Here is a 134124-nt window from a genome sequence, read left to right on the forward strand (position 1 = left end):
TCCCCCCCCCCCCGCCCCTCCCTCTCACTCCCTCTAGTCCCCTCTCTGTGCCCAGCATGAAGACTCACCCCTGCGCCTCAGGTGCCCCATGGAGCCTTGGCAGGAGACTGTGCCTCATTTCCGGGGGTCCCACCCTGCCTGGAGGTCCTGGGCAGAGCCCCCTGTCCTGGCCGTCCCTCCAGCCCCTTTACTTGAGGCTCCCCAGCAGTGGGCGTCAGCATGCCCACCTCGGGACTGAGCAGGACCTCCAAACGGAGCTGCACAGGTCCAGAGGGGGGCATGGGCTGGCTGTGCGGGCAGCTTCCTCCCACCTGCAAAGTCTCAGAGGACTGGAATGGGGGGGGTCGCAATGGGGGGGGTCGCCTTGTCCTCATCCCAAGCGGGCCAACGTCCAGCTTTATCAACCACCTCTATTCTGAGGGTATGATGGGGGGGGGGGCAGGGGGCACTTAGGGCACCCTAAGATCATCACCTGAGCTGAAATGAAGAATCCTTTGCTGGACTGAGCCAGCCAGGTGCCCCTTGTTCTTTTTCAGTGCAGTTGAGACGGTACCCCACAAGCCGTTCCCTACTTTGCTCTTCCCGCCTGATAAGACGCGCTGAGCCTCTGCTCCGGGAGCACCTGCCCCGCGCGCGCGCTCTTTCCCTTCTGCGCCTGCGCGGCAGGCTCGGGTCTGGAGGGTCTGGAGGGTCGCGGCGCCGCAGGTCTGGGACAACTCGCTGGACATCCTGGGAGGGGGACCCAAAAACAAAAGCAAAACATGATCCGTTAGCTTTCCCCGGCACCAGGTACGTTCCAGGAATCTGGAGATGGAAATGTGAAGATGAAGCCGAAATGAATTTTTTTCAACTCGAAGTCAACTTGCATTGTTTCTTTTAAGCCTGATTGCAGGAGGATGTAGCAATAGTGTATCCGTTTATTTAATATGGTTGATTTGATACATGATAACTTATTTAATATACTTAATTGTAAACAATTTAACAAACATAAAAAAACACTAGAAAGTGAAAATCTCCCTCAGTCCCACCACACAGAGTAGACGTCGACGTTTTGGTGTCTGTCCTTCCGAACACTCCGGAACCAGGTGCGCGGCGTTCGGAGCCTTGACGGCCGCGGGGACGTGCACTGCGCCCGAGGGCCGGCAGGGGGCGCGGGGGAGCCGGCGGCGCGCGGGGCCGCGGGGGCTTGGAGGGGCGGGCACGGGGCGGGGCCGGGGTGCCGCTTCCTCCCGCGCCTCGGCTCGGATCCCGCTTCTCTGCTCCGCGCCCGTCCCTGAGCACGCGCTCGGAGTTGCACCCATCTGCTGTTTTACCCTTTTTCCGGATGAAACAGTTTCCGCTCGTTGCGGGAGAAGCCGGTGGCTCCTCCGCCAAGCATCTGACTCTTGGTTTCAGCGCAGGGTCCTGGGACGGAGCCCGCACGGGGTCCCCGCTCAGTGCGGAGTGGGCGTGAGACTCCCTCTCCCTCTGCCCCTCCAGCTCCTGCTCTCTCTCTCTCAAATAAATAAGTAGATCTTAAATTTTTTTGAAACTCAGGGGAAAGGTACAAAGAGGAGGAAACGCGTACCTGTAATCCCTTCACCCGGGAATCACCGCACGTAACAGGTTAGAGTTCTTCCCGCATAGTGTGCCTACGCGCTTTTTAAAGATATAACTCACATATCATAACATTCACCCTTTTAAAGTATAATCCAGTCATTTTTAGGATATTCATGAATTTAACCCCCACCACGGTCTAATTCCAGAACTCATCAATCCAAAAAGAAGCCCCGCACCCAGATCAGTCACTCCCCACCGCCCCTCCCAAACTGCCCTGTGCCTGTGGATTGCCTATCCCGGCATGCATGTGACCTTGGTCTCTGGTTTCTTAAACGTGACACGTTTCCAAGTTTTCTCACGTTGTAGTGTGCTCCAGGGCTCCACTCCTTTTGAGGGGCAAGTAACATTCCATTATGTGCGTCTGCTGTGTTTCCTTTATCTATCCCAGTTGATAGACATACGGGTTGCTTCCACTTTCTGAGTGTTTTAAATAACGCTTCTGTTAACATTGATGTACAAGTTTGTACAGGCATGTGTTTTCAGTTCTCTTTGGGTGCACACCCAGGAGCGGGACCATGCGTCCTACGGTAATTTTGTTTAACTTTCTCAGAAACTCTCAACCCCTTTTCCAGGACAGCTGCTCCATGTCACAGTCCCACCAGCAAGACATGATTTTTCCACATTTTTCCCACCTCTTCTCCAACCTGTGTCATTACCCTTTAAAAACTTACACTTATCCTAGTAGGTGTGAAATGCGAGCCCACTGTGGTTTTCATTTGCATTTCCCTGGTGACTAATAAGGTTGGGCATCTTTTCATGAGCTAATTTGCCATTTGTAGATCTTCTCTGGAGAAACGTGTTTTCAAATCCCCTGTCCATTTTTAAATTGTTCTGTCTTTTTATTGTTGAGTTTTAAGAGCTCTTTATATATTCTGGATATTAGAACCTTATCAGACATAGGATTTGCAAATACCTTCTCCCATTCTGTTAATGTCTTTTAATTTCCTATTTTTTAAAAAAAAATTTTGACAGAGAGAGAGACATCGAGAAAGGGAACACAAGCAGGGGCAGTGGGAGAGGGAGAGGCAGACTCCCCGCTGAGCAGAGAGCACGATGCGATGCGGGCTGGATCTCAGGACCCAGGGATCATGACCTGAGCAGAAGGCAGACGCTTAACCAACGGAGCCACGCAAGCGTCCCTGTCTTTGAATTTCCTGATAGTGTCCTTTGCATTCTTGTTCCAAGCTAATTGCCCCTAAGTGTATGGGTCGCTGTCTGGACTCTGAATTCTATTTCATCGGTCTGTACACCTTTCCTATGCCGGAACCACACTCTTGAACTGTGGCTATGTAGTAAATGTTGAATTAGTGAAGCATTAGTCCTTTGATTTTGTTTGCTTGAGAATGTTTTGGCAATTCTGGGCCCCTTGAATTTCCCTGTGAATTTTAAGATCGGCTTGTCAATTTATGCAAATAAAGCTAGCTGGGATTCTGATGGAGATTGTATGGAATCTGGAGACCAATTTGGAGAGTATTGTGACCTAAAACATTAGTAAGTCTTCCCATCCGTGAACACAGGCGGTTTTCCATTCACTTAGATTTTCTTCATTTCTTTCAGGGACATTTGTAGTTTTCGTGTGCAGGTCTTCACTTGTTATATTTTATTAAATTCTTGAGTGTTTTATTCCTTCCAACGCTATTATGTATGGACTTTTTCTTAATTTTTTTTTAAGATTTTATTTATTTATTTGATAGACGGAGACCACAAGTAGGCAGAGAGGCAGGCAGAGAGAGAGAAGAGGAAGCAGGCTCCCCGCAGAGCAGAGAGTCCAATGTGGGGCTCGATCCCAGGACCCTGGGATCATGACCTGAGCCGAAGGCAGAGGCTTTAACCCACTGCGCCACCCAGGTACCCCAATGTATGGATTTTTTAAAAAAGATTTTATTTATTTATTTGACAGAGATCACAGGTAGGCGGAGAGGCAGGAAGGGAAGCAGGCTCTCCGCTGAGCAGAGAGCCCGATGTGGGGCTCAATCCCAGGACCCTGGGACCATGACCTGAGCCGAAGGCAGAAGCTTTAACCCACTGAGCCACCCAGGCGCTCCTATGTATGGATTTTTAACAGGGATGAGCCCTCACCATACCGGTACCATTGTGTATCTGTTTTTTTCCCTTTATTTATATCACAGATATTTCCCCCGAGTTATCAAAAGTCCTTCTTCGACATCCTTTTTTAATGGCTAAATATGAGTCCACTGTATGGTTACACTGATTTATTTAGCCATTCTTCTCTTGTGGGATACTTAGGTTCTTAACAATTTTTCCATTTTTAAAAGAGTAGCTGCAGTAAGTATTTCTAGCATCGTGTTATCTGCATATCAGACCACGTACATAGTCGCGACAGTCGTGTGTTATCTGCATATCAGACCACGTACATAGTCGCGACAGTCGTGTGCCTTTTCTGGCCTTTATTCCCACCTGTGAGGAGGCGTGAGACCATGCAACTTGCGACTCCTTGTGGCCTATTTCTCTTGCAATCCCAGGGCCGGGCCTGCACCCTCAAGGGAGGCTCCTTCAGAAAGCTCCTCCCCGGGGCCCTGCACTGAGGCCCCAGGACTGTGTCCCTACCTGGCCAGAGCTCTAAGTGACATAAAGTCTTGGTAACTTGCTATATTGTGGGAAGCCACACAGAAGCTTGAGATATGAGCCAAACCAGGCCCTGACTTGTGCCTCCCTGACATTAAGGGGTTAAGCAACCTCAGCAATGGAAAGGTTGAGTAGCGCTGAGTAGGTCTGTGCTAGGAGTCTCATGATCGCCTAGGTGACTACCCATTGGGGTTTATCAGGAACGGGACAATGCAGGCCTAAGTCCTAGACCCACGCCTGGAGCTTGCTGTTCTTGCATGGGCCGTAAAATGCACCTGGCGCCCTTCTTCAGTCCCTTCATCAAGGGAAGCTTGGGAAATAGGGAACTTATCTGTAAGTAAGCAACACGCTGGCGGCAGGATGTCTGCGTGTTTAACCGAAGGGAACTGGTAAACAGGAGCCTGGAGAAACTCCTTTTGGTATGTGGCGGGCGGTTAGTCTCCCCTAAGTGTTTCTGCTTTCTATATAATCGTGCACACTTCGTAATAAAGTTGGCACTGCTTGGACATCATCCACTGTGTCCCTCCTGTCCCCATCTCCTTACGCCTCGTCTTCGTGTCACCGTCCTCTTACCCTCTCGACCCTGGTCGTGGTGTCGCGCCGACCGCGACACTATATCCCGGCAAGGCAGTGAGGCCCAGCAGGACAAGGGCTGGACACCCTTATTCGACCAGCCCTCGGTCTACAGAAGATGCTTAATAATTCTGGAACGAGTGAGTCAGGCAGAACGAGTTGCTCACCTCCCCAGGCCAGACTAGGAACCCTGAGTCAGACAACCGCGGCCACGAGGTTTGGGGCGGGCCTGCAAAGGGGGCCACACACAAACTGTGAGCCTTGAGATTGCCTCATTCCGGCACTTTCAAACCTCTGCCATGACCACAGTAGGATACAGGACATTGGCTGGGTGGAGGGGACAGAGAGATGGAGGCAGACGTGGTGGGAACTGAAGCCGGGTTGTGGAGCTCCCTCAGCAGCCCCCAATACCACAGGCCGAGTTTGTAAAAATGACTGAACTAGGCGGGTCTTCTAATTTTACAGACCAGGGAAAGGAGGCTTTTAGTGACTTGTTCAAGGCCTCACACCAGTGGTGGAAAGAGGAAAGGACTCAGACGCGCCTCCCTTCACAGGACCTTCCCCGACTCCAGCCGCCTCTCAGTCCCTTCCAAGCGTCCCGCATCCCTGATGCCGTGGAATTAGGAATTTCACTAGGCAAGACCCACCACGGTTTAACGTCCCTGTGTCCCCAGGGAGCATTCTTACACCAAGCAGGGCTGGGCGCCCGGCGGCTCAGTTGGTTAAGCCTCAGACTCTCCATCTGGGCTCAGGCCACGATCTCAGGGCCCTGAGAGGGAGCCGCAGGCTGCAGGTGCTGGGCGTGGAGCCTGCTTGGGGTTCTCTCTCCCTCTGCCCCTCCCCCCCAATAAATCAACTAATAAAAGTAAAGTTGTTTACGGGGAAAATTTGATGAACTGCGATAAACGGAGCCACGTGACAAAGCTCTGCCGGGAGATGCTGGTTTTCTCCGCGGTTCCTGGCGGAGGAGGGCGCCTGTCACCGTGAACACCGCGACCCGGAGCGGGGGTCAGCGGCGGGCGGCTGCGGAGCCCCGGCAGTTCGTGCGGACGGCGCCCGTGCAGCTGCTCCGGCCGAGCTCTCCGCCCCGGCGACGGCTGCTCCGAGGGGCCGCCAGCCCCGCGCGCGATCGGGTCCGCCTCTAGCTCCGCGCCCCCCGCCCCGCTCCGGGCCCGCGTCTCTCCCGCAGCTTCGCATCAACGGTTCCGACCCGGCAGGTGCCCGCAAGGGCCTGGTGAGCCTACGGACACCCCGGACGACTGCCCCGGAGGCTGAGCACTCGCCCCCGCAAGCCGCCCCCGAGGGGCGCCCCGCTCAGGCCGCCCGTGCGCGCCCCGCGCTTCCTTCCCCGTCTCTGGGCGCGGGACTGGCGCGGCGTCGCTGCCAAAGCTGTTGTCGCGTCCCGCGGGCGGATCAGGACGAGCCCCTCGGCCGCCCCCGGGCTGCAGGTTGGCCGGAAGCAGAACACGCCGAACCCCGGAGAGGACGCGCGCGGGCCCGTTCCCGCGGCAACCGGGCAGGCAAGAGAAACGCCCCGCAGCCGGCCTCGCGGGCGGCGGCGCCTCTATGGTGCGGGCGGGCGCCTCTATGGTGCGGGCGGGCGCCTCTATGGTGCGGGCGGGCGCCTCTATGGTGCGGGCGGGCGTCTCTATGGTACGGGCGGCCTAGAGAGGCCGGCCTGCAGCTTCCGGGAAGATGGCGGCGCGCAGGCCGGAGGACGCACGTGTTCGCGCGGAGGGCCCCGGCGCTGACGGTAAGCGGCGACCGCCTCCGGACGGTGGCGGTCGGAGGCCGGGCTCGGGAGTGAAGGCGGAGTCAGGACAGTAGCCGCACCGGGTGGAGCTGCAGCAGGAGAGACGAGAGACCGGGGAGGGGGGCCTGTGGAACCGCGGTCTGAAGAGTGACCCCGGCCGCTTTAACGTGAGAAAACTCGGGTTGACCCGAGAGCAGGTGGTTCCCGACGCGCGCTCGCAGCCTTCGCGACCCTGCGGCCTGGGGCCTCGTAGCTTCCGTCCGCAGTGTCCGCGGCCGGTCGGGCACGCCCCCGGGTCGCACCGGCTGAGGCGTTCACGCCGGCCTTGAGCGCGCGGGGTCAGAGAACGACGGCCGGCGCCGATTCAGGGCGTGCGGATTCCGGTGACCGGGCGGTCGGCCGTAGGCCAGGGAGCGCGCGCGGCTCCGCGAGGCCGAGGGGTCATTCACACCAGTTCTGGGATCCTGGATCCTCTACTGTCGGCTGTTGGGTTTGGGCAAGGAGTAAACGTCCCTGCGATTCGTGTGTTTGCGAATGTGGGTGATAACCCGTCCTGGCAGGTCGGCGCGAGGGTGAAGAAGATGGTCCGTGTAAAGCGGTCCGCAGGCTGGCGTCGAGGAAAGGACAGTGTCCGATGTTACTGTTGTTTCTACCAAATTCCGGGGGCTGATGGATCCGGGATGCCTTCCGGGAGGCCGGGTTTGGAGGCCGGCTGAAAGGCCCCAGTGTTCGAATTTTACTTTCCTTATAAACTCAAGAGCCATTTCTTCGCCCCCCGCTTTTCTGTCGGCCTCTCAAGGAATCGGGTTTTTGGGTCATCGCCCCTCACCGTAGAACCGTGAACAGAAATGGAAGTCATCCTGAAATTGCCGCTCTTCAGTCCCGGAGCCGGCATCCTGACCTGCGCCGAGGGCAGACGCTTAACGGACTGAGCCAGGAAGGCGCCTTATCATAAATTATCTTTATACAAGTTAACTTTCAGTGAGTCAGCAGTGGTGGACCCAAGTTTTGTGTGTCTTGTGTGATAAGCCAGCCTGACCACTTCAGAGGCAGATTTAGTGTCTAAGCCCGATAATGCCATTATCTGGTTCCAAACGGAGGAGCACCTGTGCGACGATAAAGAAATGCTGCTGGTAACTGTGGCGTGGTAGGAAGAGGCCACGTTGGAGGCGGGTAGGCAGCCTGGGCTTGTTTTCCAGCTCCCCTCTCTTCCCTAGCTCTGTGACCCGGGCTTTGTTTTCTTTGTAAATTAAAGATGTTAGCCACCCACAGGACGATCAGCATTAAATAAGACACAACAACAATACATGGAATCAACCTGTTATGTGTGAAATGCTCAGTAAGGGCACCCTTCGTCTTTTTTTTTTTTTAGATTTTATTTATTTATTTGACAGACCACAAGTAGGCAGAGAGGCAGGCAGAGAGAGAGGAGGAAGCAGGCTCCCTGCTGAGCAGAGAGCCCGATGCAGGGCTGGATCCCAGGACCCTGAGATCATGACCCGAGCCGAAGGCAGAAGCTTAACCCACTGAGCCACCCAGGGGCCTCAAGGGTACCCTTCCTAAGCTAGACAGTTTCAAAAAGGGTGTTGCAGCAAGATTGAAGACGGGCAGCGAGGAAGAGTCGCGGAGCCCCCACACTTGAGAGTATCGTGAGTGCTGGAGCGTGGTTGTGAGATACGGCTCCCTTCAGTATTCTCACGACTCAGGCTAAAGATCCCTTATTGCTTTGGTTTTGTGTGGCAGTGAGTTGCAGGGGCTGTCACCACGTGGCGGGAAAGAGCGGGACTCCAAGGGCGGGCCGTCTGGCTGAGTTGCTACACATCCTAGCTGTGTGACCCAGAGCAAGTCACACTTTCTCTTTGTAAAGGAGGAATGCTATTTTCCCGGATGGAACGTTCCAGAACGCCTCCTGAGCTGGGAGAATTAAATGAAGTAATCACGTGATAAGCAGTCTGTAAACTTAGGTGTTACTAGTTACACCAATCCTGCTTGACTTGTGGACATGCTGATGGTCTCTCTAGGGTCAGACAGGAGCCCCTCCCCCCCAGCAAAGACCAGGCCTTCTTCCTCTGTCTCTGCCCCAAGTTCAGAAAAGAATTTTTAGGAGAGCAGTCAGGCTGGAGCTGATGGATGATTTGGGCGCTTTCTTCTTTTCTCTTGAAGGGGTGATGACGGCGTCTTCTCCTGTGAGGGACTGAGAATCGGGACTCTTGTCTCACCATGAGCATCACCCCAGAGGTCAAGAGTCATGGGATGAAGTTTGCTGAGAAACAGCTGCTGAAGCATGGATGGACGCAAGGTCAGCCCTGGGGGGCCCCTCCACGTCCCTCCTGCTCCCTGCTCGAGCCCAGGGGAGCAGCTTCCTCCTGGGCCATCCATAAGTAGTCCGTTCAGCTGGAGGGGGAAAGCCAGTTTAAAGGGAAATTGCAGAAGAAAATTTCTGACTTTTCCAGAAAAGGGGTGAGTGGAAGAAATGTGACCGCGGGTCGTGAGAAAGAAGTGTTTGGGAGGACTGGGGGGGAATAAGGGTCGCGGCCTCTGTCCTGAAACAATCACGAGGGAGAGACGGCTCGGGCGCAGACAAAGGCAGGGACACTGCATGGAGAGGCGCCGGCAGGAGGGGGACTGGAGGGTGTCCCCAGTGCTCCGTGTGCGTTGTGACAAGGAGTGGCATGTGTTCGTGCTGTGAGGGCTTGGGGCAGGCGGCACAATAAACCGGGTCACTCACTGTCCCGCAGGCAAAGGCCTGGGCCGGAAGGAGAATGGCATCACCCAGGCCCTCAAGGTGACACTGAAGCAGGACACTCATGGGGTAAGACTGGGCAGGCTGAGGGAGGTCTGTGTGGCTGGAGAAGGGGACCCCAGGGACAGAGCAGGGACCGGTCCTCGGAGTTCATACTTCTCCCTCTGGCAGGTGGGACATGACCCTGCCAAGGAGTTCACAGACCACTGGTGGAATGAGCTGTTCAACAGGACTGCAGCCGGCCTGGTTGTGGAAACCGGGCAGGTACGGGGAGCTGATCGATGGGCAAGTGGACGTGGAGGTCTGGGACGTGTGGGGTGAGGGGCACACCACGTCCCCCACTCACTGGTACCTCCCCACAGGATGGAGTACGGCTAAGGCATCTCTCTAAGGAGACCACCCGTTGTAGTCGTCCCAAGCCCAACATGCTGTATCAGAAGTTTGTGAAGGTGCGAGGGGCTCGGGTCCATCCTTTTTCCTTCCCTGGTCCCCTCGGCCTGAACCGTTGCTTCACATGCCTCCTTCGCTCTTCTGGAACTATCCTAACATTGTCAGACGTCACTTGCTTAGATAGCAGACCCGCGACCAGAATTAGACTTTCAGGTCCCATGGGCCTGGGGATGGGGCCTGGGTGGTGGGGCACGGGCAGCCGCCAGAGCAGGGTAGGAGGGGAGGTCCAGTGCAGAGGACTTAGAAGCCAGAGGAGACCCGACCAGTTATCTGACCCCATCCCACTCCCACTCCCGGTCCACAGCCACCTGGTGCATGCTAGGGCTCTCCGTGTTCTGCAGCAAGCCTTCCCGTTTCTCCCAGTCCCCGAGACCTTCCTCTCCTGCCGATTGCCGGCACAGCCTCCTACCCAGACCCCACCCGGTCTCACTGCCCAGCCCAGTCAGTTCACTGCCACAGCGGCCAGAGCGCTCTCGTAACGCCTTGCACTGGGGCTCTGGCTCGTCCCTGACCGAGGATGACCGTCCCGATGTTGTCTGGCTCCCCGGGGCCCTGTGGTCTTGTCCTGCTCTCACCGTTCTCGGGCCTCTGCCCTTGGGACAGGATCGGATTCTTTTGAAGGTGCCGCCTTCCACCTGCAGGTTTCTGCATGTGCTGGTCCCACTCGCGGCCGTTAGCGCGCCCTGCTGCCTTTCCCCCTTCACCTGCCCACTTGCGGTGGTCGTCGAGAGCGCACGGAGTTCCCGAAATGTCCCCAAACCCTGAAGTCGGAGCAGTATCCCTCCTCCAGCACAGGCAGCACTTGTGTTCTGTCCTCCACCCCCCGCATCGGCTCTTCTGGGCCAACTGGTCTCGTGCCTGTTCAGCTCCTGTCCCAGCCCATTGGCCCAGAGTAGGTTCTCAGTCTTAGTTACAAGCACTGCAGGCAGGCGTGGGGGAGGGTGGTGAGCAGCACCATGGGATGACATCAGGGGACACCAGGACCCAGTGTCCACCCGTGAGTAGGTGCCCAGAGCCCACCAGTGGGCTCCACCGCCACCACCCCTGCCCTGGCAGCCCACCTCCTGCTAGGGTGGAGGTACGCTGTGCCCCCCACCCCCACCCCGTGGGTCTCCAGGGAGCTATGTTGGGGCCTGGCAGATCGGCACCTGTGGCTGCCTGTTCTGGGTGGGGGGGCTTCCGGGAGGGAAGAGGGGTTGGCAGTGGTGTTGAGGGGGCTTTGTCCACCCCCATGATCGCTCCTTCTAGACGGCCACACTGACGTCAAGTGGGGAGAAGCCAGACAAGGACTTGGAGAGTCACAGTGATGATGACAACCAGGGACCCAAGCCTCCGAAGATGTGAGACCTCATTTTAGTGCTGGGGGCGTGTGGGAGGACAGAAAGGGCCAAGTCTCAGGCCTGACTGGGCTTCTTCGGGTGGAACTATGTCACACTAATCTTTGCTTCCCCTGCACCTAGAAAGTGCCAGGTCCTGAACAGGGACTCCGTGTTGAAGGGAGGTTTCGGAGGGCAGGAGAGGTCAGGCCTTTGCACGAGCTGTTTGTGATTCCTCATCTCCCCCCAACAGTCTGACCGATGAGATGCTGCTGCAGGCCTGCGAAGGGCGCACGGCACACAAGTAAGTGGCGGTCAGCTCCTTGGGGTCCCTTCTTTCCTCCCCATCGCAAGCCCTGGGGGGTGGCCTCTTCTGTACGCTTCTCACCCCAGGGAGGGGTCCCCTGCCTCCCTCCACCAGTGCTGCCTGCACCCGCAAGGACCAGGCCTGTTCACCCCGTACCTCACTTTGAGCCGGGCCCTGTCTGTTTCAGGGCCGCTCGTCTCGGGATCACCATGAAGGCTAAGCTTGCCCGGTTGGAGGCCCAGGAGCAGGCGTTCCTGGCTCGTCTCAAAGGCCAGGACCCTGGGACGCCTCACCTACAGTCTGAGAGCAAGCCCCCCAAAAAAAAGAAGAAGAAAAAGAAGCAGAAAGAGAGAGATGCCATAGCAACAGCCAGGAGAGCAGAAGAAGAGTATGGGGGAGACGCAAGCCAGGCTGACGGGAGAAGCAGGAAGAAGACCAGACAGAAGCCAGAAGCAGTGGTGGCAGAGGAGCAGGAGGGAGCGGCGGTGGGGGATGCGGACAGGGGGGCCGCACGGGCGAGTGGACCCGGAGAGCAGGAGAGCAGGGAACGAGCTGATGAGCGCCACAGGAAGAGAAAGAGGAGGCAGCACCGCGCAGAGGAGCCGGGGGTCCCAGATGGAGGGGCCGGAAGTCAGGAGGCTGAAGCCAGCGCTGGGACAGAGCAGGCAGAGAGCGGCACATGTGCCAAGGTGCGGCGCAGACACAAGAGACGGCGGCGGCCGGAGGAGGGGGACGTGCACGCAGAGGACGCGGTGCAGGGGGCTGCTGTGGACGGTGGGGCCCGGGAAGCAGCAAGCAGAGCGCACAGGGAGGGGAAGAGCAGGAAAAGCAAGAAGAGAAGACCACGGCCCCAGGAGGAGGGGGAGGATGTAAGGGATGAAGGGGATGAGGAGGGCGGCGGGGCTCGGGAGGCCGGGAGCGGGGCTTGCACCGGCCCAGGCAGCCGCGGCGAGCGGAGGCCGCGGGGACGAGCTGCTGCAGTCGGCGATGACGGAGAGTGAGACAGAAGCAGAACAGACTGTGAAAGGCAGGCCCGTGTGGGGCTCCACGAACCCCCTTCTGAGGAGCTGCGGACTCGGACCGGAGTTGACCGGGTCTCCTGTGCCCTCCGGAGGAGGAGGCGGACCAGTGAACTCCAGCTGCTCAGAGCCGGGTGTGGGCAGCATCCCCTGAAGCTTCTAACCCAGAGAGGGAGAGCTCGGGCTGCGGGCAGACAGGGCCGCTGCAGACGCAGGCCGTAGGCCGCCGGCCCCCCAGACTAGAGTAAACCACTCCGTGCCAGCCTGTGTGAGCTTCCTGCTTCTCCACTCCCAGCTGGGGAACCTCTGAATACAGCTCAGGGGTTCCTTGGACGCCTCCAAAGAAATTCCTTGTGTTCACCTCCCATAGTCTCGCCACCCTGCTGAGTGGGAGGGAAAGCTCAGAGAACCTCCCTTGGGAGCTTGCTCAGCCTCTGGAAGTCCCGGTTTGTTGCACCCAAACGCCCCAGCTGCCTCCCTGGCTGGTTCTGACCCCAAGGAGAGGTGGCCCCGTGTCTGCCAGGTCGCACTCTCGCTCCCGCCGCCCGTCACCCATTACTGCCAGGAAGGCTCCCCAGATTCCGCGGGTCGGGAGGGGGCCACAAAGTCTTTATTGGGAGGAACGGCCGCCCGGCCCCCCTCACTGCAGACGGTAGACACACTCGGTGTCGGGGTAGGGCGGCAGATTCAGCTGGTACTTCTTTTCCAGAGCAGGTGGCACAAAGCGACCCCCCAGGTAGTGGTAGCGCCCAGTGAACTGGGTGGCCGACTTTTTGGGTGCTGTCAGGGAGATGAGCAAGTCTGGCTGGATCCCTCCGGAGTTCCCCTTCTCCACGTCCCATCCTGAGGAGAGGACGGTATTCAGGGGAAGGGGACGAGATCTGTCCCTCTTCGTGCCCTGCTCTACCCCCGGCCTGGAGTGGGAGGCCCGTGTCCCTGCTTGAGGAACCTGCGTTACGTCCTTGAAGCTCCATGGCCTCCTGGGCTTTGGTCGCTTGGATCCAACACATACGGGCAGTAGTCCTCAGCTCTGCTCCCTGGCCCTTTTGTGGGCCCACAAAGCTGTGTTCTGCCCCTTCAGACCAGCTTTAAGCTTGGTCTGAGCCTTGGGTCCAGAAGGAGGATGCCGAGGTGCCTGTCTCCGGGCACGGCCCCGCCCCAGTCCCCGCCCCCGCCCCCCAGCCTCCTTGGACCCAGCACCTGAGGGGATGTCGATGCTCGCGATGGGCACCGTGAGCCCATTCAGGACACTCAGGATGCTGCGGAACGGCTCCCGGACATCGCCTTTGAAGCTGAAGCCAAAGATGGCGTCCACGACCAGCTCGTACAGTTCGTCGATCAGCATGGGCTGTGGGGGGCAGGAAGGGGAGCACGTCACAGCCCGCAGCCACAGGGGGCCCTTGGTGGGAGACGGCTGTGCCTTGCATGCACCACTCACAGAGGCACAACTAATGTCACTGATTTAGGAGGCATCTCGGGCCTAGACTTTAGTGCAAGCTGGTCACTGATTAGGTCAAGCTGAGCTTGCCCAGACAGGTCAGTTCTGAGGGCCTGCCGGACCCTGGGGAGGTACAGGGGGGACGGCCTGAGGCCAGGAGTCAGGACAAGCCTTTTTTTTTTTTAAGATTTTATTTATTTATCAGAGAGAGTGAGCGAGCACAGGCAGACAGAATGGCAGGCAGAGGCAGAGGGAGAAGCAGGCTCCCCACCGAGCAAGGAGCCCGATGCGGGACTCGATCCCAGGACTCTGGGATCATGACCTGAGCCTGAGGCAGCTGCTTAACCAACTGAACCACCCAGGCGTCCCAGGACAAGCCTTCTCTGCCCCATCCCAGTCTCTTCCGCTGTTATGTTAAAAGCAAAGTTCTCACTTCCCACCCCTAGTCTGTAGACTAAGGAGGGGGTTTAGGATGAGGCAGTTTACTGCTTACAGGTCCTGAGTTCAGCGGGAGAGCACTGACCGGGGAAGTGAAGGGAGAGGGGCTTCGGGGAAGGGCACTGATGGAGCATGTCCACTGGCAGGGGCTCCCCCTACTCAAACAGCCCAGATCGGCACCCCCGCCCCCGCCTGCACGGAGTCCACCCTCCAGAGAGATCAGCGAGCGAGCTCGGCCCGGGAACAGGAGGAGCAGGAACCGGCGGTGTCTGGGGAAGGGGAGGACCCCACTGGAGCCACCTACCTCCGAGGGCATTTCACCAAGGAAAGGGATTTCCATTTTCTGACACTGGGTCACCAGCGCTGTGAAGAGCGGCTTGTTCGGCCTTTTGGGGTAGTAAACGGTTGGCTGGTAGCCCTGGAGGAAAGGACAAGCATCGTCCGAGCCCGGGTCCCGGAAGCCCCGCCGCCCGGGTCCTCGCCCACACACTCACGAAGAGCTTGAGGTGCCGCGCGCAGACCAGACCGTCTCCTCCGTTATTCCCGGGCCCGGAGATGACCAGGACGGCGGGGGGGCTCCGGGACATGGACTTGGGGGGATAGGCCTGGAGGCGGGGTCAGAGGGCAGTCAGGGGCGCTGGGCGGCCTCGCGCCAGCCCGGCCCGCTGTCCCCCGCCACTCGGCGGTGCCCAGGCCGCTGACCTTGGCGATGGCCGTGGCGCAGCTCAGCCCGGCCAGCTCCATTAGTTGGTCCACGCTGAACTGGTACTCGTTGAACAGCTCCTCGTCCACCGCCTGGGCCTCCTCCTGGCTGCGGACACCCCCAGCCTCAGTCCCGGCGCCCCGCGCGCGGCCCGTCCCCGCTCCCGCCCCCCGCGAGCCCGCCCCGGCCTCGCCTACCTCAGGTACTTCACCGCCGGGCTCGCCATGCCCGCCGACTCCCCGGGGCCGCCCGAGCGCGGCCGCCGCGTCCCCCACCACGCGGGCCCCGCACGGCAGGCGCCGGCCTGGCCCGGGACGCGCCGCAGATGGGAGCCGGCGGCCAGCAGCCCGAGCCCCAGCAGCGCCCGCAGCGCGGACATGGAGCTCGCCCGGCGCATGTGCGGCGCCGGCTCCGCCCCCCCCGGAGGCGGGGCCGCGGGGATCGCCCCGCCCCCCATGCCCGCGGACGCGGTGCCGCGCAGGCCGGGGGGCGGGTCCGCGCTGCGCGCAAAGTGTGTAGTGTTGGGTCGTCGGTGGCGGGGCGGGCAGCCCGGGGTCCTGCCCTAGCACTGCCCGGCTGAGTGGACGGGGCCCGCCGGTGTCCGCATCCCGTGAGCTCCCACTGCGACGGTGCGGGCACTCGCTAGGCCGGCCCGGAGCTCGGCTCCTCGCCGGCGCGGCCGGCGGTTCCCCGCTCCGCTGGCCGCGCGCGCTGCACGGTCCCTGCTAGAGGCACAGGCGCGGGTGGGAAGGGAGCCGGGCTTCGTTCAGGAAGCGGCGACCTGGGAGCAGGGAGGACCGGTACCCCAGGGCCAGCCTTCAGTCCGAGCGAGCCTGGAGCGTCTGAAGGGGGGCGCGCCAGAAGTGGGGGCTCGGTGCGGGAGAAGCCGGTGCCCGGGCGGTGAACCGCTCGTAAACACAAACCCCCCCAGGCCTAGTGTTTCCCGGAGTCCCTTCGCGCCCTTTCGGAAAGGGGGTGTCCTGCTGCAGACCAAGGGACTTAGGTCGGCAAGCAAGGAGCACAGAGGCTTGAAAGTTAACCCCAAGGCCGTGTGGACTGCTGTTGGCGGTGAGGTTTGGGACCCCTGACCCAACCACATTAGCTGCCCCTGCCCACCTCTGCTTGCCAGCACAGCGCGGCCCGCTTCCCTGATACTCAGCGTTTACCCGCTTTATCAAGGTAGATAATACCTATGGTGGGGCACCTGGCCGGCTCCGTGGGAGGAACGTGCAGCCGGTGATCTCCAGGTCATGAGGGTGTAAAGATCACTTTTATTTATTTATTTGTTTGTTTGTTTATTTATTATTTGACAGAAAGAGATCACAAGTAGGCAGAGAGGGAGGAGGAAGCAGGCTTCCTGCTGAGCAGAGAGCCCAATGCTGGGCTCAATTCCAGGACCCCGGGATCATGACCTGAGCAGAAGGCAGAGGCTTATCCCACGGAGCCACCCAGGCGCCCCTTTATTTATTTTTGTTAAAGATTTTACTTTTAAGTAAACTCTACACCCAACATGGGGCTTGAACTCATGACCCTGAGATCAAGAGTCATAGGGTCTTCTGACTGAGCCATCCAGGGGCCTCCTCAAGATTCTTCTCTAACACAGTGCGAGGCGTGTTTTTTGAGCATGTGCCCCGCGCTAACACGAATCAGCTCATTTTATCCTTGTGGCACCTCTGTCACTAGCCCCATGTTCCAGACTGAGAAAACTAAGCTCCAAGGTGTTGACTGACACGCCCAGCGACACTGTGACAACGGTCCACGCAGCTAGGGTCCAAGCAGCTTGAGCTGGTCTGTACTCTGAAGTATTATCCTGTAGGGTGCGGCCTTCCACCCGCGGGGAAGTAGGTAGAGCGCTGTCGCGGCTGACTTCATTCCGTCGCGATGTAGGAATAAAACAGGGACACGCACATACCCCACCACATGCCCAGAATTTATAAGACAGCCACTGGGGGGTGTCCCGAGGAAGGAGGAGCAGAAGACCGACTTCATCTTACCGCTGCCTTTCCGACTTCCAGTTTGCTTTGGGAAATGCCTTTAAAACCAGTTTAGGAAGGACACAGTGATCGCAGCCCTGCTGAGTTCCAGGTGCTTACCTATTTCACCCTGTCAGTCCTATGACCTGGCTTTATCCTCACATTATAGCACAGAGAAGTCAAGTAATTTTCCAAAGACCACACAGCTGGGGCGCCTGGGTGGCTCAGAGGGTTAAGGCCTCTGCCTTCAGCTCAGGTCATGATCTCAGGGTCCTGAGATCGAGCCCCGCATCGGGCTCTCTGCTCAGCAGGGAGCCTGCTTCCCTTCCTCTCTCTCTGCCTGCCTCTCTGCCTACTTGTGATCTCTGTCTGTCAAATAAATAAATAAAATCTTTAAAAAAAAAAAAAAAAAAAAAAGACCACACAGCTACGGGTTTCTGGGTGCCTCAGTTGTTGGGCGTCTGCCTTCTGCTCAGGTCATGGTCTCAGGGTCCTGGGATCGAGCCCCGCATCGGGCTCCGGCTGGAAGCCTGCTTCTTCCTCTCCCTCTTCCCCTGCTTGTGTTACCTCTTTCGCTGTCCCTCTCTCTTTCTGTCAAATAAATAAATAAAATCTTTAAAAAAAAAAAAAAAAAAGAACATACAGCTATTAAATGGTAGAGCTAATGACGGTTGATACAGCACTGGCCTGACTCAGTGTCAATATTCCCGTGTGGCAGGTGCTGCTGCTACCTGTCCCCCAAAATCCATTCTCTTCTCTTCCTTTGGCAGCAGAACCCCTGAGTTGCATCTGGCCGCAGGGCTGCCCAGCTGAACACTACATTTCCCACTGTCCCTTGCAGCCGTGAGGCATGTACATGTGACTACATGCTGACCAATGAGGTCTGAGCAGAGGGGACGCGTGTTGGCCAGGTCCTCCCTTGGGGGGGGGGGCTTATTTTCCCCGCACTTCCTCTTTCCCTCCTGCCGGCTGGGAAGAAGGGCTCTGCTGCCGCCGAGCAGCCATTTTAGACCAGGGCAGGGGAAACCTGTGTGGGGGCTATGGGGCGTCCTGTGGACTCCCCGAGCTCCGCGAACCGGGGCTGCTTTCAAGGGAGAGGATCAAATTTGTCTCTGTCCCTGTTTAAAGGCAGGGTATGTCGGGCTTTGTTAACAGGAGGTGGACCTGCGTCCCACACAAGACATCGTGAATGCCTGACGAGGTGCCAAGGAAGGTGAGCCGCCGTGTCCCCAGCCGCCTGTTCCATGTGCGGCACAGGCTAGGTCCCCGGCAGGCATTTTAACGGCTCCTCAAACTCTCAGGGTGAAATACTTCACAGTGTATAGAAGCCCTCTTCCCTGACACGAGCGAGAATGGGTTATTTCATTTCCATTTAAAAATGCATCCGTTTGCCATCTGTCAGAGTGCGGCCGGCGTCTTCTGGAGCCCAGGACCGGAGCTCTGTGACCCGAACCTCATTACGGGTCACCTGCACTTTCCAGGCTGCTTCCTGGAGGTGGAACAGTTAATGGCGTGTTTGAAGCAATCTGAGTGCAAAATTTATCTAGTTTTTTACTATTTTGCCCCAAAATGTGATCATCGTCTTGCTCACATCTCATTCACAGTAGTTTTTGAATTGACTCACCTTAATCAAGACTTCCAAAGATTCAGCTTCGTTTTCATACAAACAGGGCTTGTTTTCACACTTTGTTCATCAGTTTGTGTAATATTTAATTGAATCATGAGTTCCAAGAACACAGGCAGTCGGTGTGAGCACATTGGGTACCAAAAAACGGGGTGGCAAGCCGCACGGCACTCGCCGAGGTGCTCCCCGGCCGGGTTTGAATCCTGGCTTCCCCGCTTCTCAGTTGTGTGGCCGGGAGGACACGCATGTTCTCCTCGTCTGTGAAAGGGGGTCGTCTGCCGTGAGAACTGCAGGAAAAAACCCTTGGGAAACGCTCAGAGCCGGGTGTGGTGGGCGCTGACTGAACCACACACTTTCCAAAATGTGGTGGCCGCTGGCGGCAGCGTCCGGCACGCCTGAGGGGCTGTGTCCCCAGCCCGTGACTCTCGTGGGGGCGGTGCAGTCCATCTGTGGGCTGAGAAGTGTCCCTGTAGCATTTCAGCCCCATTTCCACTTCGAGAAGGTGGAGGTCTGGAGCGAGTCCATGACTGCAAAGCCTGCTGACCAAGATGTCACAGCTTTTAGAGCAGCGAGGCCTCGGCAGTCATGAGGTCTGGATCCAGAAGGAAAAAGGGGAAATTCACGGACCATTTTCCCTCCTTCTTTTGCCCGTTGAGTCCCAAACTCTCAACAAAGAACAAACGGAACACCTCAGTGCCCAGACTGCAAAGGCCCTGTTCAGCCGACAGAGTTGCCCTCTTTTTTTTTTTTTTTTTTTAAAGATTTACAGACAGAGATCACAAGCAGGCAGAGAGAGAGAGAGAGGAGGAAGCAGGCTCCCCGCCGAGCAGAGAGCCCAATGCAGGGCTCGATCCCAGGACCCCGGGATCATGACCTGAGCTGAAGGCAGAGGCTTTAACCCACTGAGCCACCCAGGTGCCCCCAGAGGTGCCCTCTTGCCAGTGGTGTTCCCTTGTGCGTCCATAGGGCACCGGACACCGGGGAAGAGCCTTGGTCCCAGAGACCACAGAGGCCACACTCAGGGCCGGCAGAGTGGGGTCACATGATCACACAGAAGCCAGACTCCGTGGGTCTCCTCTGACGGCTTCTTCTGGGGGCTTCCCTGGGCCAGCCCGACCACCTGCGGGAGGCAGGGCAGGGCTTGCTGGTGGGGTGCTGGAAAGAGGGCACAGGGCCGCCCGCCCTGGTGGCAGCTCCTGGCCCTCGCCTCCCTCCGCTGCTAGGCTCCGGGGCAGGAGGGGTAGGTTTGAGCGCACGCCCCCACCCCTGACTCTGTTTAGCTCAGCAGGATTGTCCCTTTCTGGGGGGGCTCCAGTCCGGCTGTGCAGGAGACAGGTTACACCCCAGGCTCTAGAGCTGGGTGACTGTTGTTCCCACGGTTCAAGGCCAAAGACAAAGAGGCTTCCCCAATCACTGGACCACATCTTCCCCCAGTTTAACCAGCGATCATGTTCTGTTAAAACCATCCAAAGTCACATCCGTTCCTACTCCTTTTATCCAATCTTCAGGCCTCCTTCCCTCCCCCACAGGGACCTACCTATTGGCTTGGGGGCCACTGGGTACCAGAATGCCAGGGTGCTCCTTTTGGAGGGGGCCTTGGCCTCCAAGTAGGAGTTGGGCCCCGGTTCTTGGACCTGGATGGAGAGGGACAGCCACATTCATCTGTTGCCTCTCTGGACCAAGAATCACATGGTGGGAAGAGAAAGCTTTGGGAGAAGAGCAGGGTGGGGGGGCGGGATGCGCGCCCTGGTCACTGACAAGGAGGGTGCAGCAGAGCCTGCGCTCTGTACAGGACAGGTGTCCGGCGACAACTCGCCGCCTTCTGGAGGACACGCTACAAACAAAACAGGGCATTCCACTCGGAATAGCGTGTAGCCAGGGACGCTGCCCGCAGAGGTCGGAGCCTCTTTTACCAGCAGAAGCAAACAGGGAGCTAGGACAAGATCAGCACCTGGTACCTGGCACGTCGCAGGCCTTCAGTAAAACCAGGTGCTCTAAGGTCCACAGTTCTAGAGGCTAGGAAAGCCGCGGAGGCCAGGGGGAGAGATGACTGCGGAAGGGGAAGCTGGACAGGGTCCTGAGACATGAACGGGACAGGAGCGGGACGGAGAGGGCAGACCAGGGCCAGGGCCCCTCGGGGAGCCAGAGGGGTTGGGACAGCGCTCCCATTTCCGGGGAGGAGGCACACAGCCAGGCGGGCCTGCTCCCACTCACATTCCAGTCTCTGCGCCCGAGACACCACAGGGACATCATCGGGAAGCGGCTGGTCCTCTGTCTCCTCCTGGCTCTCCATGCACTCTTCTTCTTCCCACCATCTCGAAGACCTGGAGGGGTGGGGAGCAGCGGGGAGAGAGGCACCAGGCCAGCCCCTCCTCCCTGGGGTGCCTGCAGACCCCAACCCCCCAGCCAGCGGCCGCCTGCCTCCAGCGCACCACCCCTCTCCCCCACCAACCCTGGAGCTCCAGCCTTGCCCCACTCACCTGTGTGGCACTTCTGCCCCACCCCTTCCCGCCCCGGCTGGGGGCCCTGCTGCCACCCCTGGAGCCTGGGTCCTCCCTGGCGCCGAAGTCTGGGAATGGTGGGAGCAAAGGGAACTGGCTAGGGGTGTATCTGCGAGTGTGTGTTCTCTGCACACGCCATGGCCCCCCAGACACACAGACGCGCTACAGACAGCCTGGGTCGTGCCACCCATGGGAGAGTGGAAATCCGTGGTGGGGTCTCGGCTAGTGACTCTCAAGGTAGAATCAGGCTCCCCATTATCAGGCCTGGCCAGAGCCTGGCCTCCACCTCCACCCTGCCTGGAGCCTGCGGGGGGGGGGGGGGGTGCAAAGTCCCAGAAGGCTGGTGGCCGCCAGTCCTCTACCCCGACCAGACTAATTTCATTTTGCTCGAAAATTATAAATACAGTGTCCTGGTCTTTAAGAGAAGACATAAAACTCCATTAAATACATAGAATAAATACCGAAGTACAATTTTAATTCCTGGAGGGGAGTTGGTTGCCTGAGAGCATCTCAGCAGAGACAGGGTTGGGGGGAGCCGGAGCGGGAGGGGGCGGTGAGACCTGCGCGGACGCGCGCGCAGCTCCGCCTCCGGGGACAGGCCCCCACCCGGAGCACTGCCCCACCCTGTGGCCTCGTGGAGAACTGCAGCCAGGGCCTTGCTTTCCACCCCCTCGGGGTCGGGCCTGGCATCCTTGATGGCACCTGACGCTCAGCTGCTGGGTCAGTTAACACTCAGCCAGACACCTGGCACAGCCCAGCGCTGGGAGATATGCCAGAATCCTCCGCCCACCTCCCCACCCTGGGTGTCCACGGAAAAGTGACCCGTGTCCCCTCGCCAGGCTCCCCTCTCCTACCCCGGGGCGGATGAACCCCCAGGGCCCAGGCAGCATCCCTGACGGGATCAGCTCTGCCTGGCACCCCCTCCTTCTCAGGGTGGCCTCTCCCCACCCCCAGGACCCTGTCCAGGGTCACCTCACCAGCGTGGACGTTGGGACAAGCCCAGCCTGCGCCAGGTGCGTCCTCATGACATCGGCCAGCTTGGCCACCAGCCGGTCCCGCACAGAGTCTGGCTCCTTCTGGAGAGAGGGTGGATAATGGGGGAATGGGGAGCGTCTGGGCTATGCGGTCGTCTGCAGACTGGGGAGGCAGGAAATCGGACAGGGTGGAGGGAGGGGGGCTCTGTCTTCCTTTCTCTTCTACCCCATCCCCACGCCCTCGCCCGGATCTTGCTACCACCCGCCTGGAACTGTGAAGGGACAGGTTCTTCCTCACAGCAGAGTCCCGGGACCTAGCACACCGCGTGCCCGATGTGCGTTTGGTGAGTGGATGGAGTTGGCAAGGAGAGGACCAAATGTGGGACGGTCCGCAGACGAGGCTTGCGGGAGGCCTAGAGGGAGAGCCGGGTTCTGGGAGGGGTGGTCTCACCTGACTCCGGGCCAGCGCTTCCTTATAGTAGCGCAAGGCCTGGTCGTGCTGCCCCAGTCTGGCTGCCGCGGCCCCCAGCCCCTCGCAGGCCTGCCACTGCCCCTTCGTGTCCCCTGGGGAAGACAACCCGGAGGTCCTCTCTTGGGTCCCCGCAGCACCGACCCTCCCTTCCAGAAGCCACCAGCCCCCGGGACCCCTGGCCTGGCCCCCTTGGCAAGCCACCCGCTAAGCCCTCACCGGTGTCCCGGGCGGCCTGGAGGGCATGCAGGTAGCTGTCTCGGGCGGATCCGTGGTCCCCCAGCTGGCTCAGGGCGAACGCCAGGCCGCCGAAGCTTCGTCCCTGCTCCCACCGTTGCCCCACCGAGCCTGATGACAGAGCCAGTCCCATCCCAAGAGGGGACCTTGACTGCTGAGACGTCGGCCAGCAGCCCCGGCAGGCACCCAGGAGTCGAGGCGCTCAGCCCCAGCACCCCTCCCCAAGGCACCACAGGGATGGCAGCTCCCCACAGCCAGCCTCTCCTCAGGCCTGAGTTTTGGCCAGAAGGCATCTCCACCTGCCCGCTGCCCCGGGAGACCTCCTCTCCCAGCCGGGGCTATGCCCTCTGCCCACTGCTGCCTTCCCAACCCCAGGCCTCGGCCTCGGAGCCCTCATCCCCCATCCTGTCCGCCTGCCCCATCTCCTGCACCACCAGCCCTCCCCTGGTTCTGGACATTCCGGCCCCATACCCCGCCCTAAAGGTCTGTCCACCTTGAGCCCCAGCTGGAGCCCCGCTGAGTCCCCATCCCCTTCCCCAGGCCTGGGTACCCACCATGCAGGTCAGCGGCCTTCTGGTGAAAGTCCCGAGCTTCCTGATGGTTGCCGAGGGCACTTTGGGCCGCCCCGAGGTTTCGCAGCACTGTGGCCTCCTCTCCTGGCCCCTGACACAGGGGCAGGGCCCGCAGGAAGGCCTCTGCTGCTAGCGGGAACAGTTGGAGCTGGGAGTAGCTCAGGCCGAGGTCAACGTAGAGCGGCCCTGGAGGGCGTGGCCAGGGTCACGGGTAGCGGGGCCAGTTGCTGCTGATGCTGCCTCGGTACGGCCCCTGTGCCCCTCTCCCGGGGTCCTTCGCCCTTTCCCCAGCCCACAGAGAAGCCTCTGCCAGCACCCCACCTCTCAGAGCATCACTCGGTCTGAATGTCCCCAGACCCACACCTCCTCTGCCCGAAGGCCTCACCCAGCAGGCTGCTCTCAGGGCTCCTCTCTGCAAACCTCCGGCTCTCCTCCAGCACCTGCACCACTTCGGCCACCCCGTGCTGGCCGCTCTCCAGCATACACGCCGCCGCGGCCCCCGCGGCCAGGGCTGCAGCCTGGGGCTGCCCAGCTTGGGCATAGGCCTGGCTCGCCTCCTGCAGACACTGGGCCGCGAGCTCAGGCTGTCCCAGGGCCCGGTAGCAGGCTCCCATTTTTGCCTGGGCTTGTCCCTGGTCGCCGAGTGGCCGGTAGTGGCCCAGGGCCCTGCGGTACCAGGCCAAAGCTTGAGGCAGCTTGCCCAGGGCCTCGTAGGCCAAAGCCACGTTGAAACACTGGTCTCCATGACCTCTGCCCTGTGCCTTCTCTGCAGGCTGGGCTCTCAGCAGCAGCTCCAGGCCTCTAGCTGGGTCCCCAGTCTCCACATAGGCGGCCCCCAGGTTGAAGGCACAGGCCCGGAAAACAGGGGTGTCCCGAGTTTGTGGGGGCTCAGAGGCCAGGACGAAGGCCCTCTGGAAGCAGGTCAAGGCTTCATGGTTCCGGCCAGCCTGTAGGGCTCCATGGCCAGCCCTGGTGAGGGCTTGGATGTTGGCCTCCTGCTGGGGCCGCTTTCTCTTCTTCTTCTTCTTGGAGCTCGAGAGTTCAAGCTCAGGCCCTCGGGGCGCAGCATCAGGGTTGGAGAAAGACATGGTACTGACAATGGGGAACAGAAGGGTCAGTATGTTACCCTTGCCTTCCTCCAAAGCAGGATCCCTCCAGGGTGATTCGGCCCTACTCCTGCCCTACTATCACCTCGGGGTGTCAAGGCCTTCTCTCTGTCATCGTACTTTGCCTCAGCGACCGTCCTGGGGCCCCATCAAGCCTTCCTCTAATGTCCCAACTAATTCTTAGTTCTTCGGAACTAAGTAACAGTGCCCTCCAGAAAGCCTCCCCCCTCGACCATCTGGGTCCTTCTGGACTCCCAGAGCACCTAGGCCTGTGTCCTTCACGGCGTCCATCACGCCAGGTTAAAGTTGCTGACTTTCGGGCGCCTGGGTGGCTCAGTGGGCTAAGCCGCTGCCTTCGGCTCAGGTCATGATCTCAGGGTCCTGGGATCGAGTCCCGCATCGGGCTCTCTGCTCAGCGGGGAGCCTGCTTCCTCCTCTCTCTCTCTGCCTGCCTCTCTGCCTGCTTGTAATCTCTGTGTGTCAAATAAATAAATAAATCTTTAAAAAATAAATAAATAAAGTTGCTGACTTTCTTGTCTGTCTCTCCTGCTAGATCAGGGGAGATCTGAAGGGGCCGGCACAGACCACGTTCTCCATAAATGTTCACGGACCGAGATGGACACAACGATGCGAGCGCACCTTACACCTCTGAGCTGTGCGCTGGGAACCGGCTTAACGAGGGGAAAGCCATGTAACATACGTGTTGCCTACATGTTCCCACGCCCACACGATCCTCACTGAGGGAGCGAAGGAGCAGACCGAAGAACATGCGGGGCCTCTGCCCGTCGCCGCCTCCATGCTGTTCCTCCCCGGACACCCAGCCACTCACAAGGACAGGTGCTCCTGCTGCCTGATCCCAAGGTGTAGATCAAGCCAGCCGTCGGGGAGCGCCTGCTGCATACTCGGGGAGCGCCTGCGGCATACAAGCAGCCGCCGGGCACCAGGGGCACGGAGCTGAACGGGCTAGTGAGTTGGCAAGGAGGCAGCTTGGTGGGCAGAACGCTGTCTCTCCCTTCACTGCCCACACCCTCTCAGGGGACCTCTTTCCCCATGGCCGGCTAGTCCTGGTCCCCCAGCACCCTGCGGTGGCGTCAAATATGCTTTTCCCCACCAGGATCTCACCTCTCCCCTGGAAAGGCGAAGGAAGCCTTTTCCTGAGCTCTCCTCCCAGGGGCCGGAGAAAGGCGTGGCAGAGGCTCGGCCTGGGCTCTCAGCCCCTCTCCTCTCCTTTGTCGCTCCCCCTCTTTTCTGAGAGAGGCAGGCAGAGGTGATCCTCCTTTTAAGGAAATTCCCCGTGACCAAGAACACCTGGGAATCTTGCCTTCAAGGGCCTCATCCGTGGGGCGTGCCTAGCTACCCCCCACCAGGCCTTGGGGCCCCAGCCTTACCTCCCTTCTGGAATGGTCCCTCTGGCTTGGGTTACCTGGCCAAGCTCTGAGCTCAGAGCCCTGGGGTTACCAGACAACCAGGTACCGCCCTCCACTCCTAGGAATGTTTTGATGGACAGCTCAGGCGCCCTATCTTAGTGCTGCGCCACTGACAGCAGTCAGGGTGGGCTCGGTTACCGGCATTCCATTGCCCCTCCTGTCCCCCTCACCCCTGCACACACCCCTCACGCCCCTCCCTGCAAGCAAGGACTCAAAGCGTGCTGGCTTGTTACCAGTTATGACCTCAGGGATGCTCTGTCCCGTACTGTCACTCTCTGGAGGAGGGGACCAGGCTCAGGAAGCAGGTGGGACCACCCCGAGGTCACAGAGCAGTGGTGGAGCTGGGATCAGAACCCGGAGTCTCTGATTCTGGGCTAATCAGCCTCGGATTCTTTCCAGTGCACTGTGACTGCACGCTTTAATGAGGCCTGGACTGCTCTAGAAGTGAACCCTTCCACAAGCACACAGACACGCGCACTGGTACATTTCACATTTGGGAGTGGGGTTAAAGTTGATGATCAGGAAGGGCCTGGAGATCAGAAGAGTCTCTTTGCATTCCCAGTCCTTTGCCCCGCTCCGCTGATCTGCAACCTCCATGTTCTGCTTAATGAGAGGACAGCAGGCCCCAGGACGACAGGTGCCTGCGGGGCTACCCCAAGCAGGGTGGCCTGCAGCAGAAAGAAAACACCCTCATTTCCTGGCGGAGAGGTCTCTTTTAAGTAAAGAGGCCTTTGCCAGAAACAAAATTACCAGGAAGCCACTGCCCCCCCGCCCCCCGCACTGGGCAGCCTTTGCTGAGGGCCTGCGTGGTGCTGGGTGCCACATATGGGGCCCACGGCCAAAGCAGGCTTTCTCGGCCGCCACCGCTCCTGCCTACAGGTTGGCCTCCAGGATGCCACCAGAGCCTGCCCAGGGCCAAACAGGCAGCTCAGGCCGTGGCCACTCAGCAGGCTTCCTTTAAGAGAAAAGCTTGGGGAGGAGGCAGGGACTGAAACTATGCTTGCCAAGTTCCGCTGACCTCTCCATGTCCTAGGGACCCTTTCTGAATCACCTGCTTGTTTGATTTCCACTTTAGGTGACGTATCCTTGCCACTGTCTCCTCACTTGGCCTCCAGGCTCCACTGTGTCCTGGATCCTTCTCTTCCCTGCTCTCCTTTGCTGCCTGTCCACCCTTGAATGCAAACAGACCCCACCCGTCTGCCCTTTGTGTAGACACTTCCATGAACGCTCCAATTAGTCCTCTGACTTTCCTACTAATGATAAGCCTGTCATTTCTAAAATTAGATTCTAGACTCGGCTCGTCCATGTGAAATTTCTGTATCCCCCCATCCACCCATCCCCCGTTCCTGGCGTCAGCTGGAACCATGGGAGGCATCCTTGACCCTGTACTTGGTCCTATTGGTTCGACCTCTGAGCCCTCTCCCCATACTATTAACACTCAGTGCGTGTCATTGCCGCGTGTGGTCCCTAACGCCGCTCTGCAAGAAATACTCTCCTGCGGCCCTGATTCCGGCGCCTGTTGCACTGGGATGGTGGAGACAACGTGAGTCAGCTGGGTTGGCCCCTCCTTTCTGCCACGGCGGAGGCCAAGTTGGAGGGAGTATGAGATGTTAAGACTTGAGAGGGAAGGCCCGTTGGGTCCTTAGCCGTCTCCTTACTATCGTCTTGGGCCCCGAGCCCAAGTGGAAGAGGGGGTAACTCATCCGGGCACCTCCTTTCTGGCTGGGTTGGGGGTTTCTGTATATAAGGGCCTCATTACAGCTCTGTTCCCTGTGAGGGTCCGGCTGCCCGGGTCCTTCCCGGAAAGCAGGGAGTGGGACCTCTATCAGCAGGCGTCTAGGTTCTCACCACTTCCCAGCGTGGAGGGTTTGCAAAGGAGCACGGTTCTCACCTCAGGGAGCACCCGCGCTCCCCACGTCTCCCACCATTTTGTCTCGACTCTGAGTCGCTTCTGCTCTTCTGAAGGTTTGGAGATTTTCTGTTGTCTGCCCCTTCAAGTCTCTCGCCTGGGGCTAGGAGCCTAGGCTGCCTTGCCGCCTGACTGGGCATTGGTGGGTGGGGGGCGGGCAGGGCAAAATGGAAGCTGCCAGAGGGGGACGCTGACTCCACGATATGGCAGAAAGCTGTCATGATGGTGTCTACTAGTTCAGACCTCACTATCTCTCGCCCGCACTGCCGCCGCCCGCTCTCAGGTGCCCTCTGCCCCAGCTTAACCCTGCTCAGAGCTCCTCTGCAGAAAGAATCTTTATAACATGCAAACAGTGTACAGTGTTCTTTGGCTCCTGGCTCTTCCCTGGCTCTTCCCCGGTGCCATCCCGAGGCCTCCAGCTGCGCCACTGCAGCCCGGCCGGCCGGGGCCCCTCCAGGCTCTCTTCGTCCCTCTCCCTCTGTACAACCACACTCGCTTGTCATTTCCCGAACTCCCTCCGCACTCCTGCAGGTGCTGTTTCACTGACTGAAATGCCTCTCTCCTGTGGCCTGATGAATTCTTGCTCCCTTTCCAACCCAGATCAGCTGCCGCCTCCACTAGGAAGTCTTCCTGTCCTTCACTGCCCTTAACCTCATTACCGCAGTGACCTCATCCCTCGGAATATCCCCGATCTCTGATGTGGTTGACTCTATGACCGTCACTCAGTCCAGAACAGCAGCTTTAGGGCATGAATTATACTGACTTTTTAAAGGATTGTATTGTTGTTGTTTTTTAAAGATTTTATTCATTTATTTGACAGAGATCACAAGTAGGCAAAGAGGCGGGGGTGTTGGGGTGGTGGTGGTGAAGCAGGCTCCCCGCTGAAACTATGACCCGAGCAGAAGGCAGAGGCTTAGCCCACGGAGCCACCCAGGCGCCCCTAAAAATCGTGTTGTTTTTTTAAAGCACCCTGTGCACCCGCCGAGGGGCTCGAACCTACGACCCCCCAGGTCAGGAGCGGCGCGCGCTACCGACTGACCCAGACACGTGCCCCCAGTTCGGCTGCTTTCCCTCCGCATCCACGCTTTCCAGTTCCCTGCAAGGTGGCCTGCACGTTAACAGGAGCCAAGAAGGCTAGGGGAGGCGCAGCGGGGTTCAGGGGAGCATGAGGGGGAAACGAGGGAGGCCAGGGCAGCCGAGGAGCCCTACAGGAACCGCAGCAGCCCCCCGCGCGGCAGAGCCCAGCGCGGACCCCGTGGCCCCCGCAGCCACCACCTCCGCACCCGGCGGCGCGGCTGCGCCTGCGCCGCCCGGAACTACAAATCCCAGCGGCCCCCGCGACTCGGGCCGGAAGTGCTGTCCAGCTGCGGCGACGGGGAGGGCGGCGGCCCGGCGGCGGGAGATTCAAACCTGGAAGGAGGAGGAACATGGAGCGGCGGAGAGCGGGCGCGGGCCCCGCGCTGTGTGAGTGCAGAGCCGGCCGAGGAGGGCGGCGGGCCTGCGCCAGTCGGGTCTCGGGCGGGCTCGGGTGGAGGCGGGAGCGGCGAGACGCCCGACGCCGCCGCGCTTCACGGCGTCCAGGGTTTGCTCCGGCGCCCGCGAGTCCGGGGTCCGGGCGGCGGGGGGGGCCCGGGCGGCCCCACCAGAAGGCAGCAGTGCCGGGCGGCAGGCGTGCTGGCCGAGCGCCGCCGCCGACGGGACGCCCGGAGCGCTCGGCTTCGCGGGTGCCGAGACGGTGCGGAGACCGCGGGGCGGGCCGGGGAGCCCTTCGGGGCTCGCTCCTCGGCCGTGTCCCGCGGCTTCAGCTCCGGGGGTCGGGCCGGGGCCCCTGACCCGCGTTTGCAACAGCACCGCTTCTCCGCTGCCCCGGGGGATCAGGCGGTGGCCTAAGGGCCGCATTTGCAGAAGCGCCGCTGTCGAGAGAGGCTGGGGCCGGGTCGGCGGCCGGGAGGCTGCTGCCTGACCTCCGCGCCGAAGGCCACATCTCTCCGCTCTCCGGCCAGCGGGGTCCGGAAACTAAGGCCGCGTTCAGGATCTGTTGAAGCAGAGCTAGTTCTGGACCCCAGAAGCCGGAGGACTGATGGTTTTCACGTCTGTGTGTGTGTGTGTGTGTGTGTGTGTGTGTGCCCGTGTGTTGACGTGCTTAACTGCCGGGTCCAGTAAGCCCTGCCCCTCGTCCAGGTCACGTTGCTGGATATGCAGTGTAAGGTGAAGAGCCGGACTGACTTCGAGTGTTGGGTCCAAGACAGAGTTGTCTCTCCTCAAGTCCTCTGTGTTTGTTTCGTGTGTGTGTACAAAGTTCTCTCACCCTGCTTGATTTTTTTTTTTTTTAAAGATTTTATTTATTTATTTGACCGTCAGAGATCACAAGCAGGCAGAGAGGCAGGCAGAGAGAGGAGGAAGCAGGCTCCCTGCAGAGCAGAGAGCCCGATGCGGGGCTCGATCCCAGGACCCTGAGATCCTGACCTGAGCTGAAGGCAGAGGCTTAACCCACTGAGCCACCCAGGCGCCCCACCCTGCCTGATTTAAAAAAAAAAAAAAGATTTTATTTATTTATTAGAGAGCACGGGGCAGAGGCAGAGGGAGAAGCAGGCTCCCCCCTGAGCAGGGAGCCCAATTCGGGGCTGGATCCCAGGTCCCAGGGATCATGACCTGAGAGAAAGCCGATGCTTAAGGACTGAGCCATTCAGGCGCCCCACATTTTTATCTAATGCTAATCTGTGTTTCCTGAGAATAAAGATCCACCAGTCCAGGGCCTGACCAGGGCCTGACCGAGAGAAGGTAGCATAGGAATGACTGGTTGTTGAGGGATGAGTCCCAGATGGTCCTCCTAACGCAGCCTCTGGGAGGGGCCTGAGAAGGATGACGCAGGTCCAGGTCTTGGAGAACTCAGAGGCTGTTAGGGATGAAATAAGTGGCTGCGTTCCCAGCCATGGAGGAGTCTGGACATCCGCGCGGGAGCCCTGAGGGAAGGGCTTGGAGTCATCCAGATGGAGGAGTCAGGAGATGGCTGGAGGGAAGGAGCATGGAGCACCTCTGTCACGGGGGTGCTGACCAGGGCAGCTTTATGGGACGGGGGCCGAGGACCAGAGCCAGGGGTGTCAGGAAGAGGGGGGCGCATGTGGGTGCTTTGGGTCTCGGGGCAGAGTTGCCCAAGAAAGTCTGTTGAGAAGCAGCTTCAGTGCCCTGGCCCTTTGTCCAACACTCCTCTCCTCCACCAACCTTGTCCCGCTTCCCTCCTCAGACGAACGCCTCACGGCCGAGGAGATGGATGAGCAGAGGCGACAGAATGTTGCCTATCAGTACCTGTGCCGGCTGGAGGAAGCCAAGCGGTGAGCCAGGGGCCTGCCCCCGTCTGCTCCCCCGTTTCCCACCCTGCCCACTCCAGGGGCCTACCCTCTAGCAGATGTAAAAGGCCTGGGGTCCTTCTCTTTTAAGAGTTTATTTTGTTAGCGTGGTTTTGGGTTCAAGATTAAGAGGAAGGTCGAGATTCCCCAGGTACCCCCGGCCCTCACACGTGTCCCCGGCCCTCACACGTGCCCCCGGCCCCCACACGTGCCCCCGGCCCCCACACGTGCCCCCGGCCCCCACACGTGCCCCTGGTCCTCACACGTGCCCCCGGCCTTCACACGTGTCCCCGGCCCCCACACATGCCCCCGGCCCCCACACGTGCCCCCGGCCCCCACACGTGCCCCCGGCCCCCACACGTGCCCAGCCTCCCTGTCAACATCTGCAGGCGGGGCGTGCTCGTTACTACCGATGAGCTCACCTGGACACGTAGCCTCCCAAAGTCCGTGGCTGACCTTGGGGATCACTCTGCCTTCAAAATCCTCCGTGCTCTGCCTCTTTTTGTCCCCCATCCCGCCCCCTGGCAAGCACTCCTCTCTTCTCTCGTCTCCTTGGCTTCTCCGTGGTTGGAATCACACAGTACGAGCCTTTTCAGACTGACTTCTTTCACTTAGTCGTACGCATTCAAGGTTCTTCCGTGTCTCTCGGGGCTTGACAGCTCGTTCTGTTTTAGCGCTGACCGGCCTTCCGTTGTCTGGATGGACCTCGGTTTTCTAGTCCGTCACCTACGGAAGGACGTCTTGGTTGCTTTCGAGTTGGGCGCTTGTGAACGAAGCCTCCATACACGGCGGCGTGCAGGTGTTCGTGGGCCGCGTGTTGTAAGTCCTGTGGGTGAATACCAAGGAGCACCACTGCTGGATCACGGGGCGGGAGTGTGTCTCGTTTTGTAAGAAATCACGAAATTTCTAGAGTGGCTGCAGCATCTCAGCGGTCCCAGCAGCCGGGACCGGGACCGGGAGCTCCTGGTCCCGCTCGTCCTCGTCAGCATCCCGTGTGGTCAGGGCCCCAGATTGCGGCCAATCTGATAGGTGCGTGGTGGAGTCTCACTGCTTTCGTTTCCATTTCCCCCGCGGCACGTTCTCCCCCACCTGATTGTGGGGGATCTTTCCAGACGCTCGGTTCCCATCCCTGCATCTTCCTCGGGGCCGTGTCTGTCAGTCGGCATCTGTGGCCCGTATTCTGATCAGTTGTTTGTTCTTGTTGTGTGAGTGTGTGTTTCAGTGAGCTCTGAGCCTGACGTGGGACCCGAACTCATGACCCCAAGATCAAGAGTCACGTGCTTCACCCACTGAATCAGCCAGGCACCCTGTTCTCTGTGTATTTATTTATTTATTTATTTTAAGACTTTAGTTATTTATTTGACAGACAGAGATCACAAGTAGGCAGAGAGGCAGGCAGAGAGAGAGGAGGAAGCAGGCTCTTCGCCAAGCAGAGAGCCTGATGCGGGGCTCGATCCCAGGATCCCGAGATCATGACCTGAGATGAAGGCAGAGGCTTAACCCACTAAGCCGCCCAGGCGCTCCTCTTTGTATATTTCAGATACTAGTGTTTTTAATTTTTTTTTTTTTAAGATTTCATGTATTTATTTGACAGAGAGAGAGACAGCGGGAGAGGGAACACAAGCAGGGGGAGTGGGAGAGGGAGAAGCCTGCTTCCCGCTGAGCAGGGAGCCCGATTCGGGACTCGATCCCAGGACCCTGGGATCACTACCTGATCCGACGGCAGACGCTTAACGACTGAGCCACCCAGGCGCCCAGATACTGGTCTTTTATTAGATATGTATTTTGCAAATATTTTCTTCCCATGTCTTCCCATTTTCTTTTCTGAGCAGAAGTTTTTCATTTCATTTCATCTATTTATTTATTTTTAAGATTTTATTTACTTGAGAGAGAGCAAGAGAGCACACGAGCAGGTAGGGGAGGGGCAGAGGGAGAAGCAGCCTCCCGCTGAGCAGAGAGCCCAAGGATGTGGGGCTCGATCCCAGGACCGCAAGATCATGACCTGAGCTGAAGGCAGACATGTAACTGACTGAGCTATTCGGGTGCCCCAGTTTCTCATTTTAATTAAGTCCAGCTTATCAATTATTTCTTTCAAAGATTGTGTCTTTGACGTTGTGTCTAAAAAGTCATTGCCTGGGGTGGGGGTGGGCGGGGAGTCATTGCCGGGGCGCCCGGCCAGCTCAGTCTGTAGAGCATGCTACTCTTGATCTTAGGGTCACGAGTTCAAGCCCCATCTTGGGGATAGACATTACTAAAATAAAAATTTTTTAAAAAGTCGGCCACACCGAAGGTCACCTGGTTTTGCCTTGTGTTCTCTTCTAGGAGTTTTACAGTTCGGTATTTAACATTTAAGCTGATAATCTATCTTGAGTTGATTTTGGTGATGGGTGTAAAGTCTCCGTCTCGATTTCTTTCTTTTGCGTGTGGACGTCGGGTTGCCCCAGCGCTGTTTGTTGGAGAGACGCTCCCTGCTCCTCGGTCAGCGGTCAGCTGGCTGTTGTGCGGGTCTGTTTTTCTCCCTTCTGTCCCACGGGTCTGCCCGTCTTTCCCTGAGACCACTCTGATGGTCTGTGGTCAGACGATCACAGATGACTGTGGCTCAGACGGGCGGCGTCATCCTCCACCTTTGTTCTCGGCCTGCGATCTGGCGTGGGCTCTTCTGGATCTTGGGCTCTACTATAGAGGTGTTATGTCGATATCCACAAAATAAGTTGCCAGGAGCCCGCGTGGGAGGGCGCTGAACCCGCAGAGCAGCCGGGACGAGCTAACGCCTGGGCGGGTGTGGACTCTTCCTGCCCACGAGTGTGGGCTACCTTTCCCCTGAGTTTGTTTGTCCTTTGAGCTTACTCATCAGGGTTTCATAGTTTTCCTCCGAGATCTTGTATATATTTTGCTGGGTTTATACCTAAGTATTTCATTTTTGGGTGCTAATGGACACCGTATTGTGCTCGTAGTGTCAAGTTCCGCTGGCTTGCTGCAGGACCTGGGGCAGCGACCGACCCGTGTGTGTTAGCCTTGTGTCCCACAGCCTTGCGCGAGGTTTTGTGTCGCCTTCTTTCACATTTTCCCCCCGGTCACGCCATCGTGAGCAAAGACACCACCTCCTCCTTCCTCCGTGCGCTCTTCCGGGCCTGTCTCTAACGTAGGGCCATCTGCTCGCATAGTCCCCGCAGCACCGCTCTGACACCCACAGACGTTACCCATTAGTCCTTGGGAGATCAACACGCAGCCATTTTCAAATTTTCCTGATTGTCTGGAAAAGTAATCTATTTTTTGATTGCCTTCATCAAAGAAGGTTCCCACAAAGCTCATAGGTTACATCTGGTTGTTACGTCTCTTGAATCTTCTTTAATCCAGAACAGCTCACCTTCCCTCGCACTTCTTCACGTCACCGACTTGGAGAAGGCGCCGGCCTGCCGGTCGTGTACACGCACCACATTCTGGGTTTGTCTGTTTACCTCCTTGTGTCCAGCGGCTTGCTCCTCTGTACCCCGTGTTTCCTGCACGTGGACGCTGCCTCCACGGCTCTTTCTAATCCGCAGAGGATTTCTAGCATTCTCCAGGAGAGCAGGTGGCGTGGGTAGGCTGGAAGTCAGGTGGCTGTGGCTGGGAAGGCACAGAGCGAGGCGTGACTGGCTCTCTCTGAGGATAGAGGCTTCCCTGGAGGCGTCCGTGCGCGGACGTTGGGAGGTCCCATGCCCCCTCCCCCCGTGCCACCATCGGTGACAATCTGCTTCCCGAGTCTTCTCCCCGCGCGCTCATACCCGTTAGCTCGTGTCACACGGTGTGGCTCTGAGATGTGTGTGTGCGCGCAGGGGGTGCTGTACAGAGCAGGTCTTCCGATTCCAAGGGCTCTGGCCTTTCTGTCCTTTTGTGCGGCTCCCATCACCTTGGGGGTTTCCCCACAAACCCCATTGTCATCAAAGTTGGGTTCTAAGCTGTGTAGACATAACCCTTCAGGCCTGGGTTCTCAGAAAACTCGCAGAGAGAGAAGCGAGCAGACGTGGTTCGGTGGGACAGGCGTGCGAACCAGACCGAGAGACAGGGTCTCGCGTGCAGCCGCTAAGGGCCTCCCTGCAGACACACAGGTTCAGGATCCATCAGGGGAGATTCCTGGGGGTGAGCAGGGGCCCAGGACTGGCCATTCTGGCGCCTGTGGCAGCTTGGGATCCAGTGGCAGCAGCTAGAGCAGGGCAGAGGGAGGAGCTGGGAATAGGACAGGACCCAAGAGTCCGGGACCCTGTGTGCTGGGGGATGGGGTGGCGACGGGCCCTGCTCTGTCCCGCACTTTCAGCTGGATGGAGGCCTGCCTGAAGGAGGAGCTCCCTTCGCCGGTGGAGCTGGAGGAGAGCCTCCGGAACGGAGTGCTGCTGGCCAAGCTGGGCCACTGTTTTGCGCCCGCCGTGGTCCCCTTGAAGAAGATCTATGATGCGGAGCAGCTGCGCTACCAGGTGAGGAAGGGAGGCCTCTACCTTCCAGCTGCTTCCTCTCAAGCTTCCCCTTCTCAAGGCTGTGACAGTAGGGCGACCGTATAATTTATTGTCCACACCCGGACATGGTTGCAGATGAAAGGGACTGCTCTCAGTCACTGCACGGGGCCACCAGGAGTGGCTCGGGTCCCCTGGCTGGACACTGTGTGCAGGCTTTAACAGCAGAGGACTCTTGCTAGCTGAGGTTGAGATGCCCCTGGTGGGACGCTTCTAAGCCAGTCGACACTCAGAGGCTTATGGGCTTTGCCGCCGTGACGATATTCCTGGGCCGCTGCCTCTTCTGTGTGCCCTGGCCAGCCCAGCCCTGTCTCCTCACCTCACCTCTGGACTCCCCTTTGCTGGGAAGCCTTCGTGGGTAGTTAATCCCACATCTGCGCCTTCCTTCCCAAATGTCCTGCCGGCTCAACCTTTCCTGGTGGTTTCCGTCTGTCTGTGTCTCTCTGTCCTGGGGCTTGGGGGATGGAATATGGGAAACCCATAGGTCAGGGTCCTCTGGCTCCTCCTGCCCTTCAGGCTTCCGAGCTGTGGTCTGGGCTCTGGCCACGGGGAACCCTGGACATAGATTCTCGTCTCTTCCCTTCGCTTTCAGGCCACCGGCTTGCACTTCCGGCACACGGACAACATCAACTTCTGGCTGTCTGCAGTAGCCCATATCGGCCTGCCTTCGGTAATGCTGGGCCTCGAGATTGGGGTTCATCTTGTCCCCCACTGACCCCCACCCCCTGTGTGCACGCTTTGTCCCCCGGGACCCTTCAGCCCCCACCTCCTTCCTCTCCTGGGTGAACTTGATCGGAGGATTTTGATGGCGGCTGCCTGTCTCTCAACCATGCCACCTGGCGCTGCCTCTCCTTCCCGCGGGTGAGGCAAGTGGAGGGAGATGGAGGCTCCCTTACCCCAGCTGCAGGGTCCCCACTAGTGAGCGAGGCCGCCGTGTGCTGCTGGAGATGGGCTCACGGGAGCCAGCCTTCTTCCCAGGTTTACAAGCGAGGCCACGCCACAGGCCACATCCCTTGGGGGTGGACTTGGAAGCCTAGCCCCTGGACCCGCGCTGGACACGTGCTATGTGTCCCTCGGGCTCTTCAGACCGTACATGTTTCTTGACTGTAAAGGGGTGTGGTGACCCCCCTGGATCCACCCTGGGCAGTTGTCAGGAGGACTGGGTGGTCTGCGCGGTTCCCTCAGCGAACGGTAGAGAACTGGGCGCATTAGGGCACCGCGGGACTCCACCGTGTATGTCTTCCTCCGGGGAACTGGGAGACAAGGCGGCCGCAAAGAGAGGCTCGGTGGGAGGCAGGGGCAACTGAGACGTCTGTCCTCAGTGAGGCGGGAACTCAGTGAGGTCCCCAGGAATCTCAAATGGCTGAGAGGCTTTGGGGTTAGACCTCAGCAGTCCCCAGGGGGCACGGGTCGCCATGCTCCAAGGACTCGGTTCCTCGAGGGGCCCCCACTGCTCAGAGGCCTCTGGCTGAGCGACAGGGGTGAGTTCCCTGCCCCATCCATGATGGCGCGGGCCTCCATGGGCCTCTGCGGGAGCATGGCCGCTTGTCTGGGAGAGTCCAAGGCCAGGAGCTCAGTCTCGCTGTGTCTCTAGGACGCACAGGGGGCCTCATTCTCCTGGAGGATATGGCCCACGTCCTACAACCTTGAGAGACCTACCTGTGTCTAGTGAGCCCAGGGCTGTGTCTGTGGCTAGGCCTTGGTTCAGTATGTGGCCCCAGGGCCTTTCTCTAACACTGAGTGTGTAGGTACAGTGCTGGCTGTAAATGGCCGGGGAGACGGGCCTAGCAGTCACAGGCCACAGAGAGCACACAGCCGGGGGAGAGGACACCGTTCCTCGTCCCTCTCTCTGTGGCTCATGTAGTGGTGTTTCTGATGGCTGTAACCAGCTGGCTTCTCCCCCAGACTTTCCTCCCGGAGACCACAGACATTTATGACAAGAAGAACATGCCCCGGGCAATCTACTGCATCCACGCGCTCAGGTGAGGGACCTGCGCTCTCATCCTCGGTTTCCTGTGGGTCAGTGCAGCCGACAGTGGGCAGCAGGCGTGGGAGCAGGAAGGAGGGCGGGTCGGCCACAGGAGCGCTTCTCAGGAGAGGGAGACTGTAGAGGCTTGCGGCTGGGTCTAGGTTTATGAGCGTGTGTTTTTACTGCAGAGAGAGAGAGCATGCGCACAAATGGTGGGGGGCATAGGGGGAGACGTGGACTCCCCGGGGAGCATGGAACCTGACGTGGGACTCGATCCCAGGACCCTGAGATCATGACCTGAGCCGAGGGCGCTTCACCCACCGAGCCACCCAGATGCTGCTCGTGTGCATCCAGCAAGCGTGGACACGTTTGTGTGTGGCTCATAGGGTGAAGGAGAAGGGCGATAGGGAAGGGTCTTCCGCTGGTGACTGGGGCCCAGAGGGATCCAGACAGGCCCCATCAAGAGCGTCGCAGGTGAGGCACTTAGCGTGAGTGGTGACCGCTGTCTGGCTGTACCCACGGCCGGCCATGAGCAACCAGTGGCTAAATCCTAGATCCTAAAGTGACCGACCCATCCCCGGGTCTGCCTTGTTGCCTCCTCCTGACTTCATTTCCCACGTCCACGTGCCGGGCCTGCGGGTCTCAGCTTACGATGTCCCATCTCCAGACACTGCTCCAGCCGCACCCCCTTCTCTGGGAAGTCCTGATCCCCCCGACCTCTCCACCATCCTGTTCCTCTTCTGCAGCACTTGTCTCGGGCTTGCTTCCAGTAACCTCACTCCCCGTGGACCAGGGGGCCTTGGTCCCCACGTCAGGGTCCCTGTGGTATCTCACACGGACCCACACGTCCAGCACACCAACATAAATAGGCCCCAACGCCTTTCCTTCTTTTCCAGTCTCTTCCTCTTCCGGCTGGGACTGGCCCCGCAGATCCACGATCTGTATGGGAAAGTGAAGTTCTCAGGTGAGCCCAGATCCTTCCCCAGCCGCCTGCGTGGGAGGGTCTCGGGGGGAGGCTCTGGCCCTGAGGAAAGGCGTCTGTGGTGTCTTTGCAGCCGAGGAGCTCAGCAACATGGCCGCCGAGCTGGCCAAGTACGGCCTCCAGCTGCCTGCCTTCAGCAAGATCGGGGGCATCCTGGCCAGTGAACTGTCGGTGGACCAGGCTGCGGGTAGGGCCCGGGCTCTGGCCTGCGAGGGGCGGGCTTCATGGGAACGGGGAGCCTCTGGGCCTCAGATAGATTCTGGGTGCCACTCATCGGTAGGGAGGCTGCCAGGCCTGCTGGGTGGGGAAGGGGATGATATTAGAGCGGCGGTGGCTGGCCTCCTGACCCTGGTCCCTCACCCTTCCCAGTCCACGCCGCCGTGCTCGCCATCAACGAGGCAGTGGAGCGGGGGGTGGTCGAGGACACCCTGGCGGCCTTGCAGAATCCCAACGCGCTGCTGGGGAATCTCCGAGAGCCTCTGGCGGCCATCTACCAGGAGCTGCTGGCCCAGGCCAAGGCGGAGAAGGCCGCCAGTGCCCAGACCCGCGTAAGGAGCCGCCTCGGGTGCCGAAAGCCGGGCGGCCCAGGAGCCCCGCAGTGGACAGGACTCCTGGGGGTCCTGTTCCACGCCCCAGAAAAGCTGTGGGAAAGTGTTGCTTGTGGGTTATTGTCGCAAAGCAGGAGAGGCACCGGGGAGAATGTTGAGGACTGAGAGGAGGCAGGAGGGGTTCTGGGTTTGGGGCGGGCTGAGACGGGGACATGGAACTGCATGAGACCGACAGGAGGTGCCAAAGGTGGGCCTGGAGCCCTGGGTTCCGCAGACTTCTGACCAGACTGCCCTTTGGGAAGGCCCCTGTGGGAGGAAAGAGGTACAGACGGGGGAGGAGGAGGAGGAGACGAGGCCGGCGTCCCAGGCCTCACTCTCGGCGCAGGGGGGCGGAGAGAGCTGGGACGTGTATGACCGCTTCCTGACTCAGGCTGAGATCCAAGGCAACATCAACCACGTCAATGGTGAGAGAAGAGGCCTTGGGATGCTCTCGGGCTGAGCCCTTGTATTGGGCGGTTTGGGGGTGGCTTTTGCTTGGGCCAGCGGCCCTCACGTCTCAGGGAAAGAGAGAAAGATCCATGTCAAGAAGCAGCATGTGTCCTGTTCTGAGGCCTCCGTGCCCAGAGACGCGCCCCATCGGGGGTGCTTGTGTTTGGATGGAGATCCATGGGTAGGGCGGAGGCGAGGGCAGGCCTTCCGGCTCTGGGTCAGGCTCCCTCCCGAGAAGGAGGTGTGAGGAATGGATTGGGGGGGGCAGGAGGGGCTACTGGAAGCCTGGGGACAGAGGGGGCCTCCGCCTGTTTGGGGCAGGGTGTCCTCAGTGTCTGGGGCGGTGCGGGACGAAGGCTGCGAAGATCCCGCTGAGGGTTTGGGGCAGGGGCGGGGGCTCTGGGGCGGTGGGAAGAATAGGGCTGGGCTTTCACATGTTGTCTGCTGTGTCGTCTTGGTCTTTTGCAGTCCATGGGGCTCTAGAAGCTGTTGATGATGCCCTAGAGAGACAGAGCCCCGAGGCCTTGCTGGAGGCCCTTCTGGACCCAGCGCTGGCCCTGCAAGGGCTCAGGAGAAACTTTGCTGGCTGGTACTTGGAACAGCTGAGCTCAGACAGAGAACAGAAAGCACAGGTCAGGCCCACAGCCTGCTCCCCGCTGTTGGCTGCGGGGTATGGGGGCAGGTCTCTTCCTTAAGCCCTGCCTCTGTCACCTGCTGGTGTTCAGGCAGGGCCAACTATGTGTGCAAAGGATTACATCACCCCAAAGCCTAAGGGCCTAAACTGACTGGGAGGACCCAGACGCAGCATGGGCAGTGATAGGCTCCCCTGTTGCCGAGGGGGACCTCAGCTTGGCGATGTCGTCTCCACGGCTGCTGGCGCTCTCCCCAGCGTCTGGGCGGGTCTGTCAGTGCCTGGTGGGTACGGGGAGGCAGAGGCTCGAGGCAGGGTAGTCGGGCGCTGCTGGGAGCCGGGGCTGGCAGCATCTGCAGGTGTGCACGGCCCTGGGTTCCCCTCTGCTTTACCCCTTCCCTCCCCAGGAGCTGGGCCTACTGGAGCTTTTGGAAAAGGAGGAGGTCCAGGCTGGTGTGGCTGCAGCCAACATGAAGGGTGATCAGGAACAAGCCAGTAAGTTGCCTCCGGCCAGGGCCTTCCTGGCTTCTGTGTAGGGTCACGCAGACTGGTACTGGTGGGGCCTCTCCCCCTCCCCACCCGTCAGGGCTGCCTGGAAGCATACGACAGCTAGGCTCCTGAAGGCCTTGGGGTCCTGATGGCCATGCTGTGGGGCTGGGGCTGGGCCGGGCAGCCCTCTGCAGGGCACGTCCCTTGCGTGGGGCCACTTTCAACCTGCTTGAGGCCTTTGGCTTCTGTGCAGTGATTTCCCAGGTTAGAGAGAAACTCATGATCACACTCAGTTCCCTTTGAAAACCCTGCGTACAAATATAATTCTTTATTAGAGGAGTGTGTTGGTGACCATATCTCTCCCGGGGGTCAGCCCGCCCACCGAAGGAGCGAGAGGAGGCAGGGCACGGGCCTGAGCTGCAACCCGAGGCCACCAGTCCTGTCACAGCTGCGGGCACCACCTGCTGGCCTGGCCGCTCACAGTCGCTCGCTCGTCCGCTGCTGATGCACGGGCCGGCTGCTCGTGTCTCTGCTGGACGCCGCAGGCCTTCCTGGGCTCCGCCGCATGCACGTAGCCCTCAGTCCCACGCGCTCGGTCCCACATGCTCGGCCAGGGCCTGAGACCTGCGTTTCTCCCTCCCTTCTCATCCGCCCAGTCCAGCCACCCAGATGGGCTGCTCTTCCCGGGCAGTCCAGCCTGCCCCACCGCCGGGCCTCTGGTTGTCCGGGTTTCGTTTCTGCACACTCACCCACGGAGGGCGGGCGGCAGCGTCCAGCGCGGCCTCCGCTGCTTCGTGCTCCCTGGCGGCCGGGGCCCTGGGGGTCGTAAGGCGGTGCTGACACGGGGCGGCCGGTCTTCGTATCCTCATTTCTCCCCACAGACCCGCCTCCTTGATGCCAGGGCTAGATCTGCCTGGCATTTTCCAAAGCCTGCTGTTCGAGACCCCACTGATGCCCCCCGACCCCTTCGAGCTTACTGCTGCCCTTTGCGGCCCAAACGGGTCCACGTTGGGGCTGGTTGCCTGTCCTTCTGTGCTGTCGGCTTGATTTGGCCCCCAGAGCCCCTTGTCTGGCCTCCTCTTACTCCGCTCCACGGTCTCCCGCCAGTCCTGTCCCCGCCGCCCCCGCCACCCTCACGGAGGCGGCCCCTCCCTACCTGCCACCGTGCTCATCTCTGGGCCGGACAAGTGGCTTCCTCTGACTCCTCGCACTTCTTCCTCCAAAACGCTTAGATGCTTATTTTGAACAGAGCAGAGGGCAGAACAATTGTGCTTTTTTTTTTTTAAAGGTTTGTTTGTTTTGAGAGAGCGTGTGTGGGCCTTTGTGCGTGGTGGGGGAGGGGCAGTGGGAGAGAATCCCAAGCAGCCGCCCCACTGAGCGCCGACCCGGGGCTCCATCTCAGGACCCTGAGATTGTGACCTGAGCCAAACCCCAGAGTCAGATGCTCCGGTGGCCGCAGCATCCAGGCACCCTGAGGCAGAACTCTAAAGAGTAGTTGCCAAGCCGTTCTGCCTCTGAGACCCCAACAGGAGCCAGTTAGATGGGAGAGGGGGCCGGGCCCTGGGTGCCCAGACTGTGCAGCCCTCCCCCTCCTCCCCTGCAGTGCTCCAGGCCGTGTGCAGGATCAACAGAGCCATCCAGCGGGGAGTGGCAGCTGCCACCTTGGAGGAGCTGATGTGCCCAGAAGCCCAGCTGCCTCCCGTGTACCCCAGCGCCCCAGCCGTGTACCAGCAGGAGCTAAGGGCGCTCCAGCAGCAGCGGGGCGGGGTGAGCCCCAGACCACACCCCCAGCGGAGCACCCTCAGTGGGCTCGGGGAGGGAGGTGGGCCGCTGTCCCTGCGTGTTGAGCTGATCCTAGGCGCTAGGACCCCTGAGCAGACCCTGCTCTACACACACATAATACGAGAACCCCACAAGGTAAGGTTTCCATTTTAGAGACGAGGACAGTAAGACGCAGAGGCCGACACGGCTCCCACCACAGCTGCAGCCGGCCGTGCAGCACTGAGTGCAAATGCGTGCAAGTCCCCATGGCTCACCCCTCTGTCTGGCAGCCCCCGCCCCTGCGCAGACAGCTTCTCCCACAGCAGGGTGGTCTCCTGCAGGGAATCCCCAGTCCCAGGGGGAGCTGGAATGCACCCGAGGTCCAGACAGTCCCAGGCAGAGAGAAGGGGATGATGTCGGGGTGGAGGACTTCAGACTAGGAGACCGAGGGAGCCGCGCTGGGAGTGAGTCTGGGAAGGCTTCCTGGAAGAGAAGAGCCCAGTGCAGTCAGACCTGCGACACGAAATTCAGAGCATGACCCTGGTCGTGGCCACTCTGGCGGCTGCGTAGGAGGTGTGCGGGAGGTAAAGAAAGCACTGGGCCCCGGGTCATGGCCACCAGCGTGGTAGGTACCTTCCAACTCTGCCTCCGTGCCGTGGGCCCTCGGGCAAGTGAGCTCCTTGTCTACTCCTGAGTTCATATAAGGACGCGGAAGCAGTGGTGTGTGTGTGCGTGGGATTGTCATGAGGCACACGTCAGCCGTGAGCCTGGCCCCTGACCTCTGTGGCCGGGATTTTCCTTGGCGGGAGTCTGCCCTGCGGGGGCGCACATGGTGCCCCAGACACGGGGATCAGCACACACCGGGGTTTGGAAAGGAGGAGAAGCCGGGGCCACTGAGTGGGGCTGGGGCCTCTTTGTCCCCCTCTGTCCCCTGGAGCCTTGCAAGCTTCCTGGTGTGTGCTGGGAACCACCCGGAAGCCCGTGGGCTCATGGGTGAGCGTGGGCCCTGGAACCCGGGGGCTGGGTTTAACTTCCGTGACTATGGGCTCTTCTGCGAAAGGGGGATGTTAAGGGCACCTCCCTCCCCGGCCTTACCGGGGCGCTTACCCACTGAGCCTGCAGAGAGCACGCTCTGCCATCACGTTCAGTTAGTCGGCGAATGAAAGAGGCCGCTGGGGCTTGGTCAGAGACTGGGGTGCGGGGATACCTCGAGGGCGGGCTGGCCGTGGCCCCAAGCCTTCACCAGCCCCAAGGGACCCGGCGCTCCCGTTACAGGAGCTCGGCCACGAGGAGCTCTTCGTGGCGGTGGAGATGCTGTCAGCTGTGGTCCTGATCAACCAGGCCCTGGAGGCCGGGGACGTCGGTGGCTTCTGGAGCAGTCTTGTGAACCCCGCCAGCGGCCTGGCCGAGGTGGAAAGAGAGAATGCTCAGCGGTGAGGGAGGTTGAACCCTGTGGCCAGGGGCAGGGGTGGAGATCTGCCTTGGGCGCTGCCCTGCTCCCGCCCCCCACCCCGGGTCTGTACGGGCTCCTCAGCCCCTGCTGTCCTGGGAATGGGGCTCAGGCCTCCCGCTTCCAGCATGTTCTGTGCTTCCAAGCCGAGGTGCTAGAAGAGCAAAGAACAGAACCAAATTCCTTCTCTCGTCCCCCCAACATGGCGGGACGAAAGGGAGGAGGAGCCGTGGCCAGACCCAGACTGGCCGAGGGGGTGACTGGTGGGGACGTGTGGGGGTTACGGGAGGCCCTGTTGGCAAGGGGACGTTGGGAGAGCTCTCAGGGCCTCTGTGTTTGTCATTGCACAGACCCAGGGCTGGTCGTGTGCTTGGCGCGGCAGGGTAGCGCGGGGACAGCGGCAGCCGGGGCTGGATGTCGAGGCCGCACTGTGGCCTTGACTTTCCCTCTCAGCGAGAAGGAAGCCATGGCGGGGGCTGGGGGTGGCCTGGAGGGGGTGGTCTGAGCTACGTTTGCCAGGCTCGCTGTGGCCGCTGGGCTGAGGACGGGCTCCCGGGTTGGACGCGACAAGCGGACAGCCTCCAGCGTGGGTGTGGGGACACCTGTTGGAGGGCGGTGGCCGTGGAGGTGGCGAGGGGAGACTGGTTGGGAATCTGTTCCTGAAGGGGATGTGACGGGGTCGGGTCGTGTGTGCATGTGGGCTGTGAGACAGAGTGTGGTCGCATGTGACGCACGATCTCTGTCCTCAGAGGCTGGAGCGCATGTCGGCCGAAGTGGGCAGGACTGCGCTGCACAGGCTGAACGGACTCGGGCTGGGTTTCGGGAGCTCCCCAGGAGTTCCCGGGCTGCAGGTGGACTCCGGGGAGTCACTTAGGCTCTGGCGTCTCCTCAGGATAGGGGTGTGGAGCCCCAGCAGTGGGAGGCTCAGGCGTGTGGGCGTCCGGGAGGAGGCAGCACAGGGGCTTTCAAAGCACGACCTCCAAGGTGGAAAGAGAGGCCGGAGCCTGTGAGGGAGGCCGAGCGGTGTCCGGAAGTGCCCTCACCCCTGGCTGACACCGCCCCTGCGGCTCTCCTCTCCCGCCCCTGCTGCCAGTTACTTTGATGGTCTGGCGGAGCTGCGCCGGGCGCTGGCCGGGGCCATCCTGAGCTGGAACGACCTGCAGGCCACTGTGCACCGGGTCAACGCCCAGGTCCAGGAAGAGACTGACCGTGAGTGGAATCCCGGGCCGGTGGAAGCAGCTCGGCGCGGGCAGCTTACCATCCCTTCCTGTGAGCCTGGTCTCGGCCCACCCAGATCTCTCCTTCCTAGAGGTCCTTGCCGTCAGCCTCATCAACGAGGCTCTGGACCAGGGCAGCCCCGAGAAGACCCTGTCTGCCCTCCTGCTTCCCTCGGCTGGCCTGGAGGACATCAGCCTTCCTGTCGCCCCTCGGTACCATCTCCTTCTCGTGGCAGCCAAGAGGCAGAAGGCCCAGGTGAGGTCTGAGTGGGCTGAGTCCGTCCCCAGAGCAGGAAGGGCCTCCCCTGTGGGTAGAGCTGTGCCTGGGCTGCGCCTTGGGAGAGCCCCGTGTGATGAGACAGTCCCTTCTGAGGGGGAGGCCACCAGGAGGGACCCTGCGGGAAGGTGCCCGTCGGGCTGGGCCCTGGCCCGAGCGCCAGCTGGCAGTGCGCAGAGAGTGGAGGGGCTTTCTGAGTGGCAAGGGCACAGGCCTGGGGGCCGGACAGCCAGGCTGCACTCACTGCCCTAAGCTCTGCTCGTTGGTCCGTAAAATACCACGTGCCCTGGTGCTCTGTCTGTACCTTCTGAAATGGGGGAAGCACTCGGTAGGAGAGTGGGGCAGGGTTTGAGCGCGTGGCAACCTTAGCCACAGCCATCCGGAGCCGTTGAGGGCTGGGCCTGCCCGCTGGACCGCCTGGGTCTGCTTCCAGGCGGTTGGCCCTGTGTGTCCCTCTCACACCACTCAGGGCCCTGTGAGCGTTTGGTGATAAGAAGCTTCTGGCCGGGTTAGGGCTTTCGGTGAGCAGCATGATGGGTGCTGGCGAACGCCGACGCTGGCTAAGGACGGGTCGGGGTCTTCTCTGCTGAGCGTTGTTTGTGCCTGACAAATACAGGTTCCGAAAAAAGTCCTTTACTTTTTTTTTTTTCATGATTTTATTTATTTATTTGAGAGAGAGAGAGAGTGAGCACATGAGCAGGGCAGGGGGAAGCGGGCTCCCCGCTGAGCAAGGAGTCTGACCTGTGGCTCGATCCCAGGACCTCAGGATCATGACTTGAGCCAAAGGCAGATGCTTAGCTGACTGAGCCCCCCAGGCGCCCCAAGAAAGTGGTTTAGAATGCTGCCTGGAACAGAGTGCTCGAGCACATGTCTGTTTAGAAAGTTCTCTCTGCTAATTGGGAGGGAGCAGAGTCTGGGATTGGGATTGGGTGAGGCACGGGGGTTGGGGGGGTTCCAGCCTGACCACGTGGCTGAGTGAGCCTGTGGTCACATGAACCCGGCCACTGCCTGGTGCAGTGGCCGGGTTCAGAGCCGGAATGGACAGGATGGGCTGGTGGTCAGGGTCAGGGTTGGCCTGAGAAGGTACACATGGGGCATAGGTGAATGGGGAGCTGGGACCGGAAGGGGGCGCCTCCGGTGTGGGCTTTCCTTGGCCGCGCTGGGCACCAGGGCGGGTAAGTGTGCTGCTCAGAGGCGGAGGACATTGAGGGCTTCCAAGGGTTCTGGGAGTGCTGCGGCCTGGCTGAAGCTTGGCCAGCCTGAACGCAGGCTGGGAAAGAGCCTTCTGAGCCTCGCAGCTGCCCCAGGAAGCACCAGGGGTGCACCGGCTCGGAGTGGGTGGAAGAGGTGGGCACCGCTGTTCCTGGGGCTCCTGCCGCCTTGCCTGGATTTTGGTCCTCATGCAGCTAAGCCTGGGCCCTGGGGTGGCTGGCCCGGGCTCTCATCTTCCCCATGTCAACTTCCTAGGCGACTGGGGACCCTGGAGCACTGCTGTGGCTAGAAGAGATCCGCCAGGAGGTGGTGAGAGCCAACCAGGACACAGACGCCGCACAAAGAAGTATGTGGGCCGCGCGCCCTGCAAGAGCCCAGGGGAGGGCTGGGGGTGGGATGTGGGCTCCCCACTCACCCCCTCTTGCTTTCAACCTCTTGGGGATGCGGCCAGAACTAGAGCAGGGCCTCGGCGCTTGGCCTGGATGATCGGTCTCCTACCCGCAGCTGGGCAGGAAATTCTTGGGGGCTGAGAGCCCTCAGTCCGCACGTGCCTCCGTCGACGCCTTCCAGGGGTCCTCGCCCCCGAAGCGTGAGCACGGGAAGTCGGGTGGTGGCCAGAGGTCCATCCTGTCCTGTGCTGGTAACTGGAGTTTGGGGTCTCACCGTCGGCTCTGGTTGTGGGGGGAAGGAAGAACTGGCTTCGAGAATAAGTAGGCAGGATCGGGAAGACACTGGCATTCTGCTGTAGGAGCTGGTAGTATCTGGTGTCCCTCTGTCCATCTGTCTGTCTGAATGACACAAAGGCAGGTATTGCACTTCTCGGATTTTGTTCTCTTCTGAAGAAACTATCTTGAGGTTCTCTGCCTGTATTCTGCCTTTGAGCTTCTGTACGAGGGACTTGGAGCTATCCTTTCGCCCAGCCGGCCCCGTGCCGCCTCCTCCAGGAAGCTTTCCTTGATTGCTCCCTTTTCCTTCAGGACAGCTGCGTGCTGCTGGGGTCATCTGTGTCTGCCCCCGTGCTTGGGTGTTCCCTGTTCCTTTCATCACATGGGGCTTGTGTCCCCCGTTTCTGAATGGACAGGACAAGGGCCCCATGGGAGGGACTTGGGGAAGAGGTAAGGACGAACCGCTCACTCCCGATATCCCTGTCAGTGGCTCTTGGTGTGGCCGCCATCAATCAGGCCATCAGGGAAGGCAAAGCAGGCCAGACGGAGCGGGTGTTAAGGAACCCTGCCGTGGCCCTCCGAGGGGTGGTTCCCAACTGTGCTGACAGCTACCAGCGGGTCTTGGAAGCCGCCATGGCAAAGAAGAGGCACCCAGGTAACGGCCGCAGCCTCAGCCTCCATGTCTCCGCCTGCCCCACCGCCCCTCCGAGCCCCCTCTCCTTCCTCACTTGGCTTCCGCTCAGGAGCCCCGGCACTCTGGGTCCGACACGGCATGAAGGACGGCTCCGCCTACTACTTCCACCTGCAGACCTTGCAGGGGACCTGGGAGCCGCCCTCCGGCTGCTGCCTGAACACGTCCCACCTGACTCGGGAGGAGATCCAGGTTGGCAGAGGCCCTGTGGGGGAGGGGGTCGGGGAGGGGGCTACCCCCCGCCTGGTGCCACAGGCTCTCTCTCCCGCCTGCAGTCGGCCGTCACCAAGGTCACCACGGCGCATGACCACCAGCAGCTCTGGAAGGCCAACATCGGCTTCGTCATCCGGCTCCAGGCCCGCCTGCGGGGCTTCCTGGTCCGACAGGAGTTTGCAGAGCGCGCCCACTTTCTGAGGACCTGGCTGCCGGCCGTCGTCAAGATCCAGGTGGCCGGCTATGGCTTCGGACATTGTCGGGGGTGGTGGGCTTCTCTGAGCCACAGGGGTTTCCTCCTGCTTGCTTTCTGCTGAGCAGAGGGGGATGATCTTCTGGCCTTGGAGCAGGAAGGGCTACGAGCTGCCGCCAGGAGCCTGGACCGCCTGGGTTTGAATCCCAGCCCCACCAGGGGTGGCCGGGTGACCTGCACATGCGCCCGCTGTCGCCCAGTTTTCCCAGCTGCAGAATGGGCACGTGGTCGCTGGAGCGCCTCCTTGTAGGGTTGTCGCGAAGCATCCGAGAGGCGCCTGGCTGGCAGACGCTTACTGTTGTCACGTCGCTGTCCCCAGGGCAAGAGCGGCTCTGTCGCCTCTGTGTGGGGTGGTGGGAGTGAGATTTAGCAAGCTGTCGAGGTCCAAGACACAAGGGCTCCCCGAGGAGGGTAAGCAGGACCGGGTAGGCCATCCCCGAGGGGAAGAGCCATGTCTTTTCTCTCCAGCTAGCCCTGTGGCTGGTCCAGTGCGGCCGCGGGGCAGGACCTACACGTAATGGGAAAGTTGGGCCTCAGGCCCACCCACTTGACAAGCCAGGAAAGATGGAGCCGAGCAGAGACCCCAGGTAGATGGGACCCGCAGGTCGCGTGAAGGTGTGCACAGTGCGAAGGTCCTTTATTGACAATGTCTGCACGTCCGGTCTGCAAGGATGCCCCCTGCGCCAGGCCAGGCAGGAGACGGATGGGACAGATGAGTGACCACAGCTCCTCTGGCAGGACCTGGAGCACAGCTGACATTAGGTGCCTTGACGGCAGGGACACGAGGGCAGCCCTGAGAGCCTGGGGGTGGGGGGCCCTCGAAGGCAAACCAGCACGTGTGGGTTAGCAATTGGGGGCTCAGGCTTTAGAGTCAGAGGCTGGACTTGGCCTCCTGGTCCTCCTGCTTGTGGGTCATACGACCTTGGGCACCTCTCTTAAGGCCACTCTCACACCATTCCTTATTCACAGCGAGGGCCCCACCTCGTATGTCGATTATGCGGGCTCAGCGGGAAAGTACCCGGGGCACTGAGCTCAGGGAGCGCTCGTGGGCAGCAGCCATCGGAAGGTGTTGAATTGCAGGGCACCGGTCCCAGGACTCCCTACAGAACCTTAGTAATTAGCATCTAGCGGTCTGATCGCAGAGATTCCTCCCTCCTGAGCCTGGACTGGAATTTCACACGCATACTACAGAGCCAAAAAGCCACAGTGACAGCGGAAGAGGGGATGGGGTCAGAGGGCATGTGTGCCACCAGCATTGGGGCTGTGTGGTCTCTGGCCTGGGTCCTGGGAGACGGGGAAAGGGAGCGGTGGCCCAGAGCCTCAGGCCACCTGTGCTCCAGCCGTAGGGGAGGAAGAGGCAGAAGTGGGGCTCCGGAAGCTCCGAGCCTGACCGAGCCCACAGGTCAGGTCCTGACTTCTGACCAGTCCAGACTGGGAGGCCTCTTGTCTATGGGGGAAGAGCCGAGAGGGGTCCCCTTAGAGGGCAGCTGGACCTGGAGAGGGAGAAGAACCGGTGCTGAGCAAAGGCTCGGGCAGGGGTGGGGGGAGCTTCCTGGCCTCCAAGCTCCAGGCCAGACAGCCGCCCTCCTGGGCCGCACTGGCCCTTTTACATCCTGTCCCAGCAGAGCGACGGGGTCAGCCATGGGGGTGGACCGCGGCCAGCCGAGCTGTGTGTAGGAAGGGAGCGGAGGACAGCTGGACGGAAGGGGCCACTCAAACAACCAGCCCACGGCCGTGCCTGTGCGGGAGGATGGTCTGGGTTCTGAGCGCCCTGGAGAAGTTTTCCCGTGGGACAGACAGGAAGGATGTCAGGACGCAGGAGTGCCTCCTGCACGTCCAGAAGAAAGTGTGATGTTTGAAGTGGCTGGAGTCACTGAGGAAGGACCGGGCCAAGAGTCATGTGGGTCTGGTGGTCAAGGCCTTCAGGAGGCTCAGGCAGGCCTCACGCAAGCTGCGGGGAAAGGGGAGCAGCCCCGAAACGGGAAGGGAGCCGCCAGTTTGTGCTTTAGGGACCGGAGAGCGTGTGGTTCCCAGAGGAGCTGGTCATCCCAGCCCCTCCCAGCAGACCCGCAGGGCCGGGGCGCCGCGGGACAGGGAGTCACCGGGCGCCGTGGCAGGCAGGCTGGCGGAGGCGGAGTGGGGTGCTGGCACGGTGCACGGAGTGAACAAGGGTCGCGTGCGGTCCACATGGCATCGGCAGGAGTGGGGTGCCTCACTCCGCACCTGCGCACGTCTCTGTCCCTGCTCCGTGGGTCACCCCAGACTGCGCGTGAGTGCCTCTGGGGGACACAGTGCGTGCTCTGGTGAAGGTGTCAGACTGTTCACCTCTTGTGACTTCCAGTTGGGTTTCCGTGACGCTGCGTGGGGTCGCTCGTGTGTGCCTGTGTGTGTGTGTGCACGTGTGTGTGTGTGTGTTTGCACGTGTACACGTGTGTGCAGGGACGGGGGTGGCAGAGCCTGAGCTGGGCTGGCGCAGATGTCTGGTCATCCCGTGAGGGTAGCCGTTCACAGAACAGGGCTGGTTTCCCCTCCGCCTCCCCCAGCCCCCAATCCCTGGGACGGCCTGTCGCGCCGCAGGGACCAGCGGGGGCACCCTCTCTCCTGCCCTGACACAGGCTCACTGGCGGGGGTATAGGCAGCGGAAGGCGTACCTGGAGCGGCTGCAGTATTTCAGAGCCCACTCGGATGCTGTCATCAAGGTAGCTGCTGCGGGGCTAGGCAGGGGGTTCCCACGTCCCGAAGGGCCCTCTGAGATGATGGGCGGTCGCCTCGTGGCCTCTGAGATGGTGGGGGCCTGCCCGGGTCCTGGTCTGGGTCCGAGGGCCAGCCCTGAGCCTGCAGCTCTGAGGTGGCATGTGTCCTCAGATCCAGGCCTGGGCCCGGGCATGGGCAGCTCGGAGGCGATACCGGAGGCGTCTGGGATTCTTCCAGAAGAACGTGAGTGTTCCCTGCTGCCCCGTCCCCATGCCCAACCTTCTGCCAGGGGACCTGGGCGAGGGCAGCCGGCAAGCCTTTCTCTACCTGCGCTCACGGTAGGTTGAGTCCATCGTGAAGATCCAGGCATTTTTCCGCGCGCGGAAGGCCCGCGATGACTACAGGACGTTAGGTACGTGACCTGGTCCCCTCTGATCGCTGATCTGCCCATGCTCCCTCTGTCTGCGAGCGCCTGGCTTCCGGTAGTCAGCAGGGCAGAGGTCACGCCTCCCCACGGCTTACACGCTGGGCTTTGGAGAAGTCTGTCCTTCCTCAGCCCCCTCCTCGCCAACCGCTGATGCCCCAACCTTGAGCATTTCTCCGGATCCAGGGTGCGTGGGGAGTGAGGATGTGTGCTCTGCCTTTGGGGATCCCCCAGTTTAGAGGGAGAGACAGGAATTCCCCCAGAGCCAGGCAGGTCTAGATATCCCTCCCGGGGTCACATAGCAGGGAAAGAGAAGTTACGAGATGTCTGTGCAGGAATATCCTCGAACAGGGCCTGTCGCCGAAGCCCCCGCCTGCCCCCGAGATGGCCCGGTCATGGGGAGGTCTCCCCTTGGCAGGTGCTTGCTGTCCCGGGCTTCAGATGTCCTGTGGCCGCCACCAAAGCAAACAAGGGACAGCTCTCCTGCAGGACTTCCCGCCTCCGTGCACTTTGCCTTCTTGTGTGGCCCGGAGATCCCCCAGCCCTGGCCCTCTGTGACCCTGCATGCACGCAGCCTTGTGCCATGCTGGGACTTTGTCCTGTCCCCTTGGTCCCCTGAGAAGGGTGCACATCTAAACCCTCTCGCAGATGATTCTGGGCCGCTCTTGGCTCCTATTCTTAAAGCACAGAAGCCCAGCCATGGAGGTCCTCTGTGAGGTGATCCCAGGGTCCACTTCTAACTCAGCCTCTGGCCCTTGGGTTCTGGGAGGTGTGGGCCCTTTCCCTTCTGGGCCTGAGGCGACACTTCTGGCCTTCAGGTAGAACACAAGACGCTGGCCACATGTCCTGTGCTGCCCGAGCCTGTCGTGCCCGCGGGGTGCCGCCGGCCCTTCCCTGGCTGTGGATGCTTGGCCAATCTGAGGAGCAAATGGGACTAGGGGCTCATCTGAGGGCGCTAGGCCTCCGACCTGGGGGCAGGCAGTCCTTGGCGTCGGCCCTGGACTCCTGTTCTATCGTACCTGGCTATCACCCAGGGAGCTTGGGGACAGGACTGGTTTGAGGCAGCCCGCTGCCCCCGGCCACAAGCAGAACCAGTTAGAAAAGGACTGGGCGTTGGGGGCCTGTTGGCCTCAAGCAGGATGGGGACCAAGGGCTGGTAATAGGCAGGGGGCTGGCGAGGACATCTTTGGGAGGGCGCGGCTGGTCCTGATGCCTCTTCCCTTCCTGCCAGTGCACGCAGCCCATCCGCCTCTCCGCGTGGTGTGCAAATTTGCCCACCTCCTGAATCAAAGCCAGGAGGACTTCCTGGCGGAGGCCGAGCTGCTGAAGCTCCAGGAGGAAGTGGTTCGGAAGATCCGGTCCAATCAGCAGCTCCAGCAGGACCTCAACCTCATGGACATCAAGATCGGCCTGCTGGTCAAGAACCGGGTCACCCTGCAGGTGAGGAGCCAGCCCACTGTCGCCGGCATGTCCTGCGTCCCCTGCCTGTCTGGGGAGGGTAAGAGCAGGAGACCAGGCAGACACATCCCTGGTATGAATGGAGAGCGCTTTCTGCTCTTCCTGCTGCTTCCTCGTGATGGGTGCGGGCTGCCTGCATCTTCTCCAAGTCTGCCTCCTCCTTGGGGAGCTGGGGGGAGTCTGTGCACTTTGCCCGGGCAGCGCGGAGCAGCACGTGAGCCTGCAGACATGTGGCGACGTGGAGGAGCATGTGCTCCAGCTCAGACGGCAGAGCAGCAAAAACCCACAGACGTGATGTCGGGGCCTGGCAGCCCCGATCTCTGCAGGGACTCCCCCTGTGACGCCAGAGGAACCAGCTGAGGTGTCGGGGTGGCCGAGGCCGGGTCCCTCTGCCCCCCAGCACCATTTCTGTCTCGCTCCTGCCATGAATGGCTCAAGTGGCTCTTCGAGGGGCCGCTGCTGACCGTTGCTCTGCCCTGTGTGGGCCCGCCCCGTGCCTGCAGGAGCTGGTCTCCCACTGCAAGAAGCTGACCAAGAAGAACAAGGAGCAGCTGGCAGGCCTGATGGTCCTGGACAGGCAGAGGGGGCTGAAGTCACTGAGCAAAGAGAAGAGGCAGAAGCTGGAAGCGTACCAGCACCTCCTGTACCTGCTCCAGGTGCGCAGCAGCCCCGAGGGCCTGGGGCCTCGAGACCTTCCTGTGCGCGCGGTCCTCTTCCCGGCCCTAGTGCCGTGGCCCCAGAGACGGGGACCGCCGCCTCCCGTTCGTCCTCCGAGGGAGCTCCTGGCAGGAGATCCTTGCCTGATTTGCTCGCTAGTCCTCTGGGGGCCTCGTCAGCCACCCGCCGCCCTCTCGCTTGCAGACTCAGCCCATCTACCTGGCCAGGCTCATCTTCCACATGCCACAGAGCAAAACCACCAAGTTCATGGAGTCCGTGGTCTTCAGCCTCTACAACTACGCCTCCAGCCGCCGTGAGGCCTACCTGCTACTGCAGCTGTTCAAGACGGCGCTGCAGGAGGAGATCAGGTAGGGTCCCGCGTGCAGAGGACGACAAGGGGGAGGGCTGAGACCCCGCCCGGGACTGCGGCCCTCCGCCCCGTGAGGACCCGCAGAGGCTGGGGGGCAGGAACGGAATCGGGAGACCTCTGTTCTCAGCCTCCTAGGAGCGCCCGGAGGCCGTCTCCCAGGACGGTGTGGAGGAGGGAGCGCAGGCAGAGGGTCAGCCTGCGGGCTGAGCCCCCGCTGCAGGGACCTGCCTTCAGGGCACACGCCCCGCAGTAGGCTTCCTAGAGAGGAAACGCAGCTGTTCGTCCTACGCGGAGGCAGGGGTCCAGCTTCTGTGACCTCTCGGACCTCAGGTCAAAGGTGGAGCGGCCCCAGGACATGGTGACTGGCGACCCCACGGTGGTGAGGCTGGTGGTGAGGTTCTACCGGAACGGGCGCGGCCAGAGTGCCCTGCGGGAGATCCTGGGCCGGGTCATCCAGGACGTGCTGGGGGACAAGACGCTGAGTGTCCACACAGACCCCGTTCACCTCTACAAGAGCTGGGTCAACCAGAGCGAGGCCCAGACCGGACAGTGCAGGTGAGCCACAGCCGAGGGGGAGCCCTCTGGGCCCGCGGCCCCGTCGGGTGAGATAAGCAGCCCCCCACCCCTGGGAATTAACATGGGCGGACCTGGCGCGCGGGACGCAGGATGAACACAGAGTAGTGTGCGAGTGTGCCACTGCCATGTCCTGCTCACAAATGATGCGTCCGACGGGCCAGGAGTCGGGTCTGGACTCCTTATTGATGGGGGATGGCTGCATAGTCACGTTCCCGCTGAATAGACCCGTAAGGCCGCGAGAGCTGGGTTGGCCCTGGACACAAGGCCGGTGCTCAGGTGCCCGGTCCCCAGAAAGTGGGGCCGCCCAGGAGCAGCCCATGCTGGTGGCTTCTCCAGTGGTGCGTGGGCTCATGGGTCATCTTCCCGATCGTCCCAGCCACGGAAGACAAGATGCAGGCCTGCCATGGCCTCCACCTCCCCCGAGGGGGCCTCCACACCCCATGGCGTGTCCATCTGTCCTGCGCTCGCCCACCCCCCACCAGCCTCTCTTCCTTCTTTCCCTTCCCTCCAGGTTGCTCCGTTCCCTCCAAGACCTTTCTCTTGTTCTGGCCTGGGCTGCCCGTGTGTGTGTGTGTGTGTGTGTGTGTACGCACGCGTGCGCATGTTCCTGCGTGTGTACATCTGCACATGTGTGTGTGTGCGCGCGCACATTTCTGCGTATCTGCATGTGTGCATGTGGGGGTGAAGAGCTGGAGGGCGCGGGCTTCGGGAGGAGGAGTGGGCGGGGCTCTGGCTGACACCTTGGCTCTCTGCCCACAGCCACCTCCCTTACGATGTCACCCCAGAGCAGGCCTTGAGCCACCCCGAGGTCCAGCGGCGGCTGGACATCTCCCTCCGCAGCCTCCTCGCCCTGACCGACAGGTTCCTGGCAGCCATCATGTCCTCTGTGGAGCACATTCCGTACGTGCCTCAGCCCCGCCAGGCCCCCGGGAGCCCCACGCCTGTGTCCTGAGCCCTGGGAGAAGCAAGGGGATTGCGTCTGTAGGTGGCCCATCCGTGACAGGAATCGTGACAACCAAGTCTAGCACGTCTGGGTGTTGCCGTCCCATCACACGCTCCTTCCACACACGTCATTGCACTGGAGTCTCTCAACACCCCTGAGCTACAGAGAGGGCAGGGATGCTCGCGTCCGTTTTCCAGAGCGGGGGGCGGGGGGGGCGGGGAGGGCGCAGAGCCGCAGGGAAGGGAGCTGTACGAGCTGCTGGTTCCCGGCGGAGGCAGACGGAGCCCCTCCTCTGGTCCCTGCTTCCCCTCAGGTCCTGCTTCCAGGCCCCGCTCTGCCCCTCCCAGGGGCTCTGCCTCCTCCAAGCCTCCCAGGCTGTCCTGGGACAGGGTGCCCAGGGGACATGCTGAAGGGGCCTCTGTGGGGGATGGCAGGCCAAATTCCGGGCTCTGTGGTGTTTCCAGGGGACACTGGAGAGAGGCACAGCCAGGGCCCTCGGGCCGGCCCAAAGCCTGCACACCAGCTTAGTGGGTGCTGGGTACTGAGCTGAAGGGTGACGGAGCTGGCCGTGGAGAGCAGGGGCCGGTGCACCACGCCTGGGCAAGTGAGGAGGCAGCAGTCTTGTGCGTTGGGCTCTGGCAGGGATGGTGGGACCACAGCGCATGCCCACTTTGTCCCCAGGTATGGGATGCGCTATATGGCCAAGGTCCTGAAGACCACCCTGGCAGAGAGGTTTCCTGCCGCCTCGGAGGACGAGGTCTACAAGGCAAGCACCATCTGCCCCCCAGGCTCCAGCGCTCTCCTTTGTCCTCCTGGGGCCTGTGAGCCCCAAGACAGAGATGAAAGAATAGAAAACTCTGGGCTCTGAACGTGCCAGCGGGACGACCTCCTGCCCGCCGGCCCCCGCAGGCCTTCTGCTGGCTGGTGTGCGGGCAGCCTCGTCGTGAGCGAGCAGGGCGGGCTGGAGGGCTGGTTCCGGTCAGGCTCCTGCTCATGTTTCCACCTCGAATGGGTGTTTTGTGCAACATGATGGGGTTGGCCCGGGAGGTCCCCCCAGCCACAGGAGCTGGGTAATAGGACTGGGGCGCCAAGGCAGACCCTGGGGCATCCCTGGGATGGTTTCCTCTGCCCTCAGGTGGTCGGGAACCTCCTATACTACCGTTTCCTGAACCCAGCTGTCGTGGCCCCTGACGCCTTCGACATCGTGGCTGTGGCAGCTGGCGGCGCCCTGGCCCCCTCCCAGCGCCACACGCTCGGGGCCGTGGCTCAGGTCCTACAGCACGCAGCTGCGGGCAAGGCCTTCTCCGGGCCGAGCCGCCATCTGCGGGCCTTGAACGACTACCTAGAGGACACCCACATCAAGTTCAGGTCTGGGTCCTGACAGCCCGTCCCTCCTGTCCCCTTGTCCTCTTGCCTTCTGTCATGCCCCACCTCCCCCTCTGGAGGCCTTGGGGAGTGCTGTGTGGAGGGGTGGCGTGCAGTTAGCAAGCCGGAGCGGGGATTGTTGGGGGGTCTGCCCCGGGGGGCTGGAGGGACAGGGTAGAGGGACTGTCAGGCACTGCAGGGGGAATGGACAGAGCACCAGGCGGTGCTGCCCGCCCACCCCACCCCTCCCACACCCTTCTTCTGGAGACAGGAGGTTCATGTGCCGAGCCTGCCGGGTCCCAGAGCCGGAGGAGCGCTTTGCGATGGACGAGTACTCAGACATGGTGGCCGTGGCCAAGCCCGTGGTGTACATCACCGTTGGGGAGCTGCTCAACACGCACAGGGTGAGGGCCGCGGCCAGGGGTCGCTGGGAGGATGGGCTGGCCCTTGGAGGAAGGCCCGGCTCAGCCCCCATCTTCGGCGTGCCCTGACCTGCAGCTGCTGCTAGAGCACCAGGACTGGGTCGCCCCCGAGCACTGCGACCCCTTGCATGAGCTCCTGGAGGACCTCGGGGAGCTGCCCACCGTCTCCGACCTCATCGGTGCGTGCCGTGCTGGGCCAGGGAGCGGGGTGCCGGCTGGGGGCCTGCAGAGAGGACGCAGGCCAGTGAGCAGCCTTCTGGAGTTCTGGTTCCGTTGGGGCCGTGTGCTGGGAAGCCAGTCTGTACACGCCCCTCCCCCTCTGCCCCCCTCCTTTCTTTAGATGGACATGGGGACACCGGATAATAGGAAGAAAGGGGACAGACGGTGGGGGACCCAGTGCCATCGTGTAAATGGCTTATTAAATTGCGTGAGACAGATGGGGATGGCTGTGGGTGTGTTTGGAGTCTCTAAGGGTTTCTCCTACAGGAGATATGCAACAAGAGTGAAGTTCCAGGTCAGGGCTGGGGTGGTGACAGATTGAGAGTGGGGAGCTCAAGGCCCCAGGCTCAGGTGATGGTCAGAGGCTGAGCTCTGGGTGGCAGCCCTCTCATGGGTGCTGCTACGGGCAGCGTGGACACGACTCTCCTGGTGCAGAGGTGCCTGGGGAAGGCGGCAGGCCTGGCCGTGGGTCTCATCCCTGCCCCCACCACAGGGGAGGGCGTGGCCGCCGCTGGGAACGAGGACCCAGCCAAGCTGGAGGTGTCCCTGACCCTTACCAACAAGTTTGAAGGGGTGGAGACGGACGCCGGCGACACTGGTGCCCAGAGCCTGCTTCTGAGGTAAGTGCGTGCCGGCTGCTGGCGCGGGCCCTCCGCGGTCTTCCTGGGCTCTTGTCCGGGGGCGGCTCTCACTGAGGCTGCCTGACACTGCCCTCCCCAGGTCTCCGTGTCACCCTTGGCCTTGGCTCTGGGCTTTGGCTGGAGGCCGGAGGACACGTGGGGTGTGGGTAGCACGTGACACTGGCGTGTTGTCACTCCTCACATGTGAGCTTCTGATCTGAGGGCAACCGTGAGGTTGGGGATGGTTTCCCATCTTTACACGCAGGACGGGTGGCCTGCCGGAAGTGAGGGTCAGGAGAGGGGCTTGGAGCTTCCTATCCCCGGTTCTGTGAGTGGGGCGGGGGGTCCCGGTAGGGCTAGCTGGCCGGCTGGGCAGAAGAGGAGCTGAGGTGCCAGCTGCGTCCTGTGCCAGGCGGGCGGCCCTTCCCCTCACCGGACTGCCCAGTAAACCAGTGAGGTGGGCCGTGGGCGAAGGCCTAGCAGGGTGGGGCCACTCGAGAGCAGGGCCAGAGCCGCCAGGAGGGAGGCGGCCGTCAGCAGGAGGGACATCGCAGCTGGGGAGGGGCTCCCAGAGGACAAAGCATGGCCTTCAGCCTGGAGACTCAGGAAGACCGTCTGTGGGTGGGTGGGGGCCCATCCGGCGGGCGCAGGGGTGAGGCAGCTCCGTGTGTGCTCAGACATCTCCTTCCTCCCTCGCCCTCTGGACCTCTCAAGTGTCCCTGGCAGCCACAGCACAGGGCAGGGTCCCCTACCTCTCAGCTCCCCGCCAGCCCCACGTCAGGGCCTGACCCTGTCCCTCCGCTCTTCCCCCTCCCCTCCTGCAGCACCAAGCAGATGCTGGCGGACATCATGCAGTTCCAGCCTGGGGACTCTCTCCAGGAGATACTGTCCCTCCCTGTGACCGCAGAGCAGGTGCGTGGCCTTGCTGCTCACGTGATGGGTGTTGCCCGGCCTCCAGCCCCGCCCATTCCTCCCCAGGACCCGTCCCCAGCCGGCCCCAAGCAGACACCAGGGACGGCCTGGAGGGGGTTCCTGAGCATGTGGAGGTCGGGTTGGTCCAGCAGCAGGAAGGACTAAGCCAGGGCTTCCCAGGGAAAAGGTGAGGCTTGCCGGCAGGTAGACGCTTGTCCCAAAACACGGGACAGAGGACAGGAACACGGGCGAACACCGGGGAGCCGGCGCAGTATTGGGAGGTGGCCGCCAGCGTGCATCCACGCTTCCTGCTGTGGCGTCCATGCGGGTCCCCGCAATGACCACAGGCCCGTTTGTGTCTGTGACGCCGCCGTGGCTGTTCAGTCCCCAGGCACCCGCTCCGCCTACCCCCACTCCCCGAAGCTGGGCGGGGGGCCAGAATGGCGGAACCTCCTAGGCCCCTCCAGCTCCTCTGTCTTCCCAGGAAGCGGCCCACAAGCAGCTGATGGCCGAGCGGCAGGCGCGCGAGAGCCAGACCCCGGAGCCCCTGCGCCGGCACCGCTCGCTGAGCGCGCACGCCCTCCTGCCCCTGGCCGACAAGCGGCGGCGCGTCCTGCGGAACCTGCGCCGGCTGGAGAGCCTGGGGCTGGTCAGTGCCCGCGACGGCTACCAGGGTCTGGTGGACGGACTGGCCAAGGTAGCGGCCCGGGACTGTGGTCCGGCTGGGGTGGGTGGGTGCAGGGGCAGGAGAGCTGGGGGCGCTGGGCAGGGCATGGAGTGGGCAGGGCCGGTGGGGGCGCAGGTGCCCAGAAGGCCGGCCTCTCCCTGGCAAGCGCCGCCCAGACTGTCACCAGCCAGGGGAGGCCGACGCACCCCGCAGGGTCCTTTCTGACGGGAAGGTCTCAGGGAGGGGACCATTCCTGCAGCTCTGTTTTGAGCCTTGAACAGTTACTCCTCCGCGCGCGTCCCTTGAGGGTTTGGGCTGGAGTCCTTGAGCCGGCCTTCCTCCTGGGAGAAGCAGCTGTAAAATCGGCCTCTCCCTGCTTCTCCTGAAGACGCTCCCCGGGAGTGCCCTGGGCTCCCTCAGGGCCTGAGCTCTCCTGTCCCCCAACCCCAGGACATCCGCAACCAGCGCCGGCACCGGCAGCGGCGGAAGGCAGAGCTGGGGAAGCTGCAGGCCACGCTCCAGGGCCTGGACGCCAAGACCGCCTTCTACGAGGAGCAAGGCGACTACTACAGCCAGTACATCCGGGCCTGCCTGGACCAGCTGGCCCCCCGCTGCACGTAGGCACCACCCGGGCCGAGGCTGCCTGTGACCTCTCACCCTCATGTGACCTTTGCCCCATTCCACCAGCTCTGAGTCTTTTTTTCTTTAAGATTTTTTAAATTACTTATTTATCTGAGAGAGAACGAGCATTAGCGGGAGGGAGAGGGAGCCCAGTGTGGGACTCGATCCCAGGACCCTGGGATTGTGACTTGAGCCGAAGGCAGACTCGTCACCGACTGAGCCCCCAGGTGCCCCTTCCACCAGCCTTGAAAGAACCACCATCCCAGGACAGCAGGGTCCCTGTCTCGTGTGGGCTCGGGCTTAAGTGCAGGCCCTTGTCCTCCACCAGGGAGGGTCCTTGGGCTCTGCTGTCCTTCCCGCAGACCCAGAGGACGAGTGTCTCGGGTGCGTAGATGAATTCTCTGTGGCCTTTTCGAATCAGGAGTTCTGGGAAAGGGAAGAAGCGGCCGGCCCTCCGTTACACCGCTGCCCAGCTGCTGGAGAAGGGTGTCCTGGTGGAAATCGAGGATCTTCCCGCCTCTCAGTATGTGTCAGACCCCAGCAGTGCTCCAGCACGGGGCGGGAGGAGGGGCTCTGGGGGCAGTGGGGTGACCCGCACAGTCGGAGACAGCCCACGGCCCGGGATGCTGGGGGCGCTTCCCGGAGGAGCAGGCATCTGATCGGGCCAGGCCGATGGCAGGTCGGTGGCGTGGTGAGCAGGGAAGACAGAGCGGGAGCACCGCCAGGAGGTCTGGGCTCAGGGACACACAGCGCTGTCTGGCCGCGCCTCAGTGGGAGGAAGAACAGGGCTGGGGTCCTGGAAAGAGGCACCGAGTCCCCATGTCGAATCCTGTCCCTGACAGCTTCCGAAACGTGATCTTTGACATCACCCCTGGAGACGAGGCAGGCAAGTTCGAAGTGAACACCAAGTTCCTGGGCGTGGACATGGAGCGGTTTCAGCTTCACTACCAGGTGAGGGCCGCCTGCTGGGCTTGGGGGTTGGCCCACAGCCCTTCCCTAGGCCTCAGAGGACACCAGCTCCACTCCGCAGCCAGTCGGTACCCTCTGTTCCTGAGCAGAAGGCTGAGGGGCTCGAAGCCCAAGCCCCTCTGCCCCCAGGCTCTGACGCAGAGCCCCTGCCAAGCAGCAGACCGACCGCAGGCTGGTGAGGTCAGAGCCAGACGGGTACCCAAAGCCCCAGCCCGTGCCCCTGCCCCCTGCACCCTGTGCCCGGCCCCAGAGCCTTATCCCAATTCTATAGACTTAGAGGCTGATGTGGAAGAAGCTGTCACAGGCCAGCACTCAGGGAAGCAGTGTTTTTTTTTTTAAGATTTTATTTATTTGAGACAGAGAGAGAGAGAGCACAAGCAGGGGGAGCAGCAGGCCGAGGGAGAAGCAGACTCCCTGCCGAGCAAGGAGCCCGATGTGGGGCTCAATCCTAGGACCCTGGGATCATGACCTGAGCTAAAGGCAGATGCTTAAGGACTGAACCACCCAGGTGCCCCACTCTTTGGCCTTTTAAACAAGAAAATTGATTTCAAGCCTTTGTGCTTGAGTTCACATTTGATTAAGTCACTGTCCTCTCTTGCCCTTGGTGTCCTGCTCTGTGAAGTGGGGTCTCGGTGGTCAGGGCCGCTGCGTGGACGCGGGAGGCTCCAGGCTGAGAGCTTTCCAGAGACTGGGCCCCCGCCAGGAGCCCTCACCCCTGCCCCCCAATGCCCTCTCCCCAGGACCTCCTGCAGCTCCAGTATGAAGGTGTAGCTGTTATGAAACTCTTCAACAAGGCCAAGGTCAATGTCAACCTCCTCATCTTCCTTCTCAACAAGAAACTCCTGCGGCAGTGACCAAGGCCTCTTCCCCTGCTCGGTGCTTGTCTTGACACTCAACTCGCTGCACACTTCCCTACAGATGCCAGGGCTCAGGATGGACCCCCAGGGCTCAGGATGGGCTGAGCTCCAGGGTCCCACCCCGCCCCCCACTGGGAGGAGCTTGCCTACCTGGCCACAGCTAGGGTCTCCTGCTAACAGCTAACTGGAGCCTCGCCCCAGAGTCTGGCTGTGTGGCTGTTAAGTCCCAGACCCCTGCTCTCCCCGCAGGAGGGCATGAAGTTGGGACTAGCCCTTTGCTCGGGCTGGCCTCTGGTCCCTCGTCTGCTGCCGCCTCACCGTGGTCACCCCAGTATGACACTGCTGTGGGCCCCGTTCCCTCCTCCCTTCTCCCTGCGCAGCCCCGCCAGGCACCTGCTCCCTCCTGCCCCTGTCCCTCGCTCCCAGGACACCGTGGATGCCTGATGGCCCCGGGCAACCTCCGCTCCCATTCCTCTGTGGATGGTCTGTTCTCTGTGCGCCCCTCGAGTATTTCATGCAGCTTTAATCATAGTTTCAATTCTGGCACTTTTCTGAGCTCAGAGTTGTTCCCCATATCTGCACCAACAGTGCCACCAGCACCTCGTGCCGTGTCGGTTGGGGCACCTTGGGTCAGAGGCAGGAAGGGCCCCCGGTACGTTGAAGACTCTGTCCATCCACTTCCGACGGTACAAGGGGCGTCTCTCCCCCTCGGGGCTCCGGCCCCTGAGAGCTGACTCTTCTGGGCAGTTTCAGTCCACCTGCATTCTTGCCCGCCCCCCCCAGCCGACTTCCTGTCCCTCTGCTCCCGACGTCACTTGAATAAAAGCAGCCATCATCCCAACGCTGCTGTTAGCGCTTGGCTTCATCTCATGGGGAGCAGGCCCCCGAGCCCTGGGACACCTCTCCCCTGAGCACGTGGGGTCCCTCCTGCGTGGGCCTGCTCCGCCAGCCTGTGCTCCCAAAAGCTTCCCGAGCTGTGGCCTTTCTGCCTCCCGCCGCTCCCCCGGGGGACAGAGAGGAGTAAGGAAGGAAGGCTCAGGTTCCGGAGGGCGACTAAAGCCGAGAGGAGGAGAAGCGGGTCCCAGTTCCACCCCGCCCGCTCTGCACACACGTCCCCCAGGTTCTTGTCCCAGTCTCGCTGCAGCAACTTAGTGTCTGGCTTCTGCACTCTGATCAAATCCCCTCTGCGTGACCAAAGCCCCGGCCCTGCCTCCCGGCTCTCAGGAGACAGGCAGAGTCTGGGGAGGAGGGGAAGGTACAGAGACACCTGCCCCAGCCTCTGAACCCCTGAGAAGCCCCTAGCGGACACCCCCAAGTTTGCCTGTCACTCAGATCTGTCTTGCCGTCATGTCCTCTCCTTCCGAGACATGTCGCGGCAGAGACTTCAAGTACTGCCTTGCTCTGGGCGACAGGGACACACCATGGTTCCAGATTCCACACATGAGCAGTCGTCACTGAAAATCTCACCCTCCACCAACGGCTCCAGCACCGTCCCTCTGAGACACCCCCCAGTGATCACCTGGCCTCCGCCACCCACACCGGGAACTGGACTGTCACAGCAGCTTCTGTCCTTGAGGGCCTGTCGTGCCCTGGGTGTTCATACGCGCTCACTCTTCACAGCAACCCCAAGAAGGCAAGCTGCGGCTCCCCTTGGAACTGAGACCCTGAGGTCTGGGTGACCCACCAGCTCCGCAACAGGCAGTAAAGGGCAGAGCAGGCCTTTAACCTCGGGCCTGCTCCGTCTGCACTGACACTCCTCCGGAAACTTTCTCTTTTCCGAGAGAAACATCTCCACTTCCTTCAGCCCACTGCTCAACCTGATGAGCGTCAGGGCCTTCCTAGCTGTGGATGGCCAGTCCAAGACATGGGCGCTCAGCTTCCCTGGCGGAAGTCCAAGCTCTCGGGAGGACGGTCTGACACCAGGGACGTACGTGCAGTCTGCCAAGAACGAGTGGTCTCTCTACCGAATGTGAGTTGGGACAGCTGAATATCCACAGAGAGAAGCCGGACCCCTACCTCACACCGTATACAGACAATGAAACAAGTCATAGACCAAAATGTAAGAGTCAAATTCTTATAAAACTCCTAGAAGAAAACCTAAATGTTCATGACTTCAATCAGGCAATGATTTCTGAGGACACCAGAGGCACAAGCGGTAAAAACTAGGTAAAGCGGGCTCCAGCAAAGTTAACAACTTCAAAGGACACCTTCGAGAAAATGAAAAAAAAAACAAAAACCCACAGAAAGAGAAAAGATAGTTCCAGATCATGCGTCTTATAAGGGTCTTGCTTCTAGAATGTCTAAAGGGCTCTTATAACTCGAAAAGACAGCCCAATTAAATGGGCAAAGAATTTTAATGGCCATTTCTCAAAAAAAGACACACAAATAGCTAATAAGCACATGAAAAGACCCTCAACATCATTAGTTATTAGCAAAATGCAAATTAGGTTTTAATGAGTTAATCGCTGGACGCCCCTGGGGATGACCGAGCTATTGACAAGGGTCCCGTGAGGAGGGGGACGGGTTCTAGCTCCTGTCTGCTACGGTGCTTGGAAGAGGGTGGGGCCGCTTTGGAAAACAACCTGGGATCTCTGCAAAATGTCAGACCTGTGAGCCAGCCCTTCCCCCTCCCATGTATGACCCAAGAAAATGGGAAGCCCCGTCCACATGCAAGTCTGTACACAGATGTCCGTCAGCCTTTGGATGGGCCGACAGACGGCGGACAGACGGCGGCAGCGCCTCACCGACGGAGCCCCGCCCAGCCACAGGAAGGGACGGCCCCACGTGAGCCACAAGGCAGAGGAAACTCGAAAACACGCAAGGCACAGGTCAGACACGGCAGCACGTGGGTGTGATTCCATCAGACGGACGTCCAGGCTGGGCAAATCCACAGGAACAGAAAGCAGAGCAGGGGTCTCCAGGGTCTGGGGAAGGGGGAGCATCGGGTGACAGCACGGGGGTGTGGCTTTCAGCTGGGGCCGTGGCTATGTTCTGTAGTGGAGGGGGGGCTGCACGACAGCAGAGTAAACCCACCCCATTGTATACCTTGAAAGGGTGAGTTTTATGCATGTGAGTTGTGTTTCAAGAAAGCTGTCACTTTGGGGCGCCTTGGGGGGCACAGTCGGGTAAGCGGCTGCCTTCGACTCGGGTCATAATCTCTGGGTCCCGGGATCGAGCCCCACGAGGAGTCTGCTTCTCCCTTTACCTCTGCCCCTCCCCCTGCTCACTTGCTCTCTCTCATTCTCTCTAAAATAAGTCAATAAATAAAACCTTTTTTAAAAAGAAGAAAGCAAGCTGTTATGTTTTCAAACCACAGGAGCACACACCAGCGAGGACGGCTTCCCAGCAGCACGTGTGGCTGAGGGCAGGGAGCCGGGTGTCCATCGCGGGACCGTGTGTGTGGTCACAGTGATCTCAGTAGAGCGACCCCACGACGGCCCCTCACACAGCCGCAGGAATGAGAGCCAGGTGTGAGGTGCTGGCGTGAAAAGCTGTCCATGGCGTATGTTTGGAAGGACATGTGAGAACCGAGGCAGGGGTCCCCTTTGGGGAGCAGGGATGAGGGGGCAGCTGTTTCCACGCTGTGATTCCCGTAGGCTTCTGTCGCTCTCGGGGGAGGGGAAGCACACTCACGTGGCCTCCAGATCTGTGGTGTGAACACCCAGAGGAATGACCTGTCCCTTGTCCCAGAGCTGTGGCCCCGTGGCCACCCACAGACGTGCACAGAAATGGGGGCAAGTGTGCTGGTGATTCAACCCCAAAGCTAAAAACTGAAGATCGAGTTTGTATGTTATGGGTCTTTTTTATGTCATTTTTCCAGTAACTCATTTTTGTGGCATTTCACAAAAAATACCAGCCCAGGAGCACCTGGCTGGCTCAGTGTGGGGAGCAGGCAACTCTTGATGCTGGGGTCGTGAGTTTGAGCCCCGCGCTGGGCCTGGAGCCTACTCAGAAATGTATACCTACCTACAGATCAGTCCATCACAGGGTGGAAGTTTCTGGAAGGTGTCTTTCACCACAGTGGGTCTGAGGCTGCTCCCGGGGGCGCTACAGAGGAAGGAGGGCTGTTGGATCGCAGGGGGCACTGAGTGGCTGTGCAGATCACCTGTCCGGGTGGTCTTAGTTTCTGCTGCATTCCTTCAGCCATGAGAAACATTTTTCCATGTCTTTAAAATTTCTCCAAAAACATTCACGTCTCTAATGGAGCCCATATATTTAATGCAGTTAACATCCATGCAACGGTAAGTGGCTGCTTCCCAGTTTCACTATTAAAGCCTGGAACGGCCATCTGTGTCCGAGAGCTTTCTATTTCTAACTTATTGCCTTAGAATAGAAATAACGAGATCAGCGAGCAGGAGCTTTTCTTTAAAGACGGTTCGCTTATTTAAGTCATCTCTGCATCCAGTGTGGGGCTCGAACTCACAACCCTGAGATCAAGAGTCCCATGATCTCCCGATGGAGCCAGCCAGGTGCCCCAAAGAGCATGAACCTTTTTTTTTTTTTTTTTTTTTTTTTTGACAGACAGAGATCACAAGCAGGCAGAGAGGAGGAAGCAGGCTCCCTGCTGAGCAGAGAGCCCGATGCAGGACTCGATCCCAGGACCCTGGGACCATGACCTGAGCTGAAGGCAGAGGCTTAACCCACTGAGCCACCCAGGCGCCCCGAGCATGAACTTTTAGAAAATTACTGTTTTTTTTTTCCCCAACTATATATTCATTGTAGAAAGTTTGGGGGAGTAAGTATTTCATGATACCATTACAAAATGATGACCACTTATAATATTTTGATGTCTTTTCTTCCAACCATATTTGTAACTAAAATCATGCAAAGCACATTATTTCATACCTGTTTATTTCCATCTACATTGAAAACACTTTGCCATCTTAAATGGGCCATTCCAGGGGCACCTGGCCCTCTCAATTGGTAGAATAGGTGAGGTGACTCTCGATTTCAGGGTCATGAGTTCGAGCCCCAAGTTGGGCATAGAGCTTACTTAAAACAACAGCACCAACTGGGGTGCATGGGTGGCTCCGGGGGTTAAGCCTTTGCCTTTGGCTCAGGTCATGGTCTCAGGGTCCTGGGATCGAGCCCCGCGTCGGGCTCTCTGCTCAGCAGGGAGACTGCTTCCCCTCTGTCTCTGCCTGCCTTTCTGCCTGTTTGTGATCTCTGTTTGTGTCAAATAAGTAAATAAAATCTTTTAAATAAGTACATAAAATAGCACCACCAACAACATCCCAACCACCTAGATAGATGGTTTGTGTTTTGAGGGAAGAATGCTGTGCGACAAACCCTTTGTAGAGGTCCCTTCCTTTGGGGAACTGATGCCCCTCCCTCCACACAACTGTGCAGCTGACAGCAGATCTGCCTCCCACCGCCCAGGACCGTGGGCAAAGGACTTCTTTCCCCTGGGCCGTGGGAACTTGAATTCGGAGGGCGGCACCCAGGAAGGAAAGCCCGTTAAGGCTGAGTCACCCGCTCGCAGCACCCTGTGGAGAAGGCCACCAGCTTCTGGCACTAGGATGCCCAGAGGGGTCAGACTGTCATCTCCCCCAGGTCAGGTCACCCCACCCCACCCCAGCCACACGCAGCACCTCCCAGCAGCCCCCCATTGGCTGATGTCCTGGGCCCAACGCTTCCCCGCGGACAGATCACTTCCTGGTCCGTCCTTTTTCCCGAGCCTGTGTCCAGGTGTATTTCCTCGGACTCTCCTTCCAGAAGGGAAGTTGCTTCGTCAAAGGGTGTGCGTTTATAAAGGGTCTTCTCACATGTGGCCTAGCGTCCAGAAAATCTGCTCCGCTGAACACAAAGAGGGCACCGGAGGGGAGAGAAGGAGGTGCACGCCCTGGGGCCGGACGCCCCGGGTTCTCCGGTCCGGAAAGAAGCCCAGCCTGACCGGCTGATCGCGGAAACCTGCCCAGGCTGGGCCTGAGAACCTCCGCCGCGGCCTTTGTGCTCTGTCTCGGTGTCTGTCTCTGAAATAAATAAATAAAATCTGTAAAAGTAAATAAATAGAAATAAAATAAAAAGTACGGCTTGCCGATTGTGGTAGCGTGACCGGGACACTGGGGGCTCGGAATCCAGGTGGGGCTTCAGTGAAGACGAAGATGTTGATACCGGTTTCTTAGAGGGGCGCCTGGCTCGGTTGGCTGGGTGACTGCGGGGCTCGATCCCAGGACCCTGAGACCACGACCTGAGCCGAAGGCAGAGGCTTTAACCCACTGAGCCACCCAGGCGCCCCTGGTTTCTTAGTTTTGACAAAAATACCACAGAAACTCCAGGGTTAACCTGAGGGAAGCTGGGTAGGGGACCACGGGAACTCCCTGCACTGTGCTGCGACTTTTCCGTAAATGTAAAACTATTTCAAAATTAAATGTTTATTTAAAACTGTATTGCACCAATTCATAGTCCCGCTGGAAGGACACAGTAGTCTTACCACAACCTTGCCAGCAGCAAGTATTTTTAAAAATTCAGTCCTTCAGCAAATATTTCTTTTTCTTTTTTTTTTTTTTTAAGTTTTATTTATTTCAGAGAGAGCTTGAGCAGGGGGAGCAGGAGAGGCAGAGGAGGAAGCAGACTCCCCGCTGGGAAGGGAGCCCGACAAGAGCCTCGATCCCAGGACCCCGGGATCACGACCTGAGCCGAAGGCAGACGCTGAACCAACCAGGCGCCCCTGACAAATATTTCCCAAGTGCCCTCTAGTGCCAGTCCCTACCTCAGGTGCTGGGATCCTTAGGTGCTGGGGTCCGGGAGCAAAGCAGACGTGGCCCAGTGTCCCCCCCGGCGCCGACAGCTGGCTGGTGAAGACGGATACTCCACTGTCAGAAGCGATAAGCGTGGGGCGCTTGGGGGGCTCAGCGGGTTAAGCCTCTGCCTTCAGCTCAGGTCATGATTCTGGGGTCCTGGGATTGAGCTCCAAACCGGGCTCTCTGCTCAGCGGGAAGCTTGCTTCCCCGTCTCCCACTCCTCCTGCTTGTGTTCCCTCTCTCGCTATGTCTCTGTCAAATAAATAAATAGAATCTTATTAAAAAAAAAAAAAGAGGGGGGGGAGCAATAAGCGCTTTGGGGGAAGGAGCAGGGGACCAGGGATAGCGCGAGTGGCAGAGACAAACGGACGGGCTGCACTTCCCACCCGTGCAACTAGGAAAGCCTTCCCTGAGGAGACATCCCAGCCCTGCCTCAGGAGGAGGAGTGGGAAGCCGTGTGCTATCTGGAGAAAGGTGACAGTCAAGACCGAGGGCCACCCTGGCACCTGCTGGTGACAGCCTGCACAGACGGCCCCGGGCCACACAGACACTCTTGCTCTGAGGTTCGGGGGAGCCCGGCCCTGCTGCTCAGCTCCCGGCGGGACACAGAAGGACACAGCTTCCCCCGTGTGAAATGAGCCGATTGGGAAAAAACGAGGGTCTCTGTTGGTTTTAACCTTTTTGATGATGAATGAAAGTAGCAGATGGTATTCTCGAACAGCGACGTCACACAGTCCCCGCTTCCCCGTGCTCTTATCGCGACATCAGCGCTCCCGCCACTGACCGGTAATGTCGGTGCCCCTCCCCTCGAATCCGCCAGTTGGTCATTAGTGACAGCGAGGTCACTGTGACTTCTACAGCAATGACACCACAAACGGAGGCTGCGACTTCCACAGGTCCTGGGACGGCTGCTTTCGGGAGCCTGCTGCCACGCCATGAGGACGCCGGGGTCCCGCAGAGAAGTCAGGTGTCGGTGTCCTCCTGCCCTTTCCTGCTGACGCCCCTGCGGACACCTGGCCAGGTGAGGACGGCTCTGCGGGGTCTCCGCCCACACGAGGGGCCCAGAGTCCGAGCCGCCCCCCTGCTGAGCTCAGCCAGGCCCAGATCCACAACCAGAATCATCCCCTTGTTATTGCTGTTTTGAGCCACAGGTGGGTTTTCTTAGATTTATTTATTTTTATTGGGGGGAGGGGCAGAGGGAGAGAGAACCTTAAGCCGACTCCCCGTTGAATGCAGAGCTCTACACGGGGCTTGATCTCATGACCCTGAGATCACAACCGGAGCTGAAATCACAAATGAGGCTTGGCCAACTGAGCCACCCGGGTGGCCCTTGAGCCACTAAGTTTTTTGCTTTTTGTTTTGCTTTTTTATTTTTTTAAAGATGTATTTATTTATTTATTTGACAGAGAGAGAGATCACAAGTAGGCAGAGAGGCAGGTGGGGTGGGGGACGCATGCTCCCCACCAAGCAGAGAGTCCGATGCAGGGCTCAATCCCAGGACCCTGAGACCACGAACCGAGCCGAAAGTGGAGGCCCAACCCACCGAGCCACCCAGGCACCCGAGCCCATAACTGTAAGAGCGAAGCTGGACATCTTCACTATTTTTATGTAATATATATATTTTTAAAGATCTTATTTTTAAGTAACCTCTACACCCAATATGGGGCTCGAACCCAAAACCCTGAGATCAAGAGTCACCCGCTCCAGCGACTGAGCAGCCCGGGCGCCCCCATTTTTATCCACTACATTGAAGTCTTTTCACACCGCGATGCCACATCCTTGACAGGGCCGCTTTTTCTCTTTCCACATAAAAGTGTGAAAACAGGACGAGGCCATGGATGGAGCTACCAGAGATCCCTCAAAGCCGGCTCAGATCTACGAACAACGCGTTCCAGCTAGAGCTGTTCAACTAACGTGAAGCAGGTGTTCAAGGAACATCTGTTAAATGAATGAATAAGGCTGTCCTTGGGGGGCGGGGGGTGGAAATGGGGGGACGTTGGTCAAAGGTCACAAACTTCCAGTTGTAGGAGGAGTAAGTTCTGGAGACAGAAGGCACGGAGCGGTGATTGCAGTTAGCATCACTGTATCATACACTGGGAAGATGCTGAGGGCAGGTCCTAAATGTTCTCACGACGGGCGAACATGGTAACCATCGCACCAAGAGAGGCATTACTTAAGCCTACTGCAGTGCTCATTTCTCTTACTTTCCCTGTATCTATGTATCTATCTTTTGTTACACTATGTAACATGTTACACTCTGTAACCATTACATAGTATATCACATTATATTATATATTAACTGTTACACTATGTAACAAAAAATATAGAGAGAGAGATCGTTACATTGTATACCTTAAATTTATATAATGTTATGTCAGTTATAGCTCAATAAAGTTGGGAAAAGAATCATAATTCTGTCCTCATTTCTGCGCCTTATTTATTTTAAAAGATTTATTATTTATTTATTTGAGAGAGAGCACGTATGAGAAGGGAGAGGGTCAGAGGGAGAAGCAAACACCCTGCTGAGCAGGGAGCCCGATGTGGGACTCGATCCAGGGACTCCAGGATCATGAGCTGAGCCGAAGGCAGTCGCTCAACCAACTAAGCCACCCAGGTGCCCTCTGCACCTTATTTAAACTAGAACCAGCGTGGGGTGCCTCGCTGACTCCGTTGGCAGAGCCTGTGCCTCGACTCTTGATCTTGGGGTTGTGAGTTTGAGCCCCACGTGGGGTATAGAGCTTACTAAAAAAAAAACTTAAATAATAAATAAAATAAAATATCACCAACCTGGGGCGCCAGGGTGGCTCAGTGGGTTAAGCCGCTGCCTTCGGCTCAGGTCATGATCTCAGGGTCCTGGGATCGAGTCCCACATCGGGCTCTCTGCTCAGCGGGGAGCCTGCTTCCTCCTCTCTCTCTCTCTGCCTGCCTCTCTGCCTACTTGTGATCTCTCTCTGTCAAATAAATAAATAAAATCTTTAAAAAAAAAATATCACCAACCTAATGTAATATGTTCATAAAATTCAGATGCATTTCAATATTTTCCCAAAATCCCGATCTATCAAACCTTTCATTATGAGGGGCTTACAGCAAAGCTTTACTTGGCTTCTCTTCCTTTTTTCTTCTCTTCTGTTTCCTATTCATCAAACCAAAGAATGTATCTGTCATCTCCAAGGACTCAAGGCATACGTAGGAAGGCAGGTGAAACTTCGCAGCGCCCCATCTTCTCTAAGGGGAAGCCCTGTTATGTTTTGGTGAAGATCCTTCGGGGCCTTTTCTCCTCATGTTCATGGTCATGTTCTCAACATGTTCACCAACTCACTGTGGCAGAATCTGCTCTCTTCCGCAGGTGGGCGGGACATGTCCTATCACACCTGCTCCCCCACCAGGTGGGGGCTCTGTGGGACCCCTGGGCGGGCCCCGCGACTGTCTCACGAGTGTGGCACAGAAATGATGTGGGGTCGTTCCCAAGGCTAGGTCCTAGGAAGAAACATTGATCCCCCTTGGTGCTCTATGTAGGACACATAACTTCTGAGTCCTACACCACTCCTAAGAATACTGGCTACCGGGGCGCCTGGATGACTCTGTTGTTAAGCGTCTGCCTTTGGCTCAGGTCACGATCCCAAGGTCCAGGGATTGAGCCCAGCACCGGGCTCCCTGCTTGGCAGGAAGCCTGCTTTTCCTCTCCCACTGCCCCTGCTTCTGTTCCCTCTCTCACTGTCTCTCTTTCTGTGTCAAATAAATAAATAAAACCTTTAAAAAAAAAAAAAAAAAAGGGATTCTGGCTACCTGGAAACCCCTGGGCCGGGAAGAACACAAAGACGGGACTAGGAGAGACAGGATCATAGCTTTGTCTGGACCCCACCTGTCTGAGTGTTCCCAGCCCGAGCGCCAGACACATGAGGAGGCCTTCACCCTGGCCCCGTCAGGACGCAGCCAGCCAGCGGGAAAAGCACCCGGCCACCCCGTCACTCCCCGACCCTGCAAGTTAACACGACACGCCTGCTGTTCTGAGCCGCTAAGTTTGCTGAGATGATGGTTTCCCTACTCATACGTGCCTGATTTGTGCAAGTGGCCTAGTCTGGCGTACACTGCTCTGAGACGGGCTTTGTTCCCTGGAAGTCAGCTCCACGTCCAGTGTGGGACTCAAACTCATAACCCCAAGATCAAAAGCTGCATGCTCTCCCGACCGAGCCGGCCAGGTGGCCCTGAGACTTGCTTCTTCCGTCGGATAATGTGTGTCCAGAGGCTGTGTGTCCCCGCGTCGGCCCCATGGCTTGCTCTGCAAGGCTGTCTGACGTTCCATAGCAGAGATGTTCCATCACAAAGCACGAGGTCTCTTCTGTCTGGGGCTGGGTCCTCAAAGGGAGGCTTTCTTGGGAGCCCACCACAGTGTGTGAAGCGAGTGGAAGAAACTGCGGGGCTCCCCACACCCCGCCCGCACTAACCTCCGTGGCGGGAGGGCCTTGAGGAGCTCCTGGCTATCGAGGACATCTGTGCAGGTCTCACCTGGGCAAAGAGACTGTGCACAGAGCACCGCAGCGACGCGGCCCGTCCTCCTCTCCCCTCCGTTTGACATGTAATTGACAGGTAACTGTAGGGAGGCTGCAGACGTGTGACAGACGGACTCGGTCTCTGTGCCAGTCGTGAAGTGGTTGCCGCAATCAGTCCAGCAAACCCCCATAAGCACACAGGCTCAAATGCACATTCAAATCACCTGTGCCTTTGGGGAAACGAGAGTTGTGCTTGACAGGTCAGCAGCACAGTTCTGGGCAGTTCTGACCACCTGCCGGCCGGGTCCGCACGTGCCCGAGGGGTCCAGAGTGGCCCACCCCAGCCCGCTCCCGCCTTCTTCTCTGACCTTCCAAGACGCTGATGCGGGTCAGCCTGGAGCGGTGAGGATCGAGCCTCCCGATGCCCAGGGAACCTCCTGTTCTCTGCAGTCTTGGGACTGCTCTCTCCAAGATGCCTCCCAGTCCAGGCAAGGCCACCGCAGTGGGCCGCGAGCGGGGGTCCACGGCTGAGCTCCGCAAGGCGCACACAGGAAGTCATGGATGAGCAGGTGGTGAGTCTATTCTCACCGTTCTCGAACTCCCATTCTCTGGTCTCCATGCTTAATCCCTGTGTTACCAGAGGAACGGGAAGAAAACAGGCGCTGGCAACTGTGCCCCTCTGTCACCTGTTGTAATCACTCACCTCTCCACCAGAGGACGCTCTTTTGGCCCTTTCTGGACAACTCTGGCTCCTCATGTGATTTCCCCACTGCCAGGCCAGAGAGAAGGACACACCTCAGACATTCCACGAACCGCCGTGAAGCTTGGGGCTCCCCCAGAGCACAGCTGGGGCCCCACCAACAAGTCTGCATGGGCCCTTCAACTTGCCCTTGGCCACAGGGGATCTTCACCTTCTGGGTGGATGGGAGAAGGGGTTGGTTGCAAGGCACCAGGCACATATTGTTCGGCTTTTCTTTTCTTTTTTTCTTTTTATTTAATTTTTAATTTTTAATTTTTTTTTTAAAGATTTTATTTATTTGACAGAGGTCACAAGTAGGCAGAGAGTCAGGAAGAAAGAGGAGGAAGCAGGCTCCCCACTGAGCAGGGAGCCTGATGTGGGGCTCAATCCCAGGACCCTGGGATCATGACCTGAGCTGAAGGCAGAGGCTTCAACCCACTGAGCCACCCAGGTGCCCCTCTTTTCTTTTTTAAAAAAAGATTTTATTTATTTATTGGACACAGCAAGAGAGGGAACACAAGCAAGAGGAGTGGGGGAGAAAGAAACAGATTTCCCGCGGTGGGGCTGGATCCCAGGACCCTGGGATCATGACCTAAGCCGAAGGTAGACCCTTAATGACTGAGGCCCCCAGGTGCCTCATCGTGTGCCTTTTCTGTCGTAAACTCTAGGAGTATCCGCTTTCCACTATCACTGCAGAAAGCCAGGATCAGAGAGGGCCAGTGACTTGCTAAAGGTCTCACAGCAAGAAGTGGCTGAGCTGGGGTGGGACCTTAGGTCCACCCGGTCCAGCCTTCTCTGCTGGCTCTCGCTCAGCCTGAGCCGCTCTGAGGCCACTGTGTGAGCTTGGGGCTCTGAGGGCTCTCTTTTCTTCATTAGCACTTGAAACACCGAGTCAGTGAGGATACCTCCCCTCCATGTGCACTCCTGGGCCCAGCGAGTGTCCCTGTGACCCTTGACGGGGCAACAGACAGGCCTGGCTTCGAACCCAGAGCCCCTTCTTGCTGTGTGCCTATGAACATGCTCCTTAACCTCTCTGAGTTTCTGCTCCATCATCTGTATGAGGAGGACAAGAATTCTGTGACAGACGGGCTGTTCATTGTACGATGATGAGAAAAGCATGTCTTGGGCCTTGCAGAGGGCCTGGCATGACACAGAGATGAAAACGAGCCAGGCTTGTGCCCTTTATCTTCCGTTTTCTCTCTTTCTCCCTGGATCAGCTATCAGGAGGCCCCTAGGTCCTCCCAGCAACACAGCCGTTAGGGGCAAGTCTGGGGTGTGGGGAACGGGCAGCTGGCGACTTCCCAGCCCTCCTGGAGGGGGTCCCTGCAGAAGTCGAGGCCCACGCCAGCACCGACGGCAACAGCTCCCAAACGGGTCAGCATGCGTGCTGCCTGCCCCTGGCCACTTCCCCAGGGCCCCAACATAGGGCCACAAATGCTCACCCCACGTGGGCGCTCTCTCTGGTTGGGAGCTAAGCCCATGCTGGGCCATGGGTCAAGAGTGGTGACAGCCTGTGTCCGCACTGCGGACTGCCCGAGCGTCTTCCTCAGCCTGGCAGAGATGCAGCTGGGTGGGGAACACGACCTCTGTTAGACTCCGGGCCACCTAAAATACACGGAAAATAACATTATAGAAATACGTCAGCCTTGAGAACACTCGGACCACTTACGGGCGGCTTCTCCTCCGGGGCTCCTCTCTCGCACCAGGCCCCCCACCCACCCAGCTACCACCTGCAGTCCCTGCATCTCCACAGGGGCCCCTACCCTGTCTCGGGCAGGGCAAGCCCTCCCCTCCCATGACCAGGGAAAGATGCTTAAGCATCTTTCCTTCTTCCCCCTCCCCGGCCCCGCCTGTCCTCAGAGACAGTCCCACGGGAGCTACGTGGGCTCAGCATCCTGGAGAAGGACAGCACGTGTACACTCCCAAAGACAACACACTTACTGGGCGACAAGTACATCCCTCCTGTGCCACTGGCGTGAGGACGGTGGGAGAGGGAGGCTTGAGCTCTGTCCACTCAGCTCCTTCACCTGCTCCCTGCCTCCCCGGCCCCTCCCATGCCCTCCAGGTATACAACCTCTGGTTGCTTAGCAACAGCCAGCTTCTTCCCCCTAACCTCAGCATCGCCCCTGTAGCTCTAGTGGGGGTGGGGGGTAACCTGGACTTTAGAGGAGCTCCTGCCAAGGAACATGTGGGAACAAGCCCCCAGATAGCCGAGTGAAACCCAGGGTGCTCTATGAGCACTGTGGTCCCCACACTGACTCTCGGAAAGTCCTGTCCCAGCGTCTGCCAGCCTGCTGCTTTCCCCTCCCACACTGGATGTCCCCTTTGCCATTCTGCCCTGGGTTTCTGGGTCTGCCCAAGTGATCGCTTCCTCTCTTGGGGCTCAAAGCTCTTGTCCTCCTGTGACCCCACCTCCTCTGGCCTCTGTCTCCCGGGCTGTCCCAGACTCTCCGAGGGCCCCTCAGCCTCTCTGCAGGCCCCTCAGCCTCTCCGAGGGCCCCTCAGCCTCTCCCAGGGCCCCTCCTGCTCAGAGGCCCATCACCTGCACCAATCCCCTCACTCCCTGAGTTGTCATAGCAACTGTGCCCCCACCCCCCAGTTATTACCTTTCTAGGAAAGGCCTGTGCAGGGGAGGGGGGTCACAGAACAGCTCCCCACCCCCACCCCAGGGTACCCAGCTTCCCCATTTGCCTGCCCTGGACTTGTTTCCTTTTTTTTTTTAAAGATTTTACCCATTCACTCGACAGAGATCACAAGCAGAGAGGCAGGCAGAGTAAGAGGGGGAAGCAGGCTCACGGCTGAGTAGAGAGCCCGATGTGGGGCTCGATCCCAGGACCCTGAGATCATGACCTGAGTTGAAGGCAGAGGCTTTAATACACTGAGCCAGGCGCCCCATGGACTTCGGTTTCAGTGGAAACTGACCCTGAACTTGCGGCCAACCAGAAAAGCATTAGGCCCAGAAAAATAGTCCTTCCTACTGTCTTCCCTCTGTCCCCTCAGCTGCAGTATCAGAGTCCCCAAAAGAAGCCCCTGCAGAGGCTCAGGGGACAGTCAGGAACCCGCCTCACCCGGAAAAGCCCCCCCAGCCTCGGCAGACAGGGTACCCTCGGAGGGCACAGCGTCTTCCTGTCTGCGTCCACCTGGCTTGACCTCTTTACCTGCACTTCCTGCCCCCCACGAAGTCCTGGAAGCTGGGGTCTGATAAGAGGATCTATGGGCTAAGAACCAGGACTAGGAAGCAGTCATCAAAGGGTCCACTGAGGGCAAACACATCCAGAGTCAAGGGAGGTGGGTGGGGCCCAGCTCCCGGGCAGGGCAGGCTGGGAGGGGTGCAGGGGGGAGGGCCTGAGGGAGGCCCAGGGAGGGAGGCCCCGGTCCTCCTTCTAGCAGAGGAAGCAAGCGAACAGCAGATGGAACTTTCAGGCAGAAGGCCTCACTGAGTGACCTCACTTAACCATGTGCTCTGCTCCGATGGCAACCTGGCGAGCCTCCCTGCTCTCCTGGGTCCCCGAGCCGGAGAGCTTTTTATAGTTCACTCCCCAACTTGGGTTTGAATAATTAAACAAGATGGACAGAAATAGCAGCTGGACAGCAAAGTTGGGTTATTTTGGGGTTTTCTGGAACACAGAGTGCTCCTGGGCAGCGCCCTACCCCTGCAGGGGGCGGAGTCAGCACTAAGGCTGCCCGGAGATTCGCGGGGACCCACCCTTGTCCCTCAGGGTTCCTGAGTTGGTCTCCCCCACTTCTTCCCTGGTCTTCAAGGAAGGAGAGGGCTCCCAGGGCCCCCAGCTCACAGCTCCTCCCCGGGGAGGAAGTTCCTTCTGTTGCCTGTGGGCCCTTCTACTTCAGAGATGGTGATAGATACTGAAAATCAGATCGATAAGCCACTTCGAGACAGGCTGAACCCGGATGAGGCGGCCACTGCCCCTCTGGCCAGCGAGCTGGAACCAGGTGGTAGGAGGTCTCGTGCCCTTGCCCCTCCCCAACTAGAACTCTGGGGGAACTGAAGTCTGGGGTGGGGGATGGGAGTTCAGAGCAGGACAGGGGGACTGGGGCCGGATGAGCTTGGGCTCCAGAGAGGAAAAGGCCAAAGACAGCCTCGTGTCTGGGCTAAGGAGTCCTGAAGGGGCAGGAAGCTCTCCTCCTCCAGCTCCCTTTTAAGGGGCCTCTGGCCCTGGCAGAAGCCCAGCCCGGGTTTCCTGGGTCAGGGTCCTAGCACCTGGGCTGGGGATGGGGAGAGGTGGGGAGGCCCCCTCAGATCTCCCCTGCAGACCAGTCATTTGCGGCTGGCTTGCATAATACTTTTGGTTCAACCACAGTGACTAGGGCCTCGTCCCAACTCCACCTTGAGGCTCTGCCACGGAGGTAAAAAGACCCGGGGCACAGAGGGGGCATTTGTAACGTTTTTCTCCTTGGGGCAAGCACTTCGAGGCTGGGTTTGGAGGTCGGATTTCAGGAAATACTGAAATCATTCATTCATTCGTATTTACTCATTCAACAAGCATTTTAAAGCCACCAACTATGAGCCTCACCCTGTGTTGGTTCTGGGACTAAATGAGTATGGCAGGGGCCTTGCTCTCCAGATGCAGGCAGTTTAGTGGGGAGATGGGCGTCCTAAAAGCTGCTCCCTCCCACTGCGGAGTGCTGGAGTGCTTACATGAGACAGGTCCTATAGGAGGGCTCTGGGGGCTCTCCATCATCAGCGTAGTGTACGGTCCAGCAGCATTAACCCCATGTGACACCAAGCAGAGCTAAGATGAAGAGACTTGTCCCAAATCCTTCAGTGAGAAAACAGTATAGAGGGAATTGGAACCCATGTCTCTGTGATTCTGAGGTCCGTGTGCCCTGTGGTCTCTAACTCATGGAAGGAAGACGCAGGGTCGTTAAACGCCACCAGTGTTCATGAGAGTGAGGCCATCTTTCTGCCAGTACATGCTAACCTGCCACGTGGGGCAGTCAGGGAAAGCTTCCTGAAGGAGGCGGCTTTGCACTGGATCCTGCGGCTTCTACAATTACCAGACACCTGTCCACTTGGTGCCGGAGATACCAAGTGGACGGGTATCTGTGTCCAAGAACGAAGTCCTTGCACTGTGGGCCAGCAGGGCAGAGAGGAAGGGAGGGCTCACGTTCTAACTGGGCAAGTCTTAAATGTCAGTCCTTTACCCTCAGAGCTGTTCTGCGCTCCCAGGCGCAAACCCCGCACTCCTGGGGAACCTGGAGGAAACGCCCGGCTCTCCTGCTCTGCGAAGCAGCCGAGCTCCTACCTGTCCTGCCTGCATCCCTTCCTGTGGCAGCAGATTTCCCCACCTCTCATCTCACTCCTTTCTCAAGGCCAAACTCGGAACAGCACCCGGCAGGCCGAAGGCGGCTGGCCCTTTAAGGCCACCTTCTTCCCCCCACGTGCCGTCTGGTTGGGCTGGCGACGCTGACGCACGCATGACGTCAATGGCAGCTGGCGGAGTCTGGGCACGAGGAGCGTAGTTGGGATGGGGGTGGGGGGGGCGAGAGCGAGAAGGCGGTTCATTTGCATTTAAAGGGGCCACTCCCGAATCAGTGGTCAGGGCGCTAAAGAAATGTGTATCTGGCAAACTTTCTGTCCTGGGCTACGGGGCAAGAAAAAGGCGTGGTACAGCTGAAGTCGAAGGTGACTTGAGCTTACGATGTCAAGTTTGTCCTTCCGCGGAAAGGGAGAAATAGTCCGTTGGTGCCCGGGCTGGAAGCACGTGACCTGGAGGGGGCGGATGGGGGGGGGGAGAGGGAAGGAGGGAGGAGCTGGGGAGCCGAATGTCAGGCTTCGTTTCAGCTGCCCCCACCCCCACATCCTGCCCACCCTCTCGCAGCTGCCACCACATCCTGCCCAGCCTGGGGCAGCGAACTCTTGAGGGGGGGCACGGACTGAGGACCCGGCTTTGGCACCCCTTTCCTCCCACCTTCAAATCCAGGGTAGAGCCTCTGCCCTTTGCCCCAGGCCTGGCCCCAGGCACCCTGGCACGGAGCTTGGAGCCTGCCTCTGCCAGCACAGCCCTGACAACTCTGTGCTTAACTCCGCCCCCCCCCCCCCCATTCCTGGCCCAGAGAGGGACTTGTCTGGGCCAGAGCCCCCCATCCCTGGCTAGCACAGAGTTATCGGTGGACTAATAGAGGAGGTTGTCAAGACAGTTTTTATAATAGTCCCCAAAATACACAGACATGCACGGATTCCTGTAACAGACATTGCTGAGTGCCTTTAAGGACAGACCCAGCAAGGCCCTGAAGTCCCAAAGCTGGTTGAACTGCTGCCCTCCAGGATCTGGTGCCCTCCAGGAGCTCAGGATCTGGTGAAGAAGAATAAACTGGAAACCAAAAATGTCAGTCCTGTTTGGTGTGTACTGATGAGGCAGCCACATAGAGTGGAGGGGACTGGACTCAAAGAGGGGTGCGGGGTGATGCATGAGCCCACCCAGAGACAGTGGGGTCTGACAGCCCCTGCCCTCCCCGGCACACAAGATGGAAGGCATGGGGAGAGACTGAAAAACTGGGAGGAAGAGTACTCAGCCCAGTAGAAGGGATGGGATGGGTGGAGTGGGGGTGGGGGCGGGGTGGGGATGGTCCTGGGAGACCCATGGAGCAGCCAGGCAGAGGCGGGAATTGCAGGCAGGAAGCGAAGAAGCACTTGGGGATGAGGAAGACCTTTCCAAGTAAAGATGGATTAGGGTGCTTGGGGAGGTGTGACTATAGGGGAGCTGTTGGTCCCCCTTTGCTGTCGAAACTATGAAAATGATACTGTACAGAGGAGTTACCCACCTCTTAGGACTTTGGTGGGTACCTGTCTGACTTCTAGGGGATTTCATAGCAACTTTGGTCTGTAAGATGACGTTTCTTGACAGAAGATGGGGTGAGAATCAGAGGGGCAGAAGGAAAAACTGAAATCCAGGCACCTGAGCTGCGAGGGTGTTTTTCCCCTAGAGGATTCTGGCATGGGTAGTGCAGGGGCTAGAAGAAGAAGATGGTATGAGTCAGTTTCAGGAAGTCTTTACTATAACCTAACTTCCAGCGACGTTACCCCCTAGATCCTTTCTCAGCCCTTCACGGAAATCAAGACCTCATATTTGCTATTTTTCCTTTCCGTGAAGTTCTCCCTACAAATATAAATACGTGTAAATTCTATCTTGCTTGTAATGTCAGCCTCTGCGACTCTCTCCTCCTCTGTTCAGCATCTCAAGGTCCACGATACCCCATCTCCCTCACTCGACTCTTCCTCGCCTCCTTTCTCTCTTCTTCTTCTGGCCCTTTAACACCCTCCCAGGTGACTCACCTTCCTTCCTCATTCCTTTGTTAAGGACCCAACATTCCAAGGCAGGGAGGACTAGCCAGCCAATCACAGCCCCGGCAAGCGTGCCTCTGGCTTGAGATTGGCTGGAGCTGTGGTTGGCGGGAGGCTCACCGCTCAGATGTATCAGAGGTTGGGGAGGAGAGGTCTCTGGAAATCAGACATAGGGAACGATTTGTTCTGGAGCTACTTATGTTCTTGGAGAGAATCCTTCAAAGGGAGCTAGGGTCCTAGGGGTCTCTGGCTTGGAGAGCCTCAAAACTGCAGGCAGGCTGAGAACCCGTCTTTCTTGGTCCCCTGGGGGCTTAGCTTCCCCGTGCCCACTTCGGTTTTTCCCTCCGAGATCTTGGGACCCATTGGTCTGAAGGCTGTGTTCCCAGGCCTGTTCCTAAGAAGTCTTTTCCAGCAGCCCTGTCTCTCCAGTCTCAACATTCTGCTTTCCCGACGTCGGAAACAGCCGGAAAATAAACACCCTGATGACTAAACGGTTTCTCCAGCTAGAGCCTGGGGAAGCACTAAAAATAGAGGCCACAAGTGAGGGGAGGTTCCCCACTTGAGGGGGGGCACTTTCCCATCTTGCTACTGCCCCAGCCCCAGCCCCAGCCATGGCACAAGCCTCTGTTCTTCTCACAGTCCTAGGGGACAGGGCAGATGGGCTCCCCTTGCTTGTCCTGGGGAGTTGGGGGCAAGCTAGCCCTGCCTGGCAGGGGGACAGATTTTCTGGTGCTGGGGCCTCATCTCCTAGGTCTGATGGGGAACTGAGAAGCTACATTTGGGGACAAAGCGGGACACTGTTTAAATCAGGTTTCCTGAAGGAGCGGCCAGGTGGAAGGGTTGGGAACTGAGGCCAAGGGAATTGGAGCCTGCTGGCTTCCCATTTTAAGATATACAAGATAAGCCTCCAAACTAGTGGCAAAGCGGTTCCACTGATCTTGCCTGCTTTGAGGCTTGTATGGGATAATGGGCCTAAAGGGGTTGTGACAGTCCAGCCCTTAAGTTATTATAACGTAGCATGAGACACTGGTTTAAGCAATCTACCTGCATAAACGAATTATTTTCACACCTCACCTATGAGCTAGGTACTATTATCACCATCTTCATTTCGCCCATGAGGATCATGAGGTACAGGGAAGTTAAATAAGGTCCGTGTGTTCACAGGTAATATTTGGTGGAATGGGGACTTGAACCAAGAAGGCTTGGCTACTCCGATGTTGATGCTTTTAATCACCATGACTTGCTGCTTGCCTGTGCTTATTAGTGTCTTCACGCAGAACTTAACCCAGCACTTAACCTAGAATCTAGTCTTTGTTCAGTAAATCAGACCCAGCCAGATAGCAATCAGGGTGTGTGGAGAACTGAGTACCCTTCTGTTCTGCAAGGTTCTTAGAGATCGAAGCCGTATTCCATCATTTCCTCAAGCACCAGGTCGACAGCAGCAGGATTTGGAGGTAACAGGGATGCTGGAGAAGGAGTCCGAGGGGCCGGTGGGTAGGCATGGCCCGGCACGCCAGTGGTAGGGTACGTCAAGATTTACCACGCCCCAGGGCAACTAGGCATTTTTAATTTAAAAAAAAAAAAATTTTTTTTTTAAGAGCTACTACGGCTTCTTTAATAAGATGCTGTTGGGCGTTTCCTGTGCTGGGGGAAATTAAGGTCCCGCCCCTTTAAATTGCCCCCCTCGGCTGTAAGTGCTTTGGGGCCGCAGGCACTGGGGATTAGGTCACCCCAGAACTATGAGCTGTCGCTTTAAATTGCTGGGCGTCTGCCGAGCCGACCCGGGAGGGGAGGGCCGGCACAGGTAGAGGAGCGAGCGAGCTCCCCAGGTAACCCGCGGCCGGGGACGCGCTGCTCTCCAGCGGGCTTCGGCGCGCCCTAAGATGGGGAGACGGCGCCTGGTCGCCATGTAGCGTCTGCCCTGAATCTGCCTACTTAGACTGCCACCGCCAACTCTCCCGGGGCTCGGGGGTCGAGGGGGCGCGCTCGCGTGCGCCAGTGCGCGGCGGCCGCCCAGCCCCCGGGGAGGACCGCGGCGAGCGCACGGGGGCAGCAGCGGCGAGGGGCACCTCGCGCGGGCCGTCCCTCCGCCGGCCGCTGGCCTCGCCTCCCCGCGCCGCCGGCCCGGCCCCCCTCCCTTCCCCTCCCCTCCCCTCCCCTCCCGGCCCGCGGAGGGATCCGCCGCTCCCGGCGCCGCAGCCTAGCCTGGAGGGCGGTGGGTGGGGCGCCCGGCCCGCCCGGCCGGCCGCGGGAGGCGCGAGGCGGGGCCGCGGCCAGGCCCGCCCCCTCAGGCCCCGCCCCGCCGGCGCGGGCTTTTCCCATTGGCCTCCCTGCCTGTCCATCAGACCCCCGGGCCCCACCCCTCAAGCTAGGCTGAGCTGTGCCTACGTCGGCCTCGACTCCCGGGGGCTGGAGGAGTTACCTTTGGAGCCCGAAAGGAGGAAGGAAGCAAAATATCAACAACGCCGAGGCGGCTCGGGCGCTCGGCCCCGGTCCCCCCTTCCCGCCGCGCGCCTGCCCGCCCCCGCGCCCACGGCGGGGGCCCAGGCCCCCCGGCGCCGCCCAGGGCCCGCGCGGACGCCGGCCTCATTTGTTATTCCCCCCCGCCCGGAGCTGCGGCTGCCCGGCGTTGAAGATCCCCCGGACCGGGGGCGAGGGCCACCCCTCCCAGCCGTGACACCCCTTTCCCCCAGCGGGGCCGGTGAGTAGGGAAAAATAGTGCGCCTGCCGCTTTAAGAGCCCCCCTCCCCCACCCCGTCCCGGGGTTGGGGTGGAGGGTGGTCTGGACCGTCCCCCTGAGGGGTGGGCTGGGGTGGCCCCCGGGTGGTAGGAACTCGCGGAGCGGGCTGTTTCCGTGCGGCGGCGGTGGGAGGCTACGTGGGGGGCTGCTTGTTTGTGTAGGGACTCGGCCGGGGGACAAGTGCAGGGGGCTCTGACTCCCCTGCGTGCCGGGGTCGGGGTGGGGACCTGCGCTTGGGGGCGCGCCCGTCTGTGGGTGTCGGGGGTTACGACGGCCAGCGAGTGGTCTGGGCCGGGGCGCCATCCTCAGAGGGGGTCTCCGGTGACAGCCGGGAGCGACTGACATTTTAACAGCCGGCCCTCCCTCCCTCTCCCTGCTCGCGCCGCCTGTTCACTCCTCCTTGGCCCGAAATGGTGCAGAAGGGGGCCTGGGAGGGCGGCGGGAGGGTGGGGGCGGGGGGAGCCGCAGCTGTTTGGGAAGCGGGGGAGGGAGGGGGGACGTTGTTCAGATGACACCGGGGTGGTGGGTCGGGGTGTGTGAGTGTGTGTGTTTGTCCCGGCCCGGGGTTGCCGGGTGCCTGTGGACTTGGGACGCCGGGTCACCACGGAGGTGGGCGCGCTCGACCCTTTCTTGGGACCTCCCACCCCCACTCCGAGACCCCCCGATCTGGTTTGTCAGCAGCCCCAGTTGGAGAAACCCTGGCCAGAAGTTTGCAGCTGCTCAACATCTGGGCAAGAGTTCTCCAATCTGTCTTTCCACCAATGGCAGGCTGAACTGGTCTGGGAGTGGGGGTCGAGGGAGTGTTGGGGGGTTTTCAAGGAGACCAGGATGAGTCTTGTGTCTTGCCCTGTGGCAGGCCCCTGCCGTCAGATTGGGGTCTCAGGGGGATGGGAGAAAGGGTCCCTTCTCCTTAGTGGTTCAAGCCGACCTCTGGATAGCCTCTGTAGGTCTGTCCTGGCCTCGGGAGGGCTCCAGGGTGTGGGCACCCTCGGAACCACTGACTAGGTTATCCCAGGTTTGTCCTTCTAAGTGGGAGGCTCTCTCTACCTCCTCCTCTTAAACAGGGCATTGTTGGTGGTTTGGGGGAGGCTACAGTGGGTGGATCCTCTGCCCCCCTTCCCTGTGCTGAGTCCCCTTTTTGAGGTCTCCTTATTGGCCTGTTTTCTTTGGTTTGGGGGTGGTCCTCACCCACCCCTCCCCCAGCCCCTCCGCGGGTCTCCCAGGCAGTTCAGGTGCCGGCCTGGACTATGGGAAGTTTGCCGTCTGGGCCGGTGACCTTGGGCTGCTCTGGCCTCGAGATAGGAGGGGAGCCCAGGCCAGCCCTAGATTGGGTGTTTTGAAGTTAGGGAGCTGTCCGCCTCCCACTCGTCTTCACACCCCCAACAGGGAAGTCTTGGGAGCCAAGGAGAGCATTGAAAAGGCACATGTCAGTGTTCACAGATGTCCAGCCCGCCTGTGGCCGCTGGGTCACACCCGCCCCAGGACTTAGCCTGGCTGTCCCAGCTCCCACGGCCTGCCTGGGAATGAATTTCCTTCCTGTGGTTTCCCAGTGTGTTGGGCAGGAGGTGGGGGTGGGGTGGGATCCCAGCGAGGGAGGCTGAAGACCCGCTTATGTCTTATGTTGTGTTATGTCTTATGTCTTATGTCTTTATGTCTTACGTTGGGTGATTGGGGAACACTAGGGCCTACGTACGGCTCTTTCCTAGTTTGCCCTAGGATGGGCATTTGGACTGTTGGGTCTCAGTGGTCCTATTCTCTTTGTGGTATCTCCCTGCCCCCCAGCATACCTGTATGTGCTTGTGTACCTGGGTGTGTGTGTAGGTGTGTGCGTGGACATGTGTAAGTGAGGGGTCTCTGGTTTCTCTGGGAAAAGGAAGGGTTTTCACTCGTGTTCCTCTAGGGACCAGAGATGTTGAGCCATGTACCTGAAATCACACAGCAGGTCTGTGTCAGGGCTTTAGTCTAAGCGCCAGTCTTCCAGGCGTGGCTCTACAGTAGGGAGTGACAATGAGAGGGAAGGCCTGGTCCTTGCTCTTGGAGCCTCAGATCCAAGGGGAGCAGCAGGACCCAGGCAGAGAGAGCATCCTGACCCGTGTGCTGGGGGATGGGCGTGAGGGGCTGAGCTGAGGCTTCTGTCTCCTGTGCCCAGTGCCTGGAACCGAGTGGTGGAGGACTGGGAATGGTGGCTCTGACGTCCTGCCCATTGTCCCCCCTGCTCTGGGCCTGCGGCTCCTGGGCTGGAGGGCCCTGGGCTTCCCAGCTCTGCCCCGCTTGGCTCTAGGCTCTTCTCACAGACCCGGAGATAGGATAGTCTTTCTGGCTGCTGTTATATAATCTTTCTCCAGCAGGGTGGCTTTTTTTTTTTTTTTTTTCTTTCTTTCTTTCTTTCTTTTTTTTTTTAATCTTCCTTGGTCTTTCCTGGAGGTGCAGTGAGGAAAGAAGGTGGAGGGTAAAGTCCCTGGCGGGGGTGGGGGGGCCGTCTGGAGTACCAGTAGCAGGGAGGCTGGGGGAGGCCCCCAGCTCCACTGGGGCCCAGGGAGGAGGAGGCCTTAGGTTAGACCCTCACAGATCGCCACCTAGCCTCCCCCAGCCTCCTCCTCCTCAGTCTCTGCCGCGGGCGTCCCTCGCCCCTGGGCCCCCAGAGGGGCCTGGCCTTCTGCTCATCTTGCTAACCTTCTCCCCCGGCCACCTGGGCCGCTGCCCCCTGGCTGGCACCGGGTCCAAGATCGCGGTGCTTGCCCTGGCCCTGTGGGGGGGGCCCTGAGCCGGACGCTCTGCCCCCTTTGCCACCTACTTTTCTGCCTGTGTGGGAGCAAGAGGAGTTGGGGATGGACGGAGGCCTCCAGCAGGGCCCTGGTTGTACTATTCAGAGCCTGCTTCTCTGCCCTTGTCACCCAGAAGGTGGTGGCCTTTCTGGAGAAGAGGGCTGGGTGGGGGGCAGGTGAGAGAGGCTGGCCTGGGTTTGTTTGGTGTCCGCAGTGGGTATGGGAGTCGGACACGGGTCTCGGGTCTGTCGTCAGGGGTCAGGTTCTGGGTCATGGTGCTCTGCGGTGGGGGGCTCTGCCCACCCCATGGGTCCAGGCTGGGACTCTCTGGGCTCCCTGAGGCCCCCCAGTTTGAGGCAATTATCCTGCTTGTTACAGGGCAGAAGGGGGTGGCGGGGGGAGCACGCATCGCCTCGGCATCACTGTCATTGCTGGTGGCTTTTATGAGCCAGTCATGGGGCCGGAGTCCGGCCAACCGTCTGTCCTTCTGTCCCAGTTTGGTGACTTACTCATGGTGGGAGGGGGAGGTGCGAGGTGCTCCTAGCTCTGTGTGGGAAGCTGGACACCATGCCGGCTTCTGGTTGGTGCCGGGCTGCCCGCCCACCACTGCAGCAAGCGGCCTGGCGCTCAACTTCGGAAGAACTTAGCAGGGTGCTTGCTGAGGGGACAGCGGTGGCTCTCCCTTGGTCTGGGAAAGAGGGAGCTCTAAAGGTGCTTTCTTCCCCAGCCACTCTTGGGGGCTCTGCTATCTGAAAGGCTCAGACAGTGGCATGGGGCTGGGTATTTGTTTTCTCTCCTGCCCCCTTGCCGGGAGCCTGCCAGGGGGTGCTGGGGGGGGGGGGGGGTCCTGGTGCAGGCCGCCGAGCCCAGATGCACCTAGCAGGTTCCCAGCATTTAGGGGCACATGGAGTGAAGGTGTGCGAGCTCATACACATGGGTGTGCGTGAAGGTGTGCAAGCTCATATACACAGGCATGTGTGAAGGTGTGCGAGCTCATACACACGGGCATAAGTGAAGGTGCGGGAACTCATACAGATGTGCATGAAGGTGTGTGAGCTCATACATGGGTGTGTGTGAAGGTGCGGGAGCTCATACACACGGGCGTGCGTGAAGCTGTGCGAGCTCATACCCAGGGGTGTGTAGACGCCCACTGAGCAGCTGCCACCCCGCGGGGGTGAGGGCCAGTGAATGGGAAGATGATTAAGGGATTGGAGGCCGCCGATGGGTGGGGGACCAGGGGGAGGAGGCCGAGGCCTGCAAGGACTTGGCAGAGGGAGGGCTCACTAGAGCAGGAGGGACTGAGGTTAGACCGCAGATGGGTAGCCCTGGGGCCTGGCTTGCCAGTTGAGGAGCCCTAGCTGACTCCCATCACTGCCCCTGCAGTGCCCCCCGGGGGCTCCTCCCCTCGGCCCTGGCTCACACTGCCTCTGCCCCCCCCCCCCGCCCCCGTACCTCCACGTGGGCCACATGCCCTGGGCTAAGGCAGCTTTCCAGGTGGACATGAGGCCATCGGAGCACCCGGGAGACCCTGTGGTTTGCCCCAGTCTCGGTCTCCCGCCCCACTCACTGATGAGCAAGGCCACCCCCATGTGTCAAGGTTGCATCTGAGCCCTCGGGCACTGCGGGATAGATCCCTGGCCTGGGGGGTCCCCAAGGCAGCTGATTTTTCCTTTTCCTGAGCCTGTGTCCCCACCTCGCCTTTCGGGGAGCCTTGCCATGGTTTTGGCTGGTCCTGGCCGCCGTGCATACCTGGCAGACGAGCTCCCTGACTCTGCATGGACCCCGAGAGTCTGCAGGGGTGGGGAGGCGCGTGTGCCTACCCTGGGAGCTCTCTCCCTCTGCGGAAGGCTTCGAGGGGAGGGGCTTGTCCGGAGCTCAGCTTGCTGCTGGCCACACCCAGGCGGGACCATATTTACTCATTTAAACTCACCCTCCCAGGAGGCTCTGGGCTCTAGGCCTGGTCACTGACCTTGGCTTGGTGCCTCTGGCTGGGTGCTCTGGCCACTCCCCAGGGAGCTGGGCAGACCAGGGAAGCATATAGAAAAGGAGATGTTTTTGTCCTCTGATCAAGGGACCTTCCCCGCCAGCCGTATCCCATTCGCTCTTCCTTTGGAGACCTAACACGGAAACTCCTGAGATCCCTGGGGACCGGAGGAAGGGAGCGCTGGTCATGCTGTCCCTGTGTGCCACACTCTGTGCCGGGCATGCAGACACCCGGAGGCTCCTCGGTTTCCTGGCATAATTGTTCTTTATAACTGGGTAAGGGAGGCAGAGATGGAAGTGGTTCGCTGAGGGCTGCGTCTGCTCCATCCCCTTGCCCCCATGTCACACAGGCCAGCTGCAGTGGGAAGGTCCCTCTTCCCCAGTGAGGAGTTAGGGGCTTTGTCTGAGGTTAAGGGAAGGGTCCTGGCGAGCGGGAGGCCTGGGGAAACCTGGGAGGAGCACAGGACGGCACATAAGGGAAGGATGAGCCCCTGGACGCTCCTGGGAGCCCCCAGCCCCAGGGTGGAGGGTGAGGTTCGGTGGGAAGCTGAGGGAGATGTCGCTGTGATTCCCCGGGAAGGTATCTTTTTTTTTTTTTAATATTTATTTATTTATTTGATAGAGATCACAAGTAGGCAGAGAGGCAGGCAGAGAGAGGAGGGGAACAGGCTTCCTGCTGAGCAGAGAGCCCGTTGTGGGACTCAATCCCAGGACCCCGGGACCATGACCTGAGCCGAAGGCAGAGGCCTTAACCCACTGAGCCACCCCGGCGCCCCTGGAGAAGGTATCTTTGCCTGACGGCACACCATGGCAGGAGGCCCCCAGAAAAGGGACTGAAGGACACCTACCAGTACCCCCTCGAGCAAGGTTTCATGAGGGGCCGGCGTGGGAAGATGGGCCGGCAGGAATCAGGCTGGAACTCAGGCCTGGCTGACAGGAGCCCGCCCAGGCCCAGAGGTTTGGGACTCTGTCCCGGAAGGAATCGCTTGGACTCCCGGGGGAAGGAAGCCCTGGTCATGCAGGGAACCCACCTCTGCCCCTCATCCCTGGTGACAGAAAGAGCTGCTTCCCCTGGGAAAGTAGGGAGGGTCCGTGGGGGACATGTGGGGCCCTCAAGAGCCAGTGCTTGGAAAGTGGGTGCCTCCTTTCTTCTAGACCCCGACGCCAGCCCGACCCAGGACTTGCTGGCTTGGGCAGCGCCCCAGAAGGGGGGGTGTCCTGGCAGGGACCGGGGGTGTGGGAGCGGAGGGGGCCCTGTGGGGGCCTCCAGGCCTGGGGCTCCGTCTCACGTGGGGTTGGGTTGGGGACGTCAGGCCCACCCCTGCCTCCCCAGCCAGCTGTCTCCCTGCCTCGGAGCCTGCCCTCCTCCTCCACCTCCCCGGGAGGGAGTCTTCTCTCCGAGGATCCCTGGCGGCGGATCCCTGGTGGATCCCTGGCGGCCGCTTCCTTACTCCCCCCGACTTCCCGCCCTGCCCCCGCCAGCAGCCGCTTGGTGGGGCTGAGGGTTGGGAGAAAAGGAAGGCTCATCCCCAACCCTGCGGAGGAGACAGTGGGTGGGGCTGGGGGCGGAGGGGAGGGGTCTGTCTCCGTTCTGGAGTCTTCCTGCTCCAGGCTCCGGTTGGATCAAGCAGCATGGAGGCAGGGGGATGGCGCGGCTGACCTCAGATTTTGAGGGTCTCTCCTTAAAGTGTGCGTGTGTTCTGTGTCCTGCGAGGGGCAGTGGCTGGGGGTGGCCCTGGAGGAAGGGCCAAGCCTGAAACGGGGGCTTGACCTTTGAGCCCCTTTCCTCCAGCCCCTACAGCTGCTGGCTTCTTTGGTGACTCCCCTGTGCACCCCCCAGGGCAGGCCTGTGGGGCCCAGACTGACCGGGTAGGGACAGGTGTCCTGGCCCAGCTGCTCCCTCTTGTTTCTCCCACCTGTCAGCCAGGGGGTGGGGGGTGAGGCGATGGCCCCGCAGGGGAGAGTAGGAACCCCTTGGCCCCTCACCTGCTCCCTGGGGCGCGGCAGGGGATAAAGTGTGGCAGAAGGATGGGGAGGAGAGAGGGGGCGGGACCCCCCTCTGGGATTGGGGTGGGGGTGTGGGGTCACAGGCAGGGGTCGCCCAGGGTTCCGCATGCGGTCCCTTCTCCGAAGGGGGCTGTGAGTGGCATCAGGCACAAGTGTTTGTGTCCCTGTGAGGCGGTACCCCCCACCCGCCTGGGCCCCCTCCCTCCAGCTGGGCGTCTTAGCCTCACCTGGCTCCTTTCCTGCGAGCAGGGAACTAATCCCGTAAGAGCTGCCTGGCTGGCCGCCCCGGCCAGCCCAGCCCCCGCAGTCGCAGTCGTCCTCCTGCCCGCCCCCGCCAGGGCTTAGAGGACTGTCCTTCCGCAGGAGGAGACCCAGCCACCGCCCTGAGCGGCCCCTTTAAGTCCTCCGTGGCTCCCTGAGGTCGTGCTGTCTCTAGGAGGATTTGCTTTCTCTGATTGGATTGGCCTCTTTTGGGCCCATCTGTGACCGTAGGGGGACACTCTCTCGCAGCCTGACCCTCCAGCTTCCCTTTTGTCAGGCCAGGTGCTGCCCCCTGTGAGGGCCTGGGCCTGGGGCCTTGAGTCCTGTCTGCTCCGCCTGCTGGTCCCGCAGTCAGGGCCCGGAGCCCGCCACCTGCCTTGGCCAGAGCGGCCCTGCCCAGCCCTGTGCCCGGGAAGGGAGGGTCCCGGCACCGCCCCCCGCAAAGAGCGTCCTTCTGAGACTGCCCACTGTCCTGCCCTCCACTGTCTCCCATTCCCTCGGGACCCTGCATTCCACAGTCCCCCTGTGCCCTCGTCCCCGCGGGAAGTCCCTCCCCCGCTCTAACCATCAGTCCACCCCTGGCCGCGGCAGCCGGGCCGGGGCCCTGGCAGCATTGCTCACCCAACGGCTCTCTGGCCGACCCGCCCCACAAGGCCCCAGCTGCCACTTTCACTTCTGTCTCCCGAGACCCCAGAGGGAAGTTGGGTGGGGAGGTGGAAGGTGTCACACTAACCGTCCCAACCGCTTCAGATGGCCGGGGCCCCGGCCACCCCTCTCATCTCTGTGACCTGCGTGGAAGGGCCGGCCACGGTAGGAGGGATGGAGGCCTTCTGGGGAGAGCGGACCGCCGGGCAAGGGCAGGGCCACGAGGGTCGGGGCTCTAACTGGACAGGCGCATGAGCCCTTCCGACGGGTTGCCCGCCGTTCCCCGTTGGCTGGAGGGTCGTGCTGGTGCCTCCGCGCTCCCCGAGACATTTCCAGCTGCCCCTGCTTGGTTGGGTGACTTCTAACAAAGCGAATTGGAGTCGCAGAGACGACTCTGAGGCCAAAGCGGCCGCCCTCTGAAGCCCTCCCTGAGCCTAGGATCTGTCTGGCCTGCATGAGGCCGTCCACTCTCCTTTGGAGGCTTGGAAGCGGATTTTAGAAATGAAGCTGGAGGCGAGAGTAAAGGATTGACAGCCCGTCCTCCTCTTGCCTCAGCCCGCGCACTATGGGGTGGGGGGGGGTTCTGTCCTAGGAACCCCCCCCCCCCCCCGGGGCAGCTGTGGAGCCCCCTTGAAGCTCAGGGATTCTCTGCTGTGGTCCCTCTGTCTCAGGGTCACACCCCCGCCCGTGCAGGGGAGGGACAAGAGCCCAGGGCCTGTGGGACAGAGAGCTCCGTACCACAGCTACTCTTTTGGGTTCGGGGATGCCTTCTGGCCACGGTGCCCAGCTCCATCTCGGGGGCCCAGGTGTCCTGGGTGGGGGCGGCCCAGTTCCTGGAATGGGAAGTTGAGCCCTGTTGGAATAAGGTCAGAGACACTATGCAAATCCCCATGCAAATGAGCGGTAGTGAGTCAGTGCTCTCTGGCTGCTGGGTAGAGCGTGAAGCAAGGCTCAGGCTTGGGTTCCAGAACCAGCCCCACTAATGACCATGACCGTGACCTCGGGGGGACAGTGACTACCCAAGCCCTGGGTCTGATAGGCTTTCCAGGTGTGGTTGGAGTTGGGGAGGCTGCGTCTCTGCGGCCAGGGCCGGGGTATGCCCCCTCTCCCCTGGTACCGCCCTTGCTGACCATGAGAGCCTCTGTCAACCCTTTGCTTCGTGTTACGAGGGTTCAGAAAGCCCCTTGTGCCTTTATCAGCCCCGTCCCTCCTGTCTTGTGGCCCCCACGCTGTCCCGCCCCCTGGGCTGGAGGATAGTGGGCCAGCCAGGCCATGTCTTCTGTTACCTCCCCGTGGAGGATCCCACCCCTGACCTCCCTTCCTTTGGGGCCTTTCTAAGGAGCACAGTAGCCAAATGGCTTGGCTGGAAGGGCACTCGGATACCGTCTCCCCTACACCCACCCGTTGTACTGACCAGTGGGAAAGAACATGGCGGGGGGCGGGCAGTGACTTACTCAAGGCCACACAGTCATGTAGGGCCAGAGCAAGGGCTAGAATCCAGGCCCCCGGTGCCCCTGCCAAGAGACCCCGTGCTGCTCTGGGCTGCCTGTTGCCCAGCCACAGCCACCCCTTTGCTGCTAGGATTCTACCTCCTCCCACCCCCAGAGTCTTGCAGAGATCAGGCCCGGTGGCTCCAGAAAGTTGGGAGGGTTTAGGGTGAAGGGTGGTTCCCAGCAGCCAGCCCCGAGGCCCCCGGGGACAGCCAGAGCTGCGGTGGGCGGTGCTGGAGCCTGGGTGGGGGACTGGCCGCTGCCACTGTAGGGCACTGGACACTCTCCGGCCGCTGCAGGCAGGATGGCAGCTAGGCTGGGGCGGGGAAGGGGGGAGGCTTGGAAGTCAGACCCTCCCTGGAGAGGCATCTCCTGGGCAGAGAACAGGATGACCCCATCCCAGGGATTTGCCTCGAGGGAAGCCTGGGGTGGGGCTCGGGAGAGGTGTCCAGCGGAAGCCGCGGGGCCCGTGTGCCCGGTGCGCTGGCCACGCCGGCTGCTCATTCTGGCATGGCCGCTCCTGTCCCTTCGGCCAAGGCTGCAGTGTTTGCCGCCACTTGCCTTCCTAGGGCACCTGGGACCTGAGACCACCCTGTTCTGGGTCCAGCTAAGCCTGGACTGGTCCTCCCCCTCCCCCCAGCCCGCCAGCCCGCCCCCAGGTCCCTGTCGGTGAGTTAAAATTAGCTCAGTGCCCAGGCTAAAAATAGCCCCTGCCCAACCCTGAGGCTGCTGGGCTGGGGGAGGGGAGTTCCCGAGGGAGGGGAAGATGGTGGGAACCGGGGGTTTGGGAAGGGAGCCTGCCAGCCGGCACTTGGAGGGGAGGGGGATGGGGCTGGGGATCGCCTGTGCCTTTGAAAGCAGACACTGGAACTGTGGGGTGAATGAAGCAGGACCCTGGGCTGGGGGGGGCACGGTGGAATGGAACAGAGGGGAGGGGGGAGCAGGGTGGGGGCGTGAGAACTGGGCCAGCCGGGTGCGGGCGAGGGGCGCTGCCCTCACTTCGGAGGACCTCAGAGATGGCGAAGGAAGGCGCCCCCCGTGTGTAACCCAGACCTGGGAACCCCAGCACCCTCTTCCTGGGCCCTGTGTGTTAGTGTCGGGGTTCACCTGCCTACCCCGCTCTTGCGGAGTGCACCTCCCTGTGTCTCTGCTTGGAGGGGAGAGGCCTGGAGGGTTGGGAGCCCTGGGATGGCTCAGGACTGATGGGCTCCTGGGCTGCCCTCTGCCCACCATGGGGGGCTGCCCTCTGCCCACCGTGGGGGGCTGCCCTCTGCCCACCGTGGGGGGCTGCCCTCTGCCCACCGTGGGGGCCTGCCTGCCCTCAGGAGCCCGGATGCCCTCGCCCTCCGTGGGACCTGCCCTCCCTGCTTCGTCTGTCGGCCGGACTGCAGGGATGCAGAGGGCAGGCCTGGCATCCTGTCCGGCCGTGCCCCCGTGCCCAGCCCAGCTTTTGGGCGCAGCTGAGCTGCCTCTGAGTCTTGCCACCCCCCCAGCCTCTCCTTATCTGTCTCTGCCTCACCCCACCCTCGGCCCCCCTCTTGGCCTCTCGGCCTCTCTTTCTCTTGCCCATCTGGGTGTCTGTCCCCTCTACCACCCTCCTCCGTGTCTGCCTCACCACGCCTCCTCCCTCGTTAGTGAGCGGGCTGCTGGAGGCCGCCTGACTGTGGGGGTGACAGGTGGATTGGATTGTCACCCCCTCCCCCAGCGCCTGCTGCTTATTTCATGCCCTGCAGCCCAGCCACGGGGGAAGGGGCGGGAGGAGGGATGACAGCTGTCTCCAGCGCCGCCTGCCTTCCCTCCAGTGCCGCCTGCAGCCGGGATCAGCCGGAGAGGAAGGGACGGAGGGCCTGCCTGATGAGCGGAGAGGGGCGCAAGCCCAGTGCTCTGTGACGGGGGCTGCCCGCTCAGCCTCTCTGGGCCCCTGCTGCGTCTGACCTGCCCTGGTGGTGCCACTCTGGAATCAGATGCCCTCAGGTTCCTGGGGGCCACTGGGCCCTGGGGCAGCAGGCCTGGGGGGGGTGGGGGCCATGGGGAGGGAGGAGAGAGGAGCTGGAAGCCGTGTCAGGGCACCCCCAGGAAGGGCATCTGGGCCACAGCTGCTGCAGGTCCAGGAGGCTGCCCCGGCAGCCCCCCTGCACTCTCCCCACTGGCCCCAGGCCACCCTCACACAGGAACTGAGATAGCATCATTCTGAAACCTGAGAATGGTTTGAATATTGCTCAGGTACCAAGAGGTGTTAAACTGGGGGAGGGCCGGCCTGTTTTTTCTCCTGTGGCCCCTCCAGCCCGAGACCCCCTTTAGGGTACACTTTGCATATTGTTTGCACCTCATTTGCATGTAAATGGAACCCACTCCGTATTGGGCCTGGATCCCAGCTTGGACAGGTGGCCCTCGGGGTCCCTGTCAGGTGGTGTCAGCCCCGCAGCCCCTTCCCGTTTGCCGGGGCTGCTCTGCTGCTGCCTTCCCTAAAGAAGGTGGGTCTGTGCCTGCCTCCTGGGCTTGGCCCAGCTGCCGTCCCCTTCCCCTGTGCTCTCCCTGTCCCCACTCCCTGCCCCCAGGAGGCCAGCCTGCCCAGCTCTGTCCTACCGGCACTGCCTTGAGTGGGAGAAGCAGAAACTGCCAGAGCCTTCCAGGGGCTGCTTTCGGTGACACAGATGCTGCCAGCCTGAGGACCCGTAGCTGGGTCCTGAGGTCAGGCGGGCCCTGGGGCCAGCAGAGCCAGACAGCCAACCCAGCCAACCCTGCTGTGTCCACAGCAGCTTGCTAAGCGCCCTCCAGCCCTGGGCTCCAGGAGAGACAGCCAAAGTCAGGGCTGGGAGGGCTTCCTAGAGGACGGGAGAGGGCCGGGAAGAAGAGGCCGCATGGGGGCAGGCCGGGCCAGGGGGCAGAGGTGCCCCCAGAAGAACAGCTGTTCGGGCCTCTGGCTCCTGGCTGGGTTAGGTCACCGGGCAGGGGCTAATCAGGGAGGCCCAGGTGTTCATCAGGATCTTCCTAATTGAGTGGGTGGGAAGCGGGACAAGTCGGGCCTCCTTCACCCTGATGGGGTCCGTGTAGGGTCCTCGGTGCCCATCCAGGCCCCAGCCACCCTCCTTCCAAAGTCACGGGTGAATTCGTGTTCTGGCCCCAGGGCGCTCAGACTCTGGGCCAGGTGGAGCAGGCAGCCCGGGTGGAAGGGGGGGAGGTTATCACAGACCCAGCCTGCTCCGTGGGGGGCTCTTGGTCAGATAGAAGGAAGGACTGCCCAGGGCAGGGGCACCTCGTCCTCTAGCGTTGCAGGCACAGGGACAGGAGCAGCGCGGGGTGGGGGCAGGAAGCGTGGAGTCCGGGGCTCCCCTGGCAGAGGGGACAGACTGGGCCTGGTCTTTTTGTCCCTGACTCCACTCTGGTCAGAGGATGCTTGGGGCGGGGGTCCTCTGTGGCTTCCCTGTCTCTTCAGCCCTGATCCCTCTTGCATCCCAGCTCCCCCAGCATGAAGCGGGGGTGGGGGGGTGGTGTAGGAGATCAGCCAGGGAGCTGGTTGCCAGGCGACAGTTGCCTAAGCAACCCCATCCTCTCCATCTCCATGTGCTCGGGGCCGCTCCGCAGACTTCAGAGTCTCACCTTCTGCACCAGGCAGCCCAAGGATGGGGAGGGCTGAGGCCCGGCCCGGAGAGGCGGGCTCGCTCAGAGGGCTGGTGCTGTCCAAACATACAAGTTCAGGGGCACAGTGAGAGTCTGCAGGTCCCGCAGCGGGACTGACCGGAGTGAGACCACAAGAAGGCCTTCTCACAGGGTCGCGAGGGAGACGGTCCTCGTCTGAGCAGAGCCTTCCTGAGCTCCTCCTCGTGGGGGGGTAGAGTGCGAGAAGGCCGGACGTGGCCGGACGTGGCTCCGGCTGGAGCTCGAGCTCCCGGGGAACCGGGCATGGAACGGAAGCGCGGGGATGTAGCCAGTGTGCGGTGGTGGTAAGTGCTAGAAGGGCAGGGACCCTGAGAACCGAGGGAACGAGGTCAGACCGCAGGAAGGACTTTGCGGGGCTCCCAGGAGCACAGAGAGGCTCTCTCCCCACTTGGAGGAAGAGAGAGAACTGGCCCGAAGCTGATAAGAGGCCACATCCTAGCAAGAATTTGCTTTTACACAAAAGGCGGCGAGAGGGAGCTGGGGGCCTGGGTAGCGGAGGGAAGGTAGCCGCTCTGAGCTTGGGAGGGCGGCCGTGAAACCCGCTCTGAGCTTGGGAGGGCGGCCGTGAAACCCGCTCTGAGCTTGGGAGGGCAGCCGTGAAACCCGTTACACGAGGCCGGGCCAGGCTTTCCAAGAAAAAGCAGTCGTGGTGGCTCCCTTGTTCTCCGCGCCCCTCTCCGCCCTCCCCGTGAGCCCAGAGTCCCGCAGCTCTGAGGAACACAGCTTTGGGGTTGCACTGGGAAATGGATTGATGGGGGCTGAAATCCTTGGGCTGGGGCCTTCCACGTGGTCTTTGGCAGAGATGGAGCTATAGGCAAGGAGTGGGGCGGCTGCTGGGCCACTCAGGGCTGTGGGGGCTGGGTGGCTGTTGTCCCGTGGGGACAGTAGGGGACCCAGAAGCCAAGGAGTACCCGGAGAACAAGGAAGAGAGGAAGAGGTTTGGGACCCCTGTCCGGGAGAGGGGGATGGAGGATCCCTCTGGCTGTGCGGGAGCGCCATGGGGTTGTTACCTGCCCTCTCGGGACAGAGCAGAAAGAAGCTCTCTTTCCAGCTGGGCTAGGGAGAGCCTGAGGGCCAGTCCTAGGGGCAGGAACTGATGGGAAGGGGTGTTCCCGACTCCCCCCAAGTCCAGATGCCCTGCCTCCCCCCCTCTCCCCTGCCCTCCTTGACTGAGCTGCCAAGGCTGAGCTCTGCCGTCTACCGTGGGACCTCAGGGGCCGTGGTTGAGGGGGGCTGGAAAGGCTCAGGGAAGACTCAGCAGCCCCTGAAAGATTGCCTGTCCTCTCTGCTCAGGTTGGGGGCACTGAGAGCCCACCTGCTGGACTGTGCTGTAGGGTCTCTGCCTGGAGCTCTGTGGTCGGGGGTCAGGCTGGACCTCCACGGCCAATGGTCTTCCTCAGACCCAGAGTGGCTTTGGAAAGCGTGGACCTCCTGCTCACTACCACCCCACCCCCAGCCCTTCTCCCAGAAGGCTCCACCTCTGATTCTCCCCATTCACAGAGCCCAAGGGGCCATGGGCTCATCGGGTGCCTCCATCCCACCCCAGGTCCATCCAGTCCCTGAGGGCTCACCCAGCCTGTCTGGGCACCGCCCACACCTGAGCGCGGGCACTTCCTGGGTCAGCCTGGGCTTCCCTCCGCACACACTGGTCCGCCCTGGAGCCGCCCAGCTGGCTGCTGAACCTGCGGAAGGGGGGGGCGTCTGCATGCTCCTGGAGGCCAGCAGCCTCGGCGCATGCCAGTGGCTCCGTCCTTGATCTGTGCTTCCGGGATGGGGGGGGCAAGGCTGGGAAGGGCTGGAGCCCAGACTGGACTCGGGTCCTAGACGTGGTGTGGTCCCCCAGAGCGGCATCTGCAGGCTGTGCCCTCGGGGCCGCAGCTGCCCCTGTGCCTGTTGTTGTCCCTGAGCCCTGTGGCCCGTCTGTGTTTACGTGTTTTGTGCAGACCCGAATGGCCTACGGGGCCCAAAATAGTTGTGGATCGCCGTGGACCCCCGTGCGAAGAAAGCTTGCAGACTCTGCTGTGGGGTGGTGGTGTATGTGTCTGTTTATTTTAAGCAGCAGAAGTGGCTCTTGAAGCAGAACTTTGAGGCAGAGGCCCATGGAGGAGAGGGGGATACGGGAGTGGAGCAGCCCCCGAGGGAGGAGGAGGCTCTGCAGCCCCAGCCCCACCCCGGGTCCCCAGGCTCCAGGCTGCTCTGTGTGCTTGACCCTGGGCCGCAGAGTGCACCTGTCCTGGCACCAGGGTTAGCAGTGCGTGGCCCTGGTAGGAGGTGCTCTCTGCACTGGGCGCTGCGAATGGCAGTGCCCCTTTAGGCCCGAGGGGCAGCCGGCAGACCTAGCTGTCTCTACTCCAGGTGGGTTCTGGGCAGAGGAGAGGACTGTGGGGGCATTTTCCAGGACCCAGACCCTTGGAAGCCAACTAACTGTGTGTGATCTGGAACCCAAGAGCAGCAGCGCTGGTGTGGAAAGAGCCTGGTCTGGGGCCTGAGCCTGGGCGTAAGGGCCTGCTGCTGCCTCAGGGCACCCCCATGTCCCCATCTCGAGGATGGGGTGGATGCCGCCAGCCTCTCCCGGGTGCGGTGAACCTGGCCTGCGTGCTGGTGCTAGCCAGGGCTGACTGTCCTCTCGTGACCCTCCCCTCCCCTCCCAGGACGCTGTGCAGAAGCTGTCCTGCAGACCATGAACTGAGCCCTGGTCCCAGGCCGTTCATGAGCACAGTGTGAGGCGCGCCCAGACCCGCCACCCAGCGATCCCTCCCCCCAGCACTGAGGATCCCCGGAGAAGATGGGGAGGAAAAAGATTCAGATCCAGCGGATCACTGATGAGCGGAACCGACAGGTGAGAAGGGGTATTGGAGCCACGTGGAGGGGGTGAGGGCAGGGAGCTGGCCTCTGCCTCCACTCGCTCCTGCTAATCCAAGAGGGCTTCCTTGAGGAGGGGGCCTCTGGAGGCTATGATGGAAGGGGAAGGAATGAACTGGGAGGAGAGGAACCCCCAGCTCCCTGCAGCTCTTGGAACTCTGTATCTTAGAACTCCAAGGCTTATCTGCTGCTGTAAGAGGAGACCTGGGTGTCCCCCCCCAAGTACCCCCCGCGCCAGGGGCCATACGCCAGCTTCAGGCCATGCCCGGGCACACCCTGTTCCCCAAGATTAATTCTCCCCGTCTTGCTACAGCAGGGGAAGATCCGGGAGGCCCTCCCGTTTTCCTCCCCGACCCACTCACAGCCCCCGTGGAGCTCTGTCTGTCCAGATTCTCCCCATTCCACGAGGCAGCTCTGCGCTGCACGGTGGCCTACGCAGGCCGGAAGGTGCTGGCCTGTCCCCGCCCACCCCCAGGCCAGGGGCTCCGGAGCAGGCTCTTACTGAGCCCCACCCCGCCGGCCCTGCCGCCGCCCGCAGGTGACATTCACCAAGCGTAAGTTCGGGCTGATGAAGAAGGCGTACGAGCTGAGCGTGCTCTGTGACTGCGAGATCGCGCTCATCATCTTCAACCACTCCAACAAGCTGTTCCAGTACGCCAGCACTGACATGGACAAGGTCCTGCTCAAGTACACCGAGTACAACGAGCCGCACGAGAGCCGCACCAACGCCGACATCATCGAGGTGGGCCTGGGCGCGCACGCTCCCGCGTCCGGACCGAGGCGGCAGGCGGGCAGCCGCCGGCCCAGTGTGTACCCCGGCCGGCCGGCGGCTGCCCACCCGGCCCGCTGCGCCTCCGCTCATGCCTGTGAAGCTGGCAGGACGCCCCTCTGCTCCGTCTCCCTCTGGTTCTCTTTTTCTCTCCTCATCCATCGTTGGTCTGCTCTTGCATCTGACTCCGTCTCTGTCTTTCTCCCTCTGTTTCCAGCTCTCCCGCTCTGCCTCTGTCCCTTTGTGGGTCCCTGGGGTTCAGTTTTCTGTTTCAAAACAAGCCAGCATTGCAGGCTGTCGGAGGACACAGGCCTTGGAATCCAGTGGTGGCCTTTCCTGGCCATGTGTCCTCGGGCCGTGGTGCCCACGTCCACAAAGCAGGGCCGGGGCGAGCTTGGAAGGGTGTGGTGGGACTTAAACGAGACAGCCCAGTTCCTGCTTCTCCCATGGGGCGTGCGTGCTTTCAGGGAACAGAACTTCTGCCAGTGAGGCGGGTGCCCGGGAAGCCACAGGCTGGGCCTCTGGCTTGAACTCCAAGATGTGGAGGAAGTTACCTTAGTTCTGTAATAGAGAAAAGAGATTACTCTCAACTAGAACGGAAGACGTACATTCGTTATCCACTAACGACAGAACGAGCGTCTGTGAAGGTGTTTAGAGCAGGAAGAGGGAACTCTGGGGTCTGTTCCACACCTACCAGGTGGTCCCCGACATGGCGAGCCCCCCCCCCCCGCCCCGGCAAGGACAGCGTGTCGGGGGGTCGTACGGCAGGGGCTCCCTGTACGCCAGCTTCCTCGGGCCTCTTCCTCTGTCTCTGTCTCCACGTCTCTCCCCCTCTTCCTGTGAGCAGGGCTGCCTTTCCCTTGTGGGGTACTGGGGGTGGTCAGGCAGGGGCTGGCCCCCCTCCCCGGCATCAGCTCCCAGCCCATCCCCCCAGGGCCCCTCCCCACCTGTCACCTGGGAAGCAGGGGTCTGTGCCAGGTGCATTGTGGGCCCCCGCCCCCCCACCCACCCCGTGGTGGGCCCTGGGGCCTGAGCCACTCCCGGTTGTTCCCCCCGCCACGTCCCGAACCCAGCGCGTGTTCCCACAGTAACACGAGGAGGAGAAGGGGGCGGCCGGGACATGCTGGGGACCCCGAGGAAGGGGGTGGGGAGAAGGTAGGAGAGCACCGGGGACCCCGCTGACGCCGGCTGACGCCCTGCTGCGGTTGCAGACCCTGAGGAAGAAGGGCTTCAACGGCTGTGACAGCCCCGAGCCCGACGGGGAGGACTCGCTGGAGCAGAGCCCCCTGCTGGAGGACAAGTACCGGCGCGCCAGCGAGGAGCTGGACGGGCTCTTCCGGCGCTACGGGGTGAGCCCCACTCACCGCGTGTCTGTCGGCCCCTTCCGGCCCCCAGGCGCTGCACAAGAAGCACAGGGAGTGTGAGAGCCCCGAGGCGGACGAGGTGTTTGCCCTGACCCCCCAGACGGAGGAGAAGTATAAAAAGATAGACGAGGAATTTGATAAAATGATGCAGAGTTATAGACTGGCCGTGAGTAGTCGCATGGGGCCGCCTCCCGCGGTGCATGGTGTGGCTTCCGCCGGCCCCCGGCCGCCCCCAACGCCTGTCCCGCGCCGAGGCTGGCCTCACCAGCGAGGCGCCACCCAGCCGCGCTGTGGGTGCCTGTGGCCCGGCTGAGTCTCCGTGTGGGCGGAGTGCGGGCCGGGAGCGGCCGCAGGGCATGTGTAGATGACGTGAGGGCCGTAGCCAGCAGGAGAGTAGGGCCGGGTGTCCGGGGGGCTTTCGTGGACACTGCTGGCCCGAGCCACCCGCTGAGGGAGCACAGGTAACATGGGTCCCGAGCCTCGGTGCAGGCCGTCCCCAGCTGCGTGGGTGCGCGTGGGTCTGTCCTCAGGCCCTCTAACCTGCTCCCCGTGTGTCCCGCCTGGCTGAGGACTAACCCGCCTCCACTGGGGGCCTTCAGGGGTCCCTGGCCCCGTCCGCTGCGAGCAGGTCTCATTCTCTGGGCCAGAGCTCTGGCCCAAAGCGCTCCCTCCAGCAAACCGCCTCCGAGAGGGCCAGGCGAGAGAGCGTGAGCCGTGGACCCTCGCACACACAGCCCAGGATCCAGGAGCCCGGGCCTGCCTGTCCCCAGCCACAGTGGGTCCGGGGTGGGGGTGTCGCCTGGCCTGACCCCGCTTCTCCATCTTCTGTCTAGTCCGCTGTGCCGGCCCCCAACTTCGCCATGCCCGTCACGGTGCCTGTGTCCAGTCAGAGCTCCCTGCAGTTCAGCAATCCCAGCAGCTCTCTGGTCACCCCTTCCTTGGTGACGTCATCCCTCACGGACCCGCGGCTCCTGTCCCCCCAGCAGCCAGCGCTGCAGAGGAACAGCGTGTCCCCGGGCCTGCCCCAGCGGCCGGCCAGCGCAGGTGAGGTGGGGAGGAGGCCCGCCGGGCGCTCGGGGCTTCCGTTACCAGCAGGAGTTGCCCTTCGGCCAGCACAGCCCTCCGTCGCTCGCTTGGGTGGCTCCTGAGGGGAGGGACCAGGGCTCCTGCCGCTCTGCGGGCCTGGGTCCCGCTGTGGAAGGTGCCGTCCCGCCAGCTCACTGTGGCTCTGTTTGTCCCCAGGGGCCATGCTGGGGGGCGACCTCAACAGTGCTAACGGAGCCTGCCCCAGCCCTGTCGGTGAGTGGTCTGCTCGGTGGCCTCGCAGGCCCCAGGGACCCGGAGGGACCCAGAGGAGATGAGAGGAAGGTCCCAGGGCCCGAGTTGAGCCTGAGGGTGGTCTGCAGCCCTGACTGGCGTGGGTGGTCACCAGAGACGGAGGCTCAGGGAATCCCGACAGACGGGAAGAAGAGACCCACGTCTCCGCGGGGGGAGAGGGAGGCAAGGCTTCTCTGGTGAGCGGGACGTCTGGGTGGGTTCTGGAGGATGCCCGTGTCTGGCGCTGCCGACGCGTTCCCGCTCGGACCCCCGGCCGCCGACAGCCTCTCCCCTGCCCTGTGCTGCTGGCTGGCTGGTGACGATGACTTCAGATGTCACCGTTGACGTCATGCCGACATTCCTGCCGTCCCCGGAGTGATCCGGAAATTGGGATGGCGGCAGCCCCACCCTTGGAGGGGAACGATGTGTTCCCAGGGGACAGAGCAAGGTGACACTCGGAACTGTGGTTGTCCCCACGTCTCTGGGCTTTAGAGTCTGCAGCTTAGCCCCAGGCACCATCCAGTGCATTGTTGGGAGTGACGGGCACCAGGGTCGGGGCGTGGGGGGCACGGTGGACATCCTTTCATCTCTGAGGAGGGCGAAGAGGGTCGGAGAAGGGCCTGCAGTCTCCAGGCCGAGGCGGGCCTTCCCCGTGCCCAGGCCCAGCATGTGGAATGTGGGTGGGGGCTGGCATGACGTCCAGCCTGCCACGTTGCCCTGGACGAGTCCGTGTGCCTCTGCCCACCAGGCCTCGAGTTCCCCATCCTGGGCTTGGGGCTCACCCTCCTCCTGTCTGCCTCCGAGGTTCAGCGTGAGGGTTCAGTGAGCTCGGATGAATGAGGGGGCCTGTGTAGTTGGTGGCACAAACGCACAAGGTCCTTATGACATTGGTGGTCACCAGTTGTGGGGGGGGGGGGTGTTATCGGTCCCCCGTGACCAGCAACAGCACCACCACCGGCCGACGGCTCATCTCCCCCAGGGCCGTGGGCGTCCTGTCCCGTGTACCCCGTCTCTGGCCAAAGCTGCAGTCTGAGTGGTCGGGGTGTCTCGGGAGTCCTTGCGGAGGCCCAAGTCCCAGGCTGCCCTCCCCATCTGCAGCCGGGCCCCTGTGAGAAGTCAGGGCAGGTCATGGGGTCGGAAGGTGCTGGACACCCTGCCCTGTGTCACCAGAAGGGAGGTGGGGAGGCGAGGCCACGTGGCTTCTGGCTCTGGTGCTTTTGCCCCCGTGTTCTGGCCCACATGGCCTAGAGCCAAGGGAATAATCCGGTAATTCCGGAGTGAGGGGGCTTCTCCCCTTCTCCTAGGACGGGGGTTTTCGGGGAGGATCAGAGAGCTCAGCAGTCCCCGCGAGCCTGAGTGTGGAGTCCTGGCCCAGGGGTGGAGGGCTGGGTCCGTATCTGTCCTCTGATCTGACGCCCTTTCCTCCTCTAGGGAACGGCTATGTCAGTGCTCGGGCTTCCCCCGGGCTCCTGCCCGTGGCCAACGGCAGCACTCTGAACAAGGGCATCCCTGCCAAGTCTCCACCTCCGCCCACCCACGGCGCCCAGCTCGGAGCCCCCAGTCGCAAGCCTGACCTGAGGGTCATCACCTCCCAGGGAGGAAAGGGGTTGATGCATCATCTGGTGAGTGGGGGTCTGCACCGAGGGGCAGGGGCTGGGGGTGGGGAAGGGCCGAGCTCCGGCAGGAGGGATGCCGGCCAGCCGGTCTGTGGGCCTGCCCAAGGGAGACCACAAAAGTTGGACTTCCTGTGAGCTCTCGCTCTCCAGAGGGCCCTCCAGGAGGTCAGAACGTGGACGTGCCACCCGTGAGGGCAGGAGGAAGGGACAGGAGGTGGGAGACAAGGTTCTGTGCCAGAGAGGGGCAGGGGGGGAGATTTGCCAGCGCCATGGAAAGACGAGGCTTGGATTGTGACGGCTTCCTAACTGGTTCCTAACTGGTGGACATCGGGCTGTGGCATTTTCTGGAGTCGGTGTGGACACCAAAGAGCCCTGTACGGGCTGCACAGCTGTCCTGCTCCTGTGTGAGGAGGTGGACGGGCGGCTGTGGGGGCCGGGGAGTAAGGCGAGGGCCAGGGCCGTACACTGAACCGCCCCTTGCTTTCATTTCCGCTCCCAGACGGAGGACCACTTAGATCTGGTAAGTGAGACCCAGAGACGTGTGTGGTGGCTTGGAGCCCTGGGTCAGCCTGTGGCCCCGCGCGGCCCTGGGGAGCGTGCGCCCCGTCCCTCCAGCGGCCTGTGTGCTGTGCGGTGTTTCCTCCGTGCTGGGCGGGGTTCAGGGCTGAATGGGGCAGGGGTCGGGGGTCAGATGTGCACGTGCCTGTACCTGTGTGTGCGTGCCTGTGTGCCGTGTTCACCCACACCTCCTCTGCTCTGCGTGTGTGCACGCGCGTGTGCAGGGGGTAGGGGCCGGCCCCAAGCCTCAGCGGGCCTGCCTGCTGCGGCCCCAAGATGCCCGTCTTGGGGGGGCTGCGCCAGACTTGCCCCCGGCTCCATCCTGCTGAGCTTGGGACCCAGGACGGGGGCTTCCTTAGCAGGGGGCAGGCTGTCGACGACAGTGTGTTCCCAGAGCTGCAGAGATCCCAGGCTGAGCCAGATTTACCTGGGGTTGGGGGGTGGGAGTATGGGGGAGGGGGCTCACCACAGCCCCTCTGCCTGGCCCTGCTGGTCCCGCACGCAGCACGCCTCGCATGTGCTCAGGCAAGGGCAGCTGCGCACGCGCCCTCCCGTGTGCACACTGGCCACCACCTGCCGCAAGCGCGGGGCCTCTCCCTCCCCGGTTCCCCGACGGGGGCCAGGGAGGCTGGAAAAGGCAGCGGGCTTTGGCGGCCAACACGTCGGCAGTTTCGGCCGCAGTGTGGGGCTGGAATAAACAAGTGACTCAGCGGCGGATGGGGCTGACAGCCCCGCACACGTGTGTGCACACGCGGGCCCGCGCCACGCCAGGCCCGGCGTTCCCGCACAGAGGCCCGCGCGCTCCGGCTAGGCGTGCGGCGAGACGGGCAGGGAGGGCGGCCCAGTCTGCTTCTCCGCCCGGCCAGGCACGTCTCCCGCCCCAGGTCTCGGCCTCTCTGGGAACACGCCAGCAGTCCTGCCTGTCCGCGTCCCCCCTCCAGACCGAGCCTAGGGCTGTTGGGGGCCCGAGGCCCCAGCTTGTCCTTGGACAGGAGGGCTGGGGGGAATGCAGCCCACCCTCCCGCCACCTGCCTGGTGACGACCATCCACCAACCGACCCCTTTCCTCCTGCAGAACAATGCCCAGCGCCTCGGGGCCTCCCAGTCCACCCACTCGCTCACCACGCCAGTGGTTTCCGTGGCAACGCCCAGTTTACTCAGCCAGGGCCTCCCCTTCTCCTCCATGCCCACTGCCTACAACACAGGTGAGTGCTTGGGCCTCCAGCCCACCGAGCGGCCTGGCCTTGGGGCTGGACCGGGGCCCGAGGGGGAGCAGGAGAGAGTCGCTGGGGGATGCTCGGGGGGAGGGGAGCCCCCACCTGACGGAGGTTGCCAGGGTCAGCAAGTAGAAACTGATGCCCACTGAAATTTGAATTTCAAATAAAACACAATTTTTGAGGATAAGTGTGTGTCAAAGACTTTCTTCTGCTAAAATGTTAAAAAATCACTCATTGTTTTGTCTGAAATTCAAGTTAATAAGTAGGTATTCCCCATTTTTAATATAGGGCCTAATGGAGAAAGGAGTCCCTGCCCTTAGGGAGCCTCCTGTCTGAGGAGGAGCCAAGCCACAGGTTGGCTGACCAGGGGGCCCAGGGTTGGGGAGGGGCATGGGCTGGGCAGCACAGCCCAGCACAGCAAGGCTCTCCTGGAGGAGCAGGAGCAGGAGGAGGAGGTGAGGGAGACGGCGCCGGCGGAGCAGGCCAGAGACAGAAGTCTGTCAGGGAGGTTTGCCCGGACTGCCAGGAGCGCCAAGAGGGGCTCGGGGAGGAGGGAGGAGAAGGAGCTGACGAAGGTCGGGCAGGGTGTGCGGGCGGAGAGCCGCTCGGAGACATGGCGGGGGGCCTCTGGGTGGAAGAATTCGCACAGGACACCCAGTGCTCAGGCCCTCCTGAGTCCCCCACAGTCCCCTCCTGGGAGCAGGTGGTGACGCTCTGGGCCATCCTGGCCTGCGCTCCACGCCGGACTTGCTCACGGGGAAACGCCTCAGCACCTTGTGTCTGAGGATTTGTTTCCCCGCCGAGACCTCAGGCGCTCCACAGGGTCCCAGTCCCAGGACTGGCTTGTGCTGCGGCTCTTTTGTGCTGGATCAGACTAGACCAAAAGGCCCTTAAACTCCCGCCTCCCCAGCCCCTGCTCCAGAAACCTGTATAGGTGGTCGCACCTCCTGCCTCCTCCCCAGGAACAAAGCTAGAACCGCACCATTGCAGACACAGGAAGCCCCCCGGGGCAAGACAGGGAGCTGGGGCAGCCCCGCCACGGTGAGGGGCCGGACCCCGCCAACCTGGTCTGCATGCAGATGTCCCTGCCCAGGTGTCGTGTGGTCACCCCTCAGCCCTGTGCCCTCGGCCCTGTGTTTGCGGCTCTTGTCTGTATGGGGCCCGTGGGCAGCCGCAGATGGCTGTGCCCCCAGGGGCCGGTCTCCTCTTCTAGAAGAGTGGAGGGCGGGCGGGGTGGGCGGCAGAGAGCAGCACAGACCACTGTTTCAGAGCTCCAGTGTTTGGAAACCCCGAAACGCGGCGGTGGTTTCCTGCCATCGTGTCCGGCCCTCGGGAGTCTTCTGAAGCAGGAGGGGAGGTTAGCGGGCCTCTGTGACACTGGGACAGGCGCCCGGCAAGGCCAGACTTCAGACTGTTTGGCACTTTGGTGTGAAAGCACGTTCTGACCCGGGGCCTGCCCTCGGGGCCCTGCTGGGAGGTGTAGGCCCCCTCGTGCCCTCCCAGAAGCTGGGGCTCTGGGTCCGCAAGCTGCTGCAGCCGCCCAGCACACCTCCGTTTCCACAGCAGGTGTTTTCAGGTGGCCCTCCGCGTACAAACGGAAACGCGCTGCCGTCCAGCTGTCTGGCGTTCCTAGTCCCTGGCTCCTGCTCAAGTTCTGGCTGAGGGCAGGCCGGCTCTGCTGGTGTCCCAGGGAAGGGGCAGGCCCGGCCCCTCACTGGCGCTGGCCGCAGAGTTCCGCGGGTCGCTCTGGGTCCGGAGCGAGTGGGCTGCCAGACGGCCTGTGCGCCATGTCCCTCCTTTCCAGGGGGCCCTGGGCCTCCGCACAGTTGGGTCCCCAGTGTGGTGGCGACGTGCGGGACAGGAGCCGGGCCCCTCGCATCTCCTGGCGGTGGGATGGCAGGGGCTCCTTCCTGCCCTCGCTCTGCTTTTGTTATGGACCAGTGTCTCAGCCTACAGTGTTGTTATGAGACCAGAGGCAGGGACTGTCTCTGGGCGAGACTTAGGGGTTAGCCAGGAGCTCGGGGTCCCGTCTCCACCCGGGGTCCCCCACACCGGACGCTGTGATTGCCTCGCTCGTGAATTAGGAACAGCCCCAGGCCGGTCTTTGGGATCCGTCCTGTGCGTCAGATGCCGTGGTGCGCGCCTGCGTGCCTTCCCTCGCCCATCAGGCCTCGTGCTGTGCGTGTTGGGCGGACAAGTCCGAGTGCCTCGCTTGCCCCAGGTTCGGGGCCTCCGGGGGCCTTGCTCTCGCCCTTCTTGTACCGTTGTGCGGTGGTGCCGTGGTCCCTGCACAAAGACCAGGGCACAGCCAGGGAGCCCTTGAGTGAGAGCGCAGCAGGGGGACCACGTGGGGTGTGCCTGTGTGCCCCCACAACGCCATTGCCCTGGGCTCCTCGGGGCACCTCTGCCAAGCAGCCCAGACAGACTGCCGTGGGAGTGCCCGGCCTGGCATCAGCTGCGCAGACGTCAGCTTCTTCCTTAAGACCGAGACAGTAGGAGCAAGGAGCTCCGCCTCGCGGGGAACCCGGCCGGGGCCACAGGGGTTAGGGTGCCCTCGCCGCCGCTCCGCTCCGTGGGCCCAGCTGGGGCCACGCACATCCACCTGGTGGCTGTGTGGACACGGCGGCTCGAACCCCTGGACCCTTGTGCACTGACAGCGCAGGGACACGGCCCCGGGAGAGGGCAGTGAGGCAGTTGGCTTCCCTGCAACATGTGCCCGGGGTCCGCAGGCACCCGTCTCAGGCACGTGAATCCCTGTCTGTCCAAGCGATGACGGTTGGGCTGTGTCAGACCCTCCTGACTTTCCCTCTCAGTTGACATCTTGAAAGTGACACCTACCCGTGGTGAAAGGGAAAGAGAATAGTTAAGCTGTTTTAAAAACGCATCTCTTCCTCCTGCCGAGAAGCAGCACCTGCCGCCTGGGAGGCGCACGTTCCCTTCTCCGGTCCCTGTGCTGGGGGGGCGCTGAGTCCTTCTGTTCCCCCCCCCCCCCCGCAGATTACCAGCTGAGCAGCGCCGAGCTCTCCTCCCTCCCGACCTTCAGCTCGCCCGGGGGGCTGTCACTAGGCAGCGTCACGGCCTGGCCGCAGCCCACGCAGCCTGCGCAGCCGCCCCAGCCGCAGCCGCCCCAGCAGCCGCCGCAGCCGCCGCCCCAGCCGCCCCAGCAGCCGCCACAGCAGCCCCAGCCGCAGCCCCATCTGGTCCCCGTGTCTCTCAGCAGCCTGATGTGAGTCCCAGGGCGCCCTGGGGCGGGCAGGGGGCTCAGGGAAGGCAGGGTTGGGGCTGGGAAGAGGAGGTCCCTGTGGGGAGCAGGGTGCCCCCCCCCCAGGTGCTCTGTCCCCAGCGGACGGCACGGGACATGGGGCACAGGGAGGCAGCCCCGGAGCCCCTCCCAAGCCAGCCCAGAGCACCAGGCTGACTTGGGTGACGCAGTGGAAAGAACTAACGTGGCTCCTTCCCTTCTTTCCTGTCTCCCCTCCGCGGCTCTCCCTGTGCGGCCCTCCCTGCCCCGCCCCCTCCCTCTCCCTCCCGCCCCCCCCCCCCACGTTCCCCACCTCCTTGCTTCTGTCCTGGTGCCCAGCCCGGGCAGCCCGCTGCCCCACGTGGGGGCCGCCCTCACAGTCACCACCCACCCCCACATCAGCATCAAGTCGGAGCCCGTGTCCCCCAGCCGGGAGCGCAGCCCCGCACCGCCCCCCCCAGCCGTGTTCCCGGCCACCCGCCCCGAGCCTGGCGACGGCCTCAGCAGCCCGGCCAGCGGCTCCTACGAGACCGGGGACCGGGACGACGGACGGGGGGACTTCGGGCCCACGCTGGGCCTGCTGCGCCCGGCCCAGGAGCCCGAGGCCGAGGGCCCTGCTGTGAAGAGGATGCGGCTGGACACCTGGGTACTGTAGCGCCGCCCCTCCCGCCGCCGGCCTGCTGCACCCCGGGGCCGCCCCCACCCCCGAGCCCCCACACCCGGGAGGCCTCTGGGCCGCCCCTGCCCTGCCACAGGCCCCTCCAAGCCGGCCCAGCCCTGCGGGGAGAGGGGAATGGGGGGCGCCTAGCCCGGGGCTGGGCCCTGACCCCCGCTGTCTCCTCTCTCCGCAGACATTAAAGTGACGATTCCCACCCCCTCCTCTCAGCCTCCCCGACGAAGAGCTGACAATCTCACCGCCCACCCCTCCCCGCCCTGGGCTCCTCCCGCTCGACCCCCACTTCCTTTTGTGCTCCGTGTCCTGTTGACGGTTACGTTTGTGTATAATTATTATATTATTATTATTATTATTATATTTTTTTTAATTTGGATTCTCGCTCTGGAGAGGAGGACGGTCCCGCCCCCCCCCCTGCACCCCGCCATTTCACTGGTCGGGGGGGCTGGGTTTTTGCGGGAAGGGGGGGGACACTTTGCACGTTGTACACATATGCTGCAGGAGGGGTGGGAGCCCGATGGGCCTCTGGGACAGGACAGGTGCCGAGCCCTGCATGTGGAGCCTTCCCACCCCGTCCCCCCAGACAGAGGGAAATAACCAAAAAACCTACCAAACGACAAAACCCCTTACAATAGACTGAAACCCCAAAGTCAGCCTGTTGGGTGGGTTTGTGTTTCAGGGGGAGGCGAGGCACAGGTTCTGGAAAGGGTCTCTGCACCTGGGCTCTTCCTGTGGCCGCAGGCACCTGGGGCAGAGCACCCCCGCCTGGCCCCCGGCACCCCTGCACGCACAGCACGCACCCCCGAGGTGTGGGGGTACTGGCCGAGATTCTGGCCTGGGATTCTGAGGCTGGGGGCAGGGTTTGAGGTGGGGACCTCTTGGAAGCACATTTAGAGAGAAAGATGGAGAGCCGTGAGGAGGGGCCGAGAGCTGGGGTGAGGGTGGGCCGGGGGCCCTACCCTCTCTCGCGGAATCCGCGATGTAGTGCAATAGCTCTCCGTCCCTCCGGCAGCAGCCCCAGAAAACAGGCCGGAAAGTGCAGGGGGGATGAGGAGGGGGATGCTCCGGTGAGCGGCTCGGCGTGCAGGGGTGTGGGGCTCGCTCTTCCTTGCACGGACCTGCCCGCAGGAGGACACTGGGCTGGCGTGACGGTGGGAGGCCACCTCCCTCCTTGGGTCCTGGGCCCTCCTCAGTCTCCCCCCCACATCCTCCTGCCCCCGACCCCACCTCCCTGCTCCGGGCGTCCTCCTGGTCGGCTACCTCCTGCCCCGCGCCCCGGCCGCAGTCCACCTTCCCTCTTGGCTACTGTAATTGTAAATAGCAACCTTTGGAAAACGTTAGCCGTGTAACAGGCCAGGAAACTGGTTTTTTTGTTGTTGTTGTATTGATATGAAATGAGATTCTATTTTTGTCAAAGTATATTGTAATAATAATGACTCAAGCGGCCCGTACTGTACAGATGAGACTCCTCGCTGTTCTTGTTCCCTGAGCCCGCCCTCTCTGCCGGGACCTCAGGCTGGAGCCCAGACCAGACTGGAGGGGGCTGGGCCCCGCGGGCAGGTGGCTGTGCAGGCCAGCGGGGCGTGTGGCCCAGTCATTCCCCTGCACGCCGCTCCCTGGGGCGTCATCCCAGTGGGACAGTAGGCGACAGACAGGGCCCACCTTTGCAGTCCTGCCTCTGGGACTCAGCTGTTTGCAGTATTCTGACACTTGACGCAGGGAAGGAACCAGAAGCAGGGGTGTGTGTGACCGCACGTGTCCCTGAGCGTGTGTGCACGAGGCCGTCCGGAGTGTGTGTGTGTGTGTGTGTGTGTGGGCGTGGACATACCCGTGTGTGTCTCTGAGCCCATCCGGGCCAGTCCACGACCGAGAGGCGAGCTCCGAGGACATGTCCCGTGCGCGAGCCTGGTGTCTGTGGAGGGATAGGAGCTTGCTGTGCTGCGCGACCCTGGCTGCCGGCTCCACGCCTCTCCGGCTGGGTCCCTGCCACCACCCTGGCCCCTGCTCCGTCCGCCCTCGGCTTTGACAGGTTGGGACCACCGTTGTGGGGAGCCTGCAGTCGCCCCCTTGCTTCTCCCTGGGGCCCCGGCTCTCCTGGGCTCCAAGCACGAGTGGCCATCTGGCCCCTGGCCCTTTGCACACATGCAGCTGCCCTTCCTGCTCCTCCCCTGCCCCCCACCCTGCTTTCAGGGCCACACTCATGTTCCTCTTCCTTCTGGAAGCTGCTTCTTTGTCTGGGCCATGACCCTCCCTTACTCAGAGTTGAAACCCCAGCTGCCGACTGGGTACACAGCCTGTCCTGGCCTTCTCCGTGGGTTCCTGGAGGGAGTTTCAGGAGTCGAGGAGCCTGGAGCAGGGCCTTGAACTACACTAGGGTATAGTCTTGCGCGTCCATCCGCAGAGCCTTGCCCGGCGTCTGGCACGTAGTCGGCGCGGTAAATGCTGAACGTGTGAGCGACAGGTGCGCAGTACAGCCTGAGCGGCACGGTCCCTCCGCAGGCCGGTCCTGCCGGCTGTCCGCCCACCTTTGGAAGCTGGGCTCGACCACCACTAGACACACGGGGGCGGGATGAGAGCCCCTGCGGTTCACGGTGCAATAATCACCAGTTTTGCCCTCTGCCTTGTGATGGCAAACCTGGCTTCTGATTACCATGTGAGCGTGTGCGTGTGCGTGTCTTCTCTCTCCCGGGGGGCAGGGTAGGTCTGTGAATGAACATGTGACATTTCTGCAATTCAGTATCCCAAGGTTTCTCTTGGGGGCAGGGGCTCCTGGCTGGCCAGACGCATGGGTCCCTCAAGGGGGGCTTCATTTCTTCCTCTCACAAAGCCAAATTTGCCTCCACCTACTCCTTCCTCCGAAGAACTGGGCGTTCGCCAAAGTAATCCGTGACTGGAGTCCTCCCGTGCCCCGCCCCTCCCCAGCCTTCCCACCGCTTTCAGGGACTGGGCAAGAGGGCCCGTTCCACGGGGACCGGGACGCACCATTCCTCCCCCCCCCCCCCCGCAGTGCGCTCGACGCAGCAGACTGACCCCTGACCTTTACCAGCCCTCCCCACCTCGGACAGGAAGGAATTAATGCACCTTCTCTTGATGATTATTTATTTCTTTGGAGAGACAGAAATGATGTAAAAGTGTATCTAGAAATATCTATATCTATATATTTTTAACTGACTCTTTGGAACCCCCTGGGGTGGGCCGGGGGTGAATTCAGGCTTTCGTGGAGGAAACCTGAGCCCCCCCCCCCCCCCCCCGCTTCCCGGGACTCGAGTCTCCTCCACCGTCAGCGATGGGGGATGGGGGAAGGCATGGGATTTGTGTGGGGGCAGGGGCTGGAATGTTCTAGAGAGAATCTGGATTCTCTTTGTCTTCCCCATTCAAGTCCTAGAAGCGAGAGGGAGGGGAGGCATGGGCGTGCCCCCAAACCCGACAATCACCCACACTCCTGGGGCTGCTCCTGAGTCCTGGGCAGGGCGAGTCCAAGCGTGTGGCTGTTGATTTGTTTTCAATATTTCTTTCCGTGCTGTATGGTGACGCTTTCTTAGTATTCTACACAATAAGAAGACAAAGTCCTCGGGATTCTTATGAGTTTTGTTTGAAAACTCTTTCACTATATTTGTTGTAAAGAGGTTTACTATTAAAAGAAAAAGAATACACGTTTCTGATACTTGGGCTTGGGTTCTGGTTTCTTTGGTGTGGCCCAAGGGTCTGCTCAGCCCGGTGGGGGGTGGGGGCTGGGGGCTGCTCCCAGATCTCAGGTGAGTAGCTCTGGCAGAAGCAGAGGCCATCCCGCACGGACCAGGGTTGTCCCAGGGGAAGCCGCATGGAGGGAGGGGTCCTGGGGCACGAGAGGCGGAGCAGCAGCGACCAAGGCCAGGTCAGGAGCAGGGAGATGGCGGGCAGGGCTCCTTCTTCCTTTAGAACGTTTTAACGGGGCCAGGGAACCTCCCCCTGCTCTCTCAGGGTGCCCCGGAGGGCCCCCCAACCTGGTGCCTCACTGCCTGGGGTGTGGCTGGGCCAGCAGGGTGTGCACGGGTGGAGCTGGTGATGCCCCCGCATCTACAAGGGCAGGGAGTGCCCCGGTCACGGGTCTGGCGCTCACAGCATCGTGGGGTCGGCCAGGCCCGCGCTGCTGCGCATCCCACCTTTCTGCTCCCTCCGCTGTGGCAGAGGGGGTGGTGCAGAAGGGCTTCCCACGTCCTCCACACGCGGCCCCGCTCCGGCTGCCTGCGCTGGCCCCTTTGAGACGGCCTCGGGGTCCCCCAGCCTGGCCCTCGTAGGGTCCTCTCTCACGCCAATGCACGGGGGCATGTGTCTGAGGAAGCCCGGCTGTGCGGAAGGCAGGAGATTGCTGCTGAATCCCTCTCCTCATTTTGGGGGACGCCTGGGGCCATGTCACGGTCTGAAGCAGCCCTGGGGAGAGGCCCAGGTGACCGCAGGGGCCTCCTGTCCACAGCCTCCCACACAGGTCCAAGCCTCCCCAGACACGGCGAGGCGCCCCGCTCCGCTAGAACAGGCCGCCGCCCACCCGGGCTGTGAGGTCACCTGACGCCACACCTCGTCCCTCGCGCCTCTGTTCCTCCTCTGCGGGCATCGCCGCCCGGTGTCCTGGGTAGGCGTCACTTCTGTCCCAGACGGACACACTCCTCGGTCTCTGTGTTGGCACGCCAGGTCATGGGCTGGCCGATGGGCTGTGATGGCCAGTCACATCCTGGCTCAGACTGGTGCTGTCCCTGCTGTGGAGTAGCCGGGGCCATCAGGGGGCCCAGGTCACTGTGCTGCCTCCAGGAGCTGCGCTGTGGACTTGGTCGCAGCAAACGAGCCACAGAGGCTCAGCTTCGTGTCTGCTACACAGCCTCTCCTCCCCTGACCGATGCAGTGCTCGCTCGCACGGGACAACCTTGAAGCCCCAGCTGCGGCAGTGCCGCCCTTGGGGGCGCCGCCATCTCTGCACACGACCTAGTCCCGCACCGGGCTGCCCGCTGGTCCTCCCACTTGGCGGTCCTGTGGCCGGCGTGCGCAGTCGGTCTCCCCACCGTGAGCCTCCCCATCCCCGGGCTGCCCTCCCCACCCGGGCGCGGCTCTGCTGGCCTCCCATCGCAGCGTCCAAACTCCCTGGCTAGACTCCAGGGCCTCCAGAGAAGCAACGCCACCTTGGGGTCCGGCGTCGCCGGCGTGTCCCGCGCGCATCCCTTGGACCCTAGACCAGCCACGCAGCCTGTCCCGCGTCCTGGCAGATTCTCCGTATCCAGGCTCCTGCTCTCTTTCCGTCTGAAAGGCAACCACTCCATGGGAGCCCCTTGGCTAGGCGCTGGAGACAGACAGAGGCCCGGGCAGCTCCCAGCTTAGACACACGAGTGGGCGGCCTGCAGCAAAGGTCGCGTCGAAGGACAGGAGTGGGCCCAGGAATCAGCCCTGAGGCCCACCCAGACCCCGGCGAGGGGACACCAGGGGAGGCTTCCGTGCGGAGCTGGGTTCGAACACGTGAGGGCTTCTGGGCGAGCACGGGCAGGAGGAGCACGGGCGGTGGGAGGGAGAGCGGTGTGCTCCGGAGCTCCAACACTGTGGTGCGGGTCAAGGGAACGGCCGGGAAAGCCGAAGAGGCAGGCAGAAGCCTTGCCGTGCAGAGCCATACTGCCCCGGTCTGGGCTTTATTCTGGAGATGTTTGGTCGTCCAAGGATTGTACGTGTGAGAGGGACTTGGGGAGATGTGCACTCAGCTCTTGCCAGAGCGACCTCCCTCCCGCAGCGATGTGGAGGACCAGTGGGAGGAATGCAGAATCTGGGCCCAGTCAGGATCTTTTACAAGTGAATTTAGCAATTATTAAGTTCTGAAGATTTTGTTTTTAAGTAATTGCTGCAACCTGCCTGGGGCTCGAACCCACAACCCACGACTCCGAGATCCAGAGCTGCCCGCTGCAGTGACGGAGGCCAGCCGGGCACCCCTCAGTAGAGGTAGAATCACGGGACTGGGGAAGGCCTGGCGAAGGCGGAGGAGAAGGAAAGGGAGGAGGCTCTGTGGGTCCCAAACTCACGCTTGGAATCCTGAGTGTGTGGTGAGGCTGCAGCCCCGGGTCTGTCCGGAGAAGTGGTTTTGTTTCAGGTCGAGTCGGAGGCACACCCGGAAGCTGATCACGGCGCTGGGAGATGTTTGGGCCCTGCGGTGCACATCGCCAGGGGCGTGAGGAGGTTTTTCTGAAGAGGGAAGTCATTCATGGTGCTGGTCACCTGTGCAGTCGACCTCAGGACATGGGAACTCCAAGGACCATGACGAAGGCTGGGGGCCGGGCAGGGAGAGAGCCACGTCTACGCCCTGAGCTGCACACGGGCAGTGGAGCTGTGCAGACAGAACCACAGGTGGACTTCCCTGTGATCTCCTGCCTTTGCCACAGCCTCGCTCGACTCACTGGCCTCGTGCTCGTGTTTCGTTTTTTAAGTTCTTTTTACCCAACATGGGACTCCCGCTTCCCACCTTCAGCTTCCAACTGAGTCGGCCAGGGCCCCCCACAAGGGCACACTCGTGGTGCCTTCTTTGGGGGCATCCAGGGGCAGGGAAGGGGACATGGGTACTCTGCTCCCCAGGAATGGCTGTGGGGCTTGTCATGGTGGTCAGGGGAGTGGGAACCTATAGAAGATCTGGTTCCAAAGGCCCAACTGGTCCTTCCTAGGGACGCCCCGCGCTGGTTTTTTTCTTTTTTTAAAAGATTATTTATTTATTTATTTGACAGAGAGACATCACAAGTAGGCAGAGAGGCAGGCAGAGAGAGAGAGGAGGAAGCAGGCTCCCCGCTGAGCAGAGTCCGATGCAGGGCTCGATCCCAGGACCCTGAGATCATGACCTGAGCCCAAGGCAGCGGCTTAACCCACTGAGCCACCCAGGCGCCCTGGGTTTCTTTTGATAAGGGAAAATGCCACTTCTCTGGAACCTGAAGGATACTCCAGAGGAACGGAAACCGTTCTGATCCGCAGCGAGTGCTTGCTAAGTGTTCGTCCTTATTTCGACGGCGGCTTGTCAAAGCCACAAGACTGGATGACTGACTTGGGGAAGAGGAGGTCCGGGGGCCCCAGTGCTCTACACTCGTTGCTACCTTTGAAACCCGCCCTGCCATTCAAGAGTCCCACTCCTGCAACTCTCCCTCCATGAAGCTTTTCCTGACTTCCCTGCCTTTTCCCCTGGTGTCGAGAGAATGACCTCTAGAGTACTCTCCTTGTCCTGTCCAAAGTGGAGGTACTACTTTCTATTTTCTCTCCACGACTGGACTGCAAGCGTTTTAAAGAGGCACTGGGTGGTGTGGTGCCTGGGGCGCTCAGTGGGTGAAGCCTTTGCCTTCAGCTCAGATCATGATCCCAGGGTCCTGGCATCGAGTCCCGCATCAGCCTCCATGCTCAATGGGGAGACTGCTTCCCCCCTCCCTCTGCCTGCCACTCCCCCTGCTTGTGCTCTCTACCCACACCCCAAATAAATGAAAAAAAAAAAAAAAAACAAATAAAAACTTGGGCGCCTGGGCAGCTCAGTGGGTTAAGCGTCTGCCTTCGGCTCAGGTCATGATCCCAGGGTCCTGGGATCGAGCCCCGCATCGGGCTCTCTGCTCAGCGGGGACCCTGCTCCCCCCACTCTCTGCCTGCCTGTGATCTCTGTCAAATAAATAAAATCTTAAAAAATATAAACAAAACGTACAAGTGCGCCCTCTGACCCAGGTCCGCATGTGGCTCGGGGCCGGGCACACAGTAGGGTTCGGTCGCGGTAAATGAGAAGGGGTTTGGGGCGCCCGCAGGGCTCCAAGCCCAGACTGTGGTGACCTCGCGCTGCTTCTCCGCTCCGCAGCCCGAGCCGACCGCGTCCTGGGCTGGCCGCCGGCCCTCCGAGCGGGCAGCCCCGGCTCCTACCGCACGGACGCGGCTCTCGGGAGGCCGGAGGCGGGGGGTGGGGACTGCCGCAGCCCCGGCGGCCAGGCCAGCGGCCGGAGCTCGCGTCCCTCCGGCTCCTGCCTGGAGCCCAGGGCCGGGCGACTGTCCCCGCCTCGTGGCCGCGCAAACGCGTCGGAACAGCGAGCGGCGCGGAAGCGGACACGCCGGCCCACGGCGGCCCCACGGCGGCTCGGCCGTGCGGGCGGGCGCGGGCCGGACCGGCGGGCGCGGCGGACAGCGCCTCGGGCCGCTCCCCCGCCGTCGCCCACACGTGCCCCGCAGAGACCCGGGCGGGCGCCTCCCGAAGGCGGAGCGGGTTGCGGGGCGGCGCACGGCGGGCGCTCAACACACGGCCGACGGGCTGCCCCGCGGTGGCCTTTACCTCGGGCCGCCTCGCGGCCACCACGCGGCCACCACGCGGCCACCCCAGCAACCGTCGGCGGCCGAGCGGCGGGCGGGCGCGCGCATCCTCGGGCTCGTCCCCGCTAGCGCGGGCGCGGACAAAGGCCCAAAGCTCCGCCCAGCGCCCCACCGTGGGGCGGGAACTGAACCTTGGAGCTTGCTCGGTTGGCCACTCCGATGACGGACGGGGCCACCAGCCAATAGGAGCCCGAACAAGACGCACGCGTACACAAATGCTTGAGCCCTAGCTGGGTGGAGGCGGGGAGGCGAAGCGGGCGCGCCGCGGCGGTTTGGGTCTCGCGGGGGCTTGGAGCGGCGGGTGCGCATGCGTCATCCCGGCGCAGCGCCCTCCCTACGCCGCGGGTACGGAGGAGGAGCCCTGGGGGCTGGGTCCGCGCGCCCCGCCGCGGAGCCCCGGTGCGCCGTGCGACTGGGCGGCGGTGCCCGGAGCGGACGCCGCGGGGAGGAGCCCGGCCGGCTCCGCGCGCAGACGGTGCGGCCACGGGCCAGTCCGCCGGCCGGCGGGGCCCGTCTCGGGACGGCAGGACGCCCGGGGCGAACCCGCGGAGGAACCGTTGTAGAAAGCGAGCAGCGGGGCGCCGGCTGTGCGGGGCGGGAGGCCGGGGACGGAGGAAGGGTCGACGGAGTTGGCCGGGTCCCTCGGCGGGAGAGGGGCGGGGCGGCCGGCCGCGCGCTCCTGACCGTGCGAATGGGACGTAAGTGAGTTGGCGGGAGCCTGGGTGGCCCGGTCGGTCCGGCCTGGGACTCGTGGTACCGGCCCAGGTCACGATGTCAGGGCGCTGAGATGCAGCCGCGACCTGGCTGGTGGGCAGCGCCGACGCCGTTGGGGAGTCTCCCTCTCTCTCAAAGAAAGAAAGAAAACCTAAAAAAGGCGGGGGGGGGGGGGGGCGGCGCCTACAGCTCAGGGTCCTGGGATCCTACAGCTCAGGGTCCTGGGATCCTACAGCTCAGGGTCCTGGGATCCTACAGCTCGGTCCTGGGATGCTACAGCTCAGGGTCCTGGGATCCTACAGCTCAGGGTCCTGGGATCGAGCCCGGCGTGGGCTCCCTGCTTGGCTTTTTCCTCTGCCACTCCCCCTGTTCCTGTTCCCTCTGTCGCTGTGTCTCTGTCAAATAAGTAAATAAACTCTTAAAACTATGAGAGTAGCATCATGGCTCCTCCAAAAGAAGTCGTAGTTGGAGGAAAGGGAGAAAGTGTTCGCCGTGCTGGGTTTCCAGACAACTGCCATGCGCGTTGTCACAATAGCCCTTCAAGGTACTCACGTGCAAGAAAGGGACCCCAAAGTCACCGGAGGCCGGCAGGACACAGGAAAGGAAAGCGGAGTGTGCGGAAGGCGGGCGCGGGGCCCCGCAGGGTTGAATCACCAGTGAGGCAAGCGCGGTGCCTGGGACGGGCGTGGTCAGCAAGCACCTGCCCAGACGGTGAGGGACTGGACTTTGACGCCGCGTGGGCGTCCCGTTGTGAAGAGCGGGGCCCTGAAGGCGGGCGGGACCGCATCGTGGCAGGCTGGCCATTGCCAGGGTCAGGACTACTGGAGAAGCAACTCTCCTCTCTGGGCAAGGCCCGCCTCCAAGCCCCCTCCAAGGACGCCAAGTTTGTCGGCGATGGAAGACGAGTCGGCACTAAGAAACTCGGGTCCTGCACCGCGCGGTGGGAGCAGTCACCAGAGAAAGGCCTGCGTGGCAGACCCGCTGCGGGAAAGCTGGTGCGGGAACAGCTGTGAGGTGTGTTGTCACACGTGGCCACCGGCCACTGGGCCCTCCTAGCCGAAGAACAGTGGGTTGATGGGCAGCGATACTGAAGCGCCTGTGGACAGTGCCCTGAACAAGTGGGAGCTGGAGGGAAAGAGCACTGGAGTATGAGTTAGGAGACCCCGTTTCTAGGCCTGTCACCTTGGACAAGTCACTTCAGCTGTCTGGAGTGTTTCTCCTCGTACGTTAAAGGACGTGCTGGCAACCAGAACTCACAGAAGCATGCGCCTCCGCGCCTTCTGAAGATCTAGTTAAATCGGCTCATACAGGTGAAGACACAGGATTTCCATCACTGGGACGTGGCTTCCTCCGCTGCCCCACGGTGCGTTCCCGGTGCTGGGACTCCCGTGGTTGAGCTGGCGCACACGCGCGGAAAGTGCGGATGACCCAGGCCCCCGAGCCCCGCGGTGCCCGAGTCGGGGCCCAGGAGAGGTCTTTCGGGCTCTAGAGTTCTGTGATCCGATGGTGTTCTGTGGACTGAGAAGATGGAGCCGTCTGGTCTGCACCGTGGAGGGATTTCATCATGCCGGCTTGCAGGCCGGGTCACAGAAGCAGTGGTTGGACGGGTTCTCAGGGAACCTGCAGGAGGACACGCTGAGGACAAGCAACAGCCGGTTATCCCGTCTGGGAAGGAGGAGCCATGCTGAGTGACGGAGGAGGAGTGTGAGAAGCAGGCGAGAACAGCTTGGGTGTCCAGTTCCGATGCCCAGGAGAGCCCGGCAGGCTCGCTCGCCCCGCTGGGTGGCGCTGCCTTACGTGTGACAGGCAGTGACAACCACAGAGCCCGGCCCAGCCGGAGCAGCCTGCTGTGTCTTCGGGTTTCTGAGGTGAAGCTGGAAATCCAGATTTTTATTTGAAACCTCATGATTTGTAAGTGTTGAATACCAATTTAGATTATTTTAAAACCAGTAAAAAACCAAAACACTGCTCCATTCTATGCTCCCTTCCAAGGACTTTCTGGAAAGTTCTTTCTTTTCCCTTCTCCAGCAGATTTCTGAATCCGTTGCATTCTGCTGCTTCTCTTCCTATCCTAAGTTGGCTCTGCTCCTCCGCTCAGTGCCATTTGAAGTCCACTTCCAATGTCCCACCGAACCCCTTCTGACCCGGGCAAAGGCTAAATTCATGGAAGGGCTCCAACTGGGCTCAACTCCTCATACTCGGAGACTGAGTCTTGTTCTTTTTCAAATTTTATTACAGAACCAAGAAGTGTTCCATTGGTGTTTATTGAACCGAATGGGAACATGTTTTCAAGAAAGGTGGGCCGTCAGCCTGTAATCATCAGATTTACAGAGAGATCAAAGTCTGTGTTGGCCAAGCGAAGGCCCCGGGACTGTAAGGGAAGGAGCGTGCCAGCAGCTTCGGAGGCAGTTTGAGCAGGGAGCGCTGGGAGCACGTCGCTGTAGTTCCGGAGGAGGAGGAGGGTTGTGCTGTTGTCACACACAGACAACAGACACATTCTGTGCAGATCACGCGCTGGGGCACTTTGGCAGCAGAGGGAAGAGGTATGGAGCACGGGGTCCTGGGGACGAGTGCCACTTAGAGTTCTTGAGATGAGAAAGGCCCGCGTGTTTGTAGGCAGGCGGCCACACCGGCAGCTCCCGCGGGGCTGGGCGGTTCAGTGAGGAGCCCAGACAAGCGCTCATCTGCAGGCCTGGGGCCCTGGGGTTGGGGGGGGGAAGGGGCTGCGGGGCAGGACGGGGACTGTGCGACAGGACTGGGGCTGTGGGCCATCTCCCAGCCCTCACCCTCCGCTGGCTGTGCTCCTTCGGCTCACTCTGGTTTGCCGGGGACTCTGTCTTCCGCTGCCTTTCCTCCTTGACCCTGTCAGGGAGGCGTCTGTGCCCGGGGTTTAAGCCACCTCGATGCTAGTGACTGATTCTAGGTCTGGGACCGAAGCGTCCTTCCGGAGCCTCGCATCTGTGTGTCCAGCTTCACCAGTGGCTCGGTACCTTTATGAAGGAAACCGGTCCTTCCTCCTTAATTCTTCCTCCTGGTACCGGTCACGGTGCTTTCGCAGTCGTCCAAGCCACATACATGTTTTCACGGCTCTCCCCCCCCCTCCCCACACGTGTACGTGTGAGTAAGAACACACTTGTATTTTGTGTACTCTGTTTCTTTTGACTTACTACTGTCCTACCACTGTATCATGTCAATAAATTTTTTTTTTACATTTTTAGTGGCTGCCTGGCATTATCTCCTCAGGTAGTAAAGTCTACAGTCTTGAAAATTGTTCTCTTTCTTCAGGGCACCTGGGTGGCTCAGTGGGTTAAGCATCTGCCTTCGGCTCAGGTCATGATCTCAGGATCCTGGGATCGAGCCCCACTTCGGGCTCCCTGTTCAGAGGGGAGCCTGCTTCTCCCGCTCCCCCTGCTTGTACTCTGTCTCTCTCAAATAAACAAAATCTTTTAAAAAAATTTTAAAGCAAATAATCATTTTTAAAAAATTGTTTCCATGGGGTACCTGAGTGGCTCAGTGGGTTGAGCGTGCATCTCCCCCTCTCTGCCTGCCTCTCTGCCTACTTGTGATCTCTCTCTCTGTCAAATAAATAAAATATTTTTTAAAAAATTGTTTCCTTTATTATACATAGCACTGAATGTATCAGTATATATCTTCTATTTCCTTATATTTAACACTAAGAACTGAAAAGAAGGCGAAGGAGTGTGACATCTGAAAAGCTTTTAATACATATTGCCAAACTGGCCTTCTAGAAAATGGTCCCAGAAGTATATGGCCCACTAGTTGCCTATACCTTTGTTAGCATTGGATACTATTATTTTTATGTTTTCTAATGTGGTAAATGGTACCTGAGCCTCTAGCTCCCAACCCCCATCCTTCTGTCCAGTGTCCCCCATTTCCATCTGGTCGGTGCCACGACTGCCCCGGGGACACAGCTCACTGGGAGGGTGGGGGGATAGGTGACGGCCGGTTCCTAGGGGACAGTTCTCAGTCTTCCGCAGTTTGCTCAGCTCCTGGCCCCACGTGTGCTGCTCTTGGGCACAGAGCTTTCTTTCTGGTGATTCTCCAGGATCTTCCCTGATCGACCTCTTTTTCCTAACTCCCCGCCTCGGGAAGGACGTTTTTCGTCGCTGCTTGTTGGCGCTGAGCCTGCAGGAGTGCGCCTGGGCTGTCTTCCCCTATAGAAGCAGCGCCGGCTCTGGGAACGGTGTTCCTGCCTTCCCTTGCCCAACAAGCAAACACACTCCAGGCTCTCCGACACCGGGAAAGGAGAGTCCTGTCACCCTCTTGGGCTCTCACGCTGCTGCCTTCTTTTCTCCTTCCTGCGCCATCCAGCTTCTGCCAAGGGGAATCGGGAAGTCGTCCTCACTGGCCCGAGTTCCACCCCATCTTCTCTCCCGAAGCCACAGTCTTCCGGGGCCCACGCAGCCTCACCGCGGGGAGAAGGCCAGGGCTGTGCCCCACCCTTCAGTCAGTAGCTCGAGCTGCCACCGGGTCCCATTGGCGTGGCTCTCCCCTCTCCCTGCTCTCTCGGCTCAGGAGAGCGGCCGTGGTCCTGCGGGCCATAACCCTCGCCTCTGTGCTCAGGCTCAATGCCGCAGTCCGAGAGCTGGCGGGCAGCGCGTTCCTGCAGTGTGCCAGGTGCTTCCACACGTAAGCGCCTCTGCTCCTCCCTTAGGAGTCACGGGAGGCGCTCACGGTCCCCGTCCCTGTCACGGGGAGACCGGCGGAGCGTGGTAGCCTTCCACGTGCCTAGGAGTGCTTGGGCCTGTGTGGCATTTCGCCGCGTCCTCTCTTCTCTCGGTGCTGGACACGGTTGACCCTGTCAGCCCGGCCTCCAGGGCTTCCCTCTGATGCCAGCCCCTCGTCCTCCCAGTGCCCCCCGTGGGCTCGAGCTCCACCCAGCCGAGAGCGAGCCCTGGAGGCACCTGCCTGCCCCCCGCCCGCCTGCTCGCTCTGGCTTCGCTCTCTGGGCCCCTTCCTCAGTGCCCCTTCCTCCGTGCCCCGTCCAGATGCCGCTTCTCCATTAACCTTCAAACTCTCCACCGACACATTTAGCTCTACCTCTTCCAACCCCCACCCTTAGTATTTTTTGCTTTTATCATATTTTCCCCTGTCTCAGGGATTTCTGTAAATGTCTATCCACGTGACTAGTCTCGTACATTCTCGGAGGCTACGGACGGTCTCTTAGGCCTCTTTGTACCTTCTGCACTAACCCCACGACCGGCTGGTGTCCTGAGGAGGCGTGCGTGTGTCATGTACAAATGTTAGTTTGGCTTCAGCGTCCAGGTTCCAGGCTCTGTCCGGTGGGGTCTTTCCCCAGGAAACTGCCTTCGGGGAGGGAGCACTCGGGAAGATGGAAGAGAGGAGAGACGTCCCTGAGAAGAGAGATCACCCTTCCCGGTTGGATGCTGACATAACTAGGGCTCGAGAGGCTTCCCACAGTTAGTCGGGTGGAGGGAAGCTGGGGCTGGGGCCTGGAGGCAGCTGTGCCCGGCTTGAGCCCGGCTGCAAGACTTGCGAGGACGGCAGGGCACACGTTGCTTGAGGTCCCGGAGCCTCGGTGAGCACCGACCCCGGGCGAGCAGGACAGAACATCCCCAGGACAGGGCCAAGATGGGGAGCGCAGGAGATGTCAGAGGGCGCCCTAACGGCAGGAACACATCAGGCACGTTCAGAATGGGCTGCATCTGCGTCCACTTCAGTACGAAGGTGCCTGCTTTCCCGGCGGTCCGCGTCCACGCGCACGAAGCGCCAGCACCCGCGCCTCCCGCCCTGCCCTGCCCCGCGCTCCCGCGGCTCGCTCGCGCCGGAGGGGGCAGTACCCGCCGCGACCGCCAGGGGGAGCACGCGCGCCGCAGACGCCCCGGGGCACCCGCTGGGGACCGCACGCGCCGCCGCCCGTCCCCGTCCCTCCTCCGGGCACGCGTGGGGCTCTCTGGCCGTACGACTCCCGGGGCGTCTGGCCGGCGGCCCTCTGCAGAGGACCGGACCTGGACGGGAGCCCGGAGCCCCGGGACCCGCGCGCCGGCATCGCCCCTGATCCGCGAGCCGCCGACGGCCCCCCCGGGAGAGGCTCTGCTCCCGGCGCCTCGGGGCCGCCGCGAACCCGCCCGCAGAGCGCCGCAGGGTCGAACCCGCGTCTGGCCTCCCGCTCGGGCCTTTCGCTCCCGCGGCCCCGCCGACCCTGGGCCTGGGGCGGGGGACGGTCCCGGTCAGCACCGGGAGGCCCGCCCCGCCGCGCGCGCCCGCCGAGCCGCAGCCCCGGGGACTGCAGCGGACGCGGGCTGCGCTCCCGGGCCAGGCGCGAGCGGGCGGGGGAGGCGGCGACCCCCGCGGCCGGCCCCGCGCGCTCCCGCCGACGTGCCCCTGCGCGGCCCCCCGGAGGCGTGTTGGGTCTGCGGACACCAGGGGGCAGCACGAGGCCACGAACCGCGAGGCGCGCCTCGGCCCGGCCGCCCGCACGCCCGGGCCCCGGGTCCGCGCGCCCCACGCGCTCCCGTCGTGCAGGCCCCGAGCGGGTCGCGGGCGAGGGACCCGGGGGCCCGGGCGTCCTCTCTGGGCTTGTTTGCGCAGAGCTCCTCGGATCCGATCTAAAGCCTCCAAAAGGGAACAAGAAGGGGGTGTTGGAACGAGACTGAAAACCTGGGTGCGGGGAAGGGGGCGTCTGCATAGGGCGCCCCAGCCCAGACTGAGCCGGAGAAGAGCTGCGTGCGGAACCTTGTTTTGTTGTTTTGTTTTAATAGCGGTGGCCTGAGGACGTCATTCCCTCACCCATCCCTGCCCCCCCCCCCCGGACCCTCAGACACCAGACCCATCACCTTTCCCACCAAAGCAGAAATCAGGCATGTAGCTAACAGGAACTCGTCATTGCATCCCTCCGTCAACTACCGGTTCTTCCTCCGCCCAAAGCCAGGGCCCCTTGAGAAAACCGCATCTCATCTCGGCCAGACCACCTGGAAAGGCTCCTGAGACACGAAGCCAGGGGCTGACCAGGCCACCACCCATTCCGGTGTTCTAGGGGCAGACACAGTCCCCGTGGAAGCAGACGCCTTCTCCTTGGCCCCACTCTGAGATGGAATCCCCTTTCTGGATCATTTCCACTCCTACTGCTCAACTCAACCTCTTTTTTCTTTTCTTTCTTTCTTTTTTTTTTTTTTTAAGATTTTATTTATTTATTTGAAAGACAGATTACAAGTAGGCAGAGAGAGAGGAAGGGAAGCAGGCTCCTTGCTGAGCAGAGAGGCAATGCAGGCTCCATCCCAGGACCCTGAGATCATGACCTGAGCCAAAAGCAGAGGCTTTAACCCACTGAGCCACCCAGGCGCCCCTCTTTTTTTTTTTCTTTTTTCTTTTTTTTTTTTTTTTAGATTTTACTTATTTATTTGAGAGAGAGCATGAGAGGGGAGAAGGTCAGTGGGAGAGGCAGACTCCCCATGGAGCTGGAAGCCCGGGAGACTCCAGGACCACAGCCTGAGCTGAAGGCAGTTGCTTAACCAACTGAGCCCCCGCAGGCGCCCTCAACATCTTAATTAGTGGAGTCCCCATGGCCGTGCAGCCCAGCAATGCCCTCCGCATTTCCTTGAGCATGGTGGGGCCAAGACCACCGCCTCATCCTGTCTTCTCTGTTGGTGGGCGGTGGGCTGGGACGCTGCGGTCCTCCCTAGTCCTCCCTGGTTCCTCCAGACCTCACTTCTTGCCATGCTTCGCCTTTGACCGCGCAGCCGTCACACATAATGCGTCTGTGTGTCCGCATAGAAAGCACTTGGAACACAACTCCATGTCGACGATGATGGTTCTGTTTCTGACGATCCGCAGCATGTTACAGTTCATAAGGACTTTCACCTGCCTTGTCTAATTCATCCGTCCGCTCATTCATTCATTCATTCCACAAATATTCACCAAACACCTGTTACAGGCCTGTCACTCTTCCAGGCACTCAATAGAGAAATGGTGCCCATGGACACAGTCCTGCCTTCCTGGAGCTTTCATGGAAGCTTGTGGCTTTCTCTCTCAGCTGACACCTGCGAGCTGCTGCGTTGTGCTGGGATCTTGGCTTTGGAAAGAATGTCAGAAACCAGCTAATTCAATCACTTCCCCAAATCAGAAATTCCTTCTACATCTTCCCTGGGTGGCCATTCTTGGCCGAACGTTCTCCCCAGCCATTTGAGCCCTTTTCCTCCGGCCAAACCTACTGTGCTTCCTTATCTCCTTGTGCTTCCCTGATTCTCCTCATCGGCCCATTAACTGACCGGCATCACTGACCGGCACCACTAACAGCGACGGGCCACCGCCTTTCTCCTGAAGCTTTGCGAATAGTTCCTCTTTTTCAAGAACGGTTTTAGGGTGTCTCCCACACCAGCTCAGGTAAGCCTCCAGGCCATGCAGGAATTATTCCCTGCACTTTGCCGAGGATGGAGGCTACCCCTCACCCAGGCAGAGGCCCCAGGGCTGTCTGTGGCCCATCCTCTTCTCCACACTCTTGCCTACCAGAAGCTCCTTTAAGATGAGCTTAGTCCAGGGGCGCCTGGGAGGCTCACTGGGTTAAGCCTCTGCCTTTGGCCGGGTCATGATCTCAGGGTCCTGGGATTGAGTCCCGGGATTGAGTCTCTGCTCAGCGGGGAGCCTGCCCGCCCCCCCCACCCCCCGCCAACCCCCTCGCCATGCCATGCTTGCCTGTCTGCCTGCTTGTGATCTCTCTCTCTGTCAAATAAATAAATTAAATCTTAAAAAAAAAAAAAAAAGATGAGCTCAGTCAAAAGTGGGGTGACATTCCTTATCTTTCTTGACCTGGATGTGGCTCTCCCCTACTAGAGCCAAGGATGGCATTAGCTTTTAGCTGCACTGGGATAGACGACCTCACTGGTTGTCACTGGTTCATAATGAGTTTGTATTTACACAAACATTCAGGTCTTACTGGTCCACGGTCTGGTTGCAAGTGCTCACTCCTGTCTTTCGCTTTCCCCCATGTTCTGTACGCTGGGGGCCTGTGCATCCTTCAAGGACCACACCTCATGCCACCTCCTTCGGGAAGCCTGTCCTGATTGCACATCACCTCACTTTACTGTTGTCTCTTTCTCTCTCCGTGGACTTTCTGTCTGACTTTCCGAGCACACATCCCGTCCAGCTGCACAGGCCAGCAGCCAGCATCCTTCTCCGCACTCTCCAATCGGGGCATAGTCCTCATTGCCTTGCGGGTCCCTTAGTGCTTTGCTGTATAGGTATCCAGCAAACACTTGTCAAGTGAGCACATCTTATACCTCAAAAATTCATATTTTGTCCCTCCACGTGTAAATACTGTATACACTCCTGCAGGGTTTTGTGACCAAATGGTTTCCGTGGTCCTGGGGCTCAGTCCCTGCTCTGCGTTTGTGCTGAACCTCTGCCAGGAGCTGTGTGCGGTGTCCCCGGATGCCTGCGGTGATCCGGTGAGGGGGGCATCACCTCTGTCTCACAGATGAGGGAATGGAGGCTAGGACTGACGCCGATGGTGTCATTTCTGCCACTCTGCTGCTTTTCAAGAGCCAAGACGTGCCCTTCTGGGGACCAAGTGTGTCTAGGGGCAGGGGCCCCAAACAGGCAGCTCTTGGGCAAAGCTGGGGACCCCTGCAGAGTTTAGGATAGGCTGCTGGCAGCTGCCCTGGGTTCTTTTAACCCCACCCCTTTAAAATTATTTTTATTTTTTTTAAAGATTTTATCCATTAATTTGATATATATATAGAGAGAGATGTCACAAGTGGGCAGAGACTCAAGCAGAGAGGGGGGGGGGGAAGCAGGCTCCTGGCCAAGCAGAGAGCCCTATGCGGGGCTTGATCCCAGGACCCTGAGATCATGACCTAAACTGGAGGCAGAGGCTTAACCCACTGAGCCCCCCAGGCGCCCCCCCTCCTTTTTCAAAGTAAGCTCTACGCCCAACATGGGGCTTGAACTCAAGACCCCAAGATTAGGAGTCGTGCTCTCTACTGACTGGGCCCGCTGGGTTCCCCATACACGAGAGAAGACTTTTTTTTTTTTTTTTTTAAGCAGTAACTCCTTGAGGTTCTTGACCGGGTCACAAAGCAGCAGAAAGGGCGGTTGAGGGACTGGGTGTGTGGAAGGCACTCCGAGGCAGGGGAACCCGCGGGAAGACACTGCTGTTCCTTGCAGGCGGGACTCTCCCCACCCCTCCCGAAGAGCCCTCTCGCCTTTAAGTCTCTGCTGAGAAGCCGCCGGCTTTCTGGAGGCCCCACCCTTCGTCCCACACCCGGTGTCCCGGCCCGTTTACTGCCCTCGACGGGGACTCTGGGCTGTCTGATGCCCCGGGCTGGGTCTTCTGCACGCGCACACCCCTCCCAGTGCCAGCCGGGCTCCCCCGCAGCCTCTCTGCCCCGTCTGCGAAGCCCCCTTTGGTGACACAGTAATGACCGACGAGAGAAGGAAGGGAAAAGCCTTTAGAATAAATGACTTTCCAAGGGAATGCGGCATTTTCGTGTCCTGTCCCCACAGTTCTGCAGGCAGAGCTGAAGCCCAGAGTGCAGGAACCGCTCCCCGACGTCCCAGGTCGGGGAGACTCAGAGACGCCGCAACCGAGCTGGGGCTGAGGTTCGGGGCGGGGAGAGAGCCACCGAGCAGCTCGTCCCAGGTCCCCTTCCCGGCGGGGGGCTGATCCCCAGAGGCCCCGGCTGGCCGCCCCACGCCCGCCCCTCGCCTGGATTCCCAGCGTCGTGGGCTCCCGAGAAGAATGCGGCTCCGCGGCATAAGTGACCTTTCACCCCGCAGACGAGCTAAGTTTGTTTTCTCCTTTTCTGTCTGTCCCGCAGCGGGAGGGAGGGGGAAATGGGCTGGGCCTTGTCGAACTTTCTCCCGAGACAATACCCTAGAGGAGTTGAAGTGCGAGGAGTAAAGGATCTATTTATTTTGGCTCCGGAGGGACAATGTAAGCAGATGGTCTTTGATGGGATTAGCGGCGTAATCTCTAAGACCCTGGTAAATTGGAAAATGATCCATTATATTCCACGAACCTTTGGCGGCTTCGGCTCCTGGGGAGGGAGGGGCAGGGCCCAGGGGCACCTTGTTAGAACGGACCCCCCTCTGGGAGCAGCCCAGTCCCGCGGGAGAATTTGGGAAGGAGTTCGTTAGCTGCCCGGCGGGCCGGCCCCTCTTCTCCGGAGAGAGCGCAGAAATCAGAACTCACCCTGCGCCGTCTCAGAACTCCTCATCGGCCTCCCCTCCCTCCTCGGGAGGCTGCTGCAGGGTCCTGGCGACCACCCCCCCTAGCTAGTCCCAGGGTGCTCACCGGGACTCTTGTGAAGAGACGGAGATCAACTCTCCCGCCTTGGAAGGCAGGATGTTTTTCTTAGAGTCCCAACTGTGTCCCTCCCACTGGATTTCCAGTCTGTTGCCCACTCCCAGCCCCACAGCCCCCTGAGGACTGCGGGGGAACCCCTCCACTCCATCCCTGGGCAGCCTGGCCGAGCCTGGGCCAGGGAGAGGGGGATGGGCAGCCGCCGCAGGGATCAGCCGCTGGGGGGGTGCGGATGTGAAAGGGGAGATGGGGCCATGATGAACCACCCGCCCAACCCTCCAGCCTCCCTGCTCACCTCCGTGCCCCAGAGCCCAAGCGCCTCCAGGCCTAGGAGCCCCTCCATCTGGAGAATCTGGGCTGGAGGTGGGGGCATATGAGAGCCTCAGTCTGCGTGAGGGGTGGTGTAGCGGGCCGGGTCCAGAAGCTGTCTGTCCTGTGTGTGAAGATCTTCATCTCCATGGGACGCAGCAGCTTCTATAGAAACTTGGATGCTTGGAACGTCTGGTCTCCGAATAACCGGGTGAGGGGGGGCATCAGGAAGCTGGGCACGGTACAGACAGGCTTGGCGACTTGCGGCAGGCCCCAGGTCCATGCCCACAGAGCCCCGGAGGGAACGCAAGCTCAGCGTAGCGGGGTCGGCTCACGGCTCACGTCGCTAAATGCGTGACGTGATGTGTTTACAGCACACCTTTGTTTATTCATGTCAGCACCTGAATCCTGTCCAGAACTTTCCGTAGTTGCTGAACAGGTGTCTGATTGCAATTGTATCTGATTCACAGATTTAATTTAGGGGAATCCAAAACCCACACACAATCAAAGTGTGCATTTGTCCATACACAGAAGCCACACTTTTTTTTGAAAGGAAGCACATACATGAGGGGGGCCGGCGGGGGGCACGGAGAAGTCACTCAGCTCCAAACAGAGATGCCAGCCCCTCTAAGTGTGTCAGCCCCGCTGGGGGGGTGCGGTTTCCAGGAGGAATTTGGCTTCTACAACATTTTATTTGGGGCTATTTCAATGTATAAAGATCTATCTTACTTTATTTTAGCATTTTTTAACAGATGGATACCTTATGATGTGTGTATTTTTTTTAAGATTTTATTTATTTATTTGACAGACAGAGATCACAAGTAGGCAGAGAGGCAGGCAGAGAGAGGAAGGGAAGCAGGCTCCCTGCTGAGCAGAGAGCCTGACGTGGGGCTCGATTCCAGGACCCTGAGATCATGACCTGGGCTAAAGGCAGAGGCTTAACCCACTGAGCCACCCAGGCGCCCCTAATGTGTGTATTTTTTAAAACTTTGTTTATAGAGTGATCTCTTCGCCCATCGAGGGGTTTGACCGCATGACTGTGAGATAGAGTCTCCTGCTCTACCAACTGAGCCAGACTGGGGCCCGTAATGTATGTTTGTTTGGGTCTTTTTTTGCTTTGGTGTGTGTGTGTGTGTGTGTGTGTGTGTGTGTGTGTTGCGATGGCCTGAGCTGACACAGGGATTTGCAGACCGGTTGGAGCAGGCCGGCAGAGGGGAAAGACCGCAAGCTCCGTCTACCCCAGTCCTTCTCTCTACTGTCCTCTCCCCCCAGGACAAAAATCACAGAGTTGAGGGGACAATCCCGAACTGTAAGAAAGCTACAATTTCTTGAGTGTGAAGGCCAAGCTGGCACAGTGGGCACATTAATTCTCTGAGTTCACAGCGCGGGGATGTAGGCTTCCTCTCCTCATTTTACCTGTTGGGAAGAGAGACTCAGAGAGGTAACGGAACTGGCTTAGGGTCACACAGCCAGTTACACGGTGGGCTGCCATGGCACACTGCGCTCCTCTCAATACCGGGCTCCCTTCCGCAGAGCCCCTTGGTGTCCCCACGGACCCTCTCCCCGGAACGCCGGGCCTGGATGTTCACCTGGCGGCAGAACTCTCTGGGGAAGCCCTCCTCCTCCCTGTTCTCCGAGGGGGTTTCTCCCGGGGAAGCACCTCACTCCTCACCCCCCACCCCCATGGTAAGGGTTTTCTCTCAGGTTAGCTCATTCTCGGCCCCAGATTAAGACACAGTACATTTACTGATGAAGTCGAAAATATTCTGGGCTGGGACTGACCCGGCAGGTCTGGGCTGGTCTCCTTCCCTCCTGGCTCTCAGGTCACCTCTGCACTGGGAGGACCTTCCTTCACCGAGGAAAGCGCTGGACACAGAGGTGCGGCCAAGGCAGCTGGGCTGGTCACTGGCTGCCCGTCACCCCTGCCACACCTCCCGAACCCACAGAGGTCTGGGGCAGGGGAGGGGGCTGGGAGGCATTTACTCAGGTGTTCTGGAGGGCCACCCGACGCTGAGGTCAGCTGGGGCTGAGTTCAGATAATAAGCTCTGGACGGAGCCAGCCTCTCAGTAGCCAGGAACGCCCCGCACCTGCAACTCCCGGAGGCCCAGGCAGGCCGCCGCTTAGGTCCCCGCCCCGGCCGGAATGTTAGAACTTCCCGGAGGCACCCAGGCCTCAGCTCTCCATCCCCTTCCCTGCTCCAGAGAACCACAGACAGGGCCCGCGTGGTCCATGCGGTCCTAATTCTTTGGAGGCTGGATCACTGGGCCCCTGGAAACCTGGGTCTAGGGGCAGAAGTGGGCGGCTTCAGAAGAAAAGGGAAGGGGCCCCCAGCGCCGCTGGAGGGCGGGGGAGGGTCGCCAGGCCTCTGGCCAGACTCGGGGAGGGGCGCGGCGCTCCTCCGCCGCCCCGGTCGCCCGGTTCTCCTCCGCCCTATTTCCCTGAATCTCCTTCTCTCCGCCTCGTTTCCTGCCCCGGCCCCTGGTTCTGGGCCCCCCTTCCCCCGCGCTGTCCGTCTGGTCAGCGTCCCGGGCTTGCCAGGCTCCCCGGCTGCCCCAGCTTCTCCGGGGACCGGTTGCTCAGCTCCACGGCTCCGCACCACGGCCGGGCCTTCCCGCCTCGCGCTCACGCACGGGGGGCGCACGGGGAGTGGCGTGGCCACGGCCGCTGGCCCCCGCGCTCCCACGGGTCCCGGCGTCGAGAGCCTCCGCTTGGCGCCGCGAATCCAGAGACAGCGTCTACAAGGGCCTGGCGGCCGAAGCCGCGAACCCGAGGGAGGACCGAGCCGGGGGGATGGGCGTGCCCGAGGGAGGCTCTTCTCCGCTTTATTCCCCGGGGCCGGCTCCGAGCGGACGTGGGGGGGGGGGCGGGGCACGGGCACAG

The 134124-nt window shown here is 60.9% G+C and overlaps 5 protein-coding genes and 3 long non-coding RNA genes across 18 annotated transcripts; 4 read left to right on the top strand and 4 right to left on the bottom strand.

Annotated features, from left to right (window-relative positions):
- The first annotated feature begins 5693 nt into the window (after window positions 1-5693).
- Window positions 5694-12679, top strand: LOC131814794 (G patch domain-containing protein 4). 6 transcript variants are annotated; one of them, XM_059146096.1, is made up of 10 exons: window positions 6362-6511; window positions 7311-7492; window positions 8675-8810; window positions 9250-9323; window positions 9426-9518; window positions 9617-9703; window positions 10953-11044; window positions 11274-11324; window positions 11515-11779; window positions 11810-12679. In XM_059146096.1, exons 3-10 carry the CDS (start codon window positions 8732-8734, stop codon window positions 12326-12328), a joined length of 1260 nt encoding a protein of 419 aa, XP_059002079.1. In that variant the 5' UTR covers window positions 6362-6511; window positions 7311-7492; window positions 8675-8731; the 3' UTR covers window positions 12329-12679. The 6 variants fall into 6 exon arrangements, with proteins under 6 accessions (XP_059002075.1, XP_059002078.1, XP_059002079.1 ...); XM_059146092.1 differs by lacking the exon at window positions 6362-6511 and adding an exon at window positions 5694-6327 and having other exon boundaries at window positions 11515-12679; XM_059146091.1 differs by having other exon boundaries at window positions 11515-12679.
- Window positions 12680-12934: 255 nt separating this feature from the next.
- NAXE (NAD(P)HX epimerase) lies at window positions 12935-15319 on the bottom strand. Its single transcript, XM_059146098.1, has 6 exons — window positions 15123-15319; window positions 14925-15033; window positions 14717-14827; window positions 14527-14640; window positions 13547-13694; window positions 12935-13189 (listed from the first exon to the last, which is right to left on the bottom strand). The coding sequence occupies exons 1-6, from the start codon at window positions 15302-15304 to the stop codon at window positions 12987-12989; spliced, it is 867 nt and encodes a 288-aa protein (XP_059002081.1). The 5' UTR covers window positions 15305-15319; the 3' UTR covers window positions 12935-12986.
- A 2996-nt stretch (window positions 15320-18315) lies between these two features.
- On the bottom strand, window positions 18316-21324 carry LOC131815082 (uncharacterized). Its single transcript, XR_009347554.1, has 3 exons — window positions 20737-21324; window positions 20060-20156; window positions 18316-19642 (listed from the first exon to the last, which is right to left on the bottom strand). It is a non-coding gene; the product is annotated as an uncharacterized LOC131815082 (long non-coding RNA).
- A 68-nt stretch (window positions 21325-21392) lies between these two features.
- TTC24 (tetratricopeptide repeat domain 24) lies at window positions 21393-24363 on the bottom strand. Its single transcript, XM_059146714.1, has 5 exons — window positions 23661-24363; window positions 23258-23461; window positions 22686-22814; window positions 22449-22561; window positions 21393-22099 (listed from the first exon to the last, which is right to left on the bottom strand). The coding sequence occupies exons 1-5, from the start codon at window positions 24361-24363 to the stop codon at window positions 21992-21994; spliced, it is 1257 nt and encodes a 418-aa protein (XP_059002697.1). The 3' UTR covers window positions 21393-21991.
- A 2833-nt stretch (window positions 24364-27196) lies between these two features.
- IQGAP3 (IQ motif containing GTPase activating protein 3) lies at window positions 27197-63013 on the top strand. The gene is made up of 40 exons (XM_059146102.1): window positions 27197-27351; window positions 27641-27773; window positions 28318-29181; window positions 30962-31049; window positions 35359-35515; window positions 36144-36221; window positions 37457-37533; window positions 38417-38484; window positions 38576-38689; window positions 38872-39050; window positions 39436-39514; window positions 40008-40171; window positions 40578-40665; window positions 42263-42426; window positions 43696-43853; window positions 44964-45079; window positions 45180-45343; window positions 46832-46922; window positions 47729-47896; window positions 47985-48124; window positions 48208-48378; window positions 51014-51097; window positions 51264-51335; window positions 51435-51504; window positions 52748-52956; window positions 53478-53630; window positions 53836-53999; window positions 54332-54556; window positions 55337-55477; window positions 56202-56286; window positions 56656-56888; window positions 57157-57289; window positions 57384-57486; window positions 58020-58146; window positions 58971-59058; window positions 59543-59755; window positions 60176-60342; window positions 60768-60869; window positions 61189-61297; window positions 62056-63013. The coding sequence occupies exons 3-40, from the start codon at window positions 29145-29147 to the stop codon at window positions 62167-62169; spliced, it is 4893 nt and encodes a 1630-aa protein (XP_059002085.1). The 5' UTR covers window positions 27197-27351; window positions 27641-27773; window positions 28318-29144; the 3' UTR covers window positions 62170-63013.
- Window positions 63014-68963: 5950 nt separating this feature from the next.
- LOC131814913 (uncharacterized) lies at window positions 68964-79533 on the bottom strand. 3 transcript variants are annotated; one of them, XR_009347499.1, is made up of 4 exons: window positions 79409-79533; window positions 75587-75749; window positions 69593-74033; window positions 68964-69167 (listed from the first exon to the last, which is right to left on the bottom strand). It is a non-coding gene; the product is annotated as an uncharacterized LOC131814913 (long non-coding RNA). The 3 variants fall into 3 exon arrangements; XR_009347498.1 differs by lacking the exon at window positions 79409-79533 and adding an exon at window positions 77303-77865; XR_009347500.1 differs by lacking the exons at window positions 69593-74033; window positions 79409-79533 and adding an exon at window positions 77303-77865.
- A 4231-nt stretch (window positions 79534-83764) lies between these two features.
- On the top strand, window positions 83765-114278 carry MEF2D (myocyte enhancer factor 2D). Of its 4 annotated transcripts, none has more exons than XM_059145273.1 (12): window positions 83765-84148; window positions 99650-99837; window positions 100399-100602; window positions 101841-101978; window positions 102827-103037; window positions 103236-103292; window positions 104742-104932; window positions 105426-105446; window positions 106559-106687; window positions 109694-109926; window positions 110281-110587; window positions 110793-114278. In XM_059145273.1, exons 2-12 carry the CDS (start codon window positions 99784-99786, stop codon window positions 110802-110804), a joined length of 1557 nt encoding a protein of 518 aa, XP_059001256.1. In that variant the 5' UTR covers window positions 83765-84148; window positions 99650-99783; the 3' UTR covers window positions 110805-114278. The 4 variants fall into 4 exon arrangements, with proteins under 4 accessions (XP_059001256.1, XP_059001258.1, XP_059001257.1 ...); XM_059145274.1 differs by having other exon boundaries at window positions 83772-84148; window positions 106559-106688; window positions 109698-109926; XM_059145275.1 differs by lacking the exon at window positions 105426-105446 and having other exon boundaries at window positions 83770-84148.
- A 5289-nt stretch (window positions 114279-119567) lies between these two features.
- LOC131814962 (uncharacterized) lies at window positions 119568-122870 on the top strand. Its single transcript, XR_009347516.1, has 2 exons — window positions 119568-121564; window positions 121892-122870. It is a non-coding gene; the product is annotated as an uncharacterized LOC131814962 (long non-coding RNA).
- The last annotated feature ends 11254 nt before the right edge of the window (window positions 122871-134124 follow it).

The sequence above is a fragment of the Mustela lutreola genome, chromosome 14 (assembly GCF_030435805.1).
Source record: "Mustela lutreola isolate mMusLut2 chromosome 14, mMusLut2.pri, whole genome shotgun sequence".
Classification (NCBI taxonomy): Eukaryota; Metazoa; Chordata; class Mammalia; order Carnivora; family Mustelidae; genus Mustela; species Mustela lutreola.

Bases quoted from the DNA above. Each gene is read 5' to 3' on its own strand.
- NAXE (XM_059146098.1), bottom strand. From the start codon at position 15,304: ATGTCCGCGCTGCGGGCGCTGCTGGGGCTCGGGCTGCTGGCCGCCGGC. The intron at 15,034-15,122 runs GTAGGCGAGGCC...GGGTGTCCGCAG, and splicing joins CCGGCGGTGAAGTACCTGAG to CCAGGAGGAGGCCCAGGCGG. The intron at 14,641-14,716 runs GTGAGTGTGTGG...CCTTTCCTCCAG, and splicing joins CGCGGCACCTCAAGCTCTTC to GGCTACCAGCCAACCGTTTA.
- TTC24 (XM_059146714.1), bottom strand. From the start codon at position 24,363: ATGTCTTTCTCCAACCCTGATGCTGCGCCCCGAGGGCCTGAGCTTGAA. The intron at 23,462-23,660 runs GTGAGGCCTTCG...CACGCCCTCCAG, and splicing joins CCCTGAGAGCAGCCTGCTGG to GGCCGCTCTACGTTGACCTC. The intron at 22,562-22,685 runs GTGAGGGCTTAG...TGTCTTCCCCAG, and splicing joins CCAGGCCGCCCGGGACACCG to GGGACACGAAGGGGCAGTGG.
- MEF2D (XM_059145273.1), top strand. From the start codon at position 99,784: ATGGGGAGGAAAAAGATTCAGATCCAGCGGATCACTGATGAGCGGAAC. The intron at 103,038-103,235 runs GTGAGGTGGGGA...GTTTGTCCCCAG, and splicing joins CCAGCGGCCGGCCAGCGCAG to GGGCCATGCTGGGGGGCGAC. The intron at 105,447-106,558 runs GTAAGTGAGACC...TTCCTCCTGCAG, and splicing joins CGGAGGACCACTTAGATCTG to AACAATGCCCAGCGCCTCGG.
- LOC131814794 (XM_059146092.1), top strand. From the start codon at position 8,732: ATGAGCATCACCCCAGAGGTCAAGAGTCATGGGATGAAGTTTGCTGAG. The intron at 8,811-9,249 runs GTCAGCCCTGGG...ACTGTCCCGCAG, and splicing joins GAAGCATGGATGGACGCAAG to GCAAAGGCCTGGGCCGGAAG. The intron at 11,045-11,273 runs GTGAGACCTCAT...TCCCCCCAACAG, and splicing joins GGACCCAAGCCTCCGAAGAT to TCTGACCGATGAGATGCTGC.
- IQGAP3 (XM_059146102.1), top strand. From the start codon at position 29,145: ATGGAGCGGCGGAGAGCGGGCGCGGGCCCCGCGCTGT. The intron at 52,957-53,477 runs GTGAGGAGCCAG...CCGTGCCTGCAG, and splicing joins AGAACCGGGTCACCCTGCAG to GAGCTGGTCTCCCACTGCAA. The intron at 60,343-60,767 runs GTAGGCACCACC...TTTTCGAATCAG, and splicing joins CAGCTGGCCCCCCGCTGCAC to GAGTTCTGGGAAAGGGAAGA.